This window comes from Myotis myotis, unplaced genomic scaffold (assembly GCF_014108235.1).
Source record: "Myotis myotis isolate mMyoMyo1 unplaced genomic scaffold, mMyoMyo1.p scaffold_m19_p_3, whole genome shotgun sequence".
Classification (NCBI taxonomy): Eukaryota; Metazoa; Chordata; class Mammalia; order Chiroptera; family Vespertilionidae; genus Myotis; species Myotis myotis.
In genome coordinates, this window is record NW_023416335.1 from 19,998,235 (window position 1) to 20,108,715 (window position 110,481).

At 39.3% G+C, this 110,481-nt stretch overlaps 2 long non-coding RNA genes across 4 annotated transcripts; both read left to right on the plus strand.

The window, feature by feature from the left end:
• The first annotated feature begins 10,199 nt into the window (after positions 1-10,199).
• On the plus strand, positions 10,200-39,286 carry LOC118652010. Of its 2 annotated transcripts, none has more exons than XR_004966400.1 (7): positions 10,200-10,352; positions 29,216-29,320; positions 30,352-30,531; positions 31,114-31,306; positions 36,136-36,445; positions 38,165-38,576; positions 39,217-39,286. It is a non-coding gene; the product is annotated as an uncharacterized LOC118652010 (long non-coding RNA). The 2 variants fall into 2 exon arrangements; XR_004966399.1 differs by having other exon boundaries at positions 31,155-31,306.
• An 18,412-nt stretch (positions 39,287-57,698) lies between these two features.
• On the plus strand, positions 57,699-78,559 carry LOC118650208. Of its 2 annotated transcripts, none has more exons than XR_004965908.1 (3): positions 57,699-57,778; positions 73,845-73,922; positions 78,509-78,559. It is a non-coding gene; the product is annotated as an uncharacterized LOC118650208 (long non-coding RNA). The 2 variants fall into 2 exon arrangements; XR_004965909.1 differs by lacking the exon at positions 78,509-78,559 and adding an exon at positions 77,236-77,370.
• The last annotated feature ends 31,922 nt before the right edge of the window (positions 78,560-110,481 follow it).

Below are 110,481 nucleotides of genomic sequence, written 5' to 3' on the forward strand. Positions count from 1 at the left end.
TAGAGGAACCAGAGGACATAGAAGTTGATACATATAGCTACCCACCTGAACGTTAAACTGCACTCTGCACTTCACTTTCACCCTTCTCCATTTCAGAGCAAACCCACCAGAGCTTGTACCTTTGTGCTAGTCATTTCATTTGATTCAAATCCCTGCCAGGCTTCTTCCTACCAGTGGGTCAGGGCACAAACAGTTCATTCTGTGGTTTAACGTAAAGAGGGACTAACTCTGGCCAGAGGGAGCAGAGGGAAAATAAACAGGAAACTGTTATGAATTGAATAAACTACAGTTGTGATTATTCTATGGAAAATAACTGACAGCCCTAAACCAAGTCCAATGCAGAGAGAGACTCGGAAAAGTTCTGGTTCTGCACTTAGTGCTCAAGGCACAGCTACTGTTGTCGCAGAGATTGAGTGTGCGGGCACACATCCGAATTGTTCTGTTTATTCCAACTATTGTAATGGAGAAGAGGCATAAATATTACCCTTGTCTAGTTCCCCTCATACCTACTAATGGGCTTTCCACATCCTTGCCCATCCCTGAGAAATGGAGACCAGAAGGCAAAAACTGGAAACAGATTCCAGTGGGCTTCCCCAAACACCAAGACCAGTTACTGAAGAGGCTCTAATCCCCAAAGGAAGTCCCTGAAGCTTTCAACAACCAAATACAGAAGGGAATCATTCATGGGAGATCCCTGGGGGGATTGCCATCCATCACACACATCAAATTGTGTGCTACCTTCTACTCTTTTTGTATTTAGATTAAAGGCCATTGATCTACTGATTTACAATGAATATGGAAAAGGAAACAGTGCATCAGGAAAATCCCTGTTGGTTTGTAATAGAAAAAAAGTGAGTAGGAGCCAGAGGAAGCCAAGAAGAGAGTGCAGACCAGTGATCTCACATTGAACTTGAATGAAAGAAATTGCCTAATGGAGGATGTTGTAAACCCATCAAGAAGAGTTCGACAGAGGAGCAGCCCCCCGAAGAAAAAATTCACCTGATTTTATAGCCATGAGTAGTTAGAAGTGTGGTAGGCTGAACAATGCCCCCCCCCCACCCCCCCCAGAAGAGAGGCATGTCAAACTCCTAGAACCTGTAATGGTATATACTATGGCAAAGCATGTCATTACGTTTCAGGTCTGGAGAGGAGGAGCTGTCTGGATTATCTGGGTGGGCCCCCAAATGAAGTCACACCTATATACATAAAGAGGTAATATGCTAATTGATCCTAATGGTGTCACAGACATGACCGCTAAGGAGGAGGCTGCCTGCGCATGCGTGGCAGGGCATTGCTCCCGGAGACAGGGTAGAAAGCAGGAGGCACCCGGAGGAGGCCTGTGCACGGGAGGGTGGGAGTGAGAGCCCATACCGCGCCCCCCCCTCACCATTCCTTCGCCACCCACCACTTGCACTCAGAGCGCCCCCCCCCCCACCTGCCTGGGGAAGGAGCACAGCGCAGCAGGTGGGAGGTTTCCACGCTCTCCTTTGGCGCCATGATGGGGAAGAGCTGCCGCATTGCTCCGAAGATGGGGCGGAAGCGGGGAGGTGCCCAGAGAAGGTGGGACCAGCCCGAGGCAACTCAAGGGACTGAGGGCAGAGCTTGAAGCAGCCATAGAAGGCCAGAGGAGTTGGGGGGCTGGGCCAGGCATGCTGGAGCTTTGCATGGAGAGGTTAGGGTGTCAAGACAGGGCGACGGGTGGGCTGGCCACGCAATTTCATGCACTGGGCTCCTAGTCTATAATAATAAAAGCATAATATGCTAATTAGACCAGATGACCTTCCAGATGAAGCTGGGGCTGCAAGGGAAGCCCAAGTCCTGGATGCCAGAGGGAAGCTGGTGCTGGAAGCCAGGGGAAGGAAGACCTACTCTCACACAAATTTTGTGTATCAGGCCTTTAATCTATAATAATAAAAGGATAATATGTTAATTAGAATGGATGTCTTCCAGACATCATTCTGGACATCCTTCCTGATAAAGCTGGGGCTGGGGGGAAGTGAGCCCAGGTCCCGGGTGCCAGAGGGAAACCAGTGCTGGCAGCTGGGGGAAGGAAGGCCTACTCTTGCACAAATTTCATGCATTGGGCCTCTAGTATCTTTAGAAGAGAGAAGCAGAGGGAATTTTGAGAGAGAGAAGAGAAGGCAATGTGAAGATGAAGCTGAGAGAGATGCAACTACAAGCCAAAGAACACCAATGGCTACAGAAGCTGGAAGAGACAATGACAGATTCTCCCCTAAAGTGTAGGGGGGTTGGGAGAGGAGAAGAGCCCTGCTGATGCCTTGATTTCAGACTTCTAGCTTGCAGAACTACAAGAGAATAAATTCCTGTTGTTTTAAGCTGCCCAGTTTTTGGTCATTTGTTATAGCAGCCTTAGGAAACTAAAACAAAAACTAAAATCTGCAGTCCTTGAGGGCCAATTTAACACCCTTCCATTCACACCTCGCATTTTAGATTTAGTAATAATAAATATCCTAGGCTTTGGAGTTTAATTTATCAAGAGCTAATATATTTTTTAAGTTTCACCAATGTAATTTTTTTCCCCAAGAACTGTAAGTCTAGGTTTCTATTAGAAAGAAAAATGTCAAGGGTAAAGGATTTTTGATCCTGACTTGATTGTGGTGTTTATGCAGCTGTTAAGTTCTGTGTTATTTACTGTCATTTCAAAGACAGAGACAAATGTCAGAAGAGAAGATAGAGACCGATATGAATTCCTGAAGGAAAAAAAAAGTGACAGAGAGAGGAAGAGAATGGTACCTCTGCATCAAGAAATAGAGTTTAGATCTGTTGACAGTACCTTATGGAGATTATGAACTGTAAATAACAGCTTCATCATTCCCACTCAGGAAATACGGTTCTCCTGGGGAAAGTACTAAGGGGCAGCAATAGCCATTAGTGTACCATCAGACATGATTTACCTTTGGTTTTACCAAGATGGCAATATGCACTAAGCTAGGGGCTTTTTTTCCAATAAGCCCAAAGTACGTTCAGAGGTCAAAATCAAAGTTGCTGGAGGAAAAATTCCCATAAAAGTAATAAAGTTTCTCTGACTTCTGCAGATCTCAAAAATAAAATCTAACTTAACATTCTATGATGGGAGTAGTTTGAAAATTACTGTCTTGCATCTCAGATTGGTTTAAATAAACTTTGCCTCCATAGCTCCCGGAGCTTCCTTACGCTATCCACCTGGACCAGATTTATAATAGGCTGGGCTGTCATGAGATAGTGGTAATTTTCATAACATTCTCTCAATGTTAAGAAGCCATGCATGTATGCACAGGCTGGCTGCCGCATATTCACAAACAATTGGTGTGGAACCATGTACATAAATAAAAATAGGAAGCAGGTACAAAATAATGTAGCATTCTTTACTTTCTTTTGAATTAATATTTGATTCAGCCTTTCTAGAAATCTGTATTTGTGTGGGTTAACAATTAACATGCTGACTGTAAATAAAAATGCATTATTAGTTTACTAATAATGATAATAAAAATTGTCCCCCGTAAGTGGGGTTTGGGGCTAATGAATTCTTAGTTCATACTCTGTTTATAATTTTGAGTTTCTACTGATTCATAATCCAGATAAATTCACATTTAACTAATATGAAGAGGGTTCCTAATATACGTTGGACACTTGGCTATGTTTCTTTGAACATATTATGGTCTTTCCTTTAGTTCTTAAAACAGCCTGGTACAGCAACTATCAGTATCCCTGTTTTACATAGGAGTCATCTGAACTCCAACATGTAAATTAGAGATTTTAAATGACAGAAGCAGGATTCACAGTCTAGTTATTTGTATCTAATAAATGGTTCATACCAAATAGCTCAACAGTCCATTCTAACACATTTCTAAAGCTGAGTGGTAGCAAACATCAACATATTCTTTTAACTATACGCACAAGAGTGAAAGGATGAACTAACTACAGGAGAATAAATGGAGGATATTAAATATTACCCATTTTATTAGTTTTTAAAAAGCTCTTTAAAAAAAAAAGATAGAAAAGTCCTCTATGAGGACAAACATAAATGTTACCTGTAATAGTTCTTCTAATTATTTACTTTTCTTCCTGTAAAAACATAAGTACCCTCCAGTTGTCATATAACTTCTAATATTTTCCTCCATTAGAAATGCAATTCCCCACTCCATTGCCAGGTTTGACATGGATGTTCTTTAGCCAGTGATATTTGAGCAAAAGCTTTAAAGGTCATACATATGTTACTGCCTCCTTTTTTAACTTTTTTCTTTGCCACAGAATGACATGGCTCAGACAGGAAATAATTCTTCCTCTTAAATCTTAAAGTGAGAAGGCACATTGAGCCTAATTACAGATGACCCATAGCTGACAGCAAATAAACTATCATTGTTGTAAATGAATGAGATTTTGGGGGGTGTTTGTTACTGTGGCATAGCTTAACACAAGCTAACTATTATATCTGGTTATTGTTCTGACTTTTAAAAAATTAATTTTGTTCCCGACCCATGTGACTCAGTGGTTGAGAGTCAGCCCATGAACCAAGAGGTCACCGGTTCAACTCCCAGGCAGGGCACATGCCCGGGTTGCAGTCTTGATTCCCAGTAGGGGACATGCAGAAGGTAGCCAATCAATGCTTCTCTCTCATTAATGATTCTATCTCTATCCCTATCCCTTCCTCTCTCTCTAAAAAATCAATACAAACATATTTTAAAAAATTAATTTCCACACTATCAAATGATTCTCAATCTAAAATTGTTTATTCAACCAAGTTAGAAACTAAATGTGAGGATACTTTCATGCATGCACAAAATGTGCCCCTAAAAGTACCTTCAATGCACTTTTTCTCAAGAAGCTACAGAAAATATATTCCATTAAGTATATTAAGCAGATATTTTTTAAAAAAGGAAAAACACATGGGATCCAAGAAAATGGGAAATCTAATATAAAGAGAAATAGGAGGAGAAAAATGAAGAGAAATATCAAGATGACAATGTTATTCCAATCACACAGGAACAAATAAGAAAAGTCCAGGAAAATTTTCTTCAAAAATATAAAATTGATAGAATACCTAATGCATTGAATGTGTTATATAGAGATTTACCATTGGATAAGATGCTCAAGTTTAATTTTTAATTAAAAACAAAACAGGAAACTAAGCAAAAGACAAATAACTATTAACTTCAAGGAAAGAAAACATGGTGTAGAGGAGTATAAAAGGAGTCATGGTTCAGATGTAGAGTGTTTACCCTTAATATTAAAATGTAAATGCTGAATACTGATCTAACCAAAAGTATAATACAAATGCATTGGAGAACGTGTGAACAGGGAAGACTGTTGTATGTATGACGAGGTGTTAGAGCTAATCTTTCATAGTGGGGAGTTAATTGATAATATACCTGTGTCGTGTCCAGCACAGGCAGGTTCGGTGAGCCTGAGGAGGGGTGGTGAAGGATTAAAGAAGACAGACAAGAGCTGGAGTTCCTGGGATGCTGCTTCTCTGATGGAGAGACAGCACCATGGCCTGCAAGCCAAGTCTTTATTTTATAGTCAGAGCACACAAAGCAAAACAAGGGTAGTGGTCAACATGTTTACAATGCTCTTGTGAGTTTCACCTTGTTTTGGCAGCACTTGCTGCACCTCTCACAGCCCATTAGCTACCTAGGAAGGAACTAGGAAGGGCTATAAAGTCAAGCTTAGTTATACTAGGAGAGCTCTGCCCTCCAAGCTGGGACTTGTTTGTGGCCCTGCCACAGGTCAGTCTGAGGCTTAACCCTATAGCTGCTCCCTACATATACCTATATCTGAAAAATCAATAAGCAGAAATATGTGCATGTTATTTATAAATATGTAGGTAAATTTAAAGAACATAAAGAGTTGCTGGTGTTTTAGAGAAATAAAAAAAACCAAACAAAAAATGGAAGAAAGCCAGAATGTTGTTTTATGTGGCAAGCCTTGTAGAAAGTACAAAATTGAATCCTTAAACTACATGCTTACATAATCTATATATATAAAAGGTTAATATGCTAGGTGTCCGACCATCCGACCGGTCGATATGATGCGCACTAACCACCAGGGGGAAGACACTCAATGCAGGAGCTGCCAAGCTGTAGTGACTTGGCAGCAGCGGTTCTCGGGTGGTGCACCCCGAAACCCAAGAGGAGGGAGCCTGATTCCTTTCAGGGCCGCACGATTCCACCTTTGGCCATGGGTTATGTTGTTGCTGGGGCACTGTTGGCCCCGAATCTGGTTTATTACACACTTTGCATTTGTGTTCCACACCCTGTTCGACAGCAACTTTGTAGAGTGCCCTCTCACACTCTGGGACCCCTCAGGGGACGTTGGAGAGCCGGTTTTGGCCCGATCTCCATAGGCCTGCCAGAGGGACCCTGCTCACTCTGCAGATGCCAGGGAGGGACTGTGGGAGGTTGGCTCCAGGGCATGTCTGGCCCATCTCCCCCAGTCCTGCCCTGCTGGCCACCTTCTAATTAATTTCCTTTCAATATGCAAGAATTTGTGCACTGGGTCAGTAGTTCAATATGAACAAATAATGATTTAAATAAAAAAAAAATTTCAAATGAAAGGGTTATATATGAGTTAGTTCAGGAGAAAAGGGACAAACCATTTTCTCTTTCAAAATACAATATCTATCCTTTCACTTGATCTTAAGCCTCAATGTTAAGTTCCAAAGCTTTACACCTTAGTTTTCTCAGAAAAGAGCAAAATGTGTCTACATGAAAAACCAAAACAAAAAAAAAAAAACAGAAGCAAGTACAAAGAAAAATCAGACTGAAATACAGCATCTATTAGTCTCCTACAGCTCTTTATCAAAACATGGGATCTTGAAACCTGAGTGAATTTGAAAATCCAGCCCCTCTGCTACTCCTCTTTCTTTTGGATTCATTTTTCTCCCTGCTTCTGGTGTGTTTCCAACCAGCAGGGGTGGGAGGGTGGTGCGTCCCTCCTGCCCAGATATCCATTCGATAGCTGGGTTCCATGCTGAATGACAAATTAAAAATCAGCACTCTGGACATTAATTTTGACCACTGGAAGCAGGGTTCCCTTGGGAGTCTGCTTGTATATATGTAAATGTGTGCATAGCTGGCTGTAAGGCAACTAACACAGTTTGTATCAAACCTTTGTGTGTCTGAGTCTCTGTCAGCCATTTTATAAAACACCTATTTGAAAAGCTGGTCTTTTCTTTCCAGCCTTGCAAATCCCACAAAGAGATTATCACTAAATAAGCAGTAGTATCTTAAGTGATGATATCTGCAAATGAACACCACATACACATGTATGCACCCATTTACACACATTCATCAGAGCAACAAATTTATATAGAATAAGAAAACTTCATGTCTTCTTCCAGTGACCTACAGCCTCACAAGTTGTCTTAAAATAAGGTGCTATGCACATGCTTTGAGCAACCATTTTCTTGCAAAAGACCTTGCTTCCCTCCAAAAAGACATAGTTCAAAAGACTGGGAACAAGAAATCCTTTCTCAGCCACTCTGATGAAGTCTGTGAACTGACATGGTAAATTTTAATCCCCTTCATGAACGTGACTTTATCTAAAAAGTATCCTATTATTGCTCTTTAATTTCTGGCATTTGTCTGAAAGAACATCCAGCATGAAAAACCTAAGAGATAAACCTGTACATTGAAGAGGTGAGAGAGCAGGGGCTCTGAGAAGGCAGCTCCATGCAGCCAGTTAGGTATGGTGAGGAACAGCCCAGCCTCCTGACGTCTGGTCCACTCCCATGGCTGACAGTGTAACGAACTGTTCAGAACATGAAACCATTTGATGAGAGTAAGGAAAATGCCAGAAAGCGAAATGATTTCTGATTCCCAGACAGCAAACTTTGTTTTCATGTGACATATAGAAGAAAGCTGCCTTGTTTTTCAAGGAAAATTCTAAAAAAAAAAAAAAAAGGAAAAGAAAAGAGAGAGAGTTAGAGTTAGGTAAAGAAAGCAATCTGCAAACTTGGCCCAAAGAGAGAGCCAAGCTCATGCCTACATCTACCTTATTTTAAAACACTATTTACAAGATGTTTGTTGAGTATTCAGTGATGTTAGGAAGGAGACTGGTGAGGGAGAAATTTGAATGTACACTTGAATCAGACATATCTCTGACACCCTCCCCATCCACCCAAGGCTTCCTTAAGTACCATTTTTCTAGGGTAACTAATTTCCCACTAGAGTAAATTGAAGAAAATAAAAAGGAAGTTTATTCCCAGAAACCATTTCCTTAGTTTTGACATTTTTTTTTTCGGTCAATGTTTTCCCCTTTCTTTATTACCCTACTTATCTGGTGTAATTATGACACAAATTTAGGAATTTTAAATGCACAGATATCTTTACAATTGAGCAAAATAATCTTGGACTATGTTCTGGGTAGGGAAAATATAGGCACACATTCCAACATTAATCCTTTAAACTGCTATGAATATAATCAACCAAACTATCTCTTTCAGTCCTTTTCTGCTTGACTCCATTTTAGAATTTCAAATTTCATCTCACAACCCCTTTATTTGCGAGTCCTATATTTGCTTCTGACTAACCTAAATCATTGCAGCATATGTATTTCCAAAAAGCATAGTCTATAGCTGAACTGAGGAAGATAGGTGAATCCAGGCACAGACCACCTTCAATGAGACTCTGGGGGCTAGAACTACTTTCATGTCCTGCCAATATCCAATGCTATTTATAAGAACATAATGGAGAGAGTATCTTCTGAAAACCACATAGCCAGAAAAACAAATTCTAGAAAAACCAGGCTATGTCAATATGGAAAAAAACAAAACAATCTATGATAGACTTGCTTCTTTTCTGTGCCAGATAATCTCCCTGGAAAACTAGTAACTGGCAACGTGGAACCAGGTGCCTTCTCTCAGCTTCTTTTACTTGGTCACTCCAAGGGAAGCCTGGGCACCACTGCCAATGACTGTCACCTCATTTATCAAGGGAGCATTCTATGAGCACAAAGAGTATTAGGTATAGAAAGCAATTATTAAACCTTGCCAAAGAGAGAGCCAAGATTATACCCACCTTTTTTTCCTACTTGAAACTCTCTTCCTTTCTGTTTCTTTGTCCCCTGGGTAACCACAGTCGTTATGGTCTGTAGTCTGATGCCACTCTTCCATTTGAGGGAATAAACATTCTTTAGGGCAACCACTACGCCCAGTGACTTTTGAACCCTGCACATGATGACCATCTGGATTAGGCCTACCTGTCCTGACACACAACTCCATGCTCTTCCACTTGAGACTTTAACCAAGGCCAGCATAGTCTGCAGAGATTAAACACACACATGCACACCCATAGCTCTAGCAGGTGACTCCATGCCCTTGTTCTTTAACAGGCCAAGTATATTTATTACTTTTCCTCTCAGGAGAAGGATCCTGTCCTCTGGCTCCCCATCCAGCCTCTATAAAGTTGCAGTTACATGCCCACTTTGCCAGGTAATTATTTCTTCTAAAAATAGTATAATGATTAACATCTCCCCAAACCTAATTACAATTCGATTCCTAGGTAATCTATTACATTGGACATATACTTAAGTTCAAAGTGTTTTTTAAGGAGGATTCAGGTCACAGTTCCCATCTCAGCATCCTTTTTTTTTCTGACATTCTTTCACATGACAAGTGACATATTTCCTCTAACCTTTATTCCAAATCTGTTAGGCATTCTATGGAGATAGGCAGATAGATTAATAACCAAAAGTCCATGCACCCTTCCCTGCTGATTTACAATCCGTAGGATATTCCTAATCTTATGACTCGGTCACTAACGTCTCTGCTTCCTTGGACAGTTAATGACAGAGGTGGATAGGTAAGGAGTTTCTAATAAGTCAGGAATGGGTTTTATTTAAAACTCCAATTGTGCCTTTGCATTTTTGGGATTTCTGGAATAAAAATAGGTAACCTAATTTGCACATTCTTTCAATGCTCTCCCCATGAGTCTCTGCGCTTCCTTGGCATTCTGCTGAATATGCACCTCAGAAAGAATTCAAGGCTTCCTTGGCATAATTTTGATGAATAGGACCCTATGAGGCTTAATAAGAGGCACCAAAATGGACAGGCACCTAAGGGGAAAAACAGGTCTGTGTTGATGGATGTCTTTCCCAGGGGGGCTGGGGCACTACTGAGATGCAGTTTTTCCAGCAAGTGGTAAAACGACAAGATAATTCAAGGCAGCTCATGCAAGGCAGGATGTGCAATGTATTTTCTTAGCAGCAACGAGTGTGCAGAAGGAATCAGATAAGCATCTGCTTCACAGGGTGCCAAAGAGTTATACAGCAGAGAAGAAATGTACCAGCCCAGAAAGGGTCTGCATGGAAGGGAAACGGGAAATCACCCTCATCAAGTCAAGTGATGGTCCAAGGTGAGCTTTATTGATTCATTCATTATCCTACTAAATTCCCATCAGAACGTTCACTTTTGATGTTTCAGTTTATTGTTTAATAAAACAAAATCAGGGTTTTCTAATCTTCAAGTTCAGTGGAAGCGAAGGCTGCAAAGTATTATAGCAACTATTTCCCTATAAGATTAAAAGTGATCACTCACAGAAGATGAAGCCATGACTAACAGCATCAGCTGGATTAATGGGGTGGGGGTGCTGTTGCTGTCCATAGCAGATAGAGCCACTGAGTTTCTCCCCACATGGACCTTTTTATTAACCTTTTTTGAAGATAGAAAAACTTTTTTTTATAAGAAATGTTTAGATTGTACAGCCCACTATGTCTCATTCTGCCGATTTCCTTTATCTTTCACTCTCTCTCTGACAAAGATTGAAAACTTCCTAAGTGGATTTGTGTTTCAGTGTCATGGGTTGTATATGAAGCATGTCTTGTTAGTCTAATGCTTTGATATCTGGGACCTTGCTGACTGTGGATGGACCTCCAGGGCTAGCTAATTCCTAGAGATAGTAAATGACTTGCTTGCAAACCCACCTTTCTTATTTAAACCAACTAATCCAGAGTACACACCTCCAACAACCTGTCAGATTCTGACACTCAGGGCCACTATCCAGCTGCCTTAATCATCTAAGAGCCACGTATTAGACAACCAAGAACAGTCCCTATGCCCCTGAGTCTGCTGAAATTATCCATACTAGCCAAGCCTATGCTTGCACACCCACTACTCCCACTTCCTGCCACAAAAATAATAATAAAGGCTCTTGCCCAGATTGTTGCCTCATTCTCCCTGCCTCCTGATGGAACCTGGCACTTCCCTGTATAGCATGCCCCCTCCCCTTGGGGCCTGTGAATAACAAATTATCTTTCCAAGGGCAGTCATCTGCTGATCTATTGGCCTCACCACACCCTAATAATAATGAAACCTGCATTTATTTACTTATTTTTAAATTTTCAATTACATTTGGCATATAATATTATGTTACTTTCAGGTATACATGGCAATTAGACATTTATGTAACTTACCAAATGACCACCCGATAGTCAACCCTGTATTTTAAAACAGACTGTAGTAGGCTTCCTTTAATTTCAGTTTGTCATAAGTAACCATGGAAATGAGGAGGATCTTGGTCTTCTCCACCTCTCTACATATAAAAGAATCTCTTCTCATGGAACTCACTTTCAAAAACTCTGCTCCAAAAGCTAAATTATGTCATTGTAGAATCTCCTGAAGAAGTAAACTAACAGTGACTCCCTTTCATCTTGATCTGAAATCCTACAAACAGGAAGAAAAAACACAACGAAGAATCACAGGATGGAAGAAGGACATAGTCCAGTGGAAAAGCTACTTTGGAAGGCTACTTGTGGTATATTAGTGGCAAACACATCCTAAAGGGCAACCGCTGTAACTGCCTATAGTTACCTCATCCGAAGAGAGAAAATCCTTCATAATCCCCATGCATTATGCATGAGGAACAAACAGTATGCTGCCTACAGAAGTTACTTCTACTCACATCACTGCTTCCCCCTTTTAGAACAGTGTCTAAATACCTAATATAAAGGTTGTCCAGTTACCATAGGAACTAGGGATTTGATAGGTATGAATACATGGATGGTAAATTTTAATCACTTTCACTGAAGTTAGCATATATTGATAAGAGTTGTTTTGCCTAAAGGAGAGTGCTACTTTAAACTATAAGCACCACCTCAATAAATAAATTAATACTTTAAAATGTTGAATACATTTTTTTATCTATTGCTTTTACTGAATAATTTTCTAAGACAGGCATTCTAGATTTTGTGGATTCAAACTGGGGAATATGATCCCTGTCCCTAAAAGGATCACTGTTCCTGAGTCTATGCATGTATACTGTAACTCAGTGCTATGGGTACAGTCAGTCTGCTGTGGAAAATTTTCTGTAAGCCTACAGGGAAGGATAGAACAGTATTCACAAAAGAATTCAAAGGATATTTCAGAGAATTGGCTTCTAAAAGATAAGGGGAGGTTATTATGGACTGAATTGTGTCTCCCTTGCCCCAACCAAACCCTGAAGGTAGGGTCTTTAGGGAGGTAAAGTTACAAGAAATTATAAAAGAAGGACTATTCTATATATATAAAAGGCTAAATGTCTGTCCTTCCCTCTGACTGGTAGCTATGATGCACAATGACCACCCGGGGGCAGACGCTCAGTGCAGGAGCTAACATGATGTGCACTGGCCATTTAAAAATAATGGCAGCATGGACCTGGCACTGACAAACCAACACTTGGCTTCCCCCAAGTGGGAGGCAGGACCCCCACCACCGGGGAACTACACCCCACCAAATCACAGCCAACGTTGCCAAGACGCCATGGCGCAAAATGTGGCCCACAGCCCAACCCAGCCCAGAAATGGTCGCTGTAGGTGCTGGGTAATGATGTCACGTAGCAATGCCTGGCTTCCTCTTCCTAGTGACTAGCCTCCTTGGAGTTTCTTCAGCCCAGGAACCCGACTTGCTTTATGGCCAGGTACAAACATTTTACAGGTTAGCCAAATGTTTGTGAAGCATTTTCCCATGCCTCATCTCATTTGATCCTCATAGAAGTCCTGGAGTAGGCAGATAAGAGACTCAGTAGAATCCTATTTTCTTTTCATTAGCCAAAAAACAGAAATTTAGAAAGTTTAGAAACTTGACCCGACTGAAAAGAAGTTAGAAATGGTGGACTTCGAAAATGACTTCAGGTTTTCTCACTACACAGAATATAGTCAAACACTGCTGCAGTTAAATATTTTACCCTTGGTTCTCCCTGCATGATCTACAACAATAATCTGCTTCATGTTGATATTTACTGCTATGTTGCTGACAATTACCTGAAAGAGAAATTGGGGTGCTTCACTGGGCTGGAAAAAGTTTAGCTAAATCAGAAAGCAGGTCTAATTAAGCAAGTTTATCTATATATAAAAGGCTAAGTTGACTTGCTGCCACCAATCACTCGCCTGTGTTTCTGGCTGTCATTGTTGATCGTGAATCTGGTTGACACTTCTATTATAGAGAAAGGGCAAATAGTGTTATGAAAATATTTCTTCTAATTAATTTCCTTTTAATGTGCACTAATCTGTGCACTGGGACACTAGTGTCCTTACAAGAGGAGAAACCATGAGTGCATATGTACAGAGGAAACAGAACCCTATATTCAAGGACATAGGAAGAAGGTGGCCATCTGCAGACCAAGGAATGACACCTTAGAAATCAGTGCTATGAGGACCTTGACCTTGGACCTCCAGACTCCAGAACTGCAAGAAAAGAAACTTCTGTTATTTAGGCCATCCAGTCTGTGGTTTTTGTTTTTTTGGTTTTTTTTTTTTTGTTTTTTTTTTATGGCAGCCCAAGCAAACTAATATGAAGGCTCATAAGCAAAGAAGGAAGAGTGGCTTTAGAGGATGTGGAGAAAACTTATAAAAAAGACAGTAATTTCTTTTTTATTAAATTTATTGGGGTGACATTGGGAAATAAGATTATATAGATTTTAAGTATACATTTCTATGATACCACGAAAAGTCAAATCATCTACTGTCACCATATACTTGACCCCCTTTACCCTTTATCATTCCCCCACACCTCTTCCTTCTGGTAACCAACATACTGTTGTCTGTATCTATGAGTTTTTGTTTGTTTTTCTTGTTCGTTATTTGTTGCTTTCAGTTTTGTATCCCACATGAGTGGAATCATATGGTTCTTAACTTTTTCTGTCTGACTTATTTCACTTAGCATGATATTCTCAAGATTCATCCATGTTGACACAAATGGCAGTATGTCATCTTTTCTTATGTCTCAGTAGTATTGCATTGTACATTTGTACCATATCTTCTTTATCCCCTCATCTGTCCAAGGACAGTTTGGTTGTTTCCATGTCTTGGCCACTGTGAATAATGCTGCAGTGAACATAAGGGAGCATGTATTGGCAAATAAATGTTTTCCAATTTTTCGGGTAGATGGCCAGAAGAGGGGTTGCTGGAAATTCAGTGTATGATGAGAGGTTTAATGAGCTTCCCAGGAGCCTAGGGGAAAGGAAGCAAACTGTAAAAAGTGAAAAGACTACTGAAATGTTTTGGGAAGGGTTTTGAATGTTAAACACTTTGCAACTACTTGTGTTATCTTAGGGAACCCAAAGAAATGTTAACTAGAAGAGGAACATAATTATTTTTAACTAGTGGCCTGCTGCACAAAATTCATGCATGAGGGGGGTGTCCCTCAGCCCGGCCTGCACCCTCTCCAACATGGGATCCCTCTTCCAATCCAGAACCACTGACTCCTAAGCGCTCACCTGCCTGCCTGCCTGATGCCCCTAACTGCTCCCTTGCCAGCCTGATGGCCCTAACTGCTTTCCCCTCCTGGCCTGATCCTCCTAACTGCCTACCTGCTGTCCCCTGCCTGCCTGATTCCCCTAACTTCTCTACCCTCCTTATCAGATCCCCCAAACTGCCTATATGCTCTCCCCTCCTGGCCTAAACCCCCTAAGTGCCCATCTGCTCTCCCTTCCTCTCTGCTCTTTCAGATCCTGGCACAGGAGTGCCGAGAGCTCTCTGCCGAGGCCCCACCCCAATCCGTAGGCCTGTATGAGTCTCCGCTAGGGGGGCCGCCCGCTGTCCTGACAAGCACATGCCTCTGCTGGGGAGGGGGGGAGGGACAGGAGGCAAGAACCACTGTCCTGATGACCCCTCCAGGCCAGGCGTTGAGGCGGACCTGTACGCATCTCCGCTGGGGGGAGCCGCCCTGTCCTGAAGCTCCCCTCTGGGTGGGGCAGCACAGTAGGTCTGTGTGCACCTCCACCAGCAGCCTCATGTTCCAGTGGTGCAAGTCCCTGCCCCCGTCCCCACCCACCAGCTCCTGTGCATGCACAGTCTGTTGAACAGTCGTGACTGGGACATCATTAGGACCAATTAGCATATTACCTCTTTATATATATATAGATATAGATATAGATATAGATATATAGATATATAGATATATAGATATATAGATATATAGATATATAGATATATAGATATATAGATATATAGATATATAGACAGGTTCTTTCCAAGGATGTCCTAATGATACAAGGGCACGAAGGTGGAATGTAATGTAAAGAGGAAGAATGAGGGGCTGGATTGAGACATGTAGAATAAATCAGGTGGGAACTGATGAAGGCATAAATGAAGCTGAGAAGTGGGGAGAGAGACAACATGGTTATTGTGATTTGTGCATTTTTCTTTCTGAGTTATAATTAGTATATAAAGGGATTATAGAGCACTGATAATAATGTTAGCTCAATCAGAGGGAGAATTATGTGTAGGCCACGAGCTAAAATTATACTTTAGCAATGAATTTGTTCATAACTTGAGTTGTTGTCTTTTATGTGTCTTGGTATGGATACTTTAAAGTTCTCTCTAGTTGGAATTTGTTGAGTTTCTAAATGTTAATATCATCTCTTTCATCAAATTTAGGGGCTTTCCAGCCATGATTTTTCAAATATTTTGTCTGCTAAGTCCTGTGGCCTGTAGCCCCCTCACTTGGGAATGGTGGAGTGAGGAGCTCTCATTGTGTCCCTGTTTGGTGGCTCTACTTACATTTCAAGAATAAGAAGTGCAACTTCCTCTCAGCCAGGCATGTTTACTTAATTGGTATGAGGATATTTCCATCTGTGAATCCATATATGAATTTGGATTTTTATGCACCATGTATCATATGTCACTATAATGCTTCCTTTTAATTTATCTTTCCATTTGACTGCTCTTAAAAATAAGTCTTTGTTTGTTTAGTGTATCATGATATTTAGGTGTAGGTTTCTTATTTCTACTTCTTAGGATTTTTAAGTTCTCCAAATCCAAGGACTAGAAGTTTTAATCAATTCTTAAATATTCCTACCTTTTCTCTCTTGGAATATTGCATGAACTCCCAAGAATTTGGTTTGACACATTAAGTTTTCATGAATTAAGATTTTAAAAAATGAGTTTATGGCCATAAAGAATCTAGTTTTGATATATAAATGTCCAACTGACAGCTGTAAGATTTCACTTCAGAATGGAGGTTAGAGACTTACCAATAGATTTGATAGTAAACAAGATGTAGTCAATACTGGAGTACCTCTAAGTTGCCACCACTTAACACAGGTAAAATGGTGATTAAAGGGCAGAGAAGCAAGAGCCAAAAGATTAGGATAATAAACGGAGAAGAGTCAGTAATATATGAGGTACAGGAGATAGCAACAACATAGAGGATCAAACTTAAATGCAGAAAGAGTTCAAAATAATAAAAAACTGTACACAACTCAAGTAGAAATTACAATCAAATATTTATTATTAATTTAAGCATCAATATAATTTTCCTGAGATCAAGGACTTTGACAATCAGAAGATTGAAAAGAGATATGTTTCCCTCTGCACAATGAGTTGTTGTCTTATGGTTCTCAAACCTTAGCATGCATTAGAATCACATGGAGAACTTGTCAAAACAATTTGCTAGACCTACCCCCAGAGAGTCTAGCATAGTAGGACTGAAATTGGATCTGAGAACTTACGTATCTAAAATGTTTCCAGTTGACATTGATGCTAATGGTCTATGGACCACATTTGCTGTTATTAAAAAAAAGGAGGAGTTGGGGGTAAAAAGAAAAGTATTTCTAACCCAGGAAATTTTTCTGCAGAGCTCTTTAAAGTACGTAATTTTATTAGATTAATTTATGTGGCAAAATTTCATGATCTTTACATGTTTTATTTTATGAATTTGCCAGATACCTTGACTTTGTTCAAGCTCTTTCCTGGGCCTCAAATGCCCTTGCCTCTGGAACGCAATGGTAATTCTACACAATCCTTCTTAGCACCTGCTCAAGTGCACCTTTGCAGGAAGGAGTTTCTGTATCTTTGGAATTATCTAAGCTCTGTTTTTTGTTTTTTGTTTTTGTTTAGTTGTCCAGGTGCCTGGATATCCACACACTTTTATAGACTGTAAGCTCCTTGAGGACAGGGACTGTCCTCTATTTCCTGCAACATTAAGCACAATTTCTGGGAGAGAGTGTTGCCCAATATTCTCCCTGGGATGGAATAATCGGCTTTCTACCCTAACACTCTGCTTCAGTTGCTATGAAATATCCAGCAGGACAGGCAGGGAACATTAAATCAGATAACATCAGAACCAACTTTTGCTTTAAATGATTTGCCTTTCCCCCTTGGCAACAGCTCTTATTAAAATAACATTAGCTAAAAATATTCCTAGGCCAAAGTAATTATGATAATGTTTCTCTGCATTTGTATAGTTCTTTTCATTCTAAAAATTCATAGTACACAGGTCTCTGCTCAGGAGGAAGGAAACACACTGAACTGGACTTGAACTTCTCATTCCTGGCAGTGAGCAGACTCTTAGTCTCCTACCTTATCCCTAAGCCCATTAGTATGGCTGCAGTCTGAGCTCCGGTTTCTCTGTTTGATGTCCTCACAGAACCCATTCGGGCATGGATTCAAAAGAGAAATTTCAATTAGTTCCCCTGAGAGGTTTAAATGCTGTTGTTCCTCACTGGTGCTCTCATCTTTAACAGGTGATTAAGGTCCTAATGGACTTATACAGGTTTTTAGTCTGTTCCAACCAATTATGGTACTGAAGAAAAAGCCAAAAAAGAAAAAGTAAAAAAGGAAATGAACAGGAAAATGGAAAGCAGGAGAAGGTTTCTTGCAGGAATTCTGCAAAGCTTTCTCAAGGTGAAAGGGTCTGTTTGTTGGAATGCTTGTCAGGGAGCTCTCAGACTTTACACCCGGGGTGCGTTGCAGCCAGGAGGATGCTCCAGCCCCCTTTCCATCAATCTTGTTTCTGTGTTTTCAGATTCCAGCAGGGTGTGTAGTGCACACTGAGGTGCTTTCCCACAGGTACACATTGTGGCCTTTTATTACTGTGGTTTAGTAAAGAATATATCTGGCCTGTGTCCCCAGTTTCATAATCCTTTGAATTTCCAGAAGGATAGGTGTATCTTTGTTATGCTAATGAATGACCCAAGGTGTGCCCTAGATTCCAGATGAGGGCCAGTGACCAGAAAGACCAACCATTTGGTTAGAGAGTTGGTAGAGACCAGCCCTACCACCAGGGAGGAGCGGGAGGGAAAACTTGAGTTCAGTCACATAGCCAATGATTTCATCAGTCATGCCCATATAGTAAAACACCAATAAAATTTCTGGGCACTGAAGCTCAGTGGAGCTTTCTGGTTGGTGAACACACTGATATGTTGGGAGGGTGATATGCCTCGATTCACAGGTAGAAGGCTTAGGAGGTAACAATTCTGATTCCAGTTCCATTGAGTGCATGTATGTATGATTTTTCCACACCAGGCAATTCTCTGACACCTGCTTGGTGTCCTATAATTCAACTCAATTCTTACACTATCTATCCAGAGATAGCATTGGATTCCACAGATTGACTGCTCCCCGCTTCAGATCCAATTGTGAGCAAGTCCAGGTTGTTACCTGTGCTTCTGATTAACTGGTAATAAAGCAGAGGTTTCCATGACTTCCTCCTCGGATTCAATTAATTTGCTAGAGTGGCTCACAGAACTCAAGAAAACATTTTACCTACTAGATTAATGATTTATTATAAAAAGACATAACACAGTAACAGCCAGATGGAAGAGTTGCATAGGGCAATGTGTGTTTGAGGGGGCACAGGGCTGGTCCATACCCTCTCCAAACACTCTCCCAAATCTCCACATGTTCACTAATCCAGAAGATCTCTGAACCCCCCTTTTGGAGGTTTTATGAGGTTTAATTACATAGTCTTGATTGATTAAGTCGTGGATCATTGGTGATTTATTCTATCTGCAGCCGCTGTCCTCTCCCCAAATGTGGGAGATAGGATCGAAAGTTCCAACACTCAAATCACGTGGTTGGGTCTCCTGCAACCAGCCCCCATTCTTAGGTACCTCCCCAAAGTCACCTAATTATCATAACAAAAGACACCTTTATTGCTCTCAACACAGGAAATTCCAATTGTGCCAAAAAGGGGATGAAAACCAAATATGTATTTCTTATTATAAATCACAGTATCACAAAAGGTCTGTGTCCTGGAGCCCTAAATGTCACCTTAAATACATCCTTTATAATAAGACTGTAATAGTGAGTTCTGTGAGTCATTCTAGGGAAAATCAAACCTAAATTTTTTGTAGAATCCTTGAATTTATATCCAGTTGATCAGAAGTGCTGATGAGCTGGGGCTTCACTTGTTTCTGGCATCTCAAAGAAGGACAATTTTGTGGAGGACTAAGCCTTATCTTGTGGGATCAGCACTGACTCCGAGTGGTTGGCAAAAGTAGTACACTGCAGGGCCCTCCAGTTGGGGTTGAAACAGAACAATGATACAGTGAGAGTTTGGCTAACTTTTTTTCAAGCTCCTTCTCATCTCTGCAGCCAAGGACAGGACTGTTGCCAGGGCATTTTAGGGGAGCAGTGCCCAGGGGGTCATGCCCATTTGTTCTGCACTGCACAGCCCACAACAGCAGCTAGAAACTGAATGGAATTAGGATAAAGTCCTGCTTGCTATAAATCACACTGCCCATAAATCATCAGGCAATTCTTTGAGAGCCTTTTTCCAGTTCATTTTCTCACCAACCACAGGGGTTTTCTCTAACTCAGCTCAGTGGACCCGCTGCATCACAATCACCTTGGGCGCTTGGTGGAAACACAGACTCCAGAGACCCCTCTAAGAATTGCTGAATCTTAATGGAAGATGGAGAGATGAGCAGAAATTAACATTTTATACAAACTCTTGAGTTGATTCTTATATACACTGAAATTTGAAAAACCTCTCTTTGTGCCTGAGAGTCTCAGCAGGCTGCCAGGCAAAAACAGTCCCTGGTTCCTATGAGATGCTGAACCAGAACCACATGATACTTTTTATTTCTCTTTGGTCAGGATCTTGGTTTTTAAACATATTTTATTGATTTTTTACAGAGAGGAAGGGAGAGGGATAGAGAGTTAAAAACATCGATGAGAGAGAAACATCGACCAGCCGCCTCCTGCACACTCCCCACTGGGGATGTGCCCGCAACCAAGGTACATGCCCCTGACCGGAATCGAACCTGGGACCCTTGAGTCCACAGACCGACGCTCTATCCACTGAGCAAGACCAGCTAGGGCAGGATCTTGGTTTTTAAATCAGAAATATTAGCAGGAAAGGGATTTATTTTTAAGTGTCCAAAATAACAAAATGTTGACCTGATTATAAATTAGTATGACATTGAATAACAGCCTATGTTTAGTGGAGTTTGGGGCCTCTGGTTGAGCTTGTCATGGGCATTTACACATGCAGGCTTAGGCAGACGAGCCAAACAGGTAATAATTTAGCATGCCACTTCAAAGGACCACAAGATACATACTTCAAGAACCTTAAGTTACACAAGTATCTGCATAGCTTCAGTTTAACACTTTGATTTTTTTGGTAAATTTTAAAAGCCAGGGAGAGGGTGTTGTGAAGTATCTAGTCTTTTATGAAAAATACCATAAGACTGCACAATGCCAGGGGGAGGAAGGTATCTAAATCTGAACCCACAGGAAACCGATCATCAGGGAAGGGAAGAGGCAAGAAGTAAGAGGCTGGGGGGAACAGAACAAAAACAAAATAGGTGGCCAAAGAGGTCTCAATATTTGATTTCAAAAAAGCACTCATTATTGTCAGAGTCATCTTTTAGTTTGGTTTAGGTAAGAATGGGATAAAAAACAAAGCCCATTTAGAGTATTTCATTTGAAAAAAATATCAAATATTTCCATCCAAAACAAGTCAAGTGTGTTCTCTGTTATAGCTTCAATTTAGCTTCACACTAAAGGTCCCAGTTAAGTACAAGAAGGCAAAAAAAAAAAAAAAAGAATTATAATAATTTGAAAGAAAACCTGTCATTATTTGTAGAAAACATATAGTTGTTTCGAAAAGCAACTTATTTGAATTGATAAAAGATTTTAGCAAGGTAGCTGGATATAAAATCAATATATTAAAAAATCAATTATAAATATAAATAAAGTAGTATTGAATTATAAATTAAATATCCATGAGTCCACATTGATATAAATAAATTATGCAATAAATAAATAAATAAATGAGGGAGAAGAGACAGTCTCCTGTGCAGAATTCCAAATAATTTGTGAAGACATTCAACCCTCAAGAAGGCAGAGCATGACTCTCCACTTTTAGGCTTGGGCTGGGCATAGTGACTTCCCTCTAAGGCAGCGATTTTCAACCTGTGGGTCGCGACCCCTTTGGCGGTCGAACGACCCTTTCACAGGGTTTGCCTAAGACCATCCTGCATATCAGATATTTACATTATGACTCATAACAGTAGCAACATTACAGTTATGAAGTAGCAACAAAAATAATTTTATGGTTGGGTCACAACATGAGGAACTATATTTAAAGGGCCAGAAGGTTGAGAACCACTTCAAGGGTACAGTAGGTAAGGGACATGAGAGAGTGATTTTACAGGTGAAATCTGACAAACACTGTTTCAACCAGGCAATCACTATGTACTCTCAAAAAAAAAAAAATAATAAAAATGGCACGCCACTTCTATGGTCTTCCTCCTAAAAATCTATAATCATGAGAAAAATCACCAGACAAGTCCCAACAAGGGGTTCTACGACATACCTAACCAGTACTCTTCAAACCTGTCAAGGCCATCAAATCAAGGAAAGCCCTAGAAAGTCAGAGCCAATCAAACCTAAGGAGAGATGGGAACTAAATGTAATGTGGTACCCTGGTGACATCCTGGAACAGGCAAAGGGCATTAGGTAAAAACTAAAGGAATTTGGATAAAGTATATGCTTTAGTTAATAATACTGTATTAATATTACTTCACTGGTTATAACAAATGCATTATACTAACATAAGAAATTAATAATAGTGGAAACTGGGTACAAAATCTGTGGAAAGTCTTTGTAGTATATTTTACATTTTTTTGTAAACTAACACTTGTAAAACATGAAGCTTATTTTAAAAGTATAAAAAATCAGTTGCAGTTTGTTACATGCTCAAAAAAAAAACCCATTTATAAAGGTAATTATTCTGGCTTCAAATAAAATAAAAGTAAAATACCAAGGAATTAATCAATAATATATGTACAAAATTTGTATGGAGAAAATTATACTGAAGAAAAATTTTTCAAAGATTAAATAGAAAACCATAGCACAGGCATGGTCTGAAAATTAATAAGAAAAAGGCAATAGCCTAAGGATGTAAATTCTCACAAAATTGCTCTAGTGATATGATTCAACTCTAGTCAAAATACCAACAGATTTTGAGGGAATTTGACAAGCTGATTTTAAAATTTATGGAGAAGATCAAAGATACAAGATGAGAAAAACATTGCTCAAGAAGAGCAAAGTAATTGGATTGGGCTTACTAGATAGCAAGTATTACTATAAGCTATAAAAATGAAGACAGTATAGACTATCACAGAAATGGATGAACTGAAAAAATAAAAACAGACCAGAAACACATCCATACATATATGTAGATGAGATTTATATAGATCTTGCATTGCAGAGCCTTGAGAAAACAAATGGATTGAAAATAAATAAATCTGGAACAACTGGTTATCTACACAGAAAAAACTTGAATTAATTAGACCCCTGTATGACAGCATAAGCCAAAATCAACTCTAGCTGGGCTAAATATGTAAATTCAAAAGGCAAAACTATAAAACTTAGAGCAAAATCTTTTCATTACTTTGGATTTAGAAAGATCGCCTTTGTGTACAAAGCATAAAGGAAAGATTGACAAATATGAATATATTAAAGTTGAGAACTTCCATACATCAGAAATCCCCATAAGTAAGTGAAAGCACTATGTTAGCTGGAAGAAGTTATTTGCAGTAGTTTAAATGGCAATATTTAATATTCTGAATGTATAAAAGGCCTACAAATTGAGAAGAAAAAGGCAAATATTACCCAATAGAAAAAGTGGGCAAAAGTAAAAAAAATGAATTGGTACTTCACAATGAGGAAATGCCGAAAAACTGAAATACAATGATGTCCAACCTTATCAATAATAAAAAAACACACTGACAGGCATGGCTCAGTGGTTGAGCATCAACCGATGAAACAGGAGGTCATGGTTCGATTCCTGGTCAGGGCACATTCCTGGATTGCAGGCTCAATATCCAGTTGGGGGTGTGCAGGAGTCAGCCAGTCAATGATTCTCATCATTGATGTTTCTCTCTCTCTCTCCCTCTTCCTTCCTGTCTGAAATCAATAAAAAATATTTTAATAATAATAAATATCAAAATTAGATATCATTTCAAACTAATCATATTAGTTAAAACTAAAGTATAACAATATCAAATACTAGGGGCCCAGTGTACAAATTCATGCACCTTGAATGGAACTGTGGACTGCAAGGCTGCGGTGGGCACAAGGGCAGGTCAGCACCCCCGCCTGGCCCCTCCCACCACTGCCGCTCACACCCACTGAGAGCAGAGAGATTAGAGCCAGCACCAGCAGCGGGTGTGAGTGGCAGCTGCTGCTCCAATCGCCCCTCAGTAGCAAGGAAAGATGGAGAAGCCCTCAGGGGTGATTGGGACTGGCAGCCGCCGCTTGCACCCGCTGATGGTGCTGAGCAATCAGAACCGGCGCCAGGCGCTGGCAGCGGATGCAAGCAGGGCTGGCGCCAGCAGCAGGTGTGAATGCCCGGCGGGACCACAGTGCACGGGAGCAAAGAATTTTCAGTAACCACCAGGGGCTCACCACATGACAGTGACTGGCGCCCTGCCTTGGTCTGGCACCCCCCACTCACCTGCTCCATCATCCCGCTGTGGCCAATGCCCACCATGTTCTACACTCTGCTCCCTGCTGCCCACACCCACCATGTTCCGTGCACACCCCCTGGTGGTCAGTGCACATCATAATACCGGTTGTTCTGCCATTCGGTCTATTTGCAGGTTAGCCTTTTATTATATAGGATTGGTTTGGATATAGGGGAAGCTGAATAATTATACAGTGTTATTTAGAATGAGTTAGAGTATAAATTGCTCATCATCTTAGGAAAACAATATGATATTAGCTAACAGACCAAAATGTATAAACCTTATAACTTTATTACACTCTAAGACATTCTCTGAGAGAAATATATCACATGTTCTTATTAGCATTCTTTGTAGTAGCAAAAAAATTAAACACAAAAGTACAAAACAAACTCAAATATTCATTAAAAATAGAATGAATGCACAAATCATGGCAGTGTTATAATGGTATATTATGCCACAGTGATAAGAATTTAAATATAACTTTATTCAGTGCATGGATGCATCTCGGGAACAATGTCATGCAAAAAGAGCAAATATGATTAAATTCAATTGATTTAAAGATCTAAAGTACATATATCTAAATAATGCTTTATTTAGGAATATAAATAAGTATAATAATAAAAGCATAATATGCTAATTAGACCTGACAGCCGAATGACCTTTGGGACATCATTCCAGACCTCCTTCTGGATGAAGCCGCTGTGGCTGGGGGCCGAGGCAGAGGTGGTTAGGGGCGATCAGGCAGGCATGCAGAGGCTGTTAGGGATGATGAGGCAGGCAGGTGAGCAGTTAGGGGCAATCAGGAAGGCAGGAAGGCAAGTGATTAGGAACGAGAGGTCCCGGATTGTGAGAGGATGCAGGCCAGGCTGAGGGGCATCCCCTACCCCCGTGCATGAATTTCATGCACCGGGCCTCTGGTACAAATATAAAGACACTCTAAGATAAAAAGGTAGGGATGGAATGTGAAGGGCACTCAAGAAAATTGAAAATTTAATGTAATATTTTGTTTATGAATATAGGGCATAAATATTTGGGTGCTACTTATATGGCTCCGTATTTCTTACAGATATATCTAAAATGTTTTTGTTTTTTTATCTAAGCACTTCTAAAATTTTTAAAAGAAATTTAAACATGGATGGAACATGATCTTTGGAGTCAAAGTCCCTTGGCATCTGTTCCCAACTGTCTCATTCACTAGCTGAAATTCAGCAATTTGCTGAACCTGTCTAAGACTCAGATCCCTCACTTTTTTTAATTTAAAAAAATTATCATTTATAAAAGCTTACACCATGTAATATAAATTTCTAAATTGGAACAAATGCCTAAAGATTTTTCCTAAATCATAATCTTCAATTTTTACTTATTTATTGTTGATAGTATTACAGATGTTCCCTATTTCCCCCCTCTTTGCCCCACTCCACCTGACCCATCTGTCCCACCCCAGGCTTTCCTCACACTATTATCTGTGTCCATGAGCTATGTATATATGCATATACATTCTTTCATTAATCTTTTCCCATTTCCCCTAACTCCCTCCACTCTGAGTTGTATCAATCTGTTCCATGCATTCATGTCTCTGGACTTACTTTGTTCATCAGTTTGATTCATTAGATTTCACACCTAAGTGAGACCATGTGATATTTGTCTTTCTCTAACTGACTTATTTCACTTAGCATAATAATCTCCAGGTCCATCCATATTGTCACAAAGGATAAGAGAGCCTTCTTTTTTTATAGCTGCATAGTATTTCATTGCATAAATGTACCACAGTTTTTTTTAATTAATGTAGCAGTAATAAAAAACACTTAACTGCAGAACTTTTATGGAAAGGAAAAAAATATCAGAATATGAAATCATCTTGCATAGCGCCTATTGCCCAGTCTACTAGATATTCCGTAGATGTCAGGTTGTCTCATTTGCTCACCCATTCATTCATTCATTTATTTTTCATTTATTCAGGTACTAAAGAATGAAAGTCAAATTAATCAATTGATAGTAACCTAAGTTAAAAAGATAGACCACAGCCCTAACCGGTTTGGCTCAGTGGATAGAGCGTCGGCCTGCGGACTGAAGGGTCCCAGGTTCGATTCTGGTCAGGAGCATGTACCTGGGTTGCGGGCACATCCTCAGTAGGGGGTGTGCAGGAGGCAGCTGATCAATGTTTCTCTCTCATCGATGTTTCTAACTCTCTATCTCTCTTTCTCATCCTCTCTAAAAAATCAATAAAATATATATTTTTTTTTTTTAAAAAAAAAGATAGACCACAGTCTTCCCCTCAGGTAATCTGCATATTTTATTCAGGTTTTCTGGAAATAATACTTCCATCTCATTAACAACTTTAACAGAAAAGTGAGATCAAGGACTAAGAAGATAGAGTTGGTTCCAAGTAATTTTTAATTAAACTAAAGCTATACCTAAAAATAACTTTAAGAAACACACAGAATGGCTGCATTGAGGGGGAAAAAAAAGGTTTGCAATCATGCACACTTGCTCAGACTGTTGTTTAAATACAACCTGGGCAAGTTATTTAAAAAATATCTGGGCTTCATTTCTTCATATATAAAACAGAGATAATATTTTTCTGAGTTCAGGCTTATGATGGGGAACAGAAAGTATATATGCACAGTGCTCAGAGAGTACCTGACACAGAGTAGGAGCTCAGCAAAGGACTGCATTAGTAGTTAATCTTCCTGTACAGTGATACAGTTAGTAGATTTTTTTAAAAAGTAATAAGCATTTTATTATTCTATAATATGTAAATATTGTGTGTGTGTGTGTGTGTGTATATATATATATTAAATTATGGAATAGGAGCATAGTAGAGTTTGGTGGAGTGATTAGAAACTCAGACACTTGTGTTAGATAGCCTAGGATAAAATTCTGACTCTACCAATGACTAGCTATGTGACTCTGGGGAAGATCTTTAAAATCTATTTCCTCATAAGGTAATGTAGACATAAATGCCTACATTTATGTCAGGTAAGTAGACATAAATAAATGAGACAATTCTTATAAAGTGCTTAGAACTCACATACATAGTTCAATAAATATCAGTTCTGTTATTAATTACTAGAGGCCCAGTGCACAAATTTGTGCACCAGTGAGGGTCCCTCAGCCTGGCCTGCGGGATCGAGCTGAAACTGATTCTCTGACATCCCCCAAGGGGTTCCAGATTGCAAGAGGATGCAGGCCAGGCCGAGGGACCCCACTGGTGCACAATCGGAGCCAGGGAGGGACTCGGGAGGTTGGTCAGTCAGGGAGGGGCCGTAGGAGGGCTCCAGGACATGTCAGGCCCATCTCACTCAGTCCTGATTGGCCAGACCCCAGCAGCAAGCTAACCTACCGTTTGGAGCTTCTACCCCCTGGTGGTCAATACACGTCATAGTGACTGGTCTACCGGTTGATTGTCTGCCCCCTGGTGGTCAGTGGCACATCATAGTGAGCAGTTGAGTGGACTTAGCATAACATTAGCATATTACACTTTGATTGGTTGAACAGCCAACTGGATGACTGGACACTTAACATATTAGGCTTTTATTACATAGGATGTTACTGTTATTATCATTTTTGGTTGCAGTTAAGAACTTCCCCTCTGTGAAACTCCAAAAAGTACTGCAGGATATTGGTCTTATTATTTTAATTAAAGTGAATTTGATTTCCTAGTTTTTTAACACCTTTCCCCCTGAAAAAACCCTTAAAGAAATCACTACAATCAGAGCTTCAGAAACCCAACCAATAAAAATAAACAAGGAATGTAAGGATCTTAGATCCTGCCAGGACTTGATGTTGCTTTCATCATTGACAAATTTCTTATCATTCCAACGCTTTAGTTTTCACATCAATATGTTGAAATAATTCTTTGACCTCATTGTCATATAGGAATTCTAAAAAAAAAAATTATTTTTCCAAAACCTCTTGGTTAAAACAAGCTTATAAAGTGACTGTGTGTTCAGAACTTTGTGATAAAGGGTCACACAGAGTTGGTCTGTGACCACTGAAAGGTGCTTGCTAATAACAGTACAGACCCCAGGTCACCTGAAATAAACCACTTGGCAAGTAATCTCAGGATAGAACTGGCTGCTGATCCAAGGCTGTGTGACTGCAGCATCACTTCAGTGCACATTGGGTTCTAAGATAACCAAGTTTATTTCCCAGAAACGTTCCTCTGAAGCACAACTATGCAATTTATTTCAGAAAGTTATCTTTTAAACAGAAACAAGAAACAAAACGCCAGAGCTCCCTTAAATCAATGTTAACCGGCATTTCTTCCCATTCAGACACCCATACCTCTGGTAGAGGCTACACAGGACTCTAGTAGGTCCCCAGGAGCACAAGGTGATGTTCTGTTGCCATGACTACGAAGGCCAGAACTCAGCCTGTTGTCCCTTGAGACCAAAGTTCACCATTCTCCCTTCACACATGGCTTTTCTTAAGAGCCTGCACAAAGACCAGAGGCCACAGTTGCTACTTCTGAGCATCTATTTCCAACCTGCATTTTAACAAATAACTTTGTTTTCTTTTCTCCTGTATTATTTTGTTCCTTTTTTGTTCTCTTTTCACTAGTGTAGAGAGTTGAGATTTTTTTTCTCTTTTTCTCACAATTCCTCTTCTTTAGATAACAAAGACCAGGTCCCTAGCCAGGGTAATTATTAGCATATTCCTGGAGAAAATTGCAACAGTCTACATTAAAGGACTCCCTGCAGAAATTTACACAGTAGGTATCCAATTTCTCTTTAAATAAAAGGCACTGAGAACAGTGAGGGGTTTAAAACAAGAAAAGAAACGGGGAACAAACAGAGCTTTGAGGAACAGCAGGGAGATTTGCGGTGGTCAAGAGCAGATAGCCAGGCTGAATTATTTGGATAATTAGTCTTCGTTAGCAAACTGGGGAAAATTACAGTGCCACCATAAAATATAATAAATGTGCCCACAGACTAGCAACATTGAGGATCCTGTCTGACTTAATTCCAAAAGGTTTGGCTCTTTATGCTGAATATTCTGTATTAGAAAATACATTCTAAGCCTGTGATTTCCAAAACTTACAGTTTCAAGTGATCCTGATATCATTGTGGTCCTCTCAACCTACAAAGAGAACCTGTAAAGACTTCTCTGATGATCAGGGAACTTTCAAGAGGAAACAAAATGCAAATGTAAGAGTTAATTTTAATATTCCCTTCCTCTGTTGTATTGTACCCCGCGAATAACACAAGGGTGCCTCAAGAAGTCGAATTAAGATGCCACATTTATTTCAGAGCCAGCGACTATGAGGGGGCAAATGCTCTCCAAATCTTGCAGTGCCAAATGGCAGTAACATCAGGCTTATATAGGCAAATATCACAAAGGTATCGATTACATCTCTAGGTTTGGAGTGAGGAACCTGGTTTTCAAAAGCAGTTTGTTCCAGAAGCTAAATTGAGCAAGTTAGTTATCTACGAAGATTAATTATAGTTTTAGGTCTTGGAGCCACTGAGGCAACGGAAAACCCATTTCCTGGAGCCACTGGAGCAATTAAAGCAATTGTGCTGTCCTGGTCTCCAGGTGCAGAGGAATGTGTTTTGAAAGACCAGTAAAACCACCATCAATGGGGTATACAGTCGAATGGGGAGATTTATATAAGTTCAGGAGATCAAAAATAACTCCTCTATTATTTTAGCAAGCAAATAATTACAGCAGCCAGAACAGCAGGGTTAAAAATTAAACAGCAGTTTTTACCCAAGATGATCGCTCCCAAGCTTCACCTCCAGATGTTGGAAAATAGGAAAGCGAGGCTTACTCTTCTCTGGTCCAGAAACCCTCTTAGGAGGTGTAACTGGCATCAATAAATGGAACTTAAATATAAATTTATATTTAAAAATAAACTGCAAAAGTCTTATAAAAGCTCACCCCCCTTGTTATAGATCTGGGGGAGGCCAGTTCTTATTGTCTACATTTCTAGCACCCGTTTAAAAGTTTCTTGAGACAAACAATGAAATACATTCCATGAATTGTTCCAAAGAGCAGAGTCTGATCTGATTAGAATGTTGCTGCTTCTTGATGAAATCACAGAGTTCTGAGGTGAAGAGGATAATGTAAAAGGAACATTGGTAAGACTGGTTCAAAAAAGCAGGGTAGTTGAAGTTGTCTTCAAATTCTATTCTTCAAAGGAGGTTAAAAAGTTTTTCACATTCCCCATGAATGACAGACTTGCTGTGTTTCATGCACACATATGTACACCTGTATGTACAAACAGAGGAACAACATTGGGAAGAAAGAGGAAACCTGGACCCGTCACCTGAAAGTTGTTCTTAGCACTGTCTCAGGGCAGGAGGCCACTTCATTATAATAAGAAACATTATTGAACATATGGGAATCATGCAAAAAGGTATGCAGCATGTTCTTTCAATGTTATACTGATGTATCATGTGAAAGATACACTCATCATTCTAGAGGAAAATACTTGGTTTGACTCACTTTTTGTTATTGAAAAAAGTGTTAGTAAAATACTTGTTAACTTAAGATTTTGGTCTAATAGAAATGCACATGGTTTCTGTCAGGTAAGAAAGGTAATATTCATGCTTGCCTATGGGACTCCAGTCAGATTTGCATTTAACCTGTTATTCTGTTCTATCATTGTCTCAAAATGCCTATAGAGTTCTAAATCCCCAAAATGCTTTGAATCACACTTGACCTTATTACTGGTTTCCTCATTAATTAATGAGTTGAACAAAGTCCTTGAAACAGGTTGATATTATAATTACATGAGTGTCATACTTTCAAGTTTTTGAAAATTATGCTTTGCATTTTAAGAGCCACTCATACACCCCACACCATAGGAAAGTGAGGACAAACCCGGTGATTTCTTGATTTGCAAGTATTGTGGCTAAAGATACCTTGTTGAATAGATTTCTTTTCTCCCTTTAAAAATGGCCCTTTAATAACTCATTTTTCTGTCTTATACATAAAGGAGAGTCATGTTTCTGGCCCACTCGCTTATCTCACTTACAGAATTGAAGTAAGGACATCTGGCCTCATTAGAGGAAGTGATGGGAGGAATGGATCTTGGATAAGCAATGTAGAGCTCTCTGAATCGCAGAACAAAGCCAAGTTCTAAAAATGAGAAATAACCATAGCCATCAAAAGTCAATTGGAAAAAAAAAGTAAGTTGGTCACTCGTTCTAATTGGAAATGCTGGTGTATGTGTGTGTGTGTGTGTGTGTGTGTGTGTATGCATGCATGCATGCATGCATGCTTTACCCAAGTTTCTTCTGGAGACTTCAAAGGTTATTAGAATTAAAAAGTACCCATTGGGAAAATGTCACAGAGAATGGAAAGATGACAAGCTTTCTCAGAGTTTCTTTTCTGAGAGTAGCTGTTTTAATGTCTCAGACTATGAAGGTAAATGTAATAGACACTTGTGAGAAAGGACACTCAAGCATATGAGTCGAACCTCTCTGTTTGCCCCCATTCCAAAATCTACTTACCCATATTCTCATCTTGTTGTTTTTTCTGAGTTTCTATTGCTCTTACAGAGGCAAGCAAAATAAATCTGGAAGAACGTTAACAGTGGACTCTAAGGAGGAAAAAAAATTGGTACATTCCCACTGTGGTGCACCTTATAAAGTCTAAGTGAGCAAGAAAAACACAGGGCTCATAATTAATGGCTAGGAGCCTCAAGAAAAATCAAGGAGACTTTGAGATTCTGGACTTCATTAGCAGTTAAAGAAGAAAAAAAAAACACCCAGTGGCCAGCAGGTTAGAAGTTAATTAGGAGAAGTGCTAGGGGACTTGCTGTCTGACAGAGAGGCTTATGAGGTAGTTTCAGGCTCTTTATTGCCACTATAAAAGTCTGAATGTTTGCAAGCTCCCAAGAAACAGAGCAAATCCCCAAGGTTGTTCAGAACAGGGAAGCCCGTGCCTCCAACACTCATGGGTCTTCTGCCCTGCCCAGTAATAGATGCTTTGGGACTTTTGTCCATTTGTTCTCAAAGCAAACTTTTTCTTACATTAAATAGATACAGTTAGTTGGAGCCATACCAACACTTAGGTTAAAAGTTGATTTAGATGCATATGCTGATAAGAGTGAACAGAAGGAAAAGACTGGAAAAGAGCAAAGGCAACCATTCTATTTGTTTTGTTTTGTTTTGTTTTTCCAGCGGCTTTCAAGCATTTTATTTTCTAATAAACCTTCCAAGCTTACAGTGCACTATGGCCCACTCCATCCCAGGGCGGCAGCAGGTGTAAGCACCCTGCTCACAGCAGAGTACCAGGCAAGGAGGAGGGAAGGGATCCCTGAGGAAGAAGGATCTTTTTTATATGCATGTTTGTATGGGTAAACAACAGCATTGCTAATTTCTATGCCCCGCATTGTCTTACTACCAGGGGGAAAGAAATCCCCAAATACACATAGCAAGGCCTAGTTTCTTCCCACAGAATAGCATGTGTCTCTTTCCCATTGTCTTCAATAAATGTAGAAGTTTGGCAGGTTGACTGGAAGATGAGAATCAACATAGATACATATTGGCATTTCTGAGCTTCCTGACCCCTCTCTGTGGTTTTTCTCTAGGCCTCTTGTTTGTGTTTTAAACAGTATTTTTTCAGAGGTTTTGGATGTACCTGAGATCCTAAGAGCCTATATCACAGATGGCAGTGCCCTTCTTGCCTGTAAGACATCTCCTATAACACAATCATGCCTGCTTCTTTTTCCTGCTCAGTCAGGGGCTTGCTGGGGCTGTCCTCTGCCTTCCAGATATGCATAACCATTCTTTTTGGTTAAGAAACAGTCCTCAAAGGATTCAGAGACGTCTATAGCTGGATGAGCCGGTGTTTCTTTAGACTGAAACCTAGAAGTACCATTGTGGTGTGTGTTTTTTTCCTCTACAAACTTTCTCTGAGTTTCTGCATCAGACTATTAAAATGGAGGTTTCATTTGAGATTCTTAGGTGACAATATCAGGTATCAAAGTGAGTTGGAGGCCATACCACACCATAGAACTGGACTATTGTAGCTGGCAGAGAAAAATCCATTTCAACTCGAGTGAAAAACAGCAGATGGTGGGTGTGAGAGGTGAGTGAGCAAGAGAGAAAATTCCACCCTCACCTCTCTTTTCTGCTACAGACTTTTGCCTGAAACAGGCTCTGGGTGGAAGACAGAGTATTACTGCCACTTTAGGTGGGTTCAATGGTTCTATATTCTATGGGAGTGAGTGCCTAATTCCCCAAAGCAACCAAAAACCTAGCTTTTAGACAGTGACTTTGTGATTGGAGAATGTGGATGTCAGACTTTGTATTCGTGTAACAACAAGAAAGTGACGGGGCTACCCATATGTTAATGGGGGACTGCCCTCCACTAAATCCAAATGGACATTGAAGGGCTAGCCAATTAAATGTACTTTGTGATTTCAACCTATGAGTTAGGTCTATTCAGTGTTTATTTCTTCACCCTCGTTGTGCCTAAGAATCCAGCTGTTTGTTCACAGTAGAAGACTGGTTGTGGTAGGGTTGGTGGAATAAAGCAAAGATAAATTCAGAAAGCTTAAGGTCTAATACAGTATGATTTGTCCAAGTAAGTTTGAGCTATATTCTGGATTTGTACATAGTTCTGTTCTTAAAGTAACCCAAGGTTCCTCCAGGATTCTTAAGGAGTATTATTATAAAACTCAAATTTCACTTACCTACTTCCCAACACACATATAAAGTCAAGTCTGTGACTCCCATAAAATCCTTTACATCCAAAATTTCTGAGAAACCCTTTTTTTTTTTTGGCCGTGTCTTATATAAATAACTTTATATTTAGGCTAATTTTATTGCTCAGGACGCCATTTGAGATTAGCTTCTCACGGATGGCATTGCCACTGTCCTCCAGAAACAGAGACCCTGTCCCTGGTAATCCTGAGTATTTCAGTAAGACTGGAGAATAGAAATGTTTGGGAGTACAGAGGGAGATAACTTGGGGGAGTAGGTACAGACTGATCATAAAAGACTTAAGACCTTAACTTTTTTCAAGTACCTTTTGAAGTGATGGAAATAGCATATTTGCCACAACAGAAGCGTGTACTAGAGCAGAGAGAGAGAAAGGATTTCGGGGTAGATCTAATTGATGATAAGTAACCTTATATTTAAGTACTTTAAAATAAAGGTTTGTTTCTCCAAAGCAAAAAGAAAGTAGTGAATCTGGAATTCTCTGAATCCCCCTTGCAGAGGACAAGTGACATTAAAGTGGCCTAGTTCAGTCCCTTCCTTCACCCATCAGAAAATTGCAATCCCATATGATAAGACGGCCCATCCAAGGTCCCTTCACTAGTAAATGGCGAGAGAGAAATCAAATTCTTATCTCTTTAACATCCAGCCTGGTATTGTCCTATCAATTACATTATATTTCTCCTCAAGTGTATAATTCACCAGAAGATAGATTTGATTAAAATATTGCTTTTTCCTGGAGCAGATCAGAATTTCAAAATGCCAGAGAAAATAAACAGGTTTTTTTAAAAGATAAGAACTAGAGAACATGGAAATTAGATAACAAGGGAAATAAATTCAGACACATGGATATGCCTAGATAAGACAGTTATAAGGAAGGTATTTATCGTTGAGACTTAGACAGGCCAAGGTAGTAGCTTCAATAAAGAGAACATTGATCCAGAAACAGGGAAGTCAAAATTAACTTGCTGTACTCTCAAATCTTTTTCTGTAATAATGTTCTAAGAATTATAGTTATTTGGTGCCTTATTAGATTATAGAGCTTTAAACTGTATTGAGACCTACCATAGTTTTAGAAAACCATATCCAACCATGGCAGTATTAGCTGAATTTTTGATAAGCGTAATATTGTTCCCATCCTAATCAGAGAAATATTTGTATATGTACCTTATGTGGAAAAGAGACTTTATAGAGATGATTAAGGTTAAGGACCTCAGTGAGAGGTGGGCTTAAAGAAATCTTTCATCAATAAAAAGAGAAGCAATAAAAGGAAAGAGGAACAAGATCTGCCTTAGCCTTGGCTCTTAATGGAAACTATCTATTAAAACAAATAGACTCTCTCCTGATAATCCATGATCATAGGACAATCTTAGTTTCAAAGAGGTCTGAGAACAGAAAACAAATTGCAGTCCTAGCTGGTTTTGCTCAGTGGATAGAGCCCGCAGACTGAGGGTATGGTTTTGATTCTGGCCCTCTCACATTGATGTTCCCCTCTCTGTGTCTCTCCCCCTCTCTTCCCCTTTCTCTAAAAATCAATAGAAAAATAACCTCGGGTGAGGATTAACAGCAACACAAAGAAAACAAATTCCAGTGAGTTGAAGAGTGAGTGAGCAAAGTGGAAACCACTGAGTTTAATCTTTTCACATTTGGGCATCTTCTATTCACCAAAACCTACTCATTGTCCTGTTTCCTGCTTGATCTCCTGCACATGTGAATCTCCACTGTCATCCACGGTAGTTCCCCTAAAACTTCACAGGTCATTGATTAGAATGTCCTCAGCTCTGAAATCCCCTTCTCTATAATTTCTACCCATGGGTCTTAATTTCACCTTCTGGAGCTAAAATTTTGGAGCGTTACACCCCCTTCCACAGTTAACTGTAAGCATCTGGAGTTTGTCAGTGTGTCTTTTCCAGGCAGATATCTCTGATTCTGTAAGCTGTACCCTCCTGCTTATGAAAAAATGGAGGCTCAAATAGTCCTCAGTTGAAAATCAGTGGGTAGCCTTTAAAAAGCAAGTGACAGGGAGAATATGGTTTCATAAATCGAGGGCTATCTTTATTTCTTTGCCAAAATAATTGGAAATGTAACTTTTTAATGCAACGAATGGGCCATAATTCTGAAGTTTAAAAATCCTCAAAAGCAAAATCTGGGTGCTTCCTTCTCCTTCTGCCCAGGAGGTCAGCATCTGCGCGGAAGAGGCGCTTTAGGAGCACAGGCAGACGCACTGCCATGCAGGAACCAGGGGCATTTTTCATTTTTGTGTTTTCTGTTATTTATTTTCTTCACCTCAGGTTTCTGAAAACCAGCAACAGATGGACTAATCCAAGCTGCTCAGAACAGACGGCATATCAAACTCCCCGCGTGAGGCACGGGGCTCTCCTGCTGAGTGCTGCACCGCAGAAAAATGGACTCACACCCACCTCAGAACCAGCACTCACAGAACTTTAAACAATCAGCCTCTCCATTAGCCCCATTAGCAACCACAGTTGGAAAGATGTGTCCTTACTGGATCCTTGGGGGCTCCAAGGTCCCCCAATTGCCAGACACCAGATTACATCGCAAGGAGCAAAGTCCACAGACATGCACAAATGAGCAGTGGAGGTAAAATACACGATACATGGATGCCTGGCATCAGATGTTTGGGAGGCATTAGAAATTAAGTTGGGTAGAAAAACCATGTGTATTAGGATAAAACTCCTTATTTTGACGCACTCTTGCCTCTGCTGACAACAGCTTCACCTTTAACTTCCTAGTTATGTTCTTTCCTTTCTTCCCATCAGAACCCAATTAGAATAAGGCTTTTTATACAAAGGAATAATGACTTATAAATAAAATCCTATTACTTCCCTCTTACAAGATGGCATCGTTACAGAAAATTTAGGTGAAACAAAGTAATTTGCTATGGGTGAGGGAGGTGTTGGCCCATGGAGTTCAAAGTCTCTGCTATCACACAACATAGGAGCATCCTCATCCTACTTTTTCAGTCTAGAAGAGATGGTGTCAATGCCCACTCCTTTTTATAAAATAAGACAGAAATCAATGGTAGGTCTAAAACTGGACAGAGATAGAGCAGGGCTATATAATTTTTAGACTCTGGGTTTCCAAGTCAAAGCTTGTATAAATATCTCTTGGCTATATCAACAACAGGTTTACGTTCCATTGTGAATAACAAGAGATAATCTCAAAGCAATACCAAACAGTAGCTTAAACAAACTTGGATTTTAGTTTTTTCTACAAAATCAGATAGGTATTTGCCAGCAAGCACTAGATCAACAAATGGTAACTGCCTCATGGTTACCTCATGGCTGCACAGTGGCTGCTGCAAACTCACCTCCATGTCACAGGCATGAAGAAAAGAAGGGTGAAGATGAAAGGGACACTTTGCAAGCTTTCTTGGGAGTCACATATAATGATTTCCACTCACATCTCGAAGCAGAAGTGTGTTTCTTGGCCATGTCTAGCTTCTTTGAAGGCTGATAAATTAATTTTTAAATATTGAGCTAATTAATGCCCCTTCCCAAAATTGTTGGTGTGGTATTAAAGATTAAGGGGAAATAAATATTAGGGTTATCAGTCCCTATCATACTAGCTTTAAGGGCAGATGATACATTCTAACTCTGCAAATACAGTAAAATCTTAATCTGATTGTCTTAATAAGAACTGTTTGTGGACAGTATTTGGAGCTGGTAATGGGTTTTTGATAATAAAATAATTGTTTTCAAGAGTTGGAATAAGCAATCAAACTTCCTCATTTTCAGATAATACTGCTTCAACCCAATCTCTCACACTGGCTACTCTACATCACCACTATTATGCCATGAAATTTAGTATACTGTCTGGTGGTCACCTTACCCCCTTACTTACACTACTGACATTTGCAGAATTAAAATAAAATTTTAAATTATTCTTATGATGCTGTACTATCTAATATGAGTTTTCATAATATTTTCAGTAAACCATTAAGCAATTCGTTCAGTAAGGTTTTTTTATGTTTTTGATATGGTGGCACAAAGAGGACTTGTTTTTTTATTCATGAACAAACTCACATACTTACAAATCATGTTCAGAATGAATTGTGAGGTCCATATTTCCTCCTTACATTCTGAGTAAGCAGAGTTGATGCCATACTTGCCTCAGTCTTCCATCTGAGGAAGATCTGGTCATCAGAACGAATATAACAGGTGCTGACTGGCACTGCTGGTAAGATACAGCCATTCGCAGTTAAAGTGGTGATTCATGCACTAAAGCCAAGCTTTGGTGTAATTTATAGGATTCTTAGGTCAATAATGCCATGTTTTGTTTTGTTTCATTTCTCCCTAGGAGCAAGATTAAACACATGTTTTATAAAAAGAAATATTTTTCTCATATAAAATTAGACTGTGTTCTTCTGTTAACAAAATAAGAAGAAGAAGAAGGAGGAGGAGGTGGAGGAGGAGACAAAAGAGGAAGAAAGGCTTGCTTTGCTGAGGTGTGCTCACTTTTCAGGGAACTGCTGGTTGATTTATTTATCTACTACAACTCTACCAAGTAAGGAGGCTGAGTTGTACTTGGAAGACTACTTCACACACCCTGGTTCAGAGCCCTTCATTCATTATCTGAACCTGGGTGGAAGAAACCTCCATGAGCATCCAGTAGAAACCTTTGGTGCCTGAGTACAGAGAACCTAGACCTCTTCGTTGTGCAGAAAGAAGTGGACATGGGATCACAGGACATGAAGATGAGGCTTTGAAAGGTGAGGAGACAGAGGTAAAGCTGGGAGAGAGTGACGTTGCCTTAGGATGGGTTACACATAAAGTAGTCCTGGGGCAAGGAGTTATGTGAAAGTGATTTATTGACAAGTGTTCTTAGGAAAAATGAGCAGAGGAATGAAAAGGGAGACAAGGAAGAGAAGGAGGCAAAGCAAGAGAAAAATATCAACCAAAGTCCCACACTGAGCATGGCTCAAGCCTGAGGGTGAGCTCTGGGGACAAAGGAGTTACAGGGTCATTGATGATGGGTTGCCTCTGGGCAACATACATCCCCAGGCTCTTTGGCTCCCTAAATGTACAAGTGGGCCTTGATAACCTAGCACAGATCTCCAACAAAAAGAAGCAGATTCCTGCTATATTGGGGAATGAAAGCACATTGAAAATATGTGTGAAAGAAATGGAAAAGTGCTCTGAGGGGTTATGGTCTGAGCACTGACCACTTCTATTTCAGATGGCCAACCAGATTCCCTTTTCCCATAGTCTAAGGAAATGAGGTCTCTTTTTCTTTTTGTTTATTGGAGTAAGTGTTAAGGTCTGCGCCTTCTGCACTGTGTAGCTCTGTGAAAAGGATCCACCTTTTAAGTCAGTTAACTCGGTCTATTTTTATTTCTTCTGAAAATACAGGTGGAGATAGGGAGACAGCCATAAAAGGACCTGACGAGTTCCACTCAGGAAAGCAACCCTGGATTATTAGGTAAAGTCACCAGTGTTTTCTGTACCTGGAAACTAAGAGGGCACTCCAGCTTCAAGTTCAAAAGTCTAAATGTCTTGATTTTTATGCCCATCCCATCAGTTGGCAAGGGACATAGTCTAGCAGGAAAGTAACAAGTACACAGATGTGCAAAAGCTATGATTCTTTTGAAGTTTCTTCTACAAGATTCATTTTTTTGACAACTATGACATAAGAGACAGCAAACTTCTATCAATACTAAAATGAAACAGTTTGGGTTCATTAATTTTAGTTACCAACAATATTAAAATGAGGGAGAGAATAGAATCCCCTGTTGGAGAACAACACATAACTCTCATGATATTTTACACAATGACTATCCTGATGGGAGGAACACATCACAGGCAGTAATGGACTGACAGACCCACAGTCCTCCAATCCATCTGTAAAGTGAGAGTTGTAGTATCACTAACTGATAAGGGCTCTTTAACCTAGAAATCAAACTTCATAATATTCATCCTGTTGAAGTTCTTGAGCCTGTCTTTGCACATGAACAGGAGTAGGCTTCTACTCATCACGTATGATGATCAGTGGTTGAGGCATATTTATATTAATAACATGTAACCTGTGCATGCATCACCAAGGTAAGATTCATCTGCTCTTTTTTATTAGATGGCTCTATTTTGGTTTTAATGAAATAGGACAGTGTTCAATATAGTGTAGAGTTAATAAAACCATAGTGTATATAAGCAAACCCAAATTATTTCTAGCATCCATTCTCTTATGAGGTGAAGGAGCAAAACTTGTTGGCACCCAGAGGTCTTTGAACAAGTGACACTTTACATGCAAAAGGTACCTTAAAAGTCTTTTCATTCATTTTGGACCTAAATTTGGGGAAAGCAATATAAAAGCATTGTCAGAGGACAATTATCATTACCTCAGGAACTAGTAACATGTTAAGATACCTGAAGATAAGAAATGATCACTGTGCTAATTTATTAATCAGACAGACAATATTTTAATATCAATCTAGAATAAGTTACCCTATCAATTATAAGGAACTTCAGTTTATTTGGAAACGAAAAACATTTATTTTAAAAATTATTCACAAGTCAATTTGGTCTTGGAGTTAGCAGTTTCTTATCAATTTAAACAAACCCTTGCCTTAGGACCCAGAATTCCATTGCCAGAGAAATAAAAATATATGTTCAACAAAAGACTTGCATATAAGTATCCATAGCAGTTTTATTCAAAATAACCCTATAATGTAAACTATCTAAAAGCCCATCAAATGCATTGTTTCCATAAAATAGAACACTACTCGGCAATATATAAAAAGAAATTGTTATACCCAAGAGTGCACAGATGAATCTTAAAACCATTTTACTGTGCAACAGAAGGCAGACACAAAAGACTGCATACTACATACATTCAAGTATATTGTTTGAAATTCTAAGGAATTTCTATAGTGACAAAGCCATCAGGAGCTACCTAGAACCAAGGTAATAGGGAATAACACTGCAAAGGGGCAAAGGAGTCTTTGGGGAAGATGGAAATGTTCTACATCTTGATTATGATGGTTGTTACACAAGTGTGTATATACATGTCAAAGCTCATTGCACTATATACACTTAAAATTGGTCTATTTTTAACATATGTAAGTTGTACTTCAATAAAATTGATTATAAAAATCCTAAAGTTCATCAAAAAGACACACATATACATTATAGGGATCTTGAATGAGAGGACACTGGGAGGAGGTTCCTCTGGGTAGATCACATGGGAGGTAATTAAGAACTTTACTAAGGAGTGTTAATATCTGACAATACTGTAAGGTCAATTCTCTATTGGTTTATTATTTATAAACTTGTAATTTAATAATTTCATTATGCCTTTATACAAATATATATTTAGATGACATTTAAAACCTTTAACTCTGGTTTCAATATATAGGGTGTCCAAAAATGTATACACATACTTTGAATAATTATAAAGGCAGTGATTATTAAGATACATTTCATTTTCAAAATTGAGCTATCAGCTGTTAAAGTGTGTATATATTTTGGAGGACACCCTGTATGTTAACCTAATCAGAGGATGGCTCTACTCTACCATGTTGAACTCACCATCTTAATTAGAACTTAACAAAGAGCAAATTTGTTGTATATAGACAAGGATATTTCATCAGAGGAGTGACATTTAAATTTTTACTCAGTGCAAGTAGAGGAAACAATCCCCAGATGATTTATAGCATTGTCTAAAGTTCACAAAAATCAATCTTTAAAAAGACATTATTTATTATAATTCACTTAGTTAAATATATATACACTCATTCTCATAACCTTAAATGATTTGTAGAAACAATGATAATCTATCTCACTTCCCAAAAACGATGGAATTTCAAATATGCAAAATAAAATGACTTTTCATAAAATACAAATTTAATATTTGAAATCCAATCTTATATAAGTATTAAATTTATATTTTATACCTTATTGTGAAAAAAATTGAGAAGACATTTTGCTAACTTTTAAAACAAAAGTCTCAAATCTAATTTATCAAGGGATTTATTTTGATTAATATGCATATTATATAAACGAGAATCTTATAATAAGTCTGCATTTATATACCATGTATTACAGTGTACAAGAATCTCTTATTAGTTCATTTTTGTGACTATTTGTTGCTAGCTAATATCATTTGCATTTCTTTGTTTCTTATCTAGTGATCTTCCATCGCCAGCCCAGCTTGACTTTTCTGAGCTGGTAGAGATCTTCTTAAAAGGCCAGCACGCTGAAAGCATTGAAAGTTCAATTTTTTCCTTCTCTTTTAAGTTGAAGATATTCTAATTTGTTAATCTCCTCTAGAGTTGGACAATAATATCAAAGCAAGTTTAGAAAATATTTTAAGTCATACATCCAAAGAATCTTATCAGAGTTTTGGACAAGTTGGGAAACGTTGATATGTCCTTTCTCTTTGAGCCCCAGGTAGGAATATTTGTCTGGGGACCAAGTTACTAAGGTAGGGATTTTAGAGTTTATCCTCAGAAGGGATTACTTATGATACTTTTAGAGGAAAATGCAAGAAATGGCTAAATTATACAGAAGCCCTTCAACTTCTCAGGAACTTAGGTGCTCATTAATGAGAGGTCTGTAGACCCCAGAAAAGCTTAATCAATTCCACCTGCATCCGCTTTCTCTCTGGCTCCTTCAGAAATCCATCCACACTACTGACTTATAAGCCAGCCACCCTCTGTTCTCCAAGCCATGCCAAATTGTTTCACTTTCTTTCAGTATTTGTATATGCTTTCTCCCCTTCAATGGTGTATATGTGTGTTTGTCTTAGATATTTATATTAGTGTGGAAACAGAGCAGATTTCCATGATCAACAAATGTCCAAGTATGCCCTCTCAAATACTCTGACTACAGATGGAAAGGGCTATTATTATAAAAATATATTTGTTGTCAGTATCTCCCCTCTGTAAAGAGGCTTTTCTTACTTACAGACACATACACAGGGAAATGGACAGCATTAGAAAATCCATTTTGCCATTATGCAAAAACAAATATAATGGGGACTGTATGCAAGCAACCCCTTCAGCAAAGACAGACACAGACAAGCAACTTGAGGATCCTTTCTATGCTGCCCACTCCCTCTCTCCTCAAGCAACAGATCAACGGTATATAATTTAGCATGGAGCAATTGACTCAATGCAAAGTTGAGACAGGCCTGTGTGAGAAATGGGGGAAGGCTTGAGACAATGGAAATTTTGTAAAATCCTGCAGACACACAACACAGAATCAGTCTCTTAGCACTTAACATGGGTGGAGAGAAGCCAGCGGAACATTAATTAATGACAGAAATACTTCAGATCAGTCATGAACCAGAAATAAACCAGAAAGCCACACAGTCGTGAACCAGAAATGATCTGCAAGCCCTACAGCATGTAGCAACTCACTCTGGGGGCCAGGAAGAGTGAGCCTGGGGAAGACACCTGTGAGGAAGCATCACGCTTTGGTGATTCCAATGGCAGAATCCTCATAGATAGAAAACTATTAGCACCAGTCAGAACAAAAACCCATCACAGCTCCGGCCACTGAGTAAGATCCCCCTACTCCAACCCCATAACGAAGAGTAACACAAGGCAATGTCCTTGCTTTTAGAACAGCCAGGCAATAAAGAGAGACAGCTGCATCTATTGTTGAAGTCAGTTTCATAAATAAAAAATAGGATCTTCTGTTGTTCCTGGCATATCCCGAAAACAGGGCTTTTAGGATATGCTGCCATTCTGGCTCTCATATAACCAAGTGGGAGGGCTTAGTTATTTGTAACTGCTATTATTCTATGGGTTCGAATGTTTATCGACCCATCTCAGAATGCAAGACTTTCAGAAATAGAAATCTTTCCAGGCCTGTTCGGGGACAGGCTCTTTGTCAACAGGATTAGGCTGCTAAAGACACTCTGTCAGCTTCACTTTTTCATGACTGTTTTATTCTGGTATTTTTGTTACACTGGTATCAGTAAATGTGAAACATTTTAAATGCTCCTAAAGCTAGTAATAAAATAGGTCTATAAATTTTCCCACAAATCAAGGCAAGAATCAGTGTGCTGTTGTTTTTTTTCCGAAAAGGCACATTTTTCTTTCTCCTCTCCCTTCTGCATCTGCACCCCTCCTCCAACGTGCTCTTGGAGGGGAGGGTGTGTTGGGGAAGGGCGGTGGGATCACTCCTGCAGTAGTGATCCTTATCCTGAGCCCTATGGAGCATTTCGTTAATGTTTTCTTCAGGTTTAAATCTGCCTGGCACATGGTTGATCTGTGCTGCAAGGGTTAACATGGAGTGAAGGGGAAGTTAACAAGGGACAGGCCATAAATGGCTCCAGCTGTGTATAATTAACTGTAATGCTGCAGAGTAAATGACTTTTATTGGCAGCCATGTCTTCATTAAAAGTCATATTTACAGTCCCATCATATGAAATGAGTGCTCCTGTATTCTGGAATTTAACGAGCATTCATTTTCACCTTGTTCAATTATCTTCCACCTCATCCCCCCGCCCCCCACTCATCCCCTCCCCAGTGTGGGAAGCATGTAGCCAAAGTACAATAGGAATGTAATTAGCACCTGGCAGAGGGCTCCTCTTCTAGGGAGCATTTCCCAAACCATATTACAAGGGTTTCTCCTTGCTTTCAGTTATAAGTAGGTAACTTCCTTACACAAAGAAAAATTAAGTAACTATCATAAAAACATCAACTTGACTTGATGGAAAGCTTTCAAAGGTTAGGCCTCTGCAAAGAGGTCATGTCTAAAGCAATCTGAAACAAAGTCCAAATCTGCAAAAGTAATCGTGATTACAGAGGAGAAAAGTGAAGCTAAAAATCGGTTTTGAATCAAATCTTTTTTCATTATAACTCCTGTTATCTGAAAGCACCTGTCCCACATTTATTTTTCCTTGTTGAGTGGTGTATCTAATTAAATCTTTCTCCCTTGCCCCCTACTTCTCTTACCTTCCCTTCCCTCTATCTTCTTCCCTCCTCTTCCCTCTTTTTATCTTCTTCACTCAATCCCAAAGGAAATCTCTTGCCTAGCTCATCAAGTGATCTAGGAACTCAATCTTATGATCTCAAACTCAATTTTGATTTCATCTCATGTGATACCTTAGAGTTTTTGGGTGTGTAAGGAAATTCTGAGTCTGGAAGTACAATATCAAGAGTGAATTTTCTTTGTTCAAGTTCCAATTGCTGTTCTGTGTGGTGCACACTGAGAATACAAAGTCCCTATGCCTATTAGGAAAAACATGCTCTGGGGATCCAGGGATGGATGGATAGATAGATAGATAGATAGATAGATAGATAGATAGATAGATAAATTATAAATATATAAATATAATCGGTTTTTTTTGTTGAGGGAGGGAGATATTTTTATTTCTTTTTTCCTTAAATGACCATAAATGACACATAACAATATTTAAATTTAAGGTGTACAATGTGTTCATTTGATGCATTTATAAATTACAAAATGTTTACCAAGATAGCATTAGCTACCACCTCCATTCCATCACATAGTTACCATTTGTTTTTTGTGGTGAGATAATTTAAGATCTTATCTCCTAGAAACAGGTATATGATACAGTATTATTAGCTACAGTCACCATGATGTACATTAGATCTCCAAGCTTATTAATCTTGTAACTGAGTTTGTACCTTTTGAACAATAGCTTCACATTCTCCCCCTCATCCCACCCTCCCACCCCTTATAAGCACCACTCTACTCTTTGTTTTTCTGACTTTGTTCTTTTTAGGTTCTGTACACAAGTGATATCCTACAGTTTTTGTCTTTCTCTGACTTGTTTCACCTAGCATAATATCCTCAAGGTCTATCCAAGTTGTTTCAAATGGCAGGATTTCCTTTATTCTCATGGTTGAATAATATTCCATTATGTGTATATAGATATAAAAAATATATATATATGTTATATATCTGTATCTATATCTATCTATATATTTATCACTTCTCTATCCATTCATTCATTGATGGACACTTAGGTTGTTTCTACATCTTGGCTATTGTGAATAATGGCCAGACCTATATTTTAGTACACATCACCTACTAACATTGAAAAATTTAGCTCGGCCTTCTTGAATATCATTTTCAAATAAATAGAATTAATTACCATCATTTAAATAGGGTTATTAGTATTAAATAAAATATGTCTGATATTATGTCTCAGTGAGAAGGAATTTAATCAACATTCTTTCCACTTTCCCTCTTTTGCCATCTCTCATTCCTTTCCTTCCCCAGGAGTTTATAATTTCTCTGTATTCTATCTTAGTTAAGATAGAATATTGGGCCGAAACCGGTTTGGCTCAGTGGATAGAGCGTCGGCCTGCAGACTCAAGGGTCCCAGGTTCGATTCCGGTCAAGAGCATGTACCTGGGTTGCGGGCATATCCCCAGTAGGAGACGTGCAGGAGGCAGCTGATCGATGTTTCTCTCTCATCGATGTTTCTAGCTCTCTATCTCTCTCCCTTCCTCTCTGTAAAAAAATCAATAAAATATATTTTTTAAAAAAAGATAGAATATTGGACTCTAGATTAATTGAGGTCTGGTCTTGACAAAAGATGCATATTGATTGACAAGCTAGGTTTAACTGAAAAATAAACCTGTCTACCATAAAAGGGTATCGTGAAAGGTAATGATGCCAAACTCAGTTGAGAAGGTATCGAGAAAAATAATAGCCATCGCCAGCATGGAACACGATGTCATCTCACCTCATTAGACCCTCATGGTCTAACTGCCTAAGCAGAGTTGATGGAGAGAGGGAGTTGTGCCCAAGAAACACAGCCAGCACTTACATTTGTGAATGTAAGATGCCCTTGGAAGCTGGCATCATTTTAGACACAATGCCAACACACCAGGGATACATTCTGCTGCCAAGCATGCCATCTTCAGCAAATTTCACTGCACACTTGTACTGCTGCTTCAGTCCTGCTGCTTTATCTGATTTTAGGCTGACCCTGTATAATTAGCACTTTGGGCTGGCAGTATTGTGTGGGAACACTGTTTCCATCATTCACTGGGAACTTAATAAAACGTAGAAATACCATGATCAGAAGCAGCATCTAATGCAATTTTCTTTTCTTTTTTCTTTTTTTTTAAACTGAGGATCAAGGTTCCTTATTGGGTTATAAAATCTTTTAAATGAACTGTAACCTGCATTTAAACATTAAAAAAAATAGAATAGAGCAGAATAAAATAGAAAAAAATAGAGTACAATAATACGAGTAAGTATAGATTCATGAAATTTTATATATAGGATATTCATCTCATGATCTCATGTGTGTGTGATGCTATAAAATATGGTCCATAGTTTGAAAATCATTGATATGATGTTTAGCATCCAGACTCAATATGCCCCAGTCTTGGGGCAAGTTGCCCCGTCCCGCCAGGTTGCTGCCTCATTGCATCCCACTCTTCAATCTTTATCTTCTCTTTATCTTCCTCTTCCTCTTCAGCAACATGAGCCTGGCAGCACAAGAGGAGAAGGCAAATCTCAGGAAAGGAAACCTAACAAGGGGAGGAGGGCCTATTGTAAATGAATCCGGAAATATTTGTCTCATCGCTCCATCGGCTCTTACAGTTAATCAGCTGCAGCCTCTTTCTATCTGAAGTAGTAATCATTTGCCTTATCAAATCCAATAAAAATCTCAAATATGAACATTTGCATTTAGATGCAATGAGCTACAGCGTGTCCCTAACAAGATAATTAAGCAAGAGTATGCAGGGTGGCATTTAATTGCTCATTACCAAGTTTTCCTGGACAGCTCATTCTAAATGAGGGGCCTGGAGAGAGAGGTGCATAGTAAATGTCACTAAATGTACTCTGAGTCAATATCTTGTTCAAATAGGGGGACCAGAAATGAGCAATGCTGAGGAAAAGGGGAGATATTAGGGATATTCCCAGATGTCTCTGGGAAGGGGATATTGCTTTTTTGGTCCTTGACCCAGACTTGTACCTGGTTAAAAATGATGCTCTCTTTCTAGCACCTTTGATTTAATGTATCGTTCTTGCTTTCTGGATACTACAGTCCCCTATTCCAGAGGTTGAATTTTAGGTGTGAGGCAATTACATAGAGTGTGAACACTCCATTGGAAATCTGTGCACAGACTTCTGGGGCAAATAAAAGTGGGGAGGGGGATATGCAGGAGATCAGTGGGTGAGGGCAGATTCCTTTTGAACTTAGTTGTCATCTCCCCAACCTGCCACACTGTTGAAGCAGACAAATAGATCTCATACAAAAACCATAGGATGCCCTTGCACATGTCCAAACAGATGGCTGGCGGGCAGAGGCATCTGCTCTGATTTCAGGCAGGGCAGTGGGTACTTGGAGAGAATACCCTCTGGAATCTGGGACAGTTTTTAGAGCCCTTCATGCTTTTCCAGTGCAAAGTAGTTACCTCCTTCAAATTTCACATGCTTGTCTTGTCTCCTCTTCCCTTTTGACTTATTGACATTCAAGTGCCAACTTGTTGGAAAAGAAAGGGAGGAAACATATGTACAGACTTGTTTTCATTTTTTTTAGAAAGATAAAGAGAATAGGAAAACGGACAACAGAGGAATCAAAGGGAGTGGGGAGGAGAAAAAAACCAAGATCCAAAAATAGGAACCGTGTTTAAATTGTGTCCTATTAGTTTCTTCTTCCTGCTCTGTAATTTGACTTTTTTTTTTTTTTTGGCAACCTATTAAGAATTCAGGAGAATGGCCAATTATTTGGATGTAAGTTGCACAGTAATTAAACAACACATGACTGCTGCTACAGCCTCTTAATGTATCTTTTCTTCTCTCTTCAAAGAACAGAGAGAAATAATAAAATGGGAAGATCCTGCCCGGCTCTGGAGTAGGCGCTACACAATTAGTCAGTAGGCTGTTTGGAGCCAAGTTCCCTGTGCCATTGCTCCCCATGGCCGCCCCCCATAAAGACAGTCTATTTGTTCACCAGCCTTGCTTGTTCGAGACATTCCCATAAGCTCTAACTAAAGCTGACGGACGTCTGATTCTCATAGCCAACATGATTGCCTCCACCACATACATCACATTTTAAAAAGTTATTTCAAAATATTAGTGTGCTGTCACTGTTGATTGAGGGAAGGTGCATTAATCCAATAAAAGAAGCATTTGCCTGCACGTTACAGGATTGCGTAGTAGCTGCAAGTGTGTAGACAAAATATTTGGTTACAATCCCAGCTCTGAGTCAGGGTGTGTGATTTTGTGCAAGTTACTCTCCTTCTGCTTCATTTTCTGCCCTGAACAGAAGTAATAGTTATATCTATTTACTAGGGCTGTTGTAAGGGTTAAATGCCTTAATTCATGCAGCACAAGTAGAACAGTATAGGGCACATTTTTGAGAGTTAGTTTGTACACAATAAGGAGGGGCAAGAGGAGGCAAAACAAGAAACAGAAACAGTGCAAACAGTACAAAACAAAGTATACAGAGTCTTTTGGACTCCCAGCATGAGAACACTATTCATGTGCAAACTCAGTTTTCCTTGGAAAAGGAAGAATGACTTAGAGGGTGGAGCCAGGAGCCAAGAACAACAAAGTGATGAATAAATTTATGTGGCAACTTGGCTATGTCATGGTGTGTAGTTTTTGGTCAAACACCAGTCTAGATTTTGCTGTGAAGATTTTTTTTCAGATGTAATTAACATGTAAATCGGTAGACATTGAGTAAGAGATTACCCTCTATAATGTGGTTGGGCCTCATCCAATCAGTTGTAGGCCATAAAAGAAAGACTAGGTTCCTCGGGGAAAAGAAGGAATTTGATGCTAAACTGCCTTTTGACTTGAGCTGCAATATCCACTCTTCCATGATTCTCCAGCATGTCAGCCTGCCCTGAAGATTTCAGACTTAATACTCTATTACCTCTATCTGAAACCTTGTCAGGCTTGTGACTGCTTGGATCACTAGAATATGGTGGGAGTATGCTATGTGACCACCAAGACTGGATCACAAAAGGAAATTTAATTTATGTCTGGTTTCCTTGGAAAATGCACACTTGGAGCCCTGAACTGCCACAGAGTAGGTCCAACCATCTTGACGCCACCATGCTGTGAGGATGCCAAGCTCCAGAGAGGCCACACTTCCATTTGCCATTCCATTTACTCTCAGGATATCCAGGCAAAGGCACCGCATGTGTGAATAAAGAAGTCTTCAGATGATTCCAGCCATGGGGTCATCTCCAGTCACCAAATATTCGCAGTTAAGTTCCCAGATGATGTGGGGCAGAGATAAGCCATTAACAGTGTGGAATATTATCTGAGCCCTGTGTTCCCAGAAAGTAGTGCTTGTCGAGAAATCCTTCCACCTTTGCTATGCCAGGAAACAACTAACTGAAAAGGATCTTCCTGCCCTCACATTGCCCAGGATAAGGTCCTCTCCATCCTTACTCATGACTCCCATAACACTCATGGATGATTCTTCTGATTACCTGCCCTTCTCAAACCCCAGAACCCCTTTCTTTTCTCTGTAATGCTCCTCATTAATGAGCATTTCCCTATTGCAAAAGCTGGAATTAAATAATATCTTTAATTTTCAGGTGCATTTTTTGTCTTTGATACTGTTCTCATTGAGCTCATTCCAAATGCTTGACCCACAGAATCTGTGAGCATAATAAAATAGTTATTTATGTTTTGAAGTAGTTTTTTTTTTTCAGCAACAAAAAGAACAGAGCTTGTAGTCATCTCTTTTTGTGATTCAAAGTTAGAAATGTCACCAGGTTAAATGTGAAAGTTAGTCTTTTACTTGTATTCCCACATGTACTTAAAGATGTTTTAAATCAGCTTAATTATGACTTTATTCAGTGTAGGAAAGTTTTTTTCTGTTATATTTTAAATTATTGCTTCCATTTGATTTGTCTTCTTTTTCATAAACAGCAATTATCTAGATATTAGATCATTTTTCTTTTTCTTTCAGATATGTCACCAGGATTTTGCTTTACTCTTTCCTCTTTTTCAATAAATTCTGAAATATTTTCAAGTTTGCCCTCCATAACAGTGGTTCAATTTCTGGTGGATTTAAAAATTCTCTTTTATGCTTTCATAATGACATTGAATCTGTGATTATACTTTTAGATTTTTAAAATCTATTTTAATTTTACTTTTTACAAATCTATGTGCCTCTCAGCAAACCTCTTTCCATATCAAATATTAATCTATTGTTTTACTATTTTACTTGTAATCCCTTATTATATACTAGAGGCCTGTTGCACGAAAAGATTCGTGCAACAGGCCTTCCCTTCCCCTGGCTGCCAGCACCGGTTTTTCCTCCGCCACCTGGGACCCAGGCCTTCGCTCTGGCCGGAGCCGCCTTCAAGCCTTCACTGCTCTGGCCGGAGCAGCCTTCAGTCTTCGCTCCGCTGCTTCGCACCTATGTATGCAAATTAGCCGCCATCTTTGTTGGAGGTTAATTTGCATATCTTGCTGATTAGCCAATGGGAGACGTAGCGAAGGTATGGTCAGTTACTATGTTTGTCTATTAGATAGGACTAGAGGCCTGGTGCATGAAATGCTTGCACTGGTGGGGGTGTCCCTCAGCTTGGCCTGTACCCTCTCGCAGTCCGGGACCCCTTGGGGGATGTCCACCTGCCAGGTTAGGCCTGATCCCCAGGCAGTCAGACATCCCTCTCGCAGTATGGGGCTCTCGCAGTCTGGGACCCCTTGCTCTTTACTGTCTGCCTGCAGTGGAGGTGGGAGAGGCTCCCACCACTGCTGCTGTGCTCGCCAGCCATGAGTATGGCTTCTAGCTGAGCGAGCGACGCTCCCCCTGCAGCGACAGTGGTGGGAGCTTCTCCCGCCTCTGCTGCAGTGCTAAGGAGCAGTGAGCCTGGCTTCTGACTGAGAGGTGCTCCCCCTGTGGGAGCGCACTGACCACCAGGGGGTAGCTCCTGCATTGAGCGTCTGCCCCCTGGTGGTCAGTGCATGTCAGAGCGGCTGGTCATTCTGCTGGTTGTTCCACCCACCATTTGGTTGATTTGCATATTAGGGTTTTATTATATAGGATAGCCCATATGTCTTTGACATTTTTGAGAATACAAGTAACATATTTTTTTAGTTTATTTTTTGCAATATTTTTTAAAATGTATATTCTTTATCTACAGTTTGAGTGCTTTATTTTCCATTTCTTTATGTTGCAGGGTTTTTTTACTCAATTTCCTAGTCACTAAATAAAAACCATACATCTAGCCCTGCCCTGGTTTACTCCTTGTCTCTTTAATTGCTGTTAGAATTCTCTTCTCAAATCTAGAGCTATAGATTTCAAATATGCATGCATGCCCTACCCATGCTTCTGGTGGGTTTTTTTGCCTTATATTTAAGGTAAATTTGCAGACATAAGGCTGGATCGTCTACTCTCAATACAAAATATTTTACCATGTGGAATAGAGTTTATTTCTGGAAATTCCTGAGTTCAATCTGCTTTTCTACAGATTGTTTTTGCTTTTGCTTTTACTTTTTAAATTATTGATAGAAAGAGTATACAACAAAGTATAACTCATAGTATATACCCTTCTGGGGCGTTCTCTGGTTCTGTCCTTTCTGTGGAAAGACAATTCAGTAAATACAAGACCTATAGAAATCTCCTCAGTTTACACATTGCTAAGGATTGCTGTTTTATGACAATTTTTTTTTATATTCTAATGGCTTTGAAATAGGAATTTTTAGGGGTGAAATAGGCAGGCTTAGGTATTTTTTAAAATTAAGGGTGTTCATGGAAAAATAACACAGGGATACAGAGTTGAAAAAGGGTACATTTACATACGACAAGGGAGCTGGGAGTAGCAGAAGTTACATTTCCATAAGACAAGGGAGCTGGGAGAAGTTACATTTCCATAAGACTAGGAGTTGGGAGAGACAGCAGTTACATCATTTCCATAAGATAAGGGAACTGGGAGTAGCAAAAGGTCGATATTTACAAAATAAAGGAGGATGAAGGCCCAGAGGTAACAGGAGAACAATGAGGGAGGAGAGCCTCATATGTCCCATGTGAGGTTCAACCTTTGAGCTCTGGAGTTGCTATAGTGACCAAATCAGAAGGGGATGGTGACCAATCAGAGGGGATATCAAGGCACAAAGATCTGCAGCCTTTATAAACCATGGAAAAAGGAACTCGGTGGAACTCTTTCCTCCTCCCCACGTGGGAGTCTGTACTTGTTCTCCAATAAATTTCCACCTTTACTATATCATCTTTCATCTGTGGTTTCATTCTTGGATTCTACCTGACAAGAGCCCAGGAGACCATCCTACACAGGGAAACACCACGCCTTTCCAGTCCAAAATTCCCTATCAGCTTCAGGAAAGAATATCTAAGCCTGTCCCTTAGGAAACTCAGACCTTTGTCATTCATTCATAGCTTGGCTGTTGACCCCACAGGGTGAGCTGGTCTTCTTGCCCATTAATGTTCATATTTGACAACAAAGATGTAGGATATGCCTACACCTTGATAACACTGAAGTATTTGTCTTCCATTTTATTATTTAGTAACATGAGAGTTCCTGGCATAAAATATACAAAGTGCTTTGCACACCTTTAAATAGGGGCAACCTGAATATTGCTGATTATTTACTACCATTTTTTAAGGGAAGTCATTTAGGATGACTCTCCTGCAGCCTTCTGATTAATGCTCATCTCAGCAGCATTTTCCCAGTAGCTTTGTAAAGGTGAACTTCCCTGAATATCACAGCTTCAGTCAGGGTAGCCCAAAAGTAAGATCACAGAACTCTGCATCATTTGGTCCCATGTGAAGCATAATATTTACTTGATGCAAAAAAAAAATTATTTTTACTCCCAGCCCTCCCTCATAGCCACAAATGTTTGCAGCTGAGTGCTCTTTAGCTGACATTTAGGCTGCTTACACAGATAGCAATAAGAAGAGGAAAATAAAAAAGCAAAGAGACTGAACTCTACAAGTTTTATTTTGGATTTCAAATAGGTGTCACGTATCTAGTACCTTTATTTTCAGAACATGTCCCCTGGCCAACATCATCTGCATTATTTTTAAGCTTGTTATAAATGCATAATCCTGGCCCCATCCCAGACGTTGTAGCCAGGATCTATGTTTTTAATACAATCCTTGGGTGATTTGTATGCCCACTGAAGTTTGGAAAGCACTATTCCTTTTAATATCCTGTCTCAGACATCTTTTCATTCTTGCTTTTCATAGGATTTTAGTTGATCACTGGCTGTTGCCAGAGAAACAGTGATTAGCTCCTAGGTCTCATTGACCAGGCTTGTAAATGTGACAATAAGTTTACATTCTGGAGAGAGTATTGGGTAGGGCCAATAAGAATTTGAACATTCTGTGGGTGCCTTTACTACCAGTAAGATCATCAGTGGAGATTTCTACTAAATTCTCTTACAGTAAAGGGGATTTTTAAACAGGTTTATTTGTTGAAGAAATACAATTCAGAACTTCAGATTATGTTTTTAGACAGGGTAGCTCCTTGAAACTCTAAAGCAGGTTAGTTGCAGGCTACTAGCAAAGGAAGTAAATGGTTCCTGTACACCTGTCTCAAGAAAGGAGTTTTCAGGAGTATTTTACTGCTTTGATCCAGGATGTGAAGTGTGAAAGCTCCTCATTGGGTTTTATTGCCTGAGAGATCAGGTCAGTTAAAGGGCTGTGTTTTAAAATAAATAAGTCAATAAACAAAATCATAGATTTGCAAAACAGATTTTCCCTTATTAAAACACTAGTGGCCTGGTGCACGGATTCGTGCACATGTAAGGAAATTAATTAGAAGAAATATTTTAATATTGCTACTTGCTCTTTCTCTATAATAGAAGTGTCAACCAAATTCACGGTCGACAATGACAGATCAAAACACACGTGTGCAATTGGTGTCAGTGAGAGCTTTATATGTATTGCACATGTGCGAGTCAACTTAGCCATATATATATAGAATAAACTTGTTTAATTAGACCTGCTTTCTGATGTATCTAAACTTTTTCCAGCCCAGTGAAGCACCCCAACTTCTCTTTCAGGTAATTGTCAGCAACACAGCAGTAAATATCAACATGAAGCAGATTATTATTGTAGATCACGCAGGGAGAAGAAAGGGTAAAATATTTAACTGCAGCAGTGTTTGACTGTATTCTGCACAGTGAGAAAACCTAAAGTCATTTTCAAGGTCCACCATTTTTTACTCCTTTTCAGTTGGGTCAAGTTTCTAAACTTTCTAAATCTCTGTTTTCTGGCTAATGAAAAGAAAATAGGATTCCATTGCGTCTCCTATCTACCTACTCCAGGACTTCTGTGAGGATCAAATGAGATGAGGCACGGGAAAACGCTTCACAGACATTTGGTTAAAGTATAAAATGTTTCCACCTGGTTATAAGCAAGTCGTGTTCCTGGACTGAAAAAACTTCAGAGAGGCTAGTTGCTAGGGAGAGGAAGCCAGGCATTGCTATGTGACATCATTACCTGGCTCCCACAGTGACTGTTTCTGGGCTGGGCTGGGCTGTGGGCCAGCATTTTGCACCATGGGGTCTTGGCAGCGTTGGCTGCAATTTGGTGGGTTGTTGCTCTAGGGTGGTGGCAGGGCCTGTGTCCCACTTGGGGGAAGCTGAGTGTTGCTTTGTCGGCGCCAGGTCCGCGGTGCTGTTTCTTTGTAAATGGCCAGTGTGTGTCATGGCAGTTCCTGCATTGAGTGTCTGCCCCCTGGTGGTCAGTGTGCATCATAGCGACCAGTTGGATGGTCGGAGGGACACTTAGCATATTAGCCTTTTATATATATAGATAATAAAAACAACTTGTGGTGTATTTCATTAACAGCATTTAACACAAGATATGATTTATATAAAAAATCCAGTTATGGTCAATTCTTTAAGACTATACCTATAGGGTTGCCTGGCACATATCCACTTCAAATCTTTATTCATTTATTGCAGCATTCAATTAATAGTCCTCTATGTGTCAGACATTGTTTTAGAAGCTATTCTCTTTCTTCCTTTCACTGAATCTATTCTATTTTCAGTTCTTCATGTTCATTCACCCAAGGCCATTGGGTGAAAAACTGACTGATGAGTCTACTCTTCTGCTTTGCTCATTTAAGCCTGCCCTGCACTGTCTGGTTGCCAAAGGAACGTAAAAGTTAGTGGAACAACAAGGTGCCCACATTTTGGCTGACTTTTCACATAGTCGTTTGAAAGGTAAAGAAAGCCCATGCTTTTTTTCTTGTAAGGCAGCTTTGTTTCCTGCTCCTGGATAAACGCCACACTGAGTAATTTCAACTGCTAGAGGTTAATTTTCCTGTAATAGCCTTATTGTGATGGAGGATTTTGGAAATTACAAAAATTAGATGCACTACTAATTGGCCTGTCTGGCTTGGGAGCTGCTCCCCAGATTACAACACAGTCAGAGGAGGCTGTATCAAGGCCAGATTTGATTCCCAAACCAACACTTACCAAGAAGACAGATGTGAGGAAAGAAAATTGTTCCGAAAAGAATCACCTGAGTGTGTTATATTCTTTCCCCTAATTGGCTGGAAAAAGGTATAAGAGAGATTCATTCCCTTCAGTAGAACTCAGGGCAGTGTGTCAACAACTATTCCCGGGCACCCGCTGAGGCCACTTGTGAGCTGAGCCAGCAGGAAAAGAAAAAACAGAAGGATATGCTGTTCCCTAATCTGAAAGGGCTTAGTTTGGAGAGGAGAAAATACCAAATCACATAGCCATATAGCATGCTTTCAAATTTGCTGAAAGGATAACTTAGATATACAAAAAATAAATAAAAATGATATTTGCTCATCTGATTTTTGTGACAAAGTCCACCCCAGTGGGTAGTGGTGGCAACTTAACCTCACCAAATAATAACTTTTCAGTCTTTTCTGATGTAAACAGCCTCCCTCCAGCTTATATCTTTGTTCTATACAAAGTTTTCCTCCCAATCATAGCTGATATCATAGTCGTTTCGGGTGATTCAGTCTCTGCAGGCTCAGTCTTTCAGATTTTACTCCCTTTCTATTACTATAAAATGGTGTCAAATGTGAGAGCCTTGGGGGCATCGTACATTTCTATGGGAGTTTGGGAGAAAGAAAAGAGTCCTCTATTCTGTCAGGCTTACTCCATATCTCACCTGGATCCCCCACCTAGAGTGGCCCAGTTGTGCTTTCTGGTCTAGTTCCAAGGAAGAGTGAATGGTTTTATCTGGCCTGGAGAGGGAGCTGGTGGGAGGGAGCTGGTGCCATCACCACTAGCCTCTGTCTGAAATCTCAGCCCAAAGCTGTTTCTTCTCTTGAAACAGTCCTTTCCCCAATCCACCAGTGCTCTCAACCTCTGCATCTCCACTCATTACACACAGGACTTTCCCCACCACTGTGGCCACAGCAAGTCCACAGGAGATCCCAAACATGGCTTTAGTCCCAGCTATTTCACAACTTCTACACCCATACCATCATTTCCACTTTACGTGGGTTATGATTCTGAGCTAAAGGCTTTTATTTTCTCATGGTCATGGACAACCCCAAGATATGGCCAAGCGTGAGCCATTCATTAGCCTTATTTCCCCATACTTTATAGATGTTGTTAGTTTCCCTTGCTGTTGGTTGAGTTTAGGCAGAAACAGGTCAATTTTGTCACACTTCCTTACTCTTACTTTTGTTTATACCCATCATGCCTCTGGTTGAAAGGGAAGGACTCAAAATTCCAACATTCTCTAAATCAGATCCTTCTTCTACTTAGGAAAATAAGCCTCACACCCAAGCTATTGTTGGTAAAAGGCTGTCCTCTCCCACTGTGAGAAATACCTTGTGGTTGGATCCTTGAGAAGTTTATGACTTGCTAAATGAAAGCTCATCTATTAACACAAACTGAATTTCAGATGTTTAGCTTGCTGCAAAATGAAATTTGGATATCAGAAATTTAATTTAAACTGTCTCTCTCTGCATGGTAGAGTGATTAAGAATACATGCTCTGAAGCAACACTGAATGTGAATTTCTACTCTATCACCTGCTAGATTTGTGAACGTGGGTAAGTTGCATAACTTCTCTGTGCCTCAGTTTCTTTACTTAATAAAGAAAAATGACTATAATATTACCTACATTGCAGGGCTGTTGTGCAGATTTTATGAATTTGTATATGTAAAGTGTTTAGAGTAGTTAGTGGGGAAAAGTAAGCAGTATAAAAATGTTCACTATTTTTACATGAATTTGTCTTGGAAGAATCCTAATTGGATGTTTCTGTCCGTTGGCAGGGAGGTCAGTGTCAGGAAATTTAAGAGAAAATTGCATAAGTATATTTTTAAAAGATTATCTCCCTTATACGTACATGAAACCATAAAAGGATAATGAAAGGCAACATATAATTAAGCGCTATATTTTATTTTGCATGTTGTATGCACTGCCAGCATTCAGACAAAGGAGAATGAAGTTGTAGTAATCAGGGGAGTTTTGATAGAGGTCTAGGAAATGAAAGGATGGACAGGATTGGGGTGAATAGATGAGGAATGTAGAGCCTGAAAGATAAAGGGGAGGAATTTTATATTTATAGGCAATATGTGAAAACAGGTAAGCTTAATTATTGTCTTTGGTGAACTCTTGATTTTGTTTCGTGGAAATGGTTCAAAGGACTAAAAATGAATGGCTTAATACTTCCTCCTGGCATGGCAGTAAGACCGAGTTGAATCTGCGCAGATTTGAGTGTATGGCAATTGATAGACTAATTGGGTAGTTAGTTGAGTACTACTTATGATAGTTCTCTAGTAATTGGATTTTCTAAAGATGAGGTTTCTCAAGAGGATCTTCTTTCATTTTAAAAATAAATAGTAGGAGGGAATTGGAATGCTCGGAGCAACTCCAAAGCCCACCAGTCCACAAAGGTGAAGGCTTTCTTTATCCCTTGCTGTTGCCTCTACTTTTCCTTTCTCGCAGATCAAATGCTGACCCAGATGAGGTTCTGTTTCAGCTTTGAGTTTCCTTCAGGTTTCTCTTTGCTTATAGCAGACCAAGTCCAGGATGAATTTTAAGGGATTTTCAAGGAAGAAACAAGTTACAGTAAGAATATTGTGTCTGCTCCTTCCAACTTTAAACCCTCTTAGACCATCAAGAACAGGGCTGTGGTGAATTAAGTCTAGGATTGAATGTTAATCCTGGAAAATAAAAAAATATAAGTAAATATTCTTTCTAAGATTAATCCACAGCCCCCAGACAATTGTTGTAGCTGCTTTTATTTGTGTTTTGGGGATGCAAAAGGAGAGGTAACTGGTAATTTAATTGCCTTAAATACAATTGATTTTTTAATAACTATGTTAAACATCTAAGCTAGCCTTTGAGTGATTCTCTTACTATTATGGTAAAGCCCAAAAATCAAGAGGACAACTTTCTTCCAAGAGTTCCAAGAATTCCATTGACCTCTAGTGCATTAGGATTTACAGTCTATGTTTGGATGTAAATAAGTGTTACTATATATACTCTTGTCCCCCTAAGAATCTCTCTAAAAATCGTATTTTTAAGCGGAGGGAAAAAAATCCATGGAATAATGAAGTCTATCAGCAGGAATTCTAATCTCATTTTAGAAATGTATAGAATCTGTCATTGAAAAGGCAGACTCCCCCAAATTCCATCAAGGGATCTTTCCAAAATCCCAGCAAGTGGCCTGGGAACTGCCAAAGGAGAACTAGTTATTAGACAGATTTTAATTTGTGCAAATCCATTAACAAAAATTTCTAATTAAAAAAAAAATCAATAGAAGCCTGTGACATTAACCAGGAAAATCTAATAGAGGACCATTACAATTTTTTTCTATTCAATTAACTTGAACACAACATGATGGACTCAACAGATACTTTAATTAGATGCATATGAAAAGAAATTGTGCAAAATTAAACAGACTCTCTATTTGCAGCTGATATGAGGACAACTGCAGTAAAAGATTTGCTCAGATCCCTAATGACTAGTAATTTCCTTGAGAGGGACATGACTTCTTAGACAACATCCTTACAAATCAATCCTTCCCCAAGAGGCTGTCCTTTGTCAAGAAAGAGTACACTGTGTTGCCTGTTTCTTTCTCATTTTTTTTTTTCTGGGTGAGGTATTCATGTGGAAAGCACAAAAGGCAAGCTTCAAGGGACTGTTTACCAAACTCCCTATTCCAGGCCTCTCACACTAAAAAATGACCCAAAATAAATGGCTCTAATTTACAGAGTGAACATGTGTCCAAGATTGTGCTGGACATTCTCAATTTATGTCTGTTGCCTTGGCATAGTTATTAATAGCACTCCTTTTTGCTCTAAGTAGTGTCTTGGTTTGGGCAATAAATTATACAGACTTTCTACTAATTTATCAACCATCCCCACTACCTGTTTCACACTACTAAACTCACACTTCCAACTTTTGGTAAAAAGGCAGGATTTCTAACTGCTGATAAGAGGTTAAAATTTGGGAAATTATTGATTATTCACTATTGCCTACTTAGGAAGCATGTAAATAGACATGTTGTCTTCTTTCTGGCCTCCTACCTCTAACTCTATCCCCAATGCTTTAACATTTTGGATGAATATTGAAATCTTGTGAGATGAACTTAACACAACTCTCTCTCAAATCCTAGATGGTTTTATAATCTTTAATTTAAGGAATTATCCTCCTCATTTCAACTAATTTATTAACTTCATGCTACAAACACTTGAAATGGAGGGTTATGTGGAAAATGGTGTATAGCCAACCTCCAGTTGGCTCCCAATGACCCCTGCCTCCTGATGTTCATACTTTGTGTAGCATTGCTCCAGGACTATTTTACTTAACCAGTAAATGATGGTGAATCTTTCTAAGGTTAGCTAATAATAGACTGCTATTTCCATTTTGTGTGTCCTATTGTTTAACTACTCTTCCTCTCTCTTTCATGTTACTTGCTCTGTTATAAACAACCTAGGAAGTGGCCCACAGGTCAAGGAGCTGGTCAGCCATAAACAAGGTACTGAGATTTTCCAACAACCACATGAGTGAGCTTAGAAGTAGATTCTCTAAGCCAGGTTGAGCCTTGAGATGACTCTAGTCTTGGTCAACAGCTTGACTGAAACTTATTGAGAAAGCTTGAGCCTGGACTACCCATATTTCTTGCCCATAGAAACTGTGTGACATAATATATGTTGTTTTGAAGTGCTAAGTTTTGGGTTAATTTGTTTCTCAGCAAGAGCGAGGTGATACACTCAAAATCCCTGCCTCCTGGGAGAATGTAGTCAGACAAAATTAATATGGTGCCCCAGAAAGTCAGTATCAGGAACACTGAAATAAATGGAGATAATAATGATATAATCTATCCATCTATTCATTCAACATATATTTCTTGATTACCAGCAATGTGCCAGGAGCTGTATTAAACACTGTACTAGGTACTGAGAACATAGGAATGACCTGAAGATACAGGGATGAGTACTTGCCTTCATCAAGTTTAGTCTAGTAAAATCTGGGAAAAACAGGAAAATCAACAACCAGTCTGAGTACATGTCTATTTGAAAGGATAAGTAGTTGAAAGTGCATGTAAGATCATTAAATGTCAAATATATTATCATCATTAAAACTCTTATTACTACTATTTACTCTATGCATGCAATTCTATACCAGTCAAAAAAATCAAATGATTCACTTGGACAACAGATAAGGAAAGTAGCTCCTTGTTAATACCTTTAGGAATTGTTTTCCCCCCAGTTTGAAAAGTAACCAAAATGACACTGTGATGTTTAATCACTAAGAGAAATTTGTATATTAATATAGTATAGAATGGTTGGTTTTAGTTGAATATTGTGAACACATGGTGATAAATTTTGTCTGGTGTTAATTTACATGTGGGCTTAACAAAGGAGAAGAGGGATGAGAGGCAACCAGTGGGAAACTAGCCCTGAAACTTTGGTATGTCTCCTAATTTGATCATAAAAATGAGAGCTGTGACTATTTAATATTAATTTTGAAGTCCATCGCTGACTTCTTCAATGGTCTGAAAGAAGCGATTTATTGCCTCCTATTTCTATCTATTAGCATACACTTAATGGAGATAATAAGTGTTAGATAGCTACAGCAGGAAGATTTCAAAAATAAATCACACAGTGTTGAATAAGACTTATGCAAGAGAGAGTTATTACCTGAGTAAGAATTTATCTCTTCATTTCACGCCCTGTGTCATCAGCATTTTAAGGAAACTCTCAGGTGAGACTGTGTGATCCACACTCAGTGAATGTGGTTCTCCCTGCTTTCAGAGTCAGGTGATCTCCTTGCGAGGCAGGGCAGAGCTTCTGCCTGCAGAGCCCGATGCCCTTGCTCTGCACACTAATGAAGAAGCAGTGCTGACAAATCCAAAGCAATCACCATTCTTTTCATCTCCCCTTCTCTCCACAAAGCTTAAACCAATAATAATAACCATTTTACAGCTTTCTCTTGGGAAACGTGGGCTCGACTGGAAGGGAAATCAATTGTTCTAAGGACAGCTATTATTGTAAGAATTAATCACCGCTATTTGCAATTACTGTACCATACAATTATCACTAATATTTATGCCACTTCGGTTGCTGCTGGAGACTGCGTGCCTTTGCTGCTATTGCTCCAGAACAGAGAGACAGAGTGGAAAAATAAATGAAACCAAAGGGCGGAGATGACAGGTTGAGGGGACCCTATTCGCCCCCTGTCGGTCCAAGATGTATTAAACAGCCACTGCCTGCTCATGTCACAACAGCAACCCACTCAGAGCCATAAGTTTTCCTTTGAAAGAAAAGAAAAGAATTGAAATAGGTTTGAAAGGATATAAATTAGAATCATTCTCAGCCTTAAAAGTTTGTTTTCTGAGCCTGCATAACTTAGTTCTTCTGAAGCATCTGATTCTTTGTCATGGAAAAAGGAACCTGCCACTCCCTGCTTTGAAATGAGCTTCCTATCTTGCATCAGTTGCACTCTCCATGGAGACTCACCCAGCCAGGGCTAGTGAGAGACATTTGGCCACCATTCTGTAAGGGGCTATCTGAGATCATAGGCATTAGACTTCACTAAGGGATACACAAATGACACATCTTTATTTTTCTCATCTATTTATTCAACATCAATTTATTAAATACATTTATAAAATTTTATGCTTCTATTTTTTGAATAATTTCAGATTTACAAAAAATTGAAAAAAACCCACAAATTATATACAGATACTTGTATAACCTCCACCCAAATCACAATGCAAATATCAAAGTCAGGAAATTAACATTGAAACAATAGTATTATCTAATCTACAAACCTACAAACTTCACCAGTTTTCCCATTACTGTTCTTTCTTACAGTCCAGAATCAAATCCAGGACCCAAATTGTATGCAGTTGTCTTTCTGTCGTCTACCTTAACTTGGAACAATATCAGTCTTCTTTTTGCATTAATACTCAGACGCTTTTGAAAAGTAGTGTCTGATAATTATTTGTAAAATGTCTCTTAATTTGTAAAATGTCCTTGAAATTTCCCTCAATATTAAATTCAAATTATGTGTTTTGGGGGCTGAAATACCTCAGAAATGAAATTGTGTCCTTCATAGTATATCATATCAGGAGGTACCTGATAATACTGAGCTAATCACAGATTCATATGCAGTTGAAAAAAACAATACAACTAATCTCCCTCTACCCTTTACCTGGTTTCCTCCAATGCTGACAGCTTCCAAAATCATACTAGTGTAATATGACCACGATAGTGAAGATACAGAACATTTCCATCAACACAAGGATTCTCCATTTTGCCTTTTAAAAGCCAAACACAGTTCCCTTCTTCCCCACCGTCTTCTTAACCTTGGCAACCAGTACCAAGTTCTCCATTTTTAAAACTGTCATTTCAAGAATGACTTCTAAATGGAATCATATATTATGTAACCTGTGGGAACTGGCTTTTTTCCAGTCAGCATAGTTCTCTAGACATTCATCCAGATTGTTGTGTATGTCAATAGTCTGTTTCTTTTTATTGCTGAGTAGTAGTTATATATATAAAAGCCTAAGCAATCGTCTGACCATTCGGCCATCCAGCCAGTAGCTATGACGTGCAATGACCCCCAGGGGGCAGATGCTTCAACGCAGGAGCTGTCAAGCTGCAGTGACTTGGCAGCTGCGGTTCTCAGGTGACGCACCCAGAACCAGAGAGGAGGGAGCCTGTTTCCAGGGTGTGTCACCCGAGAACTGACCTTTTGCAATCTGGGACCCCTTGGGGGATGTCGGAGAGCTGGTTTTAGCCTGATTCCCACAGGCCAGGCAGAGGGACCCCACTGGTGCATGAATCTGTGCACCGGGCCTTTAGTTTTATAATATGGATATATCAAAGTTTAACTATTCGCTCCTTGAATACTACTGATATATTCAGTTTGGGGTTACTAAGAATAAAGCTACCACAAACATTTCTGTATAGATTTTTGCATGAACAAGTTTTCAAGTCTGAGAAGTGCAATTGCTAGGAGGTATGGTAGTTGCATATTCAGTGTTTTTTGTTTTTTTGGGTTTTTTTTTACAGAAACTGCCAAATTGCTTCCCAAAGTGGCTATACCATATTGCATTCTGACCCACAACATAAAAGTGATCAATTTTTTCTTAATACTCACCAGCATTTAGTATTGTACAATTTTTATTTTATTTGTGTCCAGAGATATGTAGTGATATCTTTCTGTGTTTTAAATTTGTATTTCACACATGGCTAATAATGTTTAGCATCATCTTTTCTTATGCTTATTTGTCATCAATATATCTTTTTTGGTGAAGTGTCTGCTCAGGTATTTTGCCCATGTTCTAATAAGACTGTTTTCCTGTTATGGTTTGAGAGTATTTTATATGTTCTGGATACTACTTGACATATTCTAGGGGATAGTGCATTGTGGATATGTGGTATGCAAGTTGTCTCAGATGTAGGTTATTTCTTCATCCTCTGAACAGAATCATTTACAAAGCAAACATTTTTAATTTTGATGAAGCCCAATTTATCATTTTTTTTCTTTGTGGATCATGCTGTTTTGGTCAAATCTAAGCATAATTTGCTTAGTCATATGCCCTGAAGATTTTCTCATATATTTTCCCCAAAGTTTTATAGTTTTATTCAAGTCTATAATTTATTTGGGGTTAATTGAGACTTCAATTAGTGGGGTTTTTTTTTTATTTTTTTGGCTCAGTAATGCCTACTGATGTTCTAGCATCATTTGTAGAGAGACTATTTCTTCCTTTTGTTAAATTGCTCACATCTTTTTGTAAAAAACAAGCTGGAAATTTTTGTCTAGGCCTAATTCTGAGTTATCAATTTCATTCCACTATTCTGTGTGTCTCTTCCTTCACCAATATTCATAGTCCCCAGGTACTATAGACTGAATCCTTTCTGTTTATTCTTTTTCAGATTAGTTTTATCTATTTTATTTCCTTTGACTTTCCATATAAATTTTAGAATAATCTTATTTATATCTAGTAAACATCTTCCTCCTGGTTTGATAGGAGTTATGGTAAACTTGTATATCAGTCTGGGAGAATTGACATCTTTACTATGTTGAGTCTTCAAATCATAGAACAGGGATGTCAACATATTTACATTTTTTTATTTCATGAGTACTTTGTAGTTTTCAGCACTTAAATTCTGTACTTGCTTTGTGAAACTCACAGCTATTTTATTTGCTTTTTTGAGCTCACAAGTGGCTACCCAGTTGTTCCAGAACTATTTATTTAAATGCCTATTGTTTTCCCAGTAATTTGAGATGCTACATTTGTCATATATCAAATTTCCACATGTACTGAGGTCTACTTTTGGACATTCTATTTGATTGGTCAGTTTGTCTATTCATATTTCAGTATCATACTGTCAACTACCTATTTGCCAGCACTCCATGTCTCACTTGCTTGCTGGATAATGTAAACACATGAGCTGCCTTCCTAGGTATGCCAGCTTGCTGGAAAGGACAGGAGTCCTGTCCTATCTCACTTTCATGTGACTTTGTCTCCTCAGCTTTCCAAGGCTCAATTTTAACATTTGTAAATTAGAAATAATAGCAACATATGTCTCAAGCATTTGTAAGGATTAACTCAAGTAACAAATGTAAAAAAATTATTGTTAATCATTATTGTTATTAATACTCACATGATAGCAATGTGGGTGGTGTTTACAAGGCCAGGTCTTGCAGTCAGGCAGAGATGGGTTCCACTCTCCTATTGAGTATATGACCTTAGTCAAGGTAACTTAGCCCTCTGATTCTTAGATTCCTCATTCTGAACTGAAGACAGAAATTGTAACTAGATCATCAGGTTGTAAGGATTTATTATAATAATGTATTTAGAGCACTTAACACAGTATATGACACAAAATTAGTGTTTGATCAATTTTAGATGTTCGCCTTTATTGATCTACTAGAGGCCCGATGCACTAAAATTTGTGCAAGAGTAGGCCTTTCTTCCCCTGGCTGCTGGCACCAGTTTTCCTCTGGCACCCAGGACCCAGACCTTTGGTCAGGCCGCAGCAAGGCTTGGCTTCTCCCCTCTGGCCACAGCGAGGCTTGGCTTCTCCGCTGCAGCTGCAGCGGAGAAGCCAAGCCTCTTTAGTCTTCAGTCTTCAGTCTTCACTCCGGCCGGAGCCTTCAGTCTTCGCTCCATGCCTGTGCATGCAAATTAATTAACTGCCATCTTTGTTGGGTTAATTTGCATAGTCACTCTGATTGGCTGGTGGGCATAGCAGATTGGCACCAATTTGCTTGTTTCTCTTTTATTAGAGTAGATAAGGTATCACCTACAATTTCTGGAGTAGAAAAATGTTCTATTTCCAGAAACTCAAAAGGTGTTTACCGGGAGGCTAGTCTATGTACACATCAGGCTCAAAAAAAACATACACATAGCTGAAATTCAGCATAGTTGGTCATCAATTTCATTTAGAAATAGAAAAATAAATCATTTTCTTTCTAAACATGTCCTTCAAAAATTGCTTGTTTGGCACCTTGTAGACACAGTGCCAATCTTGGTTTCTCCATCCACGTGTGCTGTGTGGATTTGCCTCCTGGTCTAGAACACATATCAGATTGGTAGGCTCCATGTGGCAGTGAGCCCTTCATAGACAGAATTCTTGGGGGAGATGCTGCATGCCTTTAAGTTTAAAAATTTCTCTACATTGGGTCATCAGTGCATTTTTGTAGACTTTGGGTCACATAGCCAGGCCCTGGACTTTCTAGAGGTGATTTATTGAAGAGGCTCTTCATTTGAGATGATTTGTGCTCTCTACCACTTTCAAATTGCTCTTTTCTGCACAGGGTTAAATTTAAGGGAAATAAATAAGCTCAAGTGTTACTATTTCATAAGGAGCTTTTCAGCTCAATGCAAACCTTGTTGTTATTGATTGTTCTTCAAAGACATTAATTTATCATAGGCTTAATTCTGTGTGGAGAATTCTCGATTAGAATATCTCTCCTTTACATACTTGAGAATTCTGAGATTAAACATGTATTTCCTACCACTCCTTTATTTCTCCTAACCCCGTGTCCCCCAGCCTTCTGCTTGGCTGACCATGGGCAATGTTTTGGAGTCTTTCCTACTGACCTCATGAAATGTATCCTTTGTTAATACCCTGTGGCATCCAACAACTTCAAGGTGATAGGAGAACATGAATGGCATTAATAATTTAAAATTGAATAACCAACTGGAACAGGACAGGCCACTTCCCTTCACCGCCTCACCCGCTCTTGGCACTATGAGGGAATTGCCCGTGCCAAGCAAAATGGGTCAAGGGTACTGACTAGAAAGGCAGACAGAGATGGGTCAACAAACCAGAGCAAGGACATCAGCTGGGTTTTCTGATCCTTGTTTTCTACCCAAAGAAAATGGAAGAACTCTTCATAAAACTATACATGAATAACAAGGGATTGTAAAGATGATCTAGCTCTTTGTTTTCTTATTCAGATGAGAAAACTGAGGCTCAGAGAGGAAAAATAATTATACAGGGACCTGGTGGATGGTTTAGGACAATATATAGTCATTTTGAAGAGGGAACTTAAACATGGGTCTCTAACTAAAATTTTCACGAAGATTTATCCTGGTAGAATTTTCATGTTTGACAATCGTATTAGAGAGAAGAAAATGTGTGAAGCCACTTATAAACCTTTCTGCAGGATTCTCATTAAGACTGCAGTGGTTTTCCTCTTAACTCCTAGGCATGTGTGAAACATTTCACCTGCCTCCTGGATCTGCAGGATCCCTCAAGCTCACATTGTGTTTCAACTTAACCCTTTCTGCATTTGATTAATGACACATACCATTCTGCTGAACATTTTCATACACTTAAACAATTAACTTACAGTTTATTCCCATAAGAATCACCCCACCTAGAGTACACTGTCAATGGAGACTACACATTTTAATTTTTCCAGCCCCAAAGTACCTAATTTATTCTTCATGCTCTAATAGATGCTCAATAAGTATATGTTAACCCATTGAGGAGGACTTATTTTTATGAGTGTTTCTGACTGTGCTGTGACCCTAGTTACACTGAGTTACAACCCACTTGTCTTGGGAGTTTTGGGTTCTAGAAACAAATGAATACTTTTGTGCATAAAGGTCTTTCTGAGAAAACTTGCATCCCCTTTAGTATTAAGGAATTATTTCATGAAATTAAAAATTATTTTGGGTTTACATTTGTGCATTTCAATCCCAAGGCACTTACAAGCTTGTCTAAAAAGCTAATCAATTTCTGCAAATTTCCATAGCCTATTAGAGAAGGCAGCTAATACAAGGGTGACTGAGTCTTGGAACAAGTTCATTCCAAGTGATGACCTATATTCTGAAACTGTAGGAAATCTTATAATGCATCAACATGTTTTCAATAAAGGCTTAATGAATGCAACACAGTTAAAAAGAATTCAGTGTGTTGGATGATTGATTTGATCACAAGGTAGAGACTGGCAGCTAAGTCCCTTTTCTCTGTCTCCTAAACATTTTCTGTGCAATGAGGATGAATTCCTTTTATTGTGTGGATGGTATAATAATAAAGTCATAAAACATAACAAAACAAAAGGAAGTTGACGAAGTATGTGTTTGATTAATTGCCTTAATAGATTATAGGTGCTGACTGAAGTGTTCTTTATTTCTCAATACTCATTTTTCAATGTTTTAAGATGTAATGCAAAAATATGTGTATTTACCAACCCCCAACTCTATGAACAAAACGTGGAACACAAAATGCGTGTGCTGGAAGTACTGGAAGCATAAAATGTCTAATATCTTTCAAAGCCTTTAGGTTATGGCCGGCTGATTGGGTTAACTTGTCAGCCAGGATAGAGGATAATTGATCATAGCCACCTGGTATTGAAGGCCTTTGGACTCTCTCTGGAGTGATATCTGGCTTCTCTCTTGCATAAATAGAAGGTCCAAATACCCCCAGAACAACCACAGAACCATTCTCAGGGACACCTTGCCCACATTTTCTTAATCCTGGTCTCAACTGAGATGGGCTTTGTTGTGGGATCTTGTGAAGATCTCATAGGTAAGAGGAGAGGACAGAGACTCAAGAATTGACCACTTGAGCTGTATTCAGTTGATGGAGGCAACATCAAATAGAATTTGTTGCTTTCAGAGACTTTTCTTTTATTCAGATTGCAATCCTGTGTGACTTTTCCTACCTATCTGAATTTACTCACTCTTTTATTCATTTATATTTCTGACTTATCTACCATGTGAGAGGCCCTGGAATATGGTAATTGATATGAGATATATGTCTGTTCTCAGATAATTGATAGTCTATATAGAGAAGCACACATTAAACATGTCATATCAATGAACTGTGATGAGTGTTATGACAGTGGGAATATGCGACACTGTGGTAACATGTACTGGAGATGGTGTACCTAACCTCCTCTGGAAGGCTAAGGAAGATGGATCATTTGTAGATGGAGATGCTTAAACTAAAATCTAAATATTTAGAAGGAGTTGAAAAAGCAAATGGTGTTATTTGATGGTGGGTGGACAGTGTAACAGCCATCCTTTCTTTCTTTCTTATTAAAAACAAACAAACATTATGAGTTTTTATATTAGTAAGTCTGGACTAGCTTGTATGAAAAAAGACCCTTCTGTGGGAAACAGTTGTAAGCTCTGGACAAAATATGAAAAAAGCAGCTATTTAAAGTCACTAAGGAGAAGCCAACGGCAGGATGAAACTTAAGATTCATTCTTAAAAGAAGGAAATCTCACTGGGTGAGATCCGTGATTTTACAGATTTTCTCCTGAGAGCACATGATGCTGGACAGTTAGAAATCAAGCAGAACATCTCAGTCTTATTGGCTAGAGGTAGCATGAAATCAAATGGGGGGGAATACCTCAGGTAATCCAGTGAGTTCCAGAGAGGTTGCCCCAATTCTGTTTATAAATTCTCTTAAAAAACTAGGGTGACCCCTTAAACTGCACATGTTCTGAGAAGACTACAAAATTCCCAGTAGAAAGCAACAGATTTTCAGCTCAGAAAAATCTGACGAAAAGATTTCTGCTGCTGCCCAATGAAGGAGATACAAAGTTTAGAATTTGAGACCTATCAATTTGAGAAGCCTTAAGGAGATCTGCTTTGGTTGTAAGTTTAAGGTTTTTTGAGACTTGTTATTCTGAAGTGCTGAGCCCAGTCACAGTTTTCTTTGCCCTGCCTTTGGAGGAGATGAGATGATATACTTTTTGTATGTTACCAACAAAGCCTTCTGGCTTTCACCCCTAGTTTTCACTTAGCTATTAATTGTCTTCAACTTTTTATTATCTTTTTTCCAGAGCTCAGTTTAGCTACCGAGTTCTATTTTACTTATAGCTACTACTTCATATTTCTCAAACCCCTGATAAATTTTACAAGTTGGTGCATTCTTTTCCATTAACATACCAACCCCAATTCATCACTGATGAAAAGTCTAGCATTTGGATCACCAGTTTTGTAGAGACTGATTCGCTGACCACCACTAATGATATCTTCTTTGCTAGCCTGACAGCAAGTGACCCAGCTCAAAAATGCCATCTTATTGATTGCTGTCCCTGACTGCCTGGGTGCCAACTATTGCCATCAAGAAGTATATTCTCAGACAGAGTTTAGCATGTAGGATGCTTGGGAATGCCCTTGGGATCACACCTGTAAAAGAAAGGAGGCAGAAGCTGGACTTGATAAGAGAAAGAAGTTGACTATAATGTTTAGCCAACCAGAAAGGCTCTGAAACTAGAAAGGCTCTTCAAAATTGTTCCCCATTGCACAAGACGGCCAGGCCTTTATGCGCATGTTGTATGTAAGCCATCTCAAGAAGGTCTGTAACTAGTGCAGTGTAGCTCTCTGCCGCTGAAGTAATCCCTGAAGGAGCTGACAGCTAAAGGTTATCTGCTAACAGCACTCCCAAAAGCTGGGTCATCAGGTTATTTCATCAAAGGGGATTTGGGTGGTTTATCACAGTATTCATCATAATCTGATCCACCATCTTGGACCCTGATGTGATAAGCTTAATGTAAAAGCCAACATTTAAAAGTGTCAGATTAAAAACGTAGAAAGAGGCTATTTCTTTGAACCCTGGAAACATCTAGTTTAGGAATTCTTATTAGGACATTACACATATCTCATCCTTGTAGCCACTGTTAGCCAGATCTTCAGTTGCAGAACACTAAAAACATGTTAACAGATGAGGGGAGGAGAGAAGGGCAGGTAGCTACTATAGGCAGAGGAGCATTTGTGAAAAAATCAAGGTTGTGAGAGAACACATGTGTTTTGAAGAACTGAAACAAGCCTAGTATAGGTAATGTATTAGAGAGGAGAGCAGGCTGGAGGAGCAAGCAGGGGTGGTATCCTGTGAGCCTCTCAAACTATATTATGCAGTGGTTTTGATCCCAAGGGCAAGGGAAAGCAATAGCAAAGTTTTAAGCAGCAAAGTTATATAATAAGTTTGTTCTTTTGAATGATCTCTATAGCTCCACTAAGAAGCTTAGTTTGGAGAGGCCAAGGCAAAATACAGGGAGATCTTTTAGGAAGTACTTTCTGTAATCCTGGTAAAAGAGGGCTTGGAGCAGGGTCGGAGCAGTGTGAATGGAAAATGTAAACAGAGTAAGAGCTGGCTTAAAGTCAGAGCAATTGCACCAATTGGCGACTAACTCATGAGGAAAAGCTTGGAACTTGAGGTGACTCCCCAGGCCCTGGGTTGGGCAATATGCCCGTGGGCACATCTTGAGTTGTATCCCAGAGGGATGGGGCAGGCTCTGAGCTCTGGAGCCAGGCTCTGTGCTTACTTCCTGACTTTGGTACCTCTAGCTGGCTGTTTTTTACCAATATTCGCCATTCGGTACTCGAGTTTTCAAATCTGGTAAAATGTTGTTAAATATCTACTTTAGAAGCTTGTGTGAAGAGTAAATGAATTAATACAGGTAAAATGCTTGTCTACAGTAACTTCCCAATATATACTAGCCACTATTATTATTAGGAAGTTCACTCTGCTTTTCCTGTTCCTGCTTCTTTTTTAAATTTTAATCTTGTCAGTGTTGGTGCTTCCAGATCCCAGTGCAATAACCCTACTCTGTCACTTGCTTCTTTAATGATACTTTGCCTTCACCTTCCTGATGCCCTGGCCAGGCTCCATTAACTCCCTCACATTATGCCAAGTAGTATTGTAGAAAAAGAGCATCCTGATGACAGTTACTCTGATTTAAACGTTTATGTATTGAAAGTAGTATGTCCTCAAATCAAACAGGTTTGCCTTCAGTTGATGAGCGCTCTGGCACCTAGGATGAATGGCATCATCCTCATATTCTATGTACCTCAACAAATCAATCAGCATGTCAATCAATCAACCAATCAATAGAAAAGAAAGAAAGAAACAAACAAAAACACAAAACAAAACAAAAATCCCACAACTTTTTATTATAGCACATGAACTTACTCTTGTCCAGTTCTCCAATCCTTTCTCCACTAACCCTTTCACTAGTTAATTAAATGTACTAATCTTTTTTCTGTCTCTCTAATATGCCATTCCAAGAATTTTGCATTTTCTTTCTTTTGCTCATTATTCAGATTTCAAATTTAATGTCACCTGCTCAGAGGCCTCTCATTATTATTATCATGTTCTGTCATCTCCATATAACTTATTAGTTCTCAACATTCTCTTATTTGTATTGCCTCCCCTTGCTCATCACACACATAGCACAGGTACCCGCATAAGTTCTTTAAATCATAAGTTCATCAGGTCTTCCCACCCCTCTCCCTCTTCTTCTCTGTCTTTTCTTCCCTGCTGAATCACTGGCACCTAAATGATATTTGAATTTGACACACGTTGCTTGTGATCAGTAAATATTTGTTGACTGATATGAAAGCCTACTATTAAAAACATGTACCACAGATCTTATGTTCATACTTGAGAAATTAGGAAGAGGGATTAAATGAAACTCGTATTGTTTTTTTAATAGAGGGACAAATTAACTCTCTAGATTTAAGCAGATACAGATATAATAAATGAGTTCCATAGAGGAAATGCAAGATAAATGGAAGTCAAAGAGACACAGAACAGATATGTTTGAGATTTTACTGTATATTTTATTCTATCCTGTTTTTCACTTAATATTACCAGTACTTTCTCACGTCATTAAAAATCTTTATAAACATAATATTCAATTGTTGAGTAGTATTCTATTTTATAAATAAACATGCTTATACATAATCTAGTTCAACAACTCTGATTATTTTCTTAGTATGAACTCTTAGGAGGGGAAAAATAACTTAAAAAGTATAAATGGTTTCAATGCTAACAATACTTACTACTAAAAGCTTCCTAACATGTTTGTGTAATTTATATTCATCTAGTCTAGAAGAGTAACCATTTCATAGCACCCTCCAACATTAATAACATTTATTTTATTTTTGTTCATTTATAAGCAAAAGTTTAATCTTATATTTTCACTTGCATTTCTGTGATTACTAGAGAGTAATAAATATTTCAGATATTTACATTATCTCTTTTGTATTTTAAACATTTGTATATTATATTTTCTCCTTTTGGTTTTAGTGATGGTCTCAACAATTTGAGTGACATTTTTACACATTAAGTATATAACTGTTTATTACATTTGCTTCAAATATTTATCATATCCACAGATTTTAAAAAGAACATTTGACCTGATGTCAGCAACAATATTAGAGGTTCTGAAGGAAAAGAATAAATCTAAATCTAAGGTAAAGTAGATAAGTTCCTTCCTCCAAGAATAATATGTGCTAAAAATTGGCCAAGTTGTGAAAACTAAAGCAAAGTGAACTAAGGATTTGCCTGAATACTAGTAGAGTTCAAGTGGTGCCTTAAGGCCTCAAGATTTTATAGATTCAAGAGGAAGTAACATTAGGTAAAGTAAGCTATGCAGGCTGAGTGTTCTAATTTTCCTAGAAAAACAAGTTCAGTTATGACTGAGAGATCAGACACAGAACGTAAAGCAGCAACTTATCCTTTGTGAATTAAGGATAGACCATCTTTGAAATCTTAGACACTTTCTTTTCCAACCTATAGCCTTTAACCTCACACATCTTTCCTCTGAAACCATAAATATTAAAGAAATCCAAAAAGATATTTTAAATCCAAAGTCAGAGGGAAAGGGCAGAAGACAGAAACAGGATTGAATTCCAAGATTTTTGTGAAGCCAGGAAATTTAAAAAATTCCCCCTGAAGAGCATTTTGGTCATGAGACAGAAAAGAGAGATGGTTGTGGAAGCAAAGTTAGCAACGAGACATGGGGAGCAAGGAATCAACCTGACCACACACCAGGTTGGATCTCACCTTCCCTGGTGGGTTGAGCAAATATGCTAACTATCAAAGGAAAGTCTTCAAAATCCAAACACCTGGAATGAGGAGAATCTATATTTTCCTTACAAAATCATGCTCTTTGGCGCATTTATAGCTTTTCAGTGATCTGGCCAACTGCACACTGGGAACTGGGTATGCCACAGCTCCCACCTTGAGTTAAGCACCTTGAAATGGCACAAATTGAGAATGTCCTTATTCACACCATTACCATGCAACTAAACTGTTTTCCTTTAATTCGCTCTGAAATTTATTATATTAAAACTGTTAAACAATTTCCTGAAATACACTGTCACAACAGTGTCTTTCTTTTTCCTAGCTCACTTGCACATACAGAGGCAATTGTCATTCAACAATGGGAAGGGAAAAAATAGCCTTCCTTATCTCTCTTTTCTTATTTATTCAGATTTCCCTCGGGCTTTTCAATGTTACCCGAAAGAAGCTGCCTTGCTCTCAGTAATTCTGTTCTTTTAATATCATGAAAATTGGCTTTAGGATGCGGTGCATGAAAAGGCAAAAAGGAAAAGCGTACTTTGGTTGTTCCAAAATTAAAGCAGTTTGTGTAAAGGGAAAAGTTTTTGTTTGCATGAATACTTTTTTCTTCTTAAAGTCTATTTTTAAAAAGTTCTTACATCTTTGAGCTATTTATCATCCCTACTCCCCACATCATTTATCTTCATGCCTAGAATGTCCTCATCCCCCTTTTTAGCCCATCCTAAACTCAGCCATCTCACCTGCCTTCTATACATTTTCAACATCAAAACAGTACTCCACAATGGGCAATGTACTTTCATTGCGGGTGGCATCTGTGCACCATTCATCCATCCATTTATTTATTAACATATTAAACAATTAATTAGAATTATGTGTCAACTTGTCAGAGAAGCCTTGCTAAAAGTAGGGATTTGAGCCAAAACATATATGGAGATGAAAGCCTGAACCATTTGTATGTTTGAGGAATGGTGATTCATACAGAGAGGACAAAAGAGCATGAAACCTTCCAAAAGCTTGCCTGACAGGGCCATAAACTGGCCAATCACTTTGGGGAAAATGTCATTACCCTATAACACTGCACATTTGCATGCATTGAATCTGGTAATTCCTTTCTGAGATCTATAACCAAGAGGTCACAGACCAGGAGGCATGTTGAGAATGCCAATAAAAATACTCTCCAAATAGCAGGAAACCAGAAGCGACTCAGTTGTTCATGAAGAGGTATGTAAGCTCTGCTCTGTTCACCCAATGGAATGTTATATAGTAGTGAAAAGGAAATAACCATCTACATGGATAAACCCTAAAAACAAAGTTGAATTAGAAAAAAAAAGTCCTTCGGGACACTGTTTTCATATATTCAAAACAGGCAGAACATTTCACCAGGTGAAAGAGGCAAGGAAACTAAAAGGCAAGGGAACAATAAACACAAAATTTAGTGTTTCATCAGCTCTTTTAGAGAAAGCAGGAAGGTGGACCTGGGAGAGAGTGCACAGTTGATGCTATGTGAACGATGTACAGTGCTTTAATTTTTAAATTCTTTCTTAATAAGAAAGTAATTAACTAATGCCCAGTTAAGTGTTTATATAATTCCCCCGTCCACATTGTGCACTGCATTCTATTTCCAAGCCTCCATTCTCTATAATTTTAATTCTGAATATCATTGTAGATAAACTTTCTACTCTAACACATCCATGGAAGCCATGAAACATGCTTTTAAATTGTACCATTTTAAATGTCTATTTTGTACAAAAGGAGGGAAACAAACTCTGATAAATTTTTACTCCAGGATCATGTATCTTGGTGAGCAGCCATTTTTAAATGAACACAAACAATGCCCAAAGCATCAAGTAACCCACTTCCTAGTGTTAGCACACACAGCCATTTACCTATTTTGCATATAATTGCTGGCCCTGGGAACAGAGTGATGGGCAAGACAGCCTTGATTGCTAGACCTCTCCAGGTTCACAGTCTGGCAATGAAGATATACGTTGGGCAAGTAATTACAACGAAGTATGGTAGTGTTAGGAGAAAGTGTGTCCCCGCTCAATGGGAACACAGAGCAGGGCCATCCATTTAAAAACTAGCATTTGGGATTTAAGCCTCAATAATAATTTCCCAAGAAACTGCTCCAGAAAACCTGTTTATTGCAGTTAAGCTGTTCCAAATCTTAAAAAAGAAAAGATGATTTTAAAAATACCCCGTAATCACAGGAAACACCATTTCAACCATCTAATTTTTCCCTGGAGCTCCTGGTAATTATTGCACATTTTCTCCTTCAATTGTCAATGAAAAATCTTTTTCTAGGCCATCACTGTTCTATTGTTAGACTAGGATTTTTTTTCTCAACAAATCAACCCAAATAAAAGCCCTGCTGAAACTCAGGTACTGGAAAAAGCACATTCAGCTGGGTCCAAGTTGTTGTCAAAAGAGCCAAATCCACTCCGTAAGAATATGGTGCCTGGAGAGGTGGTAGCACCAGTGTGATAGGAATAATTAAAGCAGAGACATCGTCATTGGTCAGGGACACCAGGGAATGGACTTGCCTACAAAGTATGAAGTTAAAAGAGTGAGTGGTCCCTAATGTCCACAGTCTTGCAAATTCAGATAAGAATTTGTGTTTATGAAATATATATATATATAATGCCTGTGTTATGAGAATCCAGAGAGACCAAAGACTAATTTTAATTTTTATTTTTATTTTAGGGTAATAAAGAGAGGTTATGGTAAAGACAGTATTTGAGTTGTATTTAAATGTATGAAAATATTTCAGTATTCGGAATTGTATACAAAAGGGCACTTTAGATGAAGAGACTACCAGCCACCATCAATGAAGTCACAGACAGGTGGGATAGGATATGTTTAGATCATCCTGATCCATTTTAGCTGTAGCAGAGACTGATGAGAGTTTTTATTTTTTGTTTGTTTATTTATTTTATTTTTTTAGACTCCAAGACAAGTGAGGTTGTCATATGGTATTTGTTTTTCTCCATCTGACTTATTTCACTTAGCATAATTCCCTCTAGATCAGCGGTTCTCAACCTGTGGGTTGCGACCCCTTTGGGGGTCAAACAACCCTTTCACAGGGGTCGCCTAAGACCATCGGAAAACACATAAATAATTACATATTGTTTTTGTGATTAATCACTATGCTTTAATTATGTTCAATTTGTAACAATGAAATTGGGGGTCACCACAACATGAGGAACTGTATTAAAGGGTCGCGGCATTAGGAAGGTTGAGAACCACTGCTCTAGATCCATCCATATAGCTGTAAATGACAATATTTCATTCGTGTTATTGCTGAATAATATTCCATTGAATAGACATCTCACATCTTCTTTATCCATTTACCCATTGATGGATATCTAGATTGATTACATATCTCATGGCTATTACTTGCAATAAACATGGGGGTACATGCATTCCTTTGAATTAATGTGTTTTTTTTTCTTCAGATAAATACTCAGAAGCAGGATTGCTAGATAATATGGCAGCTGTTTTATTTTTTGAAGAATCTCCATACTATTTTCCATAGTGGCTGCACTAACATACAATCCCACCAATAGTGTAAAAGGATTCTCTTTTCTTCACATTCTGGATAGCAGTTGTTATTTGTTGACTTATTGATGATATCCATTCTGATAGGTGTGAAGTGATATCTCATTGTAGTTTTTATTTGCATTTCCCTGATTATTAGTGAGGTTGAGCATCATTTTATATGTACATTGGCCATTTGTATGTTCTTTTATGCAAAAAGTCCTCTGTCCACTTTTTTCATTGGATTGTTTGTTCATTTTTTGTTAAGTTGTATTAGTTCTTTATGTATTTTGCATATTAACCCTTTATTGGATTTATCATTGGCCCATTTAGTAAATTGTCTTTCCATTTTATTGATGGTTTCCCTCTCTATGCAAAAATATTTTTAGTTTGGTATAGTCCCAATTGTTTATTGTCTCTTTTGTTTCTCTTGCTTGAGGAAATCCTATATAATAAAAGGCTAATATGCAAATAGACCGAACAGCGGAACAACCGAACAACCAGTTGCTATGATGTGCGGTGATCACCAGGGGGCGTGTGAAGAACATGGCAGGTGTTGGCTCTGGTAGGATAGTGGAGCAGGTAAGTAGGGATGCCAGACCAATGTGGGGCGCCAGTCACTGTCATCAGGGTGAACCTCTGGTGGTTACTGAAAATTATTTGCTCCCATGCACCGTGGTCCACCCGGCACTCACACCTGCTGTCAGTGCTGGCCCCGCTTGCACCCACTGCTGGCGCAGGAGCCACTGCTCACACACACTGCTGGCGCAGGAGCCACTGCTCACACACACTGCTGGCGCAGGAGCCACTGCTCACACACACTGCTGGTGCAGGAGCCACTGCTCACACCCACTGCTGGCGCCTAGCGCTGGCCCCGATTGCTCGGCACTGTCAGCGGGTGCAAGTGGCGGCTGCTGGCCCCTATCACTCCTCAGGGCTTCTCCACCTCCTCCTACTCCTGAGGGGAGATCGGGGCTGGCAGCGCCTCTCACACCCGCTGCTGGCGACAGCCCTGTTCATACCTGCTGCCAGTGCCAGAGCTGCTGCTTGCACCCACTGCCAGTGCCGGCCATGCTAGCACCTTCAACCAGTGCCAGAGATACTGCTTGCACCCGCTGCCAGTGCTCGGCACCAGTCCCGATCGCTTGGTGCCATCAGCGGGTGCAAGCGGCTGCTGCCAGCACTGATCTCCCCTGAGGACTTCTCTACCTCCCCCTGCTCCTGAGGGGCAATCAGGCAGCAGCTGCCACTCGCACCCACTGCCAGTGCCAGAGCCCCTGCTCGCACCCATTGCCACTGCCTGCGCCAGAACCACTGCTCGCACCCGTTGCCAGTGCCCGGCAACAGTCCTAATCGCTTCGTGCCATCAGCGGGTGCGAGCAGTGGCTGCTGGCCCTGATTGCCCCTGAGGACTTCTTCACCTCTCCCGGCTCCTGAGGGGCAATGATGCTGGCCCTGCTCACACCCACTGCTGGCACCAGCCCCAATCATGCCTTCAGCAGGTGTGAGCAGGGTGGGCACCATTAGCGCATGGGAGCAGCGGCAAGAGCAGAGCTTCGGGCAGACAGGGGACTGGGGGCTGAGGCGGGATGGGCCAGGCGGGGGCACCGAGGATGGGCCAAGACCCACCCCTGTACCTACTGCAGCCTCGCAGCCCACAGTTCCTTTTAAGGTGCATGGATTCTTGCACTGGGCCCCTAGTATATCAATAAAAATATTGCTAACAGCAATGTCAAAGTGTTTACTACCTATGCTTTCTTCCAGGAGTTTTATGGTTTCAGGTATAACATCTAAGTCATTCATTTTGAGTTTATTTTTGTATATAGTATAAGAAAGTGCCCACTTTAATTTGTTTGCATGTATCTGTCCAATTTTGCCACTTATTGAAGAGACTCTACACCCTTGTAGATACTTGCCTTCTTTGTTATAAATTGACCATATTAGTACACATTTATTGCTAGGATTTCTAGTCTATTCCTATATATCTGTATATCTGTTTTTATGCCAGCCCATACTGTTTTTATTATTTTAACCTTATAGAACAGGTGTCAGGGAACTTGACACCTCCAACTTTGTTATTTTCTCAAGATTTATTTGGTTATTCAGGGTCTTTTGTGGGTCCATGTAAATTTTCAGATTGGTTGCTCTAAGTTTGAGAAGATTGCCTTTGGTATTTTGATAGGGATCACATTGAATCTGTATATTGCTTTAGGTAGTAAGGGCAGTTTAACAATATTAATCCTTATAATCCATGAGCAAGGTATGTCCTTCCATTTATTTGTATCTTGTTCAGTTTTCTTTTTCAATTATCTTATAGTTTTATTATAAGATACTAGAGGCCTGGTACATGAATTCGTGCATGGGTGGAGTCCAGCTGGCCTGCCCCAATTGGGGCTGGTCAGGGCAGAGCTGGCCAGGGTAGGGGCTGCAGGAGGTCGGCTGGCTGGCCCTGCCCCTGGTCTGGGGGTGGGGGGGAGGGAGTGGGGCCAGCTGAGGGGAGGGGCCGTGGGCATTTGGCCAGCTGGCCCCACCCCTGATCAGGGTGGGAGAGGGCTGATTGGGGCCACAGTGAACGTCATAGCGACTGGTCGTTCTGGTCGTTCCAGTGTTCCGGTCGCTTGGCTTTTATATATATATATAGATTTTTAAGCATATTATAGTTTTCAGGGTGTAGGTCTTTCACATCTTTGGTTAAATTTATTCCTAGGTATTTTATACTTTTTGACACAATTGTATATAAAATTGTTTTCTAAATTTCTTCTTCTAATTGCTTGTTATTGGTGCATAGAAATGCAATAGATTTCTGTATATTGATTCTGTATCCTGAAACATTACCAAAGTCATCTATTATCCCTAATAGTTTTTTGGAGGAGTCTTTAGAATTTTTTATGTACAGTATCATCTATAAATAATGAGAGTTTTACTTCTTTCTTTCTAGTTGGGGTACATCTTATTTCTTTGTTTTGTCTGAATGCTGTGGTTAGGACTTCTAGCACTATGTTGAATGGAAGTGGTGATAGTGAGAATCTTTGTCTTGCTCCTGATCTTAGAGGAAAGGCTTCCAATGTTTCACCATTGAGTATGGTATTAGCTATGAGTTTGTCATAGATGACATTTATTGTGTTGAGGTATGACCCTTTTATACCCACTTTGTTGAGTTTTTATCATAGAATGATGTTGAATTTTGTCAAACGCTTTTTCTGCAACTTCCGATCATATAATTTTTATCCTTTATTTTGTTATTGTGATGTGTCATGGGTTGATTTACAGATGTTATAATAATTCTTTATATTTCTGTGGTATCAATTGAAACGTCTCATCTTTCATTTATGATTTTATTTATTTGGGCTCCCTCTTTTTTTCTTGCTGAGTTTGGCTAAAGGTTTATCTATTTTATTTATCTTTTCAAATAACTAGCTCTTAGTTTAATTGATCTTTTCTTTCTTAAAATTAATTTTTCAATCTGATATTAACTATTTCCTTTTTTCTCTTTAATTTAGGTTTCGTTTGTTCTTTTTCTAGTTCCTTTAGGTGCAGAGTTAAGTTGTTTATTTGAGATTTTTCTTATTTATTGAGGTAGGCCTATCTAGCTATGCATTTCCTTCTTAGAACTTTTTGTTGCTGCATCCCATACATTTTTAAAATGTGGGTTTCATTTTCATTTGGTTCAAGATAGTTTTTGATTTTTTGTTTGATTTCTCCTTTGATTAAATGTTTGTTAGTGTCATGTTATTTAGTTTTCAAATATTTGTGTGTGTGTGTTTTTCTAATGAGGTTTATTGATTGATATAAACATAGGAAGAGAAATTCAATTCTAAAGCCACGTAAGTAAGGGACAAGACTCTATGATTCTAATTCAGTGTTCTTTCAAGAAAATATGATTCACATTCTAACCTGGTCCTTCCCAGGTAATATCCCTTTGGTCTGGAACTAAAAAAAAATGTATATATATTTGTTTTGGAACAACAAAATATTTCTATGCTTAAATGACTTCCTCTTAGTGAGATTGAGGAGTTGAAATCTGCTCTGAGATTCATTCTGTACACATGAACAGCTGTCTATCTCATATACATGAATGTGTTTTCATTCATCATTGGAGGTGTCTGATATAATATTGTCCACAGTGTCTTTAGCAGCCTACATAGAGCAGAATCAAAATGGCTTATTATCAGAAGGGACAGATGTCCCCTCATCTGAACCTACTCATCAGTAAAATCATTGGCATGGTTCTGTGTATAGTACTGAGCTCAAGAGAACATCATAGATTTTTACTCTTCCTGTTTTCCTGGAATCAGCTACCAGCTATAGCTACCAGTTAAAACTGGTACTTTACCAACAATGTCACAGGCCTATCTGAAAACACTTTTTAAAATGGGAATATATTGCCTAGAGTATCTAAGATCTGCAGTGTTGTTTTACAAAATTGAATATGGCTAAAATATGTGTCTGAGAATGTAGAGCCCAATTATCCATGGGCTAACATGTGTTAGCTCACTCCATAATCATTTAATAGCATGTTGTAGAGCACTATGAAAATTTTTTAATTATTTGATAACAAATAGTTAATGAAAACCCAGAGCAGAACCTCTCTGGAGATCCAGACCAGAACTTGGCTGGAGATCCTGGCTAGGCTGCTGATCAACTGAACACTGTCTCCGTGTCCTTCCTTCTTCGCCGACTCCGTCTATGCCTTTGGGAACCCCTGGACCTGCTGGGGTTGGACCCCGGCATTATAGGATATATTTCCTAATATTAAAACATTTTACATTCCTGAAAAAAAAAAAAAAGAAAACCCAAAGGTGAAACCTGGAACTTAATTGTCCTGCAGTATTCAAATGGTAGTGTTGGGTGGGTGAGATTTAGGTTCCTGCAATTGGCAAATTCAGGTTTGCTTTGGAAAGCTGTGGAATGGTTGATAACTATAATTCATTTAATTCACCCAAAATATTTATTGAAGCATTGTCTCACACACTGGGAATAGAGCTTCAAAAACAAATAGAAAAAATGTTTCTTTTCTCATAAACCTTACATTTCAATGGGACGATATAAACAATAAATAAACAGGCCAATAAACAGTAGATCAGATAGTGATCAAAGCGATGAAGAAACAGAAAGCAAAACAATAAGATAAAGACTGTGGGAAGAGGAAGAGGCAAGGGGGAAGGGGGAATATAGTATTTGCCAAATTCTGTAGGGTTGTCAAGCCAGGAATTCCTGATTAAATGACACACAGCCAGAAAGCTGGATAAACTGAGAAATGAAGCCAAATACTATGTGTAGGGAAAGAATCACTGGCAGAGGAAGTAGCACAATAAAATATCCCAAGGTGAGAATATCCTTGGCATGTGCAAGAAACATCAAGGACCGTAGTGTGGCCAAAATTAGAATGAAAAAGGGAGAGTTGAAGGTGGTGTCATGAATGAGGATGCAGGTAAGTCAGCTCATTTGGACCCTGGTAGGCCATTGTACAGGTTTGGCTTTTACTTGGAGTGAGGTGGGGGAATGCCACAGAAATTAGAGTAAAGGAGGAATGTGACCTTGCCTGTATTTTGAAAGGACAACTCTGCCTCCTGTGTTGAGAATAGACTATGGATGAGGTTTTGGATATTGGGGAGGGCAGAATCAGAGAGACCAGTAAAGAAGTAATTATAAAAAGCCAAGTGAAAGATGATTTGAGGAAGGGAGCTAGGGAGGAAATGGTAAGAATTAGCCAGACTGTATATGTTGATGACAAGAATTTGTTGTAAGTTGCATGTGAGTTGTAATAAAAGAGAAGAGTTAAGGATGGTTCTGTCTTAATGATGGAATTGCCATTTGCTGAGATAAAGAAGACTGGGAAAAGAACATCTCTGGAGAATGGGAAATCACAAACTTTGACTTGTGAGGCTTGTCAAGTATGAGGTACCTATTAAATATCAAAATATATGTGTTAGGAAAGAGCATTTAAAGTTGGAGAAGAGTTCATGGCCGGAGATGTAACTGCACATTAGCAAGGGTCCAGCATTTTAAGCTCTGAGACCAGATAAGTCACAAGGCAATGGTGTAGAAGAAGAAGTGTGCCAGGGAGAAAAGAAGGAACTCACCAAGTTGAGAAAGAAGCCTCAAAGTATATATAATCACAGTATTAACTATGCAAACATAGTCTCTGTGTTTTTTTATTTTTTATTTTTTATTGATTAAGATATTACATATGTGTCCTTATCCCCACGTTGCCCCCTACCCCACCCCCCGCTCGTGCCCTCACCCCCCCCGTTGTCCGTGTCCATTGGTTAGGCCTATATGCTTGCATGTAAGTCCTTTGGTTTATCTTTCCCCCTTACCCCCACCCTCCCCTACCTTCTCTCCAAGGCCTGACAGTCCTATCAATGCCTCTCCGTCTCTGGATCAGACCTTGTTCATCAGTTTATGTTGTTCGTTATATTCCACAAATGAGTGAGATCATGTGGTATTTATCCGCTCCCCAGTTCCATCCATGCTGTGGCAAATGGTAAGAGTTCCTTTTTCTTCTTCCTCTTCTTAAAGAATACCTTTCAGCATTTCATATAATGCTGGTTTTGTGGTGATGAACTCCTTTAGCTTTTTCTTATCTGTGAAGCTCTTTATCTGACCTTCTATTCTGAATGATAGTTTTGCTGGATAAAGTAATCTTGGTTGTAGGTTCTTGCTATTCATCACTTTGAATATTTCTTGCCACTCTCTTCTGGCCTGCATGGTTTCTGTTGAGAAATCAGCTGACAGTCATATGGGTACTCCCTTGTAGGTAACTGATTTTCTTTCTCTTGCTGCTTTTAGGATTCTCTCTTTGTCTTTTGCTCTTGGCATTTTAATTATGATGTGTCTTGGTGTGGTCCTCTTTGCATTCCTTTTGTTTGGGGTTCTCTGCGCTTCCTGGACTTGGAAGTCTATTTCTTTCACCAGGTAGGGGAAGTTTTCTGTCATTATTTCTTCAAATAGGTTTTCAATACCTTGCCCTCTCTCTTCTTCTGGTACCCCTATAATTCTGATGTTGGTATGCTTGAAGTTGTCCCAGAGGCTCCTTACACTATCTTCATATTTTTGGAATCTTTTTTCTTTTTTCTTTTCCGGTTGGGTATTTTTTTTTCCTTTGTATTTCAAATCTTTGACTAGATTCTTGGGATCCTCTTGTCTGCTGTTGGATCTCTGTATATTATTCTTTATTTCAGTCAGTGTATGCTTAATTTCTAGTTGGTCTTTTTTCATATCCTCCAGGGTCTTACTAAATTTATCAGCGGTTTCCATAAAATTCTTGAAAAACCTTATAAACGTGGTTTTGAACTCTATATCCAGTCATTTGCTTTCCTCCATTTCTGTCATTTGTGACCTGTTTCTTTGTCTCCGCATTTTTTATGCTTCCGTGTTGGTAGAGTGGTTTTTTGTGCTACGTGTCCTGTAGAGCCCAGTGACTCAGCCTCCCCCGTTACCTGAGGTGCACCCCTTTGTGGGATGTGTGCACAGTCTTGTTGTAGTTAAGCCTTGATTGTTGTTGGTATCACTGGGAGGAATTGACCTCCAGGCCAGTTGGCAGTGAGAATCAGCTGTGTCTGCAGTGGGAGAACTTCTGTGCTGAACACACACTTCTGGGGCAAGACTTGCTTCAGTGGGGCTTTGGTGCTCACTGAGTCTGCCCCCTGAGTGTGTCCCTTATGGATCTGAGGAGTTGTAATCTGGATGGTCCCCCTCTGACGACTGGGTACACTGGCTCTTGGATCTAAGGAGGTGCTAATTTAGCCTCTTCCTGAGGTTACCCGGCAGGAGCTATGAAGAGAACTGCAGATTCCCCTTCCTCTTTTGGAGTTTGGAGGTGCCCTGATGATGCCCAGGTGTGAAGCAATGCAAGCTGCTGTGGGGCCTTGGGCCTTCTCTTGGAAGTTCTGGGTCTGTCTGGCCCAGCTGCAATTTGTTAGGTTATTTTCAGGCTGCAAAGGGCTGGGGCATTCATATGCAAAAGCCTCTGCTGCAGCCTGGGTGGGACGGGGTCTCAGGGAATCAAAGGGCGGAGCAAGCAGCTATGGCGGATCCTCAGCCCTGCCCTAAGGGGCCGCGCATCTCAGTGTCCCTTAATTGCTGCAAGCACCTCTGAGGGAAATCTGCCCTCAAGTTCAGAGTTCTGCCTGCTGCCAGACAGTCCAGTTTCTCCCCATATGAGTCCTGAGTCCCCAGAGACTTACCGGAACCGGAGTTCAGAGCAGTCGGGAGCTTGTGACTCCCTCCTGATTCAAAAAGACCTCGGCATCCTCAGGTACCAGCCCCTTTCCGCACGCGCGAGCCTCCGTACCTCTGCACTTTACTTCTGCAGCTCCTCTGGCTCTCAGTGTGCTTTTCTTTCCTTCTAGTTGTAGAATTTCCACTCAGCCAGCCTTCCTGTAGTTCTGGATGATGTCCGTTTTGTCTTTTTGTTGTGTTTTTGAAGTTGTTGTGGGAGGCAGCAATTTCCCGGTGTTTACCTATGCCGCCATCTTAGTTTCTCTCCATAGTCTCTAACTATGTGTGTCCTTTAACTTCTCATGTAGATACTACTGATGCCAATGATGCCTGGCTGATTCAGTACAGATCCTTAAGTATCTATGATGTGCAGTGCTTTTATTCTTCCACTAAAGCATTCCTCCATCAAAACACAAAGTGTATTTTCTCTAAGACTTTTGGACATCAATAAGATAATAAACATAGGCAAAGTTTCATTTTTATCATAGTTGAGTTACATAATAGCTCAATCTTTGTATTAGCTTCTTGTGTAGTAATTAGCCCATAGGCAGAAATGACCGCCTCCAAAAGTGAAGCAAAAGGCACAAGTTATAGGAAAAGGAGGGAAACATAGATGAGTTAACAGAGACTAGTCTAAAAAAAACCCAAGATCCTGTCTCTGCATTCCTTTCAGCGATATGCTGTAGCAAGCTAATTTTGTTTAGATTCTGAAAACATTAATTCAATAAATTACTTCTATTAATTATTGTAATTACGAATGCATGACTATAATTTTAAAGTCATCTTTTTTTCCACCCTCTGCTCCACTGACATCTGAGTGCTATTGGCTGTAAATGTCAAATTCAATTTCTCGGCATATTTTCCTTGTGTGGGGATCAATACATAACTTGAAGTGCTCCTTTGATAGGACATTGAAAGTTGTTCCTTACCCATGTGACATTTTGGCAGTTTTCCCTCCTGAATATTTTAGATAGATATTGGCAGCTTTCACTTCCTGGGTGTTTACAGGGAAATATATTCTTGCTTTGTCAACCTGAACTTCCAAACTAAGAAAAAAAGATGTGAGATATTGAATCATATGCATATTAACTTTGAATAAACCCAATTTAGAGAAATCCAAATATACAAAAACTGATTAAGGTGCCCCAACTGTGTTAATTATTTATTGATTTATTTACAAAAGTATTCTTAGTTTTTCATTTTTTAATAATTTTATATAGGATTCTGGCAGTCATTTAAAAATGCTTTACTTACAGTTTTTCAAGGATTCAGATTTTGCATATAGAAAAGTCTTTTCAATGAGTCATAGAGTTTAAGAAATTTAGAAAAGTTAATTTGCTTAAAACTTTGCTTTCATATTTAAATCACTTATTCACTTACTTATTCAATTATTTACTTGTAAATTGGTACAACCATTATGGAAAACAGTGTGTAGGTTCCTCCAAAAATTAAAAATGGAATTACCATATTCAACAATCTCATTTTTAAATATATGTCCAAAGGAAATAAAATCACTATTTTGAAGAGATATCTGGACTCCTATGTTCATGGTAGCATGATTCACATTAGCCAAAACATAGAAACTACCTCAGTATCCATCAGCATATGAATAAATAAAGGAAAAAAATGACTACTGTTTAGTCTTACAAAAAAGGAACCTACCATTGTGACAACATGAATGAACTTGGAGGACATTATGTTAAGTGAAATAAGCCAAACACAGATAAAAATTGCATGATCTCACTTATACATAGAATTTTTAAAAGCTGAATTCATACTAACAAAGAATAGAATACTGACAGTGGCTGAGATGGGGGGGAATAGGGAAAAAGAAAGAATGGTGGTTGTTAGGAGCTGGGGAGAGGAGAGTTATTGTTTAATGGGTACAGAGTTCAGTTTTGCAAGAAGAAAAACTACTGTAGATGGATGGTGGTGATGGTTGCATAACAATATAAATAAACTTAATACCATTAAACTCTATGTCTAAAAGTGATTAAGATAGTAAATTTTATGTTATGTGTATTTTACTACAAAAATAATTTATCCATTCAGTAAACACTGTTGAACAACTACTATACACTAGACATGGAGTCAGTCAGGCATGGGAGTTGGGTACAGGAGACAACCTGCCTGCATACTAGGAGTAATAGGACCAGAAAGGGACTATGGAAAACAACAGCATTGTCTATGGTGGGTTTTCACACTGTTTGCTGAATGCTGTCTAATGTAAACCCTTCATCCACTTTCTCTATGAAATCTTGAGTAATCATTTATCACTCAGAAATTTAAGTGAAATTTATTTGGAGAAAACCAAAGAAGTGACAATTTTTTGTCCAAGGCTGGCATTGGCTGGACACAGACTTAGTTGCAGATTTTGAACTATCTCTCCAAATATATTCTGCTCCTTAATGGCAAGGTGTGCTATTTTATTTGCAACTCCAGGTATGTGGCATGGTGTCTGGCCCTCACCCTCATCCGGTAGGTAATTAATGAATACTCCATTGACACAAAAAGTAATTGGTTATTGAATATTTCTCTGTTTCCTACCTGAGAAGTACCAGAGCATATCCCCAGAGTTGCTGACCGGAGACGTAATTGTGAATCAGAACACATGCTTTTACTGAAGCTAAGAGAAGGTAGGCTTAATTCCCTCCATGGGCAATCTTGAGTGTCATGGAAATGCTGTCACTGAGACTCAGTGATACATAACAAACCCAATGGCTGATGCTGGCAGCTACTGAGAATAACGACTGGTACTTCTTAAACAAACAAAACAAAACCAAAAAAAAGACAGAAAACACCACTTTTATTGTTATACTAGAGGCCCAATGCAAGCGACTTGCCTCAGCCCTCACAGCCCCGGCTTCATCTGGAATGTCGTCCAGAAGGACGTCCAGTCTAATTAACATATTATGCTTTTATTATTATAGATGGCTCCTCATCTTCTCTTCCCATATATCATACTCTTCTCCCTTCTCTTATTTCATAGCATTTTGGATGTGTTTTTCCAAATTAGTCAGTGGACATGGGGTTGGAATTGAGTTGATGCTCTTCAGAAATCAACATGGAGGAAACTTAAGTTGATTTTAATGAACAACCTGCCACTTGTACTCATAAAAAAGATACAAAAAATAATGTTTAGTATGCCTTTCACAAAAATAGAACATCACAGTTTTTGAAGATTTCAAATAATTTTGAATTGAATTTTCATAGCAACCTCTTAAGGTGGACAGAGGCAAAATAGTGTAATAAATATAAAATGAATCTGGATTCAAAAGAGCCTGAGGTTATGTCCTTGCTGACCACACACCTGTGGGCCTTAGGCCCCACATATCTGAAAGTTTTAAAATCTAATTTTCTTCATCTGTAAAATAGGAATTAAAATCATTTATTTCTTATAGAGTAAGAATTAAGTAAGAATTCCAAGCATTATTCTTGGCCTAGGACACAGCCTTTAATAATAAAGTAAAAACCTTTGTTTTCATAATTTTCTTCATATTTGTGTGTGCATGTGTGTGTGCAGCAAAATGTATGTCAGATGTACCACAGAAAAAATAAAGCAAAAAATACAAAGAGAGAGTGTGCTAGAGATAGAGAGGATCTGCAATTTTAATTAGAATGAAAAGGCAGGGGCTCTAGGAAAAAAGAAAAAAAAAACAGTTGGGACAAGAGCCTGCCAAAACAAGAAGCAGAAAGAGCAAAATTCTTGTGGGGTGAATGTGGCAGGCACATTTGAAGCACAGCAAGGAAGTGCATGTGTTTGGAGGAATGGCACTGAAGGAGAGTATAGTAGGAGATGTGTGGAAGAGTAGCAACATGAAACATGAATTTGCAGGCTTGTGGGCAATTATCAAATCTTTAGCTCTAACTCTGAAAGGGCAGATATGGAAATAGAGTAAGTACATGGATGGGATGCATGGATTAATTCACTTTTCTGAATTTTGCTGGTTAAATAAGTGAGTCTCAGGAAAGAAAGAAATTTCCAAAGAGTATTTCTTTGATTTAACCTATGATAGAAACAAATTTTCAAGCCTCATGGATGAGGGAATGAACAAAGTTACATCAGTTCGTTGTATGTGAGTTCAGTTAAGGCAGGAGATAGGTAAACAATATTGCAACCAAGACCCTTCAGAATGGCTGTGCCAACATCATATGAGACCCCATCTATGAGAATTATAGTCTAGTTGTGATGAAAACAGCCCAAAAGGTTGCCTCTTCCCTCATCAAGTTCAATCACACTATTGCATACCTCCCAAACTGGCAATCTAGCTGCCAACGGTATCTTACTTTCCTAATTAATGCTGCATTATAGAGATGGTAAGCTATTTCTTGGTACTTAGGACCCAGTTTCAAATAGTGGTAACTATAGTTTTTAACACACTGCAAAGAAGACATTTCTAAAGTGGCTATCAAGAATACATATTCATTTTGCTATTGAGAATATAAAAGTAATACCTCCCTTCTTCCTGTGGGGAACATCTTTTTTTCTAGCTGCAATTTGTTCATAAAAGAGCAATATTTGTGCCAAGAGCTCAGTGAAACAAATGTCTTTTTTGATGAAAAGTATCCACACTAATTCGGAACTGTAAAATAAGAATTTTAAACTCACCTTTCTGTGATTTGGCATTTATGACTTCTACATAATTGAACTCATGTTGAGCTACATTGAAAGGACTCAATGAATAGCACTACACAGTGAAATACCAAGCTCATGCTCTGAAATTTTCACTCTTACCTTTCAAAGGTGCTTATTTCCGGAGTGTACTGTTAGGCATCCTATCATCATTCTTTCTTTGAAATGTCACCCTTGTTCTGTCAATGGCTCCTGTCTGCGTGTCTGACTAGCTTTGCAAACATCTGACAGGAAGTTGTCAGAAAAAGCTATGAAGGCAGACACCTTTTGTCTCTAAGTGGAGAAGATGGTGTTTTATGGACAACACTGATCAGCTGAGCAAATGCTAGGTGACTTCACTGGCTTTTTTTTTAAAGGCACCAAGATAATGCCAGAGGGTTGAGCGGTTTCCCAGTCCCACTGCCCTCATGTAATTATCTCAACACTGCCTCTGTCAGGCAATTCCAGATAAACTCTTTGGAACTTCCATGACTCTGACAGCTTGAGGTCTCCTCACATGTTCAGGACTTCCCAATACTTCTGTGCAAATATTCAGACAAAATAAGAAAGAGGCCCCACAAATAAGGTAGATTCCCAGTATAAACAGATTTGAATCTTTAACACAGAAAATGACCGCCTGGAATTTATTTTAATAACCTTCAATGAGAAGGATCTAAGTTGGCAAATCCAGCAGTTAATATGGAAGAAATCAAAAGCCTATCTGTGTTCTCAGTGCCTATTTTCCATTTAACTCATGCTGAACATCTGAGCAGTGACAGCTCCCCAGCCTTCAGGCAGGTCACATCAGCATCGAATGTCAGTCGTGAGCTGTAGCAATGATTTAGTTGTTTTGGCCTCAGACACCTACAATCTTCCTGCGGAGTAGTTGTACGTTCCACAGAGCAGAGTAGAAGAACTCAACTTACATTTTTGAAAATGGTTCTTCACATTAATAAGAAAATTATGCTTCAAAAATAGCAAAAATGAGAAGAAAGGACTTGTGGTTTCTGGTTCCAAATGTAAGGAGCTTGGAAGTTATCACTCTGTCCTAAAAGTAAAAAGCTGAACATACTAAAAAATTAACACATCTTCTTGGACTCACAAGAGAGAACACAGAGCAAAAGGCGGCCCCCAAGATTGGGGAGAGAGACAAGCAAATACAAAGATTTGTGTCTTACTGAGACAGATTCACTCACCAGTGGAAAACAATGCAGGAGCCAGTGCCAGGGTAGGAAAACCTAAACTAATTGACAACTTCCAGGAGGCTCATTGTGGAAAACTCTGAGGACTAAAAATTCCAGGGAACCCAGTTGTTAGGGGAGGGACCTCCAAAATATTATAAGATTTACCTTTCAGAACACTGCCAGATTCCTACAGTAAATACAAGATAAAAATCTCATCATGTTTCCCAGCAGGGGAAGGAGAAAAGAAAGAATTTTGAAATATGCCCAAGTACTTGGTTCTTCTTTTTTTAAATATATTTTTATTGATTTCAGAGAGGAAGGAAGAGAGAGATAGAAACATCATTGATGAGAGAGAATCATTGATCAGCTGCCTCCTGCACACCCCACACTGGGGATCTAGCCCACAACTCCAGCATGTGCCCTGATTGGGAATTGAACCATGACCTCCTGGTTCATAAGTCAATGCTCAACCACTGAGCCAGGCTGGCCGAGCTACTTGGTTCTTCTTAACAAGGCCTTCCCTCAGGAGAAACTAGCTAACCAGAGACAAATATACTGGGGCATTATCTGATCCTAACTGATCTGGGGAAGGCAGATACCCAAAGCCAGGCTATTCTAATCCTCCTGTCCCACATAAAGGGAAACAAAAACAAAAGCTGAGGAACACTTTTATGAAGTTTAGAGGCATAGGCTCACTGAAAGACTGAGTCCTAATCATAGCATTAGAGAATACTCCTCTCCCTGCCACGTCCCACCACATTACTAAATGTCCATTTACAGCCACTCCCTTTACAATGTCTATCATGCCAAGCCATCAAAAATAATTACAAGGCATACCAAATGACAAGCTTCCCAGTTTAAACAAGCGTGAGAACCAGGCATGGCAGAATTGTTGAAATTATGAGAGTGGGAATTTAAAACAACTATGATCAATACACTGAAGCTCTCATGGGTAAAGCAGACAGTGTAAAAGAACAGATGGGCAATGTAAGCAGAGAGCTAGAATTCGTAAGAAAGAATATACTAAGGAGAAATGGTATAGATACAAAACACTGTAAAAGAAACAAGGAATGCCTTTGATGGGCTTATTGTTAAACTGAAGATGACTGAGAAAAGAATCTCAGGGCAAGAGGGTATATCAATAAAATTCTCAAAAGCCAAAAAGCAAAGTAAGTAAAGAATGATAAAAGCAGGGCATAATATCCAAGGACTATGAGACAACTACAAGAGATATAACATATGCATAATGGGATTACCAGAGGAGAAGAAAGAATGACAGGAACAGAAGAAATATTTGAAACAATATTGACTGAAATTTAGTCACACACAAAACCATGGATCCAAGTAGCTCAGAGAACACCAAGCAGGATAAATGTCAAGAATACAATAACTAGGTATATTCTTTTCAGATTACAGAAAATAAAAGATTAAAAAGACTCCCAAATGAAGCCTGAGGGGGGAAAAACCTTACCTACAGAGAAAAAATATAAGAATTAAATTCAACTACTCCGTGGAAATCATGGAAGCAAGAAGAAGCTAGGATCAAATATTTAAAGTGTCAAGAGAAAAAAAGTATCAACCTGGAATTCTGTATCCCATGAAATTATCCTTTAAAAATGAAGCAGAATAAAGACTTTCTGAGAAAAAAAATTTGAGGAAATTTCTTGCCAGTAGACCTTCCTTGCATGCAATATTAAAAAAAAGTTCTTCAGAGAAAAAGGAAAATAATATAGGTGAAAAACTCAAATTTACATGAAGAAAGGAAGAACAATAAAGAATGAATAAATGAAGGTAAAATAAAACTTTTATTTTTCTTATTCTTAATTGATCTAACATACAAGTTTGTTCAAAATAATAGCAATAATGTGTATATCTTATGTAGTATCTACTGATATATATGCTTATGTACATATATATGTCTCTGTATGTTTGTATGTAACTGAAATGAATGGCAGTAACGATACAGAGATCTGGAGGTAAATATTAATTATCCTATCTAATAAAAGAGAAACATGGTAATTGGCGTACGACCGCTACCCTTCCCATTGGCTAATCAGGGCAATATGCAAATTAACTGCCAGCCAAGATGGCGGCAGATAGCCAGGCAGCTTGAAACTAACATGAGGCTTGCTTGCTTCAGTGACGGAGGACTCCAACATTCCCCGCCTGCCTCTGCAGGCATCTGAGCTGCAACTCTAAGCAACTATGTAACAAATATGGAAGCTAAACAAAACCCCAGAAACCTGCTTTAGTCCTCCGGGCTTCAGCCAGCAGGATCGCAACATTGTAAGCAAAGGCCAGAAACCTACTTTCAGCAGCAGAGGCCTAAGAGCTGGAGCCAAGCCTCAAAGCTAAAGCTGGCCCAAAATAAAAAAAAAAAGAAAAGAAAAAAAGGAGCAGTTGGGAGCTTCAGTCACCCCCAGCCTAAAAACGGCCCTCAGCCCCTCACCCAGACTGTCCAGGCACCCCAGTGGGGACCCCCACCCTGAAGGGTGTGTGACCAGCTGCAAACAGCCATCATCCCCTCACCCAGTCTGGCCAGGCACCCCAGTGGGGACCCCCACCCTGAAGGATGTCTGACCAGCGGCAAACAGCCATCATCCCCTCACCCAGGTTGGCCAGGCACCCCAGTGGGGACCCCCACCCTGATCCAGGACACCCATCAGGGCAAACCAGCCAGCACCCACCCGTGTACCAGGCCTCTACCCTATATAGTAAAAGGGTAATACGCCTCCCAGCACTGGGATCAGCGGAGCCGCGAGGCCTCCCGGCACCGGGATCAGAGTGACAGGGGGCAGCGCCCAAACTCCCTGATCACCCTGCGGCTCTGTGTGTGACAGGGGGCGGGGCCACAACCTCCCTATCCACCCTGCTCTGTTCCTGACAGGGGAAGGCGCCCCAACCCCCTGATCAGCCCTGCTCTGTGCCTGATAGGGGGGAGCTCCCCAACCCCCTGATCGCCCAGCGGCTCTGTGTGTGACAGGGTGCGGCGCCTCAATCCCCCCCCCCCCACGGGCCCTGCTCTGTGTGTGATGGGGTAGAGCCATAACCTCCCCATCGGCCCTGCCCTGAGTGTGAGAGTGGCGGCGCCCCAACCCCCTGATCGGCCCTGCTCTGTGGGTGATAGAGGGCGGTGCCCCAACCCCCTGATCCGCCCTGCTCTGTGCATGACAGGGGGCAGCGCCCCAACCCCCTGATTGGCCCGGCTCTGTGCGTGACAGGGCACAGAGCCCCAACCCCCCTGATGGGCTCTGCTCTGTGAGTGACAGGGGACAATGCCCCAACCCCCTGATTGGCCCTGCTCTGTGCATGACAAGGGGTGGCACTGCAACCTCCCCATCTACCCTGCCTTGAGTGTGACAGGGGACGGTGCCCCAACCCCCCAATCGGCCCTACCCTGAGCGTGACTGAGGGTGGCATCACAACCTCCCGGATCGCCCTGCTCTGTGCATGACAGGGGCCGGCGCCCCAACTCCCCAAGCGGCCCTGCTCTGAGCCCGACTAGGGGCTGCACCTAGGGATTGGGCCTGCCCTCTGCCACCCGGGAGCAGGCCTAAGCCAGCAGGTCGTTATCTCCCGAGGGGTCCCAGACTGCGAGAGGGCACAGGCCGGGCTGAGGGACCCCCCCCTCGCCCCCGAGTGCACAAATTTTTGTGCACCGGGCCTCTAATTTTTTATAACATACCCTCTCCATGAAATGGCCATAATGTTATTGAAAGCAGACTTGTATTAGTTGTAAATGTATAATGCAAACTCTAGGGCAATTCCTTAAAAAGGAAAAAAAAATTACATTCTAAGAAAGAAGAGAAAATGGAATCATACAAAAATGCTCAATTAAACCACAAAAGGCAGAGATAAGTGGAAGACAAATATAGGAACAAAGAGCAGGAGCAACAAATAGAAAACAGTAGTGAATATTGATATCATTTTAAATGTCATTGGTCTAAGTGCACCAGTTAAAAGGCAGAGATTGTCACAGTGGATTGAAAACCATACTCCAGCCAGCCAGCACAAGGACCACTCCAAGAGAGTCAGAAAGTCCGTGATCTGCAGGAGGCTCACGGAGAAGTAGATGGTGAGCAGCTGCAAGTCACTGGCTATAGGTCGCTCTAAGGAATTGTAGTTCCTGGCCAGCTCCTTGTAGAGCTCCCCCTGGCACTCACTTTGCAGGAACACCTGCAGGAACAACTTGGCCAGCACCAGCTAGATGCCTCCCCATGATCAAGTGGTATGTCAAGTCCTACTAAGTTTGGAGAGGCCATTGTGGGAAAATGAAACAATAAAAGGATGCACAGAAAGAGCATCGATCTAAGCAGGAAAAAGATGACCAAACAAAAGAGTCAAGATGGAGTAATTTCCCCACCCTCATGATGTTGGATGACAGAAGAAGGCTAGGAATTAACAACAGGAGACACTTTATATTTAAATTGCTAGTCTGTTTTTTAAATTACACAGTATATTCTATGCTTCAAATTCGGACATTATGAATCATTTTTTTAAATCTATTTCAAGAGCCAAATTGAAAGAGCCTATTCAGGTATGACTAAGAAGAATAAGAAAAGTTTTTAGTATGAACTAATGCAACTGTCAAGATTCCAGAAAATGTAGGCTGCATTAATAAGACCCCTAACAGCCCTGCTGGACCATAGACATCCTGTTGGGATGGTCACATGCAAGACCCAGTCATTGTGCCAGTACAAATCAGTCTTATCCCAATGTGTAGTCAGGCTAATTCAGCCTTTGTTAGTTCAGTATACAGAACATCCCTCCCCGACTGGCACAACTCATTCCTATTTCCCTCAATTTATCCTGCTTATTTTCATGACCTCCAAATGTTGGAATGTCAAGGATGCAGCCTTGAGATATCTGATCTTCTCTTTCTGTACCGCTAAGCAGAGGATTTTAGTCACCTTGTCAATCAGATGTTCCATAATTAACCAGCTTAAAAGCAATCCTCCCAACAGTATATATCTATTTCCTTTGTTTTATAGAACCATAATACTTCTTAAAATTATTTTTTAATTTAAATTCTTTACTGTTTAAAGTATTACATAAGTTTCCTTTTTCCCCATTGACCTCTCCCCAGCCGCTCGCACCACCCAGCACATGCCCTCACCGCCTGCCCTCACAGTCTGTGTCCATTGGTTATGCTCATTTGCACGCATACAAGTCCTTTGGTTGACTTCTTACCCCTCCACCCCCACCTGCCTTCCCTATTACGTTGGACGGTCTGTTCAGTGCTTATATGACTCTGGCTCTATTTTTGTTTATTAGTTTATGTTGTTCATTATATTCCACAAATGATTGAAATCATGTGATATTTATCTTCCTCTGACTAATTTATTTCGCTTAGCATAATGCTCTCCAGGTCCATCCATGCTGTTGCAAATGGTCAGAGTTCCTTTTTTATAGCAGCATAGTATTCCATTGTGTAGCTGTACCATGGTTTTTTAATCCACTCATCTGCTGATGGGTAGGTAGGCTGTTTCAAAATCTTTGCTATTGTAAATTGTGTTGCTATGAACCTAGGGGTGCATATATCCTTTCTGACTGGTGTTTCTGATTTCTTGGGATATATTCCTAGAAGTGGGATTACTAGGTAAAATGGGAGTTTCATTTTGAATTTTTTGAGGAAACCCATACTGTTTTCTACAGTGGCTGTACCAGTCTGCATTCCCACCAGCAGTGCAGGAGGGTTCCTTTTTCTCCATATCCTCTCCAGCACTTGTTGTTAATTTGTTGATGATAGCCATTCTGACAAGTGTGAGATGGTACCTCATTGTCATTTTTATTTGCATCTCTTGGATGATTAGTGACTTTGAGCATGTTTTCATATGTCTCTTGACCTTCTTTATGTCCTCTTTAGAAAAGTGGACCTAAATAGAAAAGTGTCTATTTAGGTCCTTTGCCCATTTTTTAAAATATATTTTTATTGATTTTAGTGAGGAAGGAAGAGGGAGAGAGAGACAGAAACATCCATGATGAGAGAGAATCATGGATCGGCTGCCTCCTGCAAGTCCCCCACTTGGGATTGAGCCCACATCCCAGGCATGTGCCCTTGACCGGAATGGAACCAAGGACCCTTCAGTTCACAGGCCAACGCTTTATCCACTGAGCCAAACTGGCTTGGGCTGCCCATTTTTTGATTGGATTATTTATCTTCCTTTTGTTAAGCTGTATGAATTCCCTGTAAATTTTGGAGATTAAAGCCTTATTGGAAATAACATTGGTAAATATGTTCTCCCATGCAGTGGGCTTTCTTGTTTTGTTGATGGTTTCTTTTGCTGTGTAGAAGATTTTTATTGTGATGTAGTCCTATTGTTTATTTTCTCCTGAGTTTCCATTGTCCTAGGAGCTGTATCGGTAAAGATATTGCTACAACATATGTCTGATATTTTGCTGCCTATTGATTCTTCTAAGATTTTTATAGTTTCCCGTCTTACATTTAAAATTGGACAGATACACGCAAAAAAAAATGAAACTAGACCACCAACTTACACCAATCACAAAAATAAACTTTAAAATATATTTTTATTGATTTCAGAGAGAAAGGGAGAGAGAGAGAGAGAGAGAGAGAGAGAGAGAGAGAGAGAGAGAATCATCAATGAAGAGAGAGACACATTAATCTGTTACCTCCTGCATGCCGGGGATCAACTGTGAAAATTCAACTGTGACCTTCTGGATCAAGATTGATACTCAACCACTGAACCACACTGGTCGGGCTCATAACACTTCTTACCATCTGACATACTAAAGACTAATTTGTTTGTTTATTGCCTATTCACTGCTGCCTATTAGAATAGAAGTTCTATGAAAGCAGAAACTGTTTTTTCCCATTCCTGAAATATTTAGTAGATGTTCAATAAACATCTGTTGAATAAATAAATTAATGAATATATGCTTGGAAATTATAAAAGCATATCTTGGAAACATACCCTTGCAGTGGTTCTCAACCTTCCTAATGCCGCGACCCTTTAATACAGTTCCTCATGTTGTGGTGACCTCTAAACATAAAATTATTTTCGTTGCTACTTCATAACTGTAATTTTGCTACTGTTATGAATCGTAATGTAAATACCTGATATGCAGGATGTATTTTCATTGTTCGCGACCCACAGGTTGAGAACCACTGTGGCCAAATCTTTGCAATCTCAACCATTATTCCCCTGCTGAAATAGCTGTTAAGTGGTGATGGTGAGTATATCTCCTATTTCAACCATACACTGAAAAATAATTGCTGTCAAAAATTTATTTTGGTTTGATGTATTGATTCTTCTTCTGTTAAGAGGGGAAAAAATTCCTAAATTCAAAGTAGCTCCTTTAAGAATTCCCATATTCATATCTAATATCCCCAAGTCATGGCTTTCAAATTCGCCAAAACAGGAGGCCAAGAATTTTACCAGGAGCCCCTTTTCCCAGAATTATTGATTTTATGTGTGGCAGAAGCTCATTTGGCTGACCCCAAGGGCACAGTGAAAAGCTCAGCTTTAATTTCCCTTGCAAGGGCTGACATTTTATATTATTGCCTGTACTCTTTAGCCACTACCATTTTAGTTTTATGCATTTTAATTAGTGCTCTCTTTTTGTTTGTTTGTTTTATTTATTCATTCATTTGTTGACTTACTTTCTCATTTATTTTTTACAGGAGCCCAAAGATGGTTCACTAGAGAGAAAAATTTTAAAGCTAACAGATAATTTCAACCCAAATGAGCCCTCTTAAAAAAAAGATTGGTTTGGCTTGGTGCACCCAAGGTACCCTAATTGCCATCAGGAGCTCTAGATTTTATCAATATGCCTAGTTGAGTCAAGAGAAACTATTGTTATATATCTTTTATTTTTCCAAGCCATGGAATCTAGAAAGGAAAGGAATAAACTCTGTGCAACATGCATTTTTTCTGACTGTGGCAGAATATGTCTCTTTACTACATTCCAGAATATTGATATTCATTTACTCATTTAACAAATATTATCAAGCATTTGCAATGTGTTCAACATTGTGTTAGAAATTGGAGATACAGCCCTAGCCAATTTGGCTCAGTGGTTTTAGTGTTAGCCCACAGACTGAAAGGTCCCAGGTTTGATTCTGGTCAAAGGCACATACCTTGGTTGCAGGCTCAATCCAGGCCCCAGGTCAGGGTTTGTGTGGGAGGCAACCCATCAGTGCGTCTCTCTCCCATCGATGTTTCACTCTGTCTCTCTCCCTTCCTTCCACTCTTTCTAAAAATCAATGGAAAAATATTCTTGGGTGAGAATTAACAAAAAACAAAAAAAAGAAATTGGAGATACAAAGACAAATATGACCCTGCTCAGGAAGAGCCCACAGTGTTACGAGGGCTATTGTCCTGCAGCATTTATTATATTAAAACTAGTTGATGTCCAAATGTCATGGTTCCAGGGTCAGGAGTGATATTTGGATCAAAGTCAGAGAGGAGGTGATATTTTAGCAATATTTTGTCAGGTAAGATTTTAGCAATAAGGGAAGTCTGCCTTCTGTCTGTCTGAGGTAGTGGCATCACTGTAGTGGACAATAGAGGGAAAGAAAAGTGCTCAGTTGTTAGAGCATTGGCCCATGCACCAATGGGTCTCAGGTTCAATTCTGGGTCAAGGGCACCTACCTGGGTTGCAGGTTCCATCCCTGCCCCAGAACTTGTAGGAGGCAATCAATGTGAGAAATGTTTCTCTTTCCACCTTCGCCCCCCCGCACCCGCCCCCCCCACCTCCGTGCCACTCTCACTTAAAAAAAATAAAGAAAAAAAATCAATGGGAAAAATATTCTCAGGGGAAGATTAACAAACAAAAAAATTTAAAAAAATATTTTTAAATGTCCTGGGCAGGACATTTCAGGCCAAAGAAGAACAAGTGAAAAGATAAATATTTGGGGTAAGGACTGAAATCTCATCACATTGCTGGAGCAATAGATAGAAGAGAAACACTTGCCTGGGACTGAAAGCAATGTCTGTATTTCTCAATATCAGCAAGATTACTTGAATTCAAGGGTGCGGTGTGATTGTCCCAAAAATCAGAAGTAACTCTTGGCCTTAATGGCTACTCAGAGATCTCTGAAAAAAGCCTCGGAAACAATATGCAAATGTGGTGTTTCCAACTAAGTATAAACAGCACTGTCTCTGCTGTCAAGGAGTGGGGACTCACATTAGAATCTAACCATTAACCAGGTACTGTTCTGTTGCATATGGCTGAAGATGAGTTGTTCTCTTAGTATTCTCTGTCCTCACCATTAAACACATAATGGGAGAAAGACAGGCAACGAATTTTCCCTCTCTGAGTGCCAGTGCTTCCATACATAAGAACAAGCAGATCAGTCGGTTTAAATCTATAGTTTTCCTTCCTATCTGTCCAAGAAAACTGATTGTTTCGAGAAACTGACATCAACTCTGACATACACAAAATAAGAAAATTGCTTGTCCTATTATGTATGACTCCAAGTGTAATCCTCTGGGTTAGTCTGGAAAGCAAAATCAAATATTACAAGGGACCTTTAAATTGGGAACAGAGTTAGAAATGAGTACAACACAAACATACTAAAGGGAGGCAATTAAATGCAAACAAACACTATCGCAGTTTCCTCCTAAGGAAATATAATTAGATTGCCAAGTAGATTGCTTTTGGATTATTTGGATTAAGTGTTGCATTCTTGAAAGCTTTAGTGACTTCCTGGCATTTCATTTCCTTGGAAACCGCAAGTTTCCACTGTTATAGGTTAAGCAGATTCTTTCATATGCTTTGGGATTTTTTTTTTTTCATGCTTTTTTTGTTTCAGACTGGGAATCACAGCATTTGAAAATAGGACATTCACAAGAGCAAGGATTAAGGTCAAAGTTCTGGCTGACTTGGAAAGTCTGGGCAAGCTGCATCATTATTGCAGCCTCAAAGTATACTCACTGAGCCCACAGATAAAGCAGCAAGAACAGTCATTCATGTTCATAAGGTGACTTTGAGAATTTAATAAGCTGTACAGCCACACTGAACAGCACCTGCAACAGTTAACTCAAGGCCTTTCTTTTACTCTCATTCTTGCCTGTTTCCAGCCCACGAGACCTTGAGAAATAACCTTTATTTACCATGTTGTTAGCTTCAGACTTGAGTTTAAAGTCACCTCCCAGGAGGAAACACTCCTGAGATTTCACCTGTGTCTGATTAATAAAGTTTCCATTTACAGAAAGAAACTCGGGCATCTAAATAAGAAACCATGCTGCATACACAATTAGAGATGGAAAAGAGAAGGCTGGGGAGATGCCAGTGGCAAAAATTTATAAGAAAAAGGAATGGGGGCCTACTGTCTTCCTATCTGAAGTAGGCAGACTCACACGAGAGTTAGAGCCTTAATAACAGCATGAACTTGATGGAGCCCAGTTTCACCTATCAAATACTTGGGAAAACAGCTATAGGGTGCAGGGTGCAGACATCCTGAAGGAACTGCTCTGATTTAAGCTGGAAGTGTCCTTTCAAAAATTCTGAGACTTCATGGACTGATTGTCACAGCTGGTACACTCCGAGAGACAAAGCGGTCTCTCTTCTGAACAAGTCTGGTCCTTAGCAAAATTATGAACTGGGGAGATTGAGCTTGTATTTCATCTTCACTTTTCTCATAAGTTGGCCACCATCTCTTTCTTTAAGGGTCCAGGTAAGTCTTTCCAACCCAGACTGAACTGACTGAAGTTTGAACTGACTGGCTCACGGTCCTGAACCTCCAACACTAACTTCCTCTCTGCCTTCTGTTTCTTCCTGCCTATGTTCACTAAGTGAATGTAATTAATTGTTTTAATGGAATCATATTAACCTCATTCAATGTGGATATGTAAAACCTGGTGGCATCCTGGCTATTTTGTTATACAATTTCTGGAAACTTACCTTAATCTCAACATGGAGTTTTCAAAATTGTGTCAAAATGATCAGTTTAATGGGGTGAGATATTTGGGGTAAGAGGCCTTGTTTTGTTTCTTACCTCTGATCATGAGATGGGGGCCTGGGGGCTGCCTGAGGATGGTTCAGAATTGTACCAGACAAATGGACAGCCTGAAGTAGGGGTTTTATACCAGGAGTCAGCAAACTTTTCCTGCAAACAGACAGATAGTAACATTTTCGGCTTTGCAGGCCATCTGGTCTCTGTTGTAACTACCCAACTGTGCTGTTGTAGTGGGACTGAGTCACAGACAACACATAAGCAGAAGTGACTGTGTTCCAAGAAAACCTGCTTTACATCAATAGGCAGTGGTCAAGATTTGGCCCTCAACCCGCACTTTGCTAACCTCAGCTTAATGTTACTCAAAGGAAGACACCAATTACCCATCTGCCCCAGGTGGGATCCAACATCCAGACACTTGGAAGAAAACAAAAAAATAATTATTTTAGGAAGAAGAGACTTTTGTGTGTTTGTATGTATGGGTATGTGTAAGGTAGTTATATAAATATATATGCATATTTCTGTACTCATATACACAAATTTACGGTATACATATAGAAATTATAAAACTTTATAAGACTCTTTGTAAATTATAATATTTTAATCTATGGTAGATTTATGCTGTCAATTTAGCTGAGCCAGAAATATGTTTCCCAGAATTCCTGTCCTTTTATATTTCCATTGACATTTTGCATGAGTTTTGGAATAAAGCAAGCTGGGAACAACAACCACTGTTTTACACTCTCGGGGTTGGTGCAGGGACCAGGTGCTATTGCAACCCACATATGTTGCTTCTCATCTGCTGGCTCCATATTGGTGTGGACCAGTAGCTGAGCCCTCAGCTCCTCTAGATCCTGCCACACCTCCTCCTTAAATTTCTCCAAGTCCTGGCCAGGTTCATGTGCAACTCTCTGGAGAATGACACCTGCTTCTTCTACAGCCCTTCCCTCACATCAGTGAAGCTAGGGGCCTGGAGGCAGTGAGAGGCAGATGGAGGTTCCAGTCAGTCCTTAAGGTTGCAGGTCACCTTGAGAGTTTCTGTTCGTCCTTCTTCCCACTTTCATCATCTTCCCCTCCTGACTGCCAGCCCTGCTGACTTCAAGCCCAGCTGTAGATGTAACTGCCTCAGAGACTCTTTAGCCAGCTCCCAGAATTTCACAAGGTCAAACTCTTATAATCACCTCCCATTCTGCGCTGGTCACAGTGATGCTGCCTTTCTGATCAAACTTCGGTATCTTCCCAACCTGAGAAATGTCCCATTTTGAGAAAGGAAATCCAAGGATTAACAATGGAAAGTATTATGTTTTTAAATATTATAATAAAAGGGTTACTCATTTCTCCTTTGTGAAAGTCACACTAGTTCATTCAACCCTGAGATGCTGTAAATGCTGGGTTCTATAATGATGTTGACCTGTTCACATGACATGGAGTCTGATTTGTTTTCTTCTCCTCTAGGACCAGTGATACACATTAGTGAGGTGGCTGGTGGAAGGCCAGTGTAGCAATCTTTTGCCCCAAAACTAAGCAAAGCCATCTGTCCCTTAGAGGAATTGAATCCACATCATTGACCTCAATTAGCACCAAACATTAACCAACTGCAGAAATTAAAGCTGCAATTAATCCCATTGTCCTCTCTTTGATTATTCCCAGTTGCAATATTCTATCTATATTTATCTTCTGAAACCCAAAAGTTCATGCTCTTGGGCAAAGTTATATTGGAAGGCATGATATCCCATTATTATCACTATTACAACTTGAATGATTGAAGGAAATCATATTATGTTTATAAATATATTTTTATTGATTTCAGAGAGGAAGGAAGAGGGAGAGAGAGGTAGAAAGAGCAATGATGAGAGAGAATCATTGATTGCCTCTTGCACGCCCCCTACTGGGTATCAAGCCTGAAACCTGAGCATGTGCCCTGACCAGGAATCCAACCATGACCTCCTGGTTTGTAGGTCGACACTCAACCACTGAGCCACACCAGCCAGGCAGAAATCATATTTTTAACTGCTTCATCTTAATTCATGTCATGCTAGATAAGTGAAGTGAAGTCACAGACTAGTATCTATTTAGTTAGTGAAAACTTATCTATTACCTCTCATCTCAGTCCTCCTCCACCTACAATATGCTCCTTCTTGACTCCTTAGAAAGGGAAAGCTTCCGTTCAGTTACATGTTGCTCATGTTCAATGAGTTAATTTTATTGGTTCAGTTGTAATTTTCAGCGTAAGATATATTTGTCTCATTCATCTGAGTCACTGGACCAGTTGCATTGTGTTTTATACTTTCTGCTGTCTTAATTTGAACTTTAATAAAATTTAGAAGACAGAGGGAACTGCCTTATTGTAAGAAATAATCCTTTCAACTGCCTAATTGCTTTCGCTGGTTATAGCAGTTTGTCTCCTAAACTCAGGGCATTGACTTCAGAGGACTTTCAACAAGTATCCCACAGATATGCTTTTGATGGATCAGCTTGTTTGTGTTTGTTTCTACTGTCCCATAAAGCAGCCCACATAAGAGCTAAATCTTAATGGACAAAGGTCGCAGGAGAAAGATTGTTTGTTGTTTCTAAAGTTTCTTTTTCCATTTTAGCTCATGTAATGCTATATGTCTCTATTAAAACCGGCAGCGCTTTTAGTTGGAAACCTTTGCGAAGCCCATTTATAGATGTAGACAGATGGGTGCCAGCCTGAAGAGCATGTGGAATGCTGTGGTTGATACGTCAACTAGAGGGATTTTAGAAATGGGCCTTTCATAGTGTGGTAGGCTAAAAGTGACCCCAAAGTTATCAGGTCTTGATTTGGTCCTAATTCCTGGACCCATAAATGTGACCTTATTTGAAAAAGAATCTTTGGCAGATACAAGGTATAACCTTGTAATTAAATTAAAGATGTTGAAATTAGCTGTTAGATCCTAAATGTAATTACAAGTATACTTAGAGGCAGAGAAAGGTTAGACAACAGAAATAATAGGATTTAACAAGATCACAGGATACAAGATCAATATACAGTAATCATATCTATATACTAACAACTCACATGTGGAAAACAAAATTAAGCCATAATATCATTTATAATCATGCCAAAGAAAATAAAACCACTTGGTATATACAGAATAAAATAGGTACAGGATCTGTATGCTGGAAAGTATAAAATTGTGATAAAAGAAATTAAAGAATACTCTTTAAAATATAGAAAGGCATATCATTTTTTTAAATATATTTTATTGATTTTTTACAGAGAGGAAGGGAGAGAGATAGTTAGAAATATTGATCAGCTGCCTCTTGCACTCCCCCTACTGGGGACGTGCCTGCAACCAAGGTACATGCCCTTGACCAGAATCAAACCTGGGACCCTTGAGTCCACAGGCCGATGCTCTATCCACTGAGCCAAACCGGTTGCAGGGGTGGGCAAACTTTTTGACTCAAGGGCCACAATGGGTTCTTAAACTGGACCGGAGGGCCGGAACAAAAGCATGGATGGAATGTTTGTGTGAACTAATATAAATTCAAAGTAAACATCATTACATAAAAGGGTACGGTCTTTTTTTTTCAATAGTTTTATTCATTTCAAACGGGCCGGATCCGGCCCGCGGGCCATAGTTTGCCCACGGCTGGTTAGGGCAAGGCATATCATTTTTATGCTTTGGAAGATTCAGTATATAAAATTCACCCAAATTGACTTACAGGTTAGTGTAATTACTATCAAAATACTAGCAACTTTTTTTTGTAGACATAGACAAACTTATTCTAAATTTCTATAGAAAAAAAGACAATTCACAAACAGGGAGAAAATATTTGTAAACTACATATCTGACAAAGGATCAGTATCTAGAACAATCAATTAAGTCAGGAAATGGACAAAAGATATAAAGAGTCATTTCACCTAAGAGATCTTACAGATAACAAATAAGCACATGAAATGATATTTAACATCATAACCATGTAAATACATAAATGCAAATTAAAGTAATAGTGAATATTAATTAATAAAAATTAAAACCACAATGGATATCACTACACACTTATAAAAATGACTATAATGACTAATACTGATAATACTAAATACAGAGAAACTGAATCACTCATATATTGCTAGTGGGAAAGTCAAGTGGTATAGTCACCCCAGAAAACAGTTTAGCAGTTTCTTAAAATAGTAAATATGCAACTACCCAATGACCCAACAATTACATTTCTGGGCATTTCCACCAGAAAAATGAAAACTTAGGTTCACACAAAAACCTGGCCAGGCTGAATCAGCAAGAAGGACTCTGCCACAATAAGAGGCCTGCATTAGGAAGCTGCTTTGCCCTACTGGGCAAGTAATTCATTGGACATGTTGTCTTTAAGCAAACAACCAGAAACAACTTAAATGCCTATATGTACAGGGACTAGTTAAAAATGGAAAACTACTGCCTGGCCAGTGTGGCTCAGGGGTTGAGCATTGACCCATGACTTAAGAGGTCATTGTTAGATTCCAGGTCAGGGCAAATGCCCAGGTTGTGGGTTCAATCTCCAGTAGGGAGTGTGCAGGAGGCAGTCAACTGATGATTCCTCTCATCATTGTTTCTATCTTTCTCTCCCTCTTTTTAACTCTCTGAAATCAATAAAAAAAAAAAAACACTTTAAAAAATGGACAACTACTATACAATGGTTAAAATGACTGAAATAGTTTTACTTATCCAAATAAGTTATTCTGCAAAATGTATTAAGTGAAAAAAAGGTTAAAAACCATTTATATATTATGCTACATATGTATTAAATTATATGACATAGATAAATTATATAATTGTATATGGAGTATGCAAATCTATAGGTCTGCATACATCTAAATACATATTTTAAAAAATAGTTCAGGAAGAAGGTACACATTTTTAATAAATTCCTTTCTTTTTATAGCAGCTTAGGTTGAATTTTCTTTTACTTCCAATTGAACACATTCTAACGATAAGCTTTGTAAGAATGAATGCTTTAGGGTAAATGAGGAGACACGTTACTCTCTATTCCTCTATGTCCAGAAGTACTAACATCTGTTTCTACTAGAACGGCACCATCCAGGAACAGAAGCACATGGTTTTATCTTAATTCACCCTATTAAATGGACTCTGATCCATTTTCTTTCCTAAATGTAAGATACAAGACATTGTTTATATATTTTAATATCTCTTTCTTGTTTTTCTTTATTGGTTAAGGTATTACATATGTGTCCTTATCCCCCCAGTGTGCCCCCCACCTCCCGCTCATGCCTTCAACCCTTGCTGTCTGTGTCCATTGGTTATGCTTATATGCATGCATACAGATTCTTTGGTTGATCTCTCCCCCTTACCCCCACCCTCCCCTACCTTCCCTCTGAGGTTTGATGGTCTGATCAATGCTTGTCTGTCTCTGGTTCTATTTTTGTTCATCGGTTTATGTTGTTCATTATATCTCACAAATGAGTGAGATCATGTGATATTTATCTTTCGCTGACTAACTTATTTCGCTTAGCATAATGCTCTCCAGGTCCATCCATGCTGTTGCAAATGGTAAGAGTTCCTTCTTTTTTACAGCAGCATAGTATTCCATTGTGTAGCTGTACCATGGTTTTTTAATCCACTCATCTGCTGATGGGTAGGTAGGCTGTTTCAAAATCTTTGCTATTGTAAATTGTGCTGCTATGAACATAGGGGTGCATATATCCTTTCTGATTGGTGTTTCTGATTTCTTGGGATATATTCCTAGAAGTGGGATCATTTGGTCAAATGGGAGTTCCATTTTTAGTTTTTTGAGGAAACTCCATACTGTTCTCCACAGTGGCTGCACCAGTCTGCATTCCCACCAGCAGTTGTGAAACTTAGAAAACTATAAGAAAGGACCAAGTTATATTAAATTTTTTATACTTTAGAGCCTTGCATCTTTACATCAATTTGTAGCCAGCATACAATCAAAATTGTTAACTGGGGGAAATTTTCTCTAATCTGTCATCCTCTATTTTATACTTACTCAGATCATAAACTACTAAGAGGAGGATCTAGACTCCTAAGTTCAAATTTACTAATAATATATGTTCTATCACACCATATGGTCAAATAGCTAATAAAAATGTGCTAAAGTGCCTTCAAAAGATTAGTGTGGAATCCAAGTTCCTGAAAGGTTGATACATTTCAACCACCCTGGCAAATGGTCCAGACAACAATACGTATGAGGAATCTCCATGGTGACCTGTAAAAACAAAAGCTGGGTGTTGTGCAAACATCCATGTTGATATTGTTTAATGGATGAGAACAAATGGCCCTTGTTCTCATTAAAGAGCTTTCTGTGTTGGCTCTAGAGCATGCTCATAAATGTAATTTACTCTTTGGCTGTCTAGGCCTCCTGTCTAATTGTTCCCCAGTCCCTTAGTTGTCTTGAATAAGTAATGTTGACTGGCTGAAAATATCAGGTGACTCGATTAAGCAGCAATATAGAATGAATATTTTTCAGAATAGTCTAGTAAATCTGGATAGTACATCATTTCAAAAAAATAAAAATAAAGATAAAACAGAGTTGTGTCAGGCTTAGAGATAAACTCTTGCTACCAGCATGAGAGAAGAATAATATAAATTCTAAAATTCATACCCAAAATAACCAGATGTTATATTTCCTAGATTCTGTGTTTTTATTGTGAATAAAGCTCACTGTGATCTTTCAAATCAAGTGCCTTGTGTATGTCCTTGCCACATAGCATCTGCCCTGGAGATAGAATGACTGGGCTAGAATTCTAGCTCCACTACTGTGACCTTGGATAAGTTACCAAACCTCATCTGTACAGTGTAATTAATAATAGTTTCTGTCTCAGGTAGCATTTTATGTCTGATCTGGCACTCACCTGGGCTGTCTACAATCAACAGGTGCTCAGTAAATGAATGTCCACCAGCTGTCAGGCTTCTCTGCTGTGGTCATGTGGAGAAGAGGAAAACATGGTCTTATAAAGGAATGGAGGAGAAAAATATGACAAGGTAAGTACAACAGAAGAGGTAAGGCCAAGTTCTCGAGGGATTCTGAGTAAAATAAAGTCACAGTCAATCAAAGAGAATTAGAAATTTTGACAGTAGGAAGGTAGAAAGATATTGTACATATTTTGAGCCCATTGCGAAGTAAAGTTTGGTTTAAATAGAGAAATGGTAAGAAAGAATGATATACTAGTAAAAGCTAGGCTAGGACTGCATCAAATCACCATAGTGAGGAATTTTGACTTAATTCTATCAGTAATAAGCAACATGTTAATGTTCTGAGCAAGGTAGTCACATGATTACAACTTGGCTTTAAGAATATTAATTTAGCCAAGGTTTATGTACATGTGAATTAGAAAGAAGAAACTGGTAATACCAGTAGTGGTACCACAGGTAATATTATTGTAGAAGTCTCCGGAAGATAACCAGCAACATTCTGCATTTGCAAAGCTTACAGTTTTTTGGAGCAGATATATAAAATATAAATAAACAAATAAATCA